The sequence below is a fragment of the Polyodon spathula genome, chromosome 12, assembly GCF_017654505.1.
Source record: "Polyodon spathula isolate WHYD16114869_AA chromosome 12, ASM1765450v1, whole genome shotgun sequence".
Lineage (NCBI taxonomy): Eukaryota > Metazoa > Chordata > Actinopteri > Acipenseriformes > Polyodontidae > Polyodon > Polyodon spathula.
Genome location: NC_054545.1, coordinates 17,790,921 through 17,912,816, shown reverse-complemented (window position 1 = coordinate 17,912,816; position 121,896 = coordinate 17,790,921). Strand labels below are relative to the sequence as shown.

Here is a 121,896-nt window from a genome sequence, read left to right as displayed (position 1 = left end):
GAATAATGCAAAGAAAATAAGTTCAGATTCATTTTTAAACAACACAATACTAATGTTTTAACTTAGGAAGAGTTCAGAAATCAATATTTGGTGGAATAGCCCTGATTTTCAATCACAGCTTTCATGAGTCTTGGCATGCTCTCCACCAGTCTTTCACATTGATGTTGGGTAACTTTATGCCACTCCTGGTGCAAAAATTCAAGCAGCTCGGCTTTGTTTGATGGCTTGTGACAATCCATCTTCCTCTTGATCACATTCCAGAGGTTTTCAATGGGGTTCAGGTCTGGAGATTGGGCTGGCCATGACAGGGTCTTGATCTGGTGGTCCTCCATCCACACCTTGATTGACCTGGCTGTGTGGCATGGAGCATTGTCCTGCTGGAAAAACCAATCCTCAGAGTTGGGGAACATTGTCAGAGCAGAAGGAAGCAAGTTTTCTTCCAGGACAACCCAACATCAATGTGAAAGACTGGTGGAGAGCATGCCAAGATGCATGAAAGCTGTGCTTGAAAATCAGGGTTATTCCACCAAATATTGATTTCTGAACTCTTCCTAAGTTAAAACATTAGTATTGTGTTGTTTAAAAATGAATATGAACTTATTTACTTTGCATTATTCGAGGTCTGACAACACTGCATCTTTTTTGTTATTTTGACCAGTTGTCATTTTCTGCAAATAAATGCTCTAAATGACAATATTTTTATTTGGAATTTGGGAGAAATGTTGTCAGTAGTTTATAGAATAAAACAAAAATGTTCATTTTACCCAAACACATACCTATAAATAGCAAAGCCAGAGAAACTGATAATTTTGCAGTGGTCTCTTAATTTTTTTCCAGAGCTATATATATATATATATATATATATATATATATATATATATATATATATATATATATATATATATATATAAACATCATTTAGATCTTTTATTTAACATCACATAATCAAATAAACTACAAAATGATATTGCAAAGTCTATCGTAAGCTATAACAGTAGTACAGTATTTCATGTTAGATTTCAAAATATAAAATGTTTCAGTTTTTGCCAGTTTTTCTTAAAATATATACGGAAATGATTTCCATTACATGAGAGTAGATGTTGAACTTCATGCTGATTTGAACTCAGCTCTCGCCACGAGAAGCACCAACTAAGACGTAACTTTGCAGTAAACTAATGTGATCCATCTGCATCTCCATCCATTTGCGTTGTTTTCCATCTGATGATGTAGATATCCATTCTGTCTGGTGTTGATTGCTGAAGTGTAATGCTGGCTCCAGGGATCAGCTCATTTTGCCTCCCCAGCACAACAGCACACTACATAGCAGCATGTCACCTTGTTCAACAGGTTTCATTCGACTTTGTGAAGCAAAATGTGTTAATTTTATAGAGTGCAAAACCAGCCATAGCTGTATACTGTCAGGACTGTATATTTATGTTTCAAAGCATCTCCCTTTTTATTAAAATACAAAATAAAAAATAAAAACAAACACACAATCTGATTGCAATTTGTATAACGCACAATATATAAAACTGCACAATTTAACAATATGACAGAAGATACTACATGGTACTGCTTACTAACCACTATACCACTGTACTGAAAGCAGAAGTCAAGGTCAAAACTAATACTGAAGACTAAGCAGTTAAGTACTGCAATTACAACTTGAGCTCGACTGAGCCTGAAACCAAGCACCCATTTAGTAGCAGTAGTTACAGTGTAAATGAAATGAGTGCTAAGGTTTTAAAATCATATTTCTTCCTCTTATTAGCACTAGCAGCGATATATCTGGCCCCTTTTCTTGTGTTTTTGGTTCATTACTTGTTTTTTTTTTTTTAATTTGGGACATGCAGATTTTGAAAGTACAATGCTGCAGATAAAAAAAAAATCATCTGTTTCTTCCTGGTATCTAATCACTTCCTGTGCAGCAGGTCACATGACTGGAGAGCAGGGAGACCATTGGAGTGATGTGGAGCTCCAGCGCAGGAAGCGATTTTCTTATAGTAGGAGTAAGAGCTATTTTTATCTCTATTGTTTTGAAATATCTTCAAAAAACAATCACAGACCAGTAATGACATTGCTAGTGCCAATGAGAGTAAGACAAGTATTTGAAAGCATTGCTTTCACACCTATAACCACACAACTGTAAGATAAGCAGCCTCAGAAAGGTTGTTCTACATTTAGAAAAAGGTTTTGAATATGTCTTTGTCAGTGGGAGTACGTTGCTCCTTTTTTTCAGTCAATGTAAATGAAAATAAACATTTACAGTTTATGATGGTTTCTCCCTACAGTCACACCTCTTTATCATTTCTACTTAGTCCTATTTTCTTTTCTTCCTTCCTTTCTCAGTTTAGTCCCCTTTTCTTTTTGTAATCACCACCCATCCTTCACATATTTATATGCCCCTAACACACTCCTGATCACCCCCATTCACAGACTGATCACACAATGACGGGTGTGGTTCACACACAGCTCTCACAGCGAGGGCTACCCCTTCCTAATGTATAACACTACCCCCACATATAGTTGAAATCAGTACTCTGAAGGAACTTGACTTAGTTTCTTTAAAAAATATACCTGTCACTAAATCACACTGCGGTGGTAACACAGCTCGATTAATACCAGTTAAAGAGTGGCAGAGTCTGGATCCGCCATTAAAATAGACCCCTAGCCTAAACTGTTCTTCAGGTAGTGTCCTTATTAATTACCATTGAAGTAACTAAGGACTGAAAGAGGCACAAATTGTGTCACTGTATGACATCATTATAACAATTTGTGAGTGTAATAAATGTATGTACAGTTGCAAGGTAACAGGATAAATGGAGATGATTCTAAAGCAATTCTAGAACTCATGAGAAGTATAACGATTCACTGTGTATCAATGAAATTATGTCTAATAATAGTTATGTATCATTTGTGCTGTGATACAAGACCAAATGCACAACATAGCTCATTATAGTTCACTGTATAGAATAGTTGGTATGAATACATCTCTCTTTTTTATCTTATTATACATCATACAAGTAACCCATCCTGTCGCGATCTGTATCATATAATGACTGCGACTGCATTTTTTCACTGTAAAAATTGGCTTATTTCAAGACATTTCATGGTCTAGGAATAGGTATTTCAAGATTCATTTATTAAAGCAGAAAAAGGAGCACTGTCACATTCAAAATTGATCAATTTCTGTAGAGTTATTCTACAACAAATGTTCCTAAATATTTAAAGACTTACCTGAAACAGTACATTTTAAATTGAAGAATATTTCGGGTTTTTTTACGTCCACCTTTTAAAGATTTTATTTTCATCACCTGTGAATTATCAAACAAAATAAAAACATAAATAAATGGAAAAATAACAACAGCCACGTGAAATATCCCCTACTTGCATTGGGCAGAGCGATCTTTAGCAGAAATATTTCTGATCTTTGATGCAGCTGTCTATTTTTAAATCACCTTACCAGAAGCAAACTAAACTGGCTGCCAGGTTCCTAAATGTAGTGTAACAGGTAGTGCGTCAATAAGGCAGAGATCTTCTGTATGTATTTTTAAGTGATAAAAATATGTATATTTACACTGTTCTTTCAGAAACAGGAATGAAATCTGTGATAACGTGAAAAAAAAAAACAGCCTTAATTATGACAGTATCTCTACATCTCAAAAATGTCATGCTAAACTAACCCGTTAATGATATAGCTGCCACTCTGTTATCAGTGTTAACATTTAAAGGCAGGTTTTATCAAGCTTTATTTCCACCCTAAAAACACACAAGAAGGAAACCGGGTGAGCACTTCAGATTGTAATTATACTTCCATTTAATACTGATTAGAAAATGAAATTGCTTTCCTTTTCTATTAGAAAAAGGCTCCTTGACAAGATTTAAAACAACTTGATTAATAACGGCTACAATACCATTACTGACAAATCAGTCCGTATTTTTCCAAAATTTTGAAAAATTCCATTCAGGGGGTATAAGTATGGAAAAAAACTAATGAAATCTGAACCCATATTTATGGAGACGTGCAATGCGTAAGAAGCACTCAGTTCTTTGTACCGGCTGGCTATTGAACACTGTTAATTGAATTCAGACAAGTCCCCAGTTTCCATTAAACTACAGTAATGCCTCTAACTAAGGCAGCATATGTCAGATGAGGTTCAAAGAACAGTACACCACACCACAGCTCCCAGGACATGGTGGGAATGGCCTTGTAAAGAAGCAGTAGTCCAGTTCATTAATTTCTGTAGAATGTGTCTCCCTGTTGAGGTACAGCTCCTTCAAGATTGTTGGCCCAGGGCCCAGGAGCCAGGAGATCAGGGTTCATATCCTGAGTGGGCTTGTCAATCCTTTTCATCAGTCCAGTCCTCACACACGCACACAGGCACACTGTACTGCAGACCACAGTGGCGCCGTCCTGCTAGTTGGCTGCTGTGTGTGATTGCTGCTGGTGGCGGAGGCTCAGACCCGCGTGTGCTTGCAGCTGTGTGAGGAGCTGGGGCCTGCAGCGCCCCCCGCTGCGGAGGGGGTGTCATCGTCGCTGGACTCGCTTGCCTCCTCTTTGTGCAGGCCCAGGCTGATGTGGCTCTGCAGGGCAGCGGGGGTCAGCCACTCCATAGGCAGGCAGCTCTGGAGGAAGGGGATGCAGGAGCTGAAGTAGGCCAGCCGGTTGACCCAGCGAGGGCTCTCCCTCCCACACAGGAGCTGGAACAAGAGGCAGGGCGTCAGAGCAAGACGAGGGCTGTGGCACGGTGAGGTGGAAATCTCTTAGAGGACACAGAGCCCTGGTAGCTTGCTTTTCATTTTACTATTTTACATAGTTGGAAATCACAGAGAGGTTCTGGGTTCTGTTCAGCTTGAATTCTAAGTGCTGGGACTGGACAGCCTTCCCCATTCCATTCAAATCAATGAGGCCTTTTAACTCTTTCAGCCCACACATTCTACACTGATATATACAGAAAGTAAGGGATTTGAATGTACTGAGAAAGGTTGTTCAGTCCCACTAGTTAGGATTCCCCAGACAAGCTCAAAGCAGTTCAAAGCTGGGTAAAGATAAATTTAGAGCAAAATGATAATCAGTCAATATTGGAGAAACAGTTAGTGCAAACAACATAAAACAGAAAGAAAGATAGAAAAACAATTACAATGACTTTATCTTTAAGGTCTGTACAACAGATACAATAAGAATAAACCCTTTCTAAAACAGTTGAAAAGATTTAATGAACCACTGGCTAGACTGAATGCATGAAATAGGATTTAGAAACTGTTCTACAGAGCTTGAAGACACTGAGAAGGACTTTTAGTCAAAACATCATCATTGAATTTATTTTTCAGTATCTCTGAATTTTATCTTTCAGTATCTCTGAATAGAGCTTACACAATCTCTCCTGTCAATCTTACTTAATGTATTCCCATCAATGTGTAGGTCTCACATTCTCCTATATGAAATATGCACACTTTATGGTAAAGGTGAATTTGATTTTTCGAAGCTATTAGTGAAGAAAGATATTGATTGCAGTGTGCAGATACTGCAGTGCTGCACTTCCAATTCACAGCATTCTACCTGAAGAGGTGGCATGAAGGAGCGCAGCCAATGAAAACACAGCACAAGAAAAGCAGCGCCTGGTACAGGAATGTCAATGATACCTGCATATGCCATCCGTTTCTGACACTAGCATTGTGCTTCATCACGAAGCATCCCAATTGGTTCAAGCGCTTCATTAGCTATTTACTCAAACGTGTGACAGACAGACAGACAGAGAGTCCACCTCCATACAACCCCAGCAAGTTTCACCACAATTAAGAAAGCGGCTCTCTAAGATATGTGCATAACTCTAGATGTGTGATGTAGGGATGTACACCCGCCTCCACTATATCCCCTGGTGGTAATATGCATATTTCAGGTTTATGTGCAGTCAGTTTACATTGCACAGACCAGACAGCACTGAGCTGCTAGCAGAGTGGGGATGCACACTCACAGACTAAACAGCACTGAGCTGCTTGCAGAGTGGGGATGCACACTCACAGACTAGACAGCACTGAGCTGCTAGCAGAGTGGGGACGCACACTCACAGACTAAACAGCACTGAGCTGCTAGCAGAGTGGGGACGCACACTCACAGACTAGACAGCACTGAGCTGCTAGCAGAGTGGAAACGAACATTCACAGACTAGACAGCACCGAGCTGCTAGCAGAGTGGGGATGCACACTCACAGACTAGACAGCACCGAGCTGCTAGCAGAGCGGGGACGCACACTCACCTCAGACAGGGACGAGGAGAAGTGGTTGCAATTCTTGTGCATCAGATGATAGGCGTCGCCTTTGAACTCCTTCCCGAGCTCCTCCATGATCTTATCCACATCCTCCTCAGCGAAGTCTGTGGTCCCGAGTGCGATCGCCTCTCTGCACACGCACACACACACACACACACACACACACACACACACACACACACACACACACACACACACACACACACACACACACACACACACACACACACACACACACACACACACACACACACACACACACACACACACACACACACACACAGACACACACACACACACACACACACACACACAACACATACACACACACACACACATACACACACAGACACACACACACACACACACACACACACACACACACACACACACACACACACACACACACACACACACACACACACACACACACACACACAGACACAGACACAGACAAAGATACAGACACAGACACACACACATACAGATACAGACACAGACACACACACATAAACACACACACACACACACACACACACACACACACATACACACACACACACACACACACACACACACACACACACACACACACACACACACACACACACACACACACACACACACACACACACACACACACACACACACACACACACACACACACACACACACACACACACACACACACACACACACACACACACACACACACACAGACAGACAGACACACACAAACACACAGACAGACAGACAGACACACACACACACACACACACACACACACACAGAAAATGTCTTGTGTTATTCCAACAAAGGGATTTATCTTCTACATTGACATACAATTACATTTCTTAGCTTGTTAATATCTTATTGTGTGATCTGTATGAATCTCTGTTGTTGTGTCTGCTCGGATCATGCTTACTAACTATTCCAGTAAAAACTGCTTTTGAAAAGACTCCCCAAGGCTGACTTTCTAAAATGAGTTGCACAGTGCCTCACCTATTTTCTTTCAGTGCACAGCGCAGCGCTAATTTGCTTCACCACAATCAGCCTGGAGTAGACCAGTTGAAAGTATATATATTGTAACTTGGCAGGGAAGGGGTTAAGTTTCCCTGCCCAAAAACATGTGCAAATGCACATTTGTGTTTAATTGTTTAATTTATTTTATTGTTTAATTATCACCTGCACCTTTACAAATTAGGACGAGGTGCAAGGTATAAATAGTCAACAGCCAGTATACTCAGGGCTGCTGAGTAGAAGAGAGCAGAAGGTGCGCTCTGTTCCCGAGCAGTTGGAATTATTGTAAGTTTGGTGTCAAACCTGTGTGCTTCTTTTTGTATGCTGTTTTATGACAGGTAAACGGCTTAGCCATCCTGTGTGGTAGTCAGGGACCTGTTATTGTATAGTCAGAGCTCCAAAACAGAGCTAGGTGTTGTTTTGTTTATTTGTTTTGTGTGTTTAATAAAAAGTGCGCGTAAGCGTGAAAACTTCCATTTTTCAGGGTCCTGGGTCCTGGGTCCTGGTTTTAAAGAGGCAACGAACCATGTGAGTGGCAGATCTTTTACAATATATATAGAGCACCTCCAAAATTATTGGCACCCTTGATAAAGATAAACTAAATATAAAGTATAAGTATAAAATAAACAGCACAGTTAATGAGCTGTATTTTGTGCTCAAATATGGGAAAACTATATTATTTTATACTAATAAAATTGCTCAGAGAAAATGTTTCTTTCTAACAAGTAATATTTTTTTTTTTCTCAAAGATAGGTGTCAAAATTATTGGCACCCCTAATAAAATCAAACAAAATTAAACCTGCATTAACATTCTACTTTTTTAAGAACATTTCAGTCTTAAGGAACTATATTGTGGCCTTCCATGGCTTCCTGTTTCATTGGGGTATAAAAATGAGGTAACATGCATGGAAAATCCATTTGTCATCCATCACCATGGGATGAAAAGAGACAAATGGTTGTTGACCTTCATAAATCAGGCAATGGGTACAAAAATAGCTAAAAACCTAAATATACCACTTACCACTATTAGGACAATAATTAAGAAGTTCAAGACCAGTGGAATAGTGGTAAATCTGGTAGAGGACGCAAGTGCATCTTGTTCCCACGCACAGTGAGGAAGATGGTTCAGGAGGCAAAAAAGAATCCAAGGGCCACAGTTGGAGGATTAGAGAACTTGGTTGCATCTTGGGGTCACCAAATCTACAATTAGATGCCACCCCCATGCCAATAGCCTATTTGGAAGGGTTGCCAGAAAAAAAGCCTTTATTGAGAGCAACCAACAAATGTAAGCACCTGGAGTTTGCTAAACGGCATTGGCACTTGGATTGGAACCGGGTTCTGTGGTCAGATGAGACGAAAATAGAGCTCTTTGGCCACACACACCAGAGGTGGGTTTGACGTTGAAAGAATGCAGAAGTATGCAGAAAAGAACCTCATATCTACTGTAAAATATGGTGGTGGATCTTTGATGTTATGGGACTGTTTTGCTTCCACTAGCCCTGGGGCCCTTGTTAAGGTCAACGGCATCATGAACTCTACATTTTAGCTAAAAACCTGGTTGCCTCTACCAGGAGGCTGAAACTTGGCCGCAAGTGGATCTTCCAGCAAGACAATGACCATCTCAGTCTCCAGACTGGAATCCCATTGAAAACCTGTGGTTTGAATTGAAGAGGGCAGTCCATAAGCGCAGACTGAAGGATATCAAGGATCTGGAAAGATTCTATATGGAGGAATGGTCTAAGATCCCTTCCAATGTGTTCTCCAGTCGCATAAAAAAATTATTTATACAATAGAAAAAGGCTCAGTGCCATTATCCTTGCAAGGGGAGTGTGCACAAGATACTGAAAACAAGGGTGCCAATAATTGTGACACTTAATTTTTTTGGAAATAAATGTACAATTTGAGAAATGTGTAATTTTGGTTGATTCCCTTGAATCATTAATAAAGTACAATATATTCCACATGTTGGAAAATTACAATATAGCTCATTACCTGTGTTTTATTTTATACTGCCTTTTTTGCTCATCAATAAAACAACCAGGATGGCATGTACAGAACCGAAAGGCACTGATGGTTACTGTAGAACTGTGCTCTTCTGGTCACAGAAAGATCTTTCACTGTTCAGTGTTTATGTGGCTTTTTGTTTTTTGTTGTCCAAACTTGACCAGTTCTTTCTTTCTGGTATTGCTCAAAATTACTGAAATCTCGAGGCTCAAATCCAACATCACTCTACAGGCTGTATATTGCAACACATCCTCAATTAGTCTCCTTAGTGTTCTTTCAGTGTGCTATGTGGGGGTGTTTTATCTGTGTATCACTTTAGCACTGGAATGCACGTTATGATTCTGACTCTATGATGCCAGGCTCAGATTCTCTTTAACTCTGAGCTGTGCTGTATTGGACAGTGCCAGGGGTACCCACTTGAATTTGAAGGTCTCTCCGAGCTCAGCGGTGTTCCCTGGAGTGATCTCGAAAATCCCACTGAAGGGGTAGGGGTGTCCTCCATAAGCAAACTCTGGAGAGAAACAGAGAGAGATCCAATCCTATCCTACATTGAAGAGTTGCAATGACTTGGATCAGTGACTCGAGTCATTGACCCCCCCGTGACTCGACTCGATTCTCACTCCTCTGTGACTCGTCTCGACTCTCACGCCCCTGTGACTCGTCTCGACTCTCACGCCCCTGTGACTCGTCTCGACTCTCACGCCCCTGTGACTCGTCTCGACTCTCACTCCCCTGTGACTCGTCTCGACTCTCACGCCCCTGTGACTCGTCTCGACTCTCACGCCCCTGTGACTCATTTTGACTCTCACGCCCCTGTGACTCGTTTTGACTCTCACACCCCTGTGACTCGCCTCGACTCTCACACCCCTGTGACTCGCCTCGACTCTCACTCACCTGTGACTCGTCTCGACTCTCACTCACCTGTGACTCGTCTCGACTCTCACTCCCCTGTGACTCGTCTCGACTCTTACTCCCCTGTGACTCGTCTCGACTCTCACTCACCTCTGACTCGACTCTCACTCACCTGTCACTCGTCTCGACTCTTACTCCCCCGTTTCTCGGCTCTCACTCCCCTGTGACTCGACTCTTACTCCCCTGTTACTCAACTCTAACTCCCCTGTTACTCGACTCAACTCTTGCCCCCCTGTGACTTGACTCTTACCCCCCCCCATGACTCGACTCTTAACCCCCTGTGACTCGACTCGACTCTTACCCCCCAATGACTTGACTAGAGCCCCAGTTTTTGGGACTTGATTACAACAATGCTACATTGGCCAGTTAACACCATGTTTCAAGGTTTCTTCTTGACAGGGGTCCTACCTCTCCCGTAGATCTCAATCCCTGAATGGAAGACTCCGATCCCCAAAGTGGAGGTGTATTCGTTTATCCAGTACTGCGGGGAAGAAATGAGGAAGAACAAAAGATTAGGGGAAGTTTGAGGATCATGACAGAAACTTCAGGCATCTTCCATGTCCACCACAATCCTTGGATCTAAATCAAAAGAAGGACACATTCATCACGATCATCTGCCTACCTCTCTGCACCAATCGCCTGAAATATTAAAGACTGCTGTATTAATATCCCTCAGAACACCTTCCAGCACCTTGTCGAGTCTATGCCACATAGTGTGATAATGTGATCAGGGTAAATGATGATCCAACCCAATATTATCTAAGTGTCCTAATAAAGTGGACAGGTTGTATCCTTAATTACCATTTATGTAAATAAGGACATGGTTGAACAAGGTCCAGGTTTGGAAAGGTACCTAATTATTTCCTGTGCTGTAGGTCACATACAGCACATGAATTGATTCGGTACCTGGAGGCAGCAGCTTTTAATAGAGTATATCCAATAAAATAAACCAGCAAAGAAGCCAGAGAATCTCAAGAAAATGATATGAGGTGCATGGTGCACTAATGTATTTGACTTGAGCACAAAAAGACCCAGCTAGTATTACAGTGCCTTCTAAATGAAAGGCTGTTCAATCTCTGCCTGGTTCGAACATAAAGCAAAAGAAAGGTATTGATCCATCAAGTGTAAAGTGTACTGAGTGTGCTTTTAAAGACAGGTGCTGCAGTGGAACAGAATGGTCAGAACACTGATCACTCTGAGGAATGCATCGTTGACTGTATGGAGAGAACAGCCCTGCATTTCACTGCACTGGGGTCTGGAGTAGTCCCATTGTGAGTCTTACAAATCCAATTCCATTCCTCTCCAAGCACTCAGACTTGCCTTTACAGGGCTTCTGATGTTTGGGTTTTATTTTTACAGTTTTGGGGTTAAAACAATCTTGTTAGAGTATTATTGGGCATAACCCTAAAATCAGAAGCTCAAGCTATTTCTGATGTTTAGAAAGGTTACGTACAACGCTGTGTGAGAAAGGGCTGTCCCACTTGTTTAGTAAGTCATGATACACAGCTGACGCTGTCTCTTTTGGTATAACCCTTATAAAAGGTTCCCAAAATAAAAGCATAGCGTAATAAAGTATACTGAAAGCATGGTAAATATAGGTAAGCATTCTAAAGCACAAAGAGGCCTGGTAAAGCATATAAAAACATGGCAAATGCATAGTATATAAATTACTGAATTATTATCAGATGGTAGACCAACATGAGGCAAGTCTTATATGCTGGATATTTCCACTCCATTGATACTCCTCTGAAGGGTTGAAGCACCTTGCAGACTTGCAGGCTTGTCTCATAGAATCAGTGCTGTCCTCACTGGCCCCTCACGCTGAGTGCTACAGCGCTCTGTAAATCGTTCGGCACTTGAGCATGTTGGCTCACAATATCTAAAAGCATAGTGACTGCTCAGACTGGCTGGGTGAATTACTAAAGAGAATTGTTTTAATTTAACATGCTTTACTTTACATGTGTATGATACTTGCATTCATCTGCAGCAGTGCAGTTGCTCAAATGCCTATTGAATTTAATAGATTTTTTGCATGACCTAGCAAAGTGCTTTGAAGTGTTTTGAAAGCCCAGCTCTTTATCGACGTTCTCGTTACTCTTGAAATTCATCACTGTGGTAGGGATGCACTGGGTGTGTGCAGCAGCAATTTACACCAACCTGAGTTTGTTAAAGATTTTCAAATATTAAAAGGAGTTGACACAGTTAACCCTAATCAATATTTTAAACGCAGCACAGAAACCAGGACCAGAGGAAACATGCGATTTTTACCGAATCTCATTATGGAAGCTATCTTGCATTTACTCAAATCAAGAACCGAACGACCAGGCTGATCCAAATGACACCGCACTGCCAAGCAGATCCTTGTCTAGATCTAAGGAAAGCCATTCGCTGAAGCTGTTAGTATAGGGTTAACGTTCTCTTCCATACATTGCTTGTTATACGCATAGAGGGGGTGCAGGTTGTTCGTGAAATAACTACAGCACTCTATGGCTGTTCCTTGTGTATCCTCTTTGAGGATGGATTCACAGAGAAAAAAATCACCCAGCATATTATTGTTCTATTTTTTGCCAATAAAAAAAAGGGTTTTAAAAAATACATCTGTAGTTTCCATGTTTTTCACCTGAAGCGTATGTTCCACCGTGGTCCAATTTTAGCTGCTTAATTTAGCTCTTAGGAAGCGTTTGATAATAGTCACTGAGGAGCTGTGAAAGATATACAGTACTTTGAACTCAGTATTAGTGTTTCATATGAGCACCGTGACCCACTAAACTAACACTGCAGTCCAGCTCACGCTGAACAATGCCTACCAATGTTTTCTCTCCTGGGGGCTAATTCTGAGCCTAATAGCCCAGACACAATGCTCAGATGAATGCTGCCAAATTCATTCCTGTGTAGCGTGCTAAGTGCTAGGCATGCTCAGTTTAGCAGGGTTGTGTGGGTCTCTAGGGACTTGGTGCACTCAGACAATAAGTCTTCCCCTCCCTCCTCCAGAACTAAACCACAGCTTTGAGAAATCTCCATTAAAAGCTGCTCCAGATAGACCCCAGCTTTTCCGCTATTCATTTTTAAATGTCTTGGCAGATGGCTGGGAGACATTTACTTTATACATACATGAGAAAGAAATCGCTATTGCCTGTTCTACAGCTGGGTTTAACAAGAAGAGATGCAGTCACTGTGGAGTTTTGATATCCTTCTAATGTCATTCTCTATTTTCCACTGTGGCTCTTGTGATAAAGTCATGATGGAGTGAATCTTGCATGAGTCCAGTTGCTAGCGCTTTTCAATTTTAATGAGAATGTGTTGTTGCTCATATTTGGTTCTTTATAGCTTGCCATGTTACATACGTGGATGGAAATCCTCTCATTCTATGTTCTCATGAGGAGGTATTACTTATGTAATATTGGGACGTATATGAAATAATAACGGAAGGCTCTATATAAAAAACATTCCACAAATGAAGAGCAAATGTCCCAGCCAGTGGTTTTGCATTGGCAGTGAATGGGTAGTATTTGGTGTGCCGTTTCACTTGTGAGACGGGCTGCACATTGAAATCTTTTGCAGGCATGAGTGACTATCTCAGGGACAGGAATATCGAGCTAGTGAGCAGGGTGTTTGAGAAGTGAGGTCAACACAGCAGCAAATACCTCTCTCCCAGTTCTCCCTGGATTTTCAGTTCATAATACTAGTGCAAGGTAGCTGTGATTAGATGAATGTCTCCCCTCTCATATTAGCACGGCAGTGGTTTGCAGTGGCAGTACCAGGCAACGCAACGAGTAGTGTGTGTGCATGAGGCAGGGCGACTGATCCTCCTCGCGTATCTAGGTTGGCACGAGCTGTGCTGATCCGCTCTTTAATATAACTGGGCAAGTGTTTGAATTGAAGATTGTATGTGCCAACATTAAGGGGCCAGTCTACACACTTGGATCTGCCCATGGAAAGACAAATCAAGGGGCTTCCATTACAATGAACTGACCACCATCTGAGCCAAACATATCTGGACCCCTGGTTATAGGAACAGGTCTCTGCTTGGGGGGGATTTCTCCCTCTTTGTGGAGCCTACAGGGGTGTGCCATCACAGTAGTGTATACGGTGCCTCCCCTGGTATACAGGGGTGTGCCATCACAGTAGTGTATACGGTGCCTTCCCTGGTATACAGGGGTGTGCCATCACAGTAGTGTATACGGTGCCTCCCCTGGTATACAGGGACTGTGAATCACTGTGGTGCTGTGGGTGCTCATTATAAAGAGGTTCGACTGCATTGGAAAGAAGCGGCATGAAATATTTAATAAATAAAGATCAACACCAGGGATTTGAATCTGGAAGCTTTCGCTCAGGCGACACATCAGAGCTTGTGAAGGCGTTTAACTGATTCATCTCATGATTATCAAGTCCTGTATGAAATGGAACTGTAGTTACAGACCACCCCCGAAACATTCAGACCAATACAAACTGTTGTTATCACGCTCTAAAATACCTGGACCAAGACATCTGTTTTGATCGATGCTTTCATCATTATTTTAATGAAGGTGTTGACATTTTTGTCCTCAACCTCTCAACTAATATATTTGTGATGTCACAATAAGTAGATGTTCATGGAGCACTGCAGTTATTCCACAAAGACAAAGGGAAACAATCCTATCAAGCTCAGAGAGGCCAAAAGGCCATTCTAGCCTCTCAGGGAATGGGTATCAGATTGTAGTGTACAGCACCCTATAAGATATTCTGTATATAACAAATACGGGTTCAAAAATGAAAAAGAGTAAAAGTTTAGTTGCTTTGAAAAAGATTCTGTGCTCTAGGCATAATAAGACAGTGCTAATTACTTTTAAACCGACTTAATTAAACATTGAGCCGAGGATACAGATAATAATTGGGCAAACAAAACTGGGGAGAAAAACCAGGGTTGCATCAAGCAGTCGACGAGTCCAGTACAAAAGTGACAGCAGAAAAATGGTCGACCAATCACACCAATCTAAAGATAATGATCATTAGCAGCGTATTTTATATACGAAGATGTTTTGATACAAAAGCAAACTTTTTAGTAAACAAAACCCTGGCATGCACGTTTGACTCAAACTCCAACACACCAAGCTGACAAAGTTTAACACACACCTACAAATAATGATTGGTTTGGGATAAAAAGCGATCCCTAGTAATATTCCTCTGCAGCACAAACAGGAGGAAAAGGAACTGCTTTCCCTAGCAGAGGAATACACAATCTAACAAGCATAACACATAAAAAGAAATCTGTAAGGCAATGTAGATCCCATCACCATTGCACTGCCACTAAACTCAATCCCAACCTCACTGCCACTCAGCCTTTGGCCTCTCTCAAACACAAACACAGAGCACCCTCGCATCTCTGAGAGAGAGAGAGAGAGAGAGAGAGAGAGAGAGCGAGCGAGCACCTCAATTCTGACCTCTGCACCTCCTGCCTGCCATTCAGTCCTGGGTCTTTTCATTTTTTTGCATTTTCTTTAGTTGTTGTGTGGTTCTGTGATGTGGAAAGGCATGGAAGATAGTGAGTTAGCCCATTGGGCCACCCAACTCAATCAACCCACCCACTGCTTTCAAAATAGAGCAGTCTCATGAAGGAGAATACTGCATGGGAAAGAGGCTTCTGCACAAGATAACCAGAGGCACTGAAACAGATGTGTGCTGAAAAAATATTCATAACTTCAGAGCTCTCAATCACAATTCTGAGAAACTATTAGAAACTATGGAATTGAATTGATCCTATTTTCCTTTCTTTTTTCACCCTTTCCATCCTTGTCAACCTTCCACCCAATTTTTTAACTCCACCTGACCGATACACACTGAAACATCAGAAGATGAGGTGCTGTCAGGCAGTGTCTAAACTAAGAATTGAACCTGGGGCCCCTGGTGGCTCTCACTCAATCAACTTGTACCAGTAGACCACACTACCAGCCTCACATCTTACAAGCCCAGCCGACCCTAACAGAGAGATATCAGATTCACAGTTCATCCTGGAAAAATCCTGCTGAGCTGGCAGGCACTGAAGTACTGTAATACATGACATCTCTCAGCCTCCATCTGCTGGGAGATGGAGGGTCGTTTATCATGCTTCTCTGCGGAGTTGGTACAGAGGGCAGGAGATGAATGAGGTCCATGCCAGACCCTCAATACAAGTGTGCTGGATTCAGTCACTTTTGATACTCCAGAGGGCTTGTGTGACAGGATGACAGAGTGTTGAGGCTCAGAGACAGATTAAAGTCAAAATAAAGTTCTTTTATTAAACAAAAGTAATCAAATAAACAGGCACAAGGGCCAACAAAAAGAGGTTAAAAGAAAATAAATAATCAAAATGAACTCACGAAAACAGTCAGGTTCCAGGGTTTTTAAACAAGATACTTCTTTCTTCTAAAAAGAATACAAAACTCTCCAACATAAAAGCAAATCCTCAAACAAAAGAACACCTTTCCAGAAAAAAAAAAAAACACACACACACACTCTCTCTACTAACTACTACTAAATACATTGCCAGCCAGGGCCTCTCCCCTGGCTTTTATCCCCTGTGGCTGGAGCCCAATTAATCAATAATTATACAATTAAGGCTCCAGCCACATTCTCGTGTTTTCCTGGCAGGGAGAAATTTAACCCCCTCCCTGCCAGTTCCAAACTTGTTCATATAGACAGGGAGTTCCCAGTCACATATCCCCCCCCCTTGTGAGTAGCACACATGACCCCAACGGCCACCTCCCCCCTCAAGTCCCAAAGTCCTTTATCCGGTCCCGGGATGGGGAGATGTCTGTGGTCCATGGGGGCGGCCAAGGTGGAATATTTAGTTCCCCATCTGGCGTCCTTCCAGCAGGACTAAACCCTCGCGACCGGGCTCCCTCTAGTGGCGGAGGCGGGAACGGCGGCCCGGCTCCCTCTGGATCCCTTGGCAACGCAAGACCCCCTGGCCCCTCTAGCGACGCTGAACCCTCTGGCGACGCTGTCGACGTTTGACCCTCTGGCGGTGCTGGCGACGCTGGACCCCCTGGCAACGCTGGACCCTCCGGCTCTCGGGACGGTAGCTCCATCCTCTCTAACTCTCGGGACGGCAGCACCTTCCCCCTGGGCGACGGCAGGCCAACAGTGACCGCAGGCGACGGTGGACCAGCATCCCTAGGAGAAAGCACACTGAGAGTCTCTTTAGGCGATGCAGGTAGACAGGCAACCTCAGGCGATGTGGGTAGACAGGCAACCCCAGGCGATGCGGGCAGACAGGCAACCCCAGGCGATGCGGGCAGACAGGCAACCCCAGGCGATGCGGGCAGACAGGCAGGCAAGCAGACAGGCAACCCCAGGCGATGCAGGCAGGCAGGCAGGCAACCCCAGGCGACGCAGGCAGGCAGGCAACCCCAGGCAACGCAGGCAGGCAGGCAGGCAACCCCAGGCGATGCGTAGCAGTTAGCCTCCCCAGGCGATGGCGCTGTGCCTCTTAACCGCCGGGCAGCTTGTCTCCGCGGTCCCCTCAGCAGCCAGTACAGAGGCTGGGTGGGTCCTCCAGCATCTTCTGCTGGCTGTGGAGGAAGAGACAGCGCCTGCTGTTCTCCCTCTGTTGGTGGTGGAGGGAGAGACAGTGCCCACTCTTCCCCCTCTGTTGAAGGTGGAGGGAGAGACAGCTCCGGCTGTTCTCCCTCTACTGGAGGTGGAGGGAGAGACAGCTCTAGCTGTTCTTTCCCTGCTGGTCTCTTCAGCCCTGGGCCTATGGACTTCCCGTTCATGGGCCGTAGACGCACCGACTCCTCCCACTCGGGCCGTGGACGCACCGACTTCTCCCACTCGTCTCCTTCCCCTCGGGCTGTGGACGTTCGGGCTCCTCCTCCTCTCTGGACTCTGGGAGCGGCAGCTCCTCCTCCTCTCTGGACTCTGGGAGCGGCAGCTCCTCCTCCTCTCTGGACTCTGGGAGCGGCAGCTCCTCCTCCTCTCTGGACTCTGGGAGCGGCAGCTCCTCCTCCTCCTCTCTGGCTCTGGGAGCGGCAGCTCCTCCTCCTCTCTGGCTCTGGGAGCGGCAGCTCCTCCTCCTCTCTGGACTCTGGGAGTGGCAGCTCCTCCTCCTCTCTGGGCGTCGGCAGCGGCTCCCCCTCTCTGGGTGACGGCAGCGGCCCCACCCCCATTTCTGCAAGGTGTGGGATCTCCCCCATATCTATCGCCAGGTACGCCAGGACCATGATAAATATTTCCTGGAGGGATCCTGGGTGATGCTCTCCCTCCCACTCCTCCCATCTCTCCCCATCTCTATGCCATAAGAACATAAGAACATAAGAAAGTTTACAAACGAGAGGAGGCCATTCGGCCCATCTTGCTCGTTTGGTTGTTAGTAGCTTATTGATCCCAAAATCTCATCAAGCAGCTTCTTGAAGGATCCCAGGGTGTCAGCTTCAACAACATTACTGGGGAGTTGATTCCAGACCCTCACAATTCTTTGTGTAAAAAAGTGTCTCCTATTTTCTGTTCTGAATGCCCCTTTTTCTAATCTCCATTTGTGACCCCTGGTCCTTGTTTCTTTTTTCAGGCTGAAAAAGTCCCTTGGGTCGACACTGTCAATACCTTTTAGAATTTTGAATGCTTGAATTAGGTCGCCACGTAGTCTTCTTTGTTCAAGACTGAACAGATTCAATTCTTTTAGCCTGGCTGCATATGACATGCCTTTTAAGCCCGGAATAATTCTGGTCGCTCTTCTTTGCACTCTTTCTAGAGCAGCAATATCTTTTTTATAGCGAGGTGACCAGAACTGAACACAATATTCAAGATGAGGTCTTACTAGTGCATTGTACAGTTTTAACATTACTTCCCTTGATTTAAATTCAACACTTTTCACAATGTATCTGAGCATCTTGTTAGCCTTTTTTATAGCTTCCCCACATTGTCTAGATGAAGACATTTCTGAGTCAACAAAAACTCCTAGGTCTTTTTCATAGATTCCTTCTCCAATTTCAATATCTCCCATATGATATTTATAATGTACATTTTTATTTCCTGCGTGCAGTACCTTACACTTTTCTCTATTAAATGTCATTTGCCATGTGTCTGCCCAGTTCTGAATCTTGTCTAGATCATTTTGAATGACCTTTGCTGCTGCAACAGTGTTTGCCACTCCTCCTACTTTTGTGTCGTCTGCAAATTTAACAAGTTTGCTTACTATACCAGAATCTAAATCATTAATGTAGCATGTTGATGGCGACGGGAAGGTCGTGGAAGAGGTCCACTTCGGGGTGCAGCAACCACTCCCAGATCTCCCGTGATGGTGGTGAAGGCGGTGCTGGTAGGGTGACTGCCGAGGATGGGGTTGGTAGTTGCTCCTGGTCTGGGTTGTGGGGGCATCCTGCCCAATTGTGACCATCCTCCTCACAACGCCCACACCAGTCAGCAATTGGCCCATCCGGACAGGACCTCCACCGGTGGTCATCCTTCCCGCACCATGTGCACCACGGGAACAAGCTCGCTGGGTCCTCCCACAGGGGTTGGGTTGGTGATGGCGGCTGCTGCAACTGCCGCTTCTGTTGTTGTTTCTGCTGCTGCTGCCTCCGCTGCCATTGCCTTTTGCCCATTCTTCAAAAAAAAAAAAAATTTCCAAAAAGAAATTCAAAAATTCCAAAAAATTCAAAAAAAAAAATTCCAGAAAACAAAACAAAAAAAAAATACTGCTCTGAGCCTCTAGGTGGCGCTATCCCACTTCTGACACTTCTGTTTATTTTATTAAACAAAAGTAATCAAATAAACAGGCACAAGGGCCAACAAAAAGAGGTTAAAAGAAAATAAATAATCAAAATGAACTCACGAAAACAGTCAGGTTCCAGGGTTTTTAAACAAGATACTTCTTTCTTCTAAAAAGAACACAAAACCCTCAAACAAAAGAACACCTTACCAGAAAGAACACGAACACACACACTCACACTCACACTCTCACTCTCTCTACTCTCCTCCTCAGGCGTCTCCTCTCTCTCTCTCTCGAGACTAGACTACTACCACTACTACTCTCTCTCACCTCCCCCTTTCACTCCGTTCTCTTCTCTCTCTCTCTCTCTCTCCTCTCTCTCTCTCTCTCTCTCTACTATCTACTTCCACTCTCTCTCTCTCTCTCTCTCTCTCTCTCTCTCTCTCTCTCTCTCTCTCTCTACTAACTACTACTACTAACTACACTGCCAGCCAGGGCCTCTCCCCTGGATTTTATCCCCTGTGGCTGGAGCCCAATTAATCAATAATTATTCAATTAAGCTTCAGCCACATTCTCACATGTTTTCCTGGTCGGGAGAAATTTAACCCCCTCCCTGCCAGTTCCAAACTTGTTCATATAGACAGGGAGTTCCGCGTCACAGCTTGTCATCTTCCTGTCTCTGCTAATCTATATCATTAAAGGTAAAGGTTGAAACTGTGGGATCTGTAACTGTTATAAGGGTGACACATATTGATTACTATATTCAGTGTAGTGAGAATAAGTGGAGGGTGACATTAACAGGAGTGATTTTTAGAAGGTTTGACTGCAATATGAATTACTCAATAAATCATTTCTTATTGGCTGTCACAAATAAATATCATTGTAAAACAATGCGTTTTTTTAATTGCGCTGGTTCTGTCTACATGTCATTATTATCTGCATGTAATTTGTTTATATTTGGCTTTGGATTTTCATTGGCTCTGCCTGACCTTTAATTTGCTTTGAATTCAGAGCACCGTCAAAATTAATGAACCATTCAAGCAGCTGCCACTGTCTGCTCTTTGGAAATGCTTGTTAGCACAGCAGGAGCTTCTAATTCAGGCTGCAGCCGGTGCACTGTGCTTCTACAATGTCTGTAAATTGGGTTTTGATGCAGGAGATAATTCTATTTTCTGTCCAGAACTGGTGATTACCCCTGCCAATGGTGCTTGCGAGTTTAGTTTCATGGTGTAAGTAAAAGAAGCCAGTGAACTATATGAGTGCTCCGCCGAGCCTGTGCCGTGCTGCCCTGTCATGCTGGTATGGTACTGCTGGCAATCGAAATCACAATCTACTCAGACAGAACCACCCTTTAGAAGGCAGAATCACAGCACAGGGATGGAATATAAGAGATACTTAGCCCCACCCACCCCCCACTCTTGTACTGGCACTGGTCCTGTCCCAGGATGGGTCAATTTGGACATCTGTCTTCACTTGGAGAGCTTAATTATAGGTGTTTTTGGGACAACTCAGGCCAGATTTTCAGGGAAGTATATCCTTTTGAACATGTGCAATGACTTTCCCAAATCGATCCAAAGTGGAAACAATGTTCACATCAAGGGCATATCGGCAGGATAGTTGCGCTGGATTCATGCAAACTCTTTATGCTATTTGGGTGGAATTAGTTCTATAGTGGGATTGCAAACAGAAAGATTGAACTGTATCTGTTTTGCTCTCCTTTGTTAATCCAGTTCCATTTACAATACTACCTGTGATATTTCCCTGTTCAATGGCTCTATTCTATCCATTGAAGACAGAGCAGGACTCCTCTCTGAACACGCTGCTGTGTAAATGCTGTTGCCTTTGTACACCCCGGCCATTGCAATGGGTTGGAAGCTGTCTGTCCCACCCCTACACACATACAGTACACTGCCTGGCTATTTATTAAAACATGTCTACTCCACTGGATTTCACATCACCCTGATAGTTAGCAGCATGTTCTCCTGGCTGTCTTGAATGGGAAATTCCTTACTACAATGACCATCAACTATTTGTAAGACGATAATGCCCCAGAACCCGGTGCCAGAATTGTGCCGATGGTGTGAGGAGCATGCCAAAGACTTCATTCACCTTCCAATTCAGGCAGCCACCAATTGAACATGTTTCGGAATACATTCACTATAAAGATCATCTGCCTAGTTCTCTGCACCAATTGCATAAAAGGTTATTGATTGAATGGATTAACATCCTGATATTAGGTATATGTCCTAGTAAACTGGTCAGGCAAGTGTATACTAAAGGGTTCTGCAGCCATATTTCTATTTGAAATCTGTTTTAAACGGGGTAATTACCTTATTCAGGTTTCCTTGATTTTAATTAGGGAACCTAGTCAGCTCAAAAGTAATTAATTACATCTGAAAGCGCAACAGCAATTCAGAACCCGCGCCCCATCCCTACAGTAGGAATGAGTCACACCTTTGAAATGAGGAGGTTTGGATTTATGATGAGGGAGCTCTTATGACTAAAGGACCTTTGCATTGCTTAAGATTGAATTCAAAGTGGCCATTGAGGCAAAGTCCATTACCCATCATGAAATATAAATACTGACTTGCCTTCCAGACGTGTAAATCAACCCACGATCCCTGTTAAGGTTATTAGTGGGTTTGAACAGCACCTCGTGAAACTGAACTTTTAGCTACTGGTCTTATCAAAATAAGTCACTTCCCAGGCTTTCATTTTCTCATTGCAAAATGCCGTGGATTTTGTGACCTTACAACTTTGTCAGCTCCATATACAGCACAGTACTGAATAACCATGCCCAAAATATACCCGGTTATACGCTGTCTTCTGTAAAGATGCAGTTATTCCTTTTGTTTCATATACAGTAGAATCTGTCATATCCGATCCTGTAGGATAGCATACCTATATACCTGAGCTTTGCTGACGGAAATTATTATGAGTCTAAAACAGGAAATACAGCTCTTTGCAGAATGGATTCAGTTGCAGATTTAAAAAAGAGAATTTGGGAATTTAGTTTAAAAAAGAAAAACGGTGGGAAACAGCATTCTAAGATCTTTTTTTAATGCTGTTTTGTAAATTGTGAAATACTGTATTACCCTGCAATACAGTATAATGACTCCCTCTGAAACGTGAAATTTTCACATATCCGACAGACTGGAACCAATTACATCGAATATGAAAGGTTCTGTTGTATAAGATCATGCGCCTGTGTCAGAGTATAAGCGGATGTTAATAAGATGTTTATAAACAGTTATGATCACAAAACCAGTGAAGGACCATAGACAGACCTTTTACGTGGATTTCTAATAGTTTTCACTTATTCTTTCTCTTTTTCTAGAATATGTGCTTTTGGCGCGATTTAGTGCACCCTTCAGCCATATGCTTCTTTACCTGCAAATACAGTCTCTGTTGTACAGTAGTTATACTTTAAAAGCTTAACATTTCTGTATAAATGACCATTTGTGAACACAGAAAGACGAATCCAATGTTGGTAACTGCATTCCACCCACACAGCTAGAAGTTAGAAGTTCTCTTCCACCAGCTAGGTGGCAGTAGTGGGTTCCAGGTAGCTACAGTGCAGTTGTTTTTATATGCCTCTCTCGGATTTCAGAACCTGTGTGACTTTCTTTATTAACAATTCAGAACCATTTAATGACTATGAGTTTTTTTGCATTCATAAAAGCAAGCTTTACTAACAGTTAAAGCCGTGGGCTCTGTGTTTAAAGTGAAGCATGATTTACTGAGTGTAATGTTGACAGTATATTATATGCTTGCTGCCAGTCACACAGATGCATTCTAATCTTGCTTTGAAAAAGATTGAGTTCACAAAAAGGTACTAGGGTATATGCAAATATAGAAAATACAGACACACCTATAATATGTAACTCAAACTTTGTACAAAAGGGTTGTCTCTTACAGGACTGATTCATTGCATAAACTAAACATGGTATTCATGACGATTTGTAATACAGCAAAGCTGCACCTCCCTGTCACTCTACAGTTTCAGTCACAATGACCTGACAGCCTTTGAAAGAGGACCAACAGTACACTGCAAAACCAAGTGTTAAACAATTCAACATCATTCTTATGGAACAGATTCTAAACACATTGCAGTGTTTCATTGTTTGAGATTATGCTTTGGAAAGACAAAAATAAACATTGCAGTATAAATAGCATTAATACTTAGAGATATATTTTAAATTCCTCAACCATTCATTTACAGTGTAGACACTTGACAGGCACTTCTGCAGCCACTACAACAAAAATGACAGGCTCTGAACGGTCACCAAAGTGCTCTCTACCAGCCAGTCAATACAACAGGCTTAGGGGTCAAGTTGATCAATGTATACCCGACCGGGATAACCCACAGCTGGATTGTATTGGAGCACTTTGCAGCACAGAGGAATCCCCATGTATTGCATTGACCCTTATCCATGGTTATCCAGGGATGACCATGGAAAATAAGATGGGGAAAATAAGGGGGCTGTCCAGTGCGCTCAACAATCTAGATTTCCTATACAGGAGGTGGATCAAGTCAACTACTTTTTTATTCCAATTTCTACCCAGACATTCACAAAATAATCTACCCAGAATAATGAAAACACATTACACACTAGTCACGCCAAATCATTGCAGTCTGGATGCTGGTTGTCACCATGCACAATATTGACAGTTTCATGGCAAGTGTTTTTATTATTAGAACTTTAACAACATATCACTTTGTAGTGTCTACAATAGGCATATTACTGAGCCTCGTGCCCCGACCACCCACCGCAAGTGCATCGCCCGGGAATCACTTGGAATTGTGTCGTGATGGAAAGCGAGTTCTGTCAATCACATCGAAACCCTCTTTCCCTGCCCTCTGAGAATCGAATACATTCCGCGGGTTCGCACAGACAAACCAATCGAGCTGGCAAATATCTTCCTATACTGTAACTAGATACGGATATGTACTCTCTGACACAATTATTGCGTTGAAATGCGAAATTGCGAAACTAATTGAATGTAAATAATGCCAATATACACAGGTGTTGTTTATTTTCAGACCATTAATATCAGCATTATTGCTGTTACACTCAATAGGACCACAGAGGAATGCCCTCGTAAAACCAAGCCATAAGAAAACACATTAACCCTGATATTTAGATGGAAAAACAACCCGTTTACTTTTGGTTTAATTATTAAGCCATCGAATTCAACGTATTAACACATTCTTTTGTCATTTTCATAACTTAATGGAGGCTCAATCGCGTTTTTGAGCCAACAAAATCGGTATGCAGTTATTGTACATTAAATATTGAAGGCTGCTTCACAGAAACACAATGCAAGCGCTGCTACGTTGCTTTACGCATCATATCACAAGAGTAATGCGTTAGGGAACTCGCAGTCTGTACAAAGAGTGAACAATTTGAGTTGAATGTTTATGTCGTTAACCAGACATTTAAACAGATTATACATCATTATTAGGGTTACGGGCACGTTGCTATTCAACACATGCTTACACAAACCAAGCAAAAACACAACAACGTCAACTTGCATTGAGACTATTGCCTCAAAGATTAGTACGAGCATCATTTACTCGACACGTGCAAATGATAATGAAACTAATAATAAAATACAGTAGCGCTGCTTACCATGTCATACACGTTGAGGATTACAGGTTCACTGGCCATGGTGCTAGTCCTCCTAGCTGAGCGAAGGACAACCCCCCGGTATAATGAGGTTTATTATTGCTTGATGGAAAAGACCCCCGGCTTCCTCGTGCAGAAGATGCTGAGTGTAATATTGAGTTTCATTAATATAACATTTAAACACACACAATGTCGAAAGGGTTCGCTCTTGTGGCTTTGCTCGTTATAAATAATACTATTTCATACAATAACTTTTGACATTTAGAATAGGGTAGAATTGTAATGCAATTCCACTTTGTCAGCCCCCAGCACTCCAGTTTCGTTCAATCTGCAGACAAAGTCACTTTTACATACGATTCCAGAGGTAGTGTGTTTTAAAGGTAGCATACGGTAATAACAGCAGTGTTGGTCAGAGGATGTCTACAATACGATATACTAATCTATTTATTTAGAAAATCTATTAGTCTCCGTGTTGCTTGGTGCCGCTCCGGAGGATGGAACGGGAGCTATCCGAGGTGCTGACCACAGGGATCCTGTCCGCGGTCGAATTGTGTCTTTCAGGGAAGCTAGTCTGAAACATCAATCCTGCGGCGCCGCTCAAGCTTTTTCTGTCAAACGATAACAATGATAATAATGATGCCGCGTTTGTAAGTACTAACTGAAAAAAAAAAAAAAAGCCTGTGACCAAATCGATACAACAGGTCAGGACCTTGACAGATGTAATTTCAATAAACTACTAAGCAGATGTCGTCGTTGCTGAATTGAAAAGAATACAGACTGGCTTTGTGGTGATCCTTGGTGCTAGGCACTTGTCTTCGGCTAAATGAATATGGTTTGTTTCACAAGAAGCTGCTGGCAGCAGATGGTTGTTTTTCATTTCCTTTCTCTGGGTCATGTACTTTATCGTCACCACAGAGCATCCTCCGCAGAAGCGGAGTCGAGCCTCCCCCGTCTCGGATATTTTCTGTAACACTTCCCAGGGAAAGGCGGATGACATCACCCGGACCAGAGGCGTATCTCGAGCTCAGCTCTTGCGACAGTTTCTGAATGAGAATGCGCTGAGATCGGATTACATCATCGCGGGTTAGAGCGTTCCCCCTCAATTACCAAGAGACTTCCGGCAGAGAGCAAGGGAGAGATCAGATGATCCGAGCATAAACAGCACGCATCCTCCTCACTGAGCTAACGCCACGGCGTGTGAAGAAGCAACATTCCTTAAATGAAAGATTAATCATAACTAGCAATTTCAGTTTTGGCAGAAAGTTAGAATGGTTCATCTCTCTCAAATTGATACTGCAATCAAAGCTATAATTTCTACATTGTCTGATATTGTATTCATCGTGTGCAATTGACACTTCGTTGCTTTAAGTACACATTCTACACAATATATAGAAAATGAAACCATGTACAAATTACAGCGTTGTTAATTTGCTGTTGTGTTTAGCCTATTTCATCTTTGTTGTATAGCAAGTATATATATATATATATATATATATATATATATATATATATATATATATATATATATATATATATATATAAATATAAATAGGTAATTCATATCGCTATGTACCACTCTACTGCAAGAGAAATTGATATCCCTCCATCTAACATGCAACCTATTTTTGTGAACTGTAATCAGTCAGTGAGTGACAGCTGTGGTACCTGAATCCAGCAACAAAAAGTAATAAACAAGACCATATCTGACTGTGAAATCCTATGTGCAATCGACTTCTCTCATGCTAGTGTGTAGCGGGTCATCCTTGAATCTGGAGACAGTTTCAAACTTTCACTCAATGCATTCATACCAGGAGGCTCAGAAGTGGGTATTCTGTGAAGGAATTCTCCCTTGAGATCGATAGCCACACAAATTGTATTTATTAAAAGTGATTGCAGCTAATAAATACATTCCAGGAATCTGTTTTGCACTTCCATTATCTGCAGCACACAGGTCTCCAATGTGCAGTTTTGAAAGAAACACATATAGCAGTCACGTGTTAGCATTTGAATGATATATGGCATTCATTCTCACTTTCCATGCCTTACTCTCAGGTTTGTTCTTACATTTCACTGGTCATGTCACCTTTGCAGTGTCTTCTGGGTCAAAGCATGTTACTGGCTGAAACACGTCAGTCAATGAGGGATGCATCTGATTGCTTAATGACAGGAAAGAAGTCGTTAAAGGGATGGAGGCAACTCCCCCCTCAAGGTGGAATGCCCGAGGCTTGCTTACAGAGATTTCTTTAACCTCCAGATATCGTGTTAAAATAAAAACAAACGTGTTTACAACAGCATGTGCTTCTTTCAAAACTACACGTTGAACCCTATTGAACAGCTGGTAGAGGAATTCTTATGTTAGCTACAATCACTTGAAGAGTCTTTTGTGACTGCCCTATGTCTCATGTAAACTCCATTCATATTCCTGCTTTTGCTTGCCATGGCTGCATACTGAATATCTTAGTAGCCCTGAAAGAAGCAAATCTGTTGCTAAACAAGCTCTTAGAGAAGTACATGTGTGCTCCAAACAGAATCCATTCCTACCAATGTAAAACAATTGTGTGTTATATGTTATTCATTTTACCCTAATAGCTGGGTTTCTATAACGATGACTACTAGAAAGGTATTGGATTCAATACTGCACCACTCCTAGCTGTTACTGTAACAGAAACCTGTGGGATATATTGCTCATTAAAATCTATTGCATCTATTTGAATACTATCATCTGCTGAGGGATACCATTATACGTGAGTGTGGGGTCTGATTGGGGTAAAATATAAAAATAAATTCCCTGCCCCAGCCTTATGCTTCAGTGCTATTAGACTGTATGATTCCCCTCGTCAGTTTAAATGCCCTAAATCCAGGAAACAAACCTGCCACCAATTACCCATCTAAACCAAAACCAACAGTACAGGGGCATTGATAACCAGTTTTCTATATTCCACCATTGATAAACGGTTTGTATATTGCATCATTGATAAACGGTTTGTATATTGCATCATTGATAAACGGTTTTGTATATTGCATCATCGGTTTTGTATATTGCATCATTGATAAACGGTTTTGTATAACGGTTTTGTATATTGCATCATTGATAAATGGTTTTGTATATTGCATCATTGATAACTAGTTTTGTATATTGCATCATTGATAAACGGTTTTGTTTATTGCATCATTGATAAACGTTTTTGTATATTGCATCATTGATAAACGGTTTTGCATATTGCATCAATGATAAACGGTTTTGTGCAGTCAATGATTTGTTTGGCTGGCTAAATGTGTTCATAGCTAATTGGATGTGACACAAGATTCAAAGGCAGTGTATTTTATTTTTTTTTTTACCACCAGCACAAAACAATAAGCTTTGAAAAAGATTCTCTGCTGCTATTCACATGTGAAGCCCTGGATTTGAGGCAGTCCTGGGCTGTGGTGTTAGATCTCGATGCTGCTCCACCCCTATAAAAGCTGTATGGCTTTACAGTGCATTTACCAGAGTTCACTGAGGTTTGTCTCTTCATTTGTTTTGTATGCTTTACCATATCTCTCTGGACTCCACATTGCTTACCTAAGGTTTACCATGCTTTCATTGTGCTTTATTACACTTTGCTATGAGTTTACTACAGTGAGGATAGTGTCTCACTCACTGCTACTCCATGCTTTCACTGTGCTTTATTACACTTTGCCATAGACTATAATGCTAAGATCAATAGCACTGATGAGACCCTGAAATAATCTGCATTTTATTATAGGTAAAAACATTCTCCTACCTCTCAATAGCACAAATACTTCCCAATTATTGATTTACAAAAGAAACATCTGTTCTATAAACTTTACTTGAACTTTCAAAAGGGTTCCACTGCTTTCCTTAAACATATATATTTTAATCATACTGCTTTACCATACAAATATGTGATTTATCTTCCTGTGTTGGCTATGCTTCCAATGGTACATTGCCGTATAAGGATCCTGACACAGTGTCAGAAGTTTGACAAATTTGCTTGGTTTATTCTACCTATTGTCCACCGTGTTGTGATCCAGCTAATAGCACGCCCATTTCCTGACCCCACACATCCCTCAGGCCTGCCCAGAACGTGAGTGTACGGCTCCGGCAGGATTCCATTACATGTGACACAGGGAGGAAGTGTGGTGACGGGACAGTAGATAAAAAAATAAAAACAAAAACACAGCAAAACAAGGTATTTGCTGGAGAGAATGCTGGCATGCAAACAGAGAAGATGCTTTTAACATTTGAGTTATCAAAGCTTTAATGATGCTCTTGACTGATGGGGGATTTCTCCATCTCCTCTGAAGTAAAGTCGGTCTCCAGGGAACATCTCTGCATGTGTCATGACTGCATCAATGGAGCGAATCTCTCAGTGACGAAACATCACCATGGGAACTGAGCTGTAGCCGTCCTAACAAGGTCACAGAAGCTCTGCACATATAGCCCACGCAAACATCACTTACTCCAAGTTAGCATGCCTAATATATTAACATATCTCTTAACTACGTTCTTCAAACTTTCTTTGCACTGCACCCGCTCCTCGAAAATGATTAGTGCTAGTGACTGTGAGAGATGGCAGCCCGCGAGGAGGCATGGGTAATGGTTGCCATAGAAATAGTGGGCTGGCAACTTGAGATATTGCAAATATGTCTTTTAAGAAATATTATTTGCATTTCCTATATTGGCTCATTGAGGACAACACAATTCTTATACTGAGATGACCTCATCCTAAAATCTATAATACATTTTTCAACTTATATAAACTGATTCATAAATCATTGTTAAAACATTTTCCTCACCTGGAGCTATGGCCGAAGGTTTTGCACCACCCTAGAATTTTAGGATTGATATATATGTATTATATGAACGTATTTAGATTTTTTATTTAATATTGTGCAATCAAAGAAGCTACAACATGATATCACAAAAGCTATAATAATAGTATTTAGTATTTGCAGTGGATTCTATTGTGTTTTAAGACTTCCTTAATCCTCACAGGGATGGACTCAATGAGGCGCTGAAGGTTCGAGCTATCCTTTAGATTCCTCCATGCAGCCTGTACACTTCATTCCAGTTCGTTTCGGTGGTGTGGTTGACTTTTCCTAATTTCCTGTCCTATCAGACCCCAAACATTCTCAATAAGATTGCGATCCAGTGAATTTCCAGGCCAGCATTGCAGTGATGTGATAGTGTTATTTCCAGGCTAGCATTGCAGTGGTGTGACAGTGTTGTTTTCAGGCCAGCATTTCTTCACTTGTTTGGCTTGATTAAGGGGCTATAAAAATCACACTCGGGGGAAATGGTTCTGAGCCACAGGAAGGAGGTGGTCTTGGAGTGTTTTCCAGTACCAGTCCTTGTTCATAGTTGTCCTCTTCAGTAAAACATGGAGGGATCCTGTGCCTTTGACAGAAAAGCATCCCAGATCTGGACTGTTTCTGGATGCTTCATCGTTGGGACGGTACGCACTGGCTTACATCTTTCTCCTTTGAGAAGCCATCTCACTCCAACCTCTTTCCAATGCCACAGTAAGAGGACACCACCCTAGCTCTGGAACCTAAACGGCACAGGTGGCACTCCTTGAGATCACTGCTGACTTTTGGGAATCCAAACCTGGGGTAAGCTTTATAGCTTCCATTCTTATACTTCTGGATGATCATAGATGCTGTGGTTTGGCTGTCATAACCTCTGTTGGCTAATTGAGGACTGCTAAAACTTCCTTATGAAGGGCAATAAATGCTGAGCGTGTTTCTGAGGAGGTATCGCTCTTCTCCATGGCTTGCTCTGAAGTTTCAAAACTAATGTAAAAATCATGCCTGTTTATCTTAATGAAATCTACTCGTTACCATTTCTAATTGTCACCCGCTACCATTTCTAATTGTCAAGTTTTGATCACGTCTAATTGAGTAACACATGTCAACATCTGTGTCGCATTCAGAAACGTGTTAGATTTCGAAATGTCACATTTTTCGTTAAGCAATCGTTCGTTACATATTATTATTATTCAGCAGGTTTCAATCGACTTTATGAAGGTAAATTACATAATTCTATAGGGTGATGCAAAATTTTGACCTTAGCTGTACTGTGCTCCTCAGTTTGAAAACCACTGCTCTATTGCAATCAATGAATGAGTTCAGTTTCCATATGGGCACATATAGTATGAATGATGGAAACTCCTGTAAAATTGATTATTTTCTATAGATTATTAATTAAGAATGCTCTAAATCTTGCTGGTGCCTTGGTTTGAGGTCATTCTGCCTACAATGACACGATCACAGTACAGCGCTGGGCAACTGATGGCATTGTCCTCTTGTGGCTGCACAATTGATAGCTTTCAGTTAAAGTCAATCAAAAAACTGTTTTGTCAGGTAACCTAAGTAATGAACACAGGAATACTGAAGCAGTGTGTAATCTGGTAATGAGCACAGGAATACTGAAGCAGTGTGTAATCTGGTAATGAGCACAGGAATACTGAAGCAGTGTGTAATCTGGTATATGAGCACAGGAATACTGAAGCAGTGTGTAATCTGGTAATGAGCAGGAATACTGAAGCAGTGTGTAGTCTGGTAATCAGCAGGAATACTGAAGCAGTGTGTAATCTGGGTAATCAGCAGGAATACTGAAGCAGTGTGTAATCTGGTAATGAGCAGGAATACTAGGGCAGTGTGTAATCTGGTATGTGAGCACAGGAATACTGAAGCAGTGTGTAATCTGGTAATCAGCAGGAATACTGAAGCAGTGTGTAATCTAGTAATGAGCAGGAATACTAGGGCAGTGTGTAATCTGGTATATGAGCACAGGAATACTGAAGCAGTGTGTAATCTGGTAATCAGCAGGAATACTGAAGCAGTGTGTAATCTGGTAATGAGCAGGAATACTGAAGCAGTGTGTATTCTGGTAATCAGCAGGAATACTGAAGCAATGTGTAATCTGGTAATCAGCAGGAATACTGAAGCAGTGTGTAATCTGGGTAATCAGCAGGAATACTGAAGCAGTGTGTAATCTGGGTAATCAGCGGGAATACTGAAGCAGTGTGTAATCTGGTAATCAGCAGGAATACGGAAGCAGTGTGTAATCTGGGTAATCAGCAGGAATACTGAAGCAGTGTGTAATCTGGGTAATCAGCGGGAATACTGAAGCAGTGTGTAATCTGGTAATCAGCAGGAATACGGAAGCAGTGTGTAATCTAGTAATCAGCAGGAATACTGAAACAGTGTGTAATCTGCTATATGAGCACAGGAATACTGAAGCAGTGTGTAATCTGGTATATGAGCAGGAAAACTGAAGCAGTGTGTAATCTGGTAATGAGCAGGAATACTTGAGCAGTGTGTAACCTGATAATGTCATGTGTTTGTTTTTTCAAGCTTTTTAAATAGTGTTTTTGCCAAACAGGTTGAACAGCTGTGCAGTAAGGCATAGCAAAAGCACAGGACACACTTATTCAAGTGCTGCTTTCTTACTACTATTAATAATATCTTTATTTTTATATCGTCCATTTCATAGTGGACCACCATCACAAAGCGCTTTACAGAGGTAAGATGTGAACTATGCATTATATGCAGAGTCACTTACAATAGGACTGGACTTTAACCACTCGACCACACTGCCTCCACTGCTATCTGATCATTTTCTGTGCTGCCAGTCAGCCTCACTCTGATTGTAGATTTGGAGCTGGAACCCTTAACTGCCATGAATAAATCATTCATTATTTGCATTGCTAGGCAACTGCAAGCAGGAAATGCAATCAAGATCACTACTTAGTCTTTGGAACACCATTGCAAAGTGCAACAAACCAGGCATGTAAGTGACTGAAATAGGGAAGAGCTTGCCAACCCTAGCTGCCATGACCTCTAGCGTCGTGCCGCAAAGCAAAGACCCTTTGAAATGCTAATGCACTCCCCACAGCGCTAAGAATACATGAACTAGCTGTGTGTGTGCAGAGCAGGAATACATGAACTGGCTCTGTGTGCAGTGCAATGCAGCGTGGCAATGATCCAAAGCAGAACACTCACAAGCACGACTCATGAACAGGTTTCTTTCAGTTAGTAGAAACAGTTCAGTGAAAGAATGAGACACTGCCTCAGCTGGCTCGATTACTATTTGAAATACACAGGGTAGGGACTAGACGACTCAGCCAGCTAATTCACAAGCCTTTCACAATCATAGTATCAGTTATTTTATCCTGATTCATCCTGCTCATCACCATGTGGGTCAAAATAATATATTCACTGTAGCCAGTGTCATTGTCTAGCACCTTTCACAAGCACTGAATTAACAACACAATGTGGATATGTTGTTTATTTGTCCAGTGAAAATGGTTTTAGGAAACTCCAGAAGCATCTGCACCTCACTGAGGGGTCTTGCTGATGCCTCACACTCCAGGTTGCTCAGGAGCATCTATCTCTGGTGCAGGTCTTGCATCCTGAGACTCCACAGTGCAGCACAAAGGTCACGCCTGGGTTGGGAATAAGCAATACATTTAATTGGCTTTTAAATTTGATTAATTTCTGCGAGTGAAGATTTTGTTTAATTATTTTACTGATTAAGATCAGCAGCTTATACTGGCTGAGTCTATTTTAAAATAATTAATAATAATAAACAGGTTCTAAAGCTTCATATATGCACAACAATATTTGATTATGTCATGACTGCATGAAATAAAACATGATGTCCAAAATATTTTTTTTTATAGCACTTACTTGACAGGATGTTTTGGATGTTTGTTCATTTTTATTGTGCACATCTATTTCACTTTAATTACTGTCTTAATAGGCCCACCTGCTGTATACAGTATAGCATTGTTAACACTTCATAGCCACATGTATGTGCTTCATAACATTTTTAACGTAATAATTACTTAACTATGGACAGAGTCCTCAGTCTTGGATTTGGTGCCTAGTTTTGCAAAGGCACAAAGTCCTGGGCTGAGGATGTTTTGTGAAACCAGGACTTTTTCGATGCTTATAAAATTATTGAAGCAGTGCTTGCACAATGTATTATTACATGCTGGACATATCCGTTACCTGACTGAAGTGAATGAGTTTCACTGGATTCAATTTTTGAAAAATAAGGACAGGTGTGTTTATTTAGTTTTTCTCCGTTATCTCAAAACTAATGCTGAGTGTGTTTTAGAAAACTGCTCCTAAGTGATTCAGGGTACTCATTCACACTGACATCATTCACTGTAGTGTTCGGAAATCCTGTGGTCCTGCCAGGGTGCCAGCCTGATTCACTGCAGGCATTTCAGCACTTTAACCCTGTCTGAGAAGACAGCAAACAATGCCAAGTTCACTTCTGAAACTCAAATCTGTGCACCTAGACAGTATTGGAGGGCGGTCCTGGAAAAACGTGAGAGCCCACAATTTTATTTTCTTTAGATGACCTCTCCTTGCATCTGATCCGTGCCAACTGAATGCAAGTTTTTTCCGCCAAATCTTATTAAAGAGAAAATGCTTTTCAATCTTTAAAATAAACCCAGAAAGAGCAAATCTCTCTCTCTCTCTCTCTCTCTCTCTCTCTCTCTCTCTCTCTCTCTCTCTTTCAGAGCTGCGAGGGTGCATGCTGAATCCTCTATGTGTGTGTCTGAGAGAGGCTCCTGATTGAATGGCAGTGAGGTTGGGATTGAGTTTAGTGGCAGTGCAATGGTGATGCTAAAACTGTCAGTATAACAAATAATGTTGGGACATTAATAGATTATTGTGTTTTTATCGATTATTTATCATATATCGTAGTGGCCGATTATTCATTATTAGTTACAATTTAAATAGAATTTAAATAGTAGAATTGTTGCAGAAGTGTTCTGCTGTGGGGTACTATATGCGTATGCTCTCTTGCTTGATGTTAAAAGGACCCACAATCTAATATTATCCTAAGAAGAAGGCTATTGAAGTTGCAATGAGCCTGCGCTCAAGGTAACGATTCCAGTATGTGGCAGCGAAGAGATGGGATCTGCATTGCCTTACAGATTTCTTTTTATGTGTTATGCTTGTTAGATTGTGTATTCCTCTGCTAGGGAAAGCAGTTTTCCTCCTGTTTGTGCTGCAGAGGAATATTACTAGGGATCGCTTTTTAACCCAAACCGATCATTATTTGTAGGTGTGTGTTAAACTTTGTCAGCTTGGTGTGTTGGAGTTTGAGTCAAACGTGCATGCCAGGGTTTTGTTTACTAAAAAGTCTGCTTTTGTATCAAAACATCTTCGTATATAAAATACGCTGCTAATGATCATTATCTTTAGATTGGTGTGATTGGTCGACCATTTTTCTGCTGCCACTTTTGTACTGGACTCGTCGACTGCTTGATGCAACCCTGGTTTTTCTCCCCAGTTTTGTTTGCCCAATTATTATCTGTATCCTCGGCTCAATGTTTAATTAAGTCGGTTTAAAAGTAATTAGCACTGTCTTATTATGCCTAGAGCACAGAATCTTTTTCAAAGCAACTAAACTTTTACTCTTTTTCATTTTTGAACCTGTATTTGTTATATACAGAATATCTTATAGGGTGCTGTACGCTACAATCTGATGCCCATTCCGTGTTATTGTCACCAAAGCAAACGAAACATTCGGGTCGACGCGGCATACGCTGGATGGCACTGGGTTGATTCCTGCGGGTTGACGGGATAGATACACGAAGATCTTATGGAGGCTAGAATGGCTTTTTGGCCTCTCTGAGCTTGAGTGAGATAGAAAGCAGTCTGATAGGATTGTTTTCCTTTGTCTTTGTGGAATAACTACAGTGCTCCATGAACATCTACTTATTGTGACATCACAAATATATTAGTTGAGAGGTTGAGGACAAAAATGTCAACACCTTCATTAAAATAATGATGAAAGCATCGATCAAAACAGATGTCTTGGTCCAGGTATTTTAGAGCGTGATAACAACAGTTTGTATTGGTCTGAATGTTTCGGGGGTGGTCTGTAACTACAGTTCCATTTCATACAGGACTTGATAATCATGAGATGAATCAGTTAAACGCCTTCACAAGCTCTGATGTGTCGCCTGAGCGAAAGCTTCCAGATTCAAATCCCTGGTTCTTTATCTTTATTTATTAAATATTTCATGCCGCTTCTTTCCAATGCAGTCGAACCTCTTTATAATGAGCACCCACAGCACCACAGTGATTCACAGTCCCTGTATACCAGAGGAGGCACCGTATACACTACTGTGATGGCACACCCCTGTATACCAGGGGAGGCACCGTATACACTACTGTGATGGCACACCCCTGTATACCAGGGGAGGCACCGTATACACTGCTGTGATGGCACACCCCTGTAGGCTCCACAAAGAGGGAGAAATCCCCCCCCCCAAGCAGAGACCTGTTCCTATAACCAGGGGTCCAGTCTCTGATATGTCTGGCTCAGATGGTGGTCAGTTCAACATAATGGAAGCCCCTTGATTTGTCATTCCATGGGTAGATCCAAGTGTGTAGACTGGCCCCTTAATGTTGGCACATACAGTCTTCAATTCAAACTCTCTCTCTCTCTCTCTCTCTTTTTTTTTCAAATGTTTCATTAATCTGTTTCCAGGAGTTTCCCCCCGCGCTCAGGCGCTGCTCTTCAGTTCTAGCTCTTCAGGCTAGATCAGCCAAACTGTCTTTAAAGTGTAGCAGTAAGAGGCAGTGCCATTTAGTGATTTGCCACTTTGGATACAGGTTTCTTTTAGTTTTGCTGGTAATGCAGTCCTGTACACTAGATGGCGCTGGTGCTTATTTATATATGGCTGATGTAGCCTTCATTAGGCCCAGCTATCTCCAGAAAGTTTCCCTTCCTGACCGTGTGGCTCTTGTATTTTTCTATCTTTGTGTGTAAGGGTGTTTGGCGTGCTTGGTTAAATTTAACCTCCTCAGATTATGTGTTGAGATCTAATGATTTTAACTGCTAGGGGTAAAAAATATTCAAGTAAAATCTGAAAATCCCCTGGTCTGCATGTGATCCACTTGACAACTACGATGTACAACTATTCAGCAACAATCATGGGAAAGCAGGTCTCAAGCGGGTTGTGACAGATCAAGCAGACGTGCGCAACAAATTGTGACAAGATACTATTAGGCTACAGTGGCTCGAAGCACAGAAACATTTGCATTGTGTGCGATGAAGGCTATTCTGTGCATTGTGTGAAGAAGACATCACTCTGAGCCTCTTTCCTCAGGGAACACCAGTCATTTCTGCCAACCGATCCACTCTTCCCTTTTAAAAATCTACTGCCTTGTCCATCATTACCATAAAAAGCTGGCGATTCCCTCGTCCGTCTTTCATCCTCATGTAAATGAATCCAATTATCTTGTGCTGTGGGCAGCAGTTCCTGAATAGACCAGATAATCATGTCACTGGTGAATTAAATCATTTCTGCAGTGTTGCAAATGCACTAGACACAGGCAGACACACACAACTAGACACAGACAGGCACACACAACTAGACACAGACAGGCACACACAACTAGACACAAGCAGACACATGCTAGAAAGCGAGCAGCTCTTAAGAATTTGCATTTCTATTATAATATGTTCACTTTTAATTTACATATTGATTTTTTTTTAAATCTAAAATTCTGATTTTGAAAGCTAGTAAATCTGCACCTCCATCCCTCAAATGATGCAGCTGCAGTACAGTTTCAATAATAAAAACTATCTTCATCACAGGGTAAGTGAAGTGGTCAAGTAGAGTATGTTAGTCCCTACGCTGTTATCTGAGAGGTAGATGGAGGTAAATATTTAAAGAAATGCTTTGTACCCTTTGAAATCTGTTTGTTATCCCAGTATACATGTCCTTAATCATTATTTATTACTGTTTCTCTACTCATGGATATCGGATAGGTTTAATAAAGTCACCAACATACTTTGGGACACAAACCTGAGTGGGATTCTGTAATGTGGTCTGTATAAAACTGGCCACTAGGGGTGTGCACCTCTAATTTCTTCAGGAATATTGAGCTTGTCAAAGATTTTCATAAGGAATCACCTGTTATCCTCCCTGTATCAGGAGGGGTGATCATTCTACTTGCCTGATCACAGGCTTGCTCTGAGAGAGTAGACGTGCTGGGAAGATCAGTAACAGTAAAAACGGATTCTTAAGAACACATGCCATGAATGATAAATAGATATTAAAAAAAACCTCTGCAAAATCACAAGGTACAAAATAATGCCATGAATACGTTGTTAATTCTAAAAGGTCTGAAGGTAAAACCAAAATGATATACTATTGAGTGCAACAATAAGAAATATTATTGGTTATTTCCCTTTTCAGAGCAACCCAGCCTCATTACATGTGTGCAGTCTGAGCACAGCTTTCAACGTGGTCGAGATTCGGCAAGGTGCTGAAAGATATCTTGAGAGATAAACCCATTCCCTCATAATCAAGGGACCAAGGATAGAACATGCCCCACACCAGGGCAATACCGAATCATAATCAAGGGACCCAGGATAGAACATGCCCCACACCAGGGCAATACCGAATCATAATCAAGGGACCCAGTATAGAACATGCCCCACACCAGGGCAATACCGAATCATAATCAAGGGACCCAGGATAGAACATTTCTCACACCAGGGCAATACCGAATCATAATCGGGTAAACAGGATATAACATGCCCCACACCAGGGCAATACCGAATCATAATCAAGGGACCCAGGATAGAACATGCCCCACACCAGGGCAATACCGAATCATAATCAAGGGACCCAGGATAGAACATGCCCACACCAGGGCAATACTGAATCATAATCAAGGGACCCAGGATAGAACATGCCCACACCAGGGCAATACTGAATCATAATCAAGGGACCCAGGATAGAACATGCCCACACCAGGGCAATACTGAATCATAATCAAGGGACCCAGGATAGAACATGCCCCACACCAGGGCAATACTGAATCATAATCAAGGGACCCAGGATAGAACATGCCCCACACCAGGGCAATACCGAATCATAATCAAGGGACCCAGGATAGAACATGCCCCACACCAGGGCAATACCGAATCATTATCAAGGGACCCAGGTATTGTTGGCGAGAGCCACACGAGCACCATTGCTGTAGAACAATCTGAACTCATTTGTTATGCTTTTGTGTTCCTAAAATAGTGTCTATTTTTGGCACACTATTTCATCAACGCTTCTCAGCCCATCCATTCTGGGCAGAAGGCAAAGTGAGCTAATGTGGTAAATGATAAAGACAAATGATGTACATGCCCTCTCGGTGCTGAGGGAGCTGGCTCTGATTCAGAACAGTTCATTAATGCGCGAGGGCGACAGTGTGTTAGTTCACTCTTCACTCAGGAGCCCCGAGGTTCAGCGTGCAGCCCAAGCACAAGCAAAGGCTTCAAACAGAGAGACTCCAGCGATTCAAGGGGATTCAGCTGCTGTGTTTCACTTCCATTAGCAACATGTGTCACAAGTGCAGTTTAGAAGAACCCCATGTTACAACATATATGCATTTTCATTACAACACAAGATATGGTACCTCGCTTGGTTAAACTAGATTTCCATGCCTTTTTTACATTTGCATTTCCTGGGTCATTTTACCTCGGCAGTGTCTTTTGGGACAAAGCATGCTACTGGTTGAAGGCATGTCAGCAAATAGAGGAAGCAGCTGATTAGTTAATGACAGGTCAGAAGCCATTTAAGGGGTGGGGACAATTTTACCCACCAGGTGAAAAGACCATGCGAGTGCAACACTAACTAAGCCTGGCTTGCAAACAGGTATTTCTTTAACTCAGTCTACTACCAAGTATTTAAAATGAAAATGTGTTTGTGTTTCATAATTGGACATTTCAGACTATATAATGAAATGACGTCCACAACAGGTAGGATTCGTAGAATGATGGTGTTGCATACAAATACTTGAAGGGTGGCTCAGGGAGGATTGCAATCCTAGCCTGCTTCTTCTGAGGACCTGATAACAAAGACACAATGTGAAAATTACAAACACAGGGCTTACTGAGGGGCAGGGTCGCCTAGGAAAATCAAGCTGTTTATTGAAATAATGGATTCTTCCTACTTAAATTCACTTTGTATCTTTTTCTGTTGCAGTCATCACATCCTGGAGACTTTATTAACTCAGTTTAAAGCACCCCTCACTAGAGCTCTCAGAATATGGTCCAACCTTTAAATACGCCTGCCACACTCCTCCTCCTGGCTTCAAGAGGATTCAATAAACAACACAAGTGGGATTTCTTACAGACGTATTTCTCTCACCCAGCAGAAGAAGAGTGGGGCAGGGGCAGGGTAAGGGTTACACTGCGGTGTACCACATGTGCTTGGAAGATAGACATGATTATGAGAACTCTACAGATTAACAGGGATGTCAGTAACATACACCCAACACAGCTGTAAATGAAAAATCTGGATCATGAAAAACCAGACCACCATGTCCAGCATGACCTACATCCACTGAATGTAAAAATGTGTGTGTGTGGGGCAGAAACAGACAGACTGACAGGTTTCTCTGTGTCTGGATTCTGACCCCCTGGTTAATAGTGCCGTTTACTGTACAGAGCGCGCTATGATAACTGTGCTGTTATGTGGTTTAAAGGATGCCTCAACACATAAAAACAACAAAAAATAAACCAAGAAAAAGGTAATAAAGTCGGAAAAACACAAATACATTTCACAAGGAAGTCATCCCAAGCACAAGCGGTACTCCACAGTTATCTAGTTACTACCATGCTTGCTGTAATGGCTAGTGGTGTATTCCAGCTGTTGCTGTGCAAACCACTGGACTAGAAACTCTTTACAAGCATCAGACATGTTCTGCAGACAGCCTGTAACCCAGATCAAAGTGACATCTGCTGTCAGACTTGCTCAGCTGGTGATGGAAGGGTTAGGAGATGTGATAGGAAATGAAGATGGTGCTGCGATTGCATGAACCGTCTTTCCCTTCGCTGGCCCCCGTGAACACTCATTTCCTGTTGCTAGGTTACAGAGCTCTGAATGAGAAGAGAATCAGTTTCACTCTCAAAAGATTATTGCTCTTTGGAGTTTTTTTTCGGGTCTGCAGTCACGCCGGGTCCTACCATAGACCCAGCATGCGAATCAATGCTTTATAATCACTTCTCCTTATCAGCGTTATCAACGTTAGCACTACTTCGGGCGTCCTCTAGCGGCTCACCTGGGACAGGCATAGTGCCCAGAGGGAGTCTGAGGGTGTGAAGTTATCAGTCTTTGCTGTGGACTCCACAGGGAGTGTTGCATTGGCTCTGTTACTCCTCACAGTGATACAGCTGCCCCTACCGCTATGTGCCTGGCCTGGTGAGCTCAGGCAGACACCTGCAAGGCTGGCCTTCCTCCTCCAGATGTAACTAACTCTCAGACATCCGCTGTGGAGCTCCAGGGAGTAAAGAAGCGACTAGTAGAGGGATCGGAGGATGCCCGCTGTCCTTCAGTTCTCTTCCGGTGGGCTGTGGTGATGGGACATAATTGGACATTCTAATTAGAAACTCTTAAATGATATAAAACAAATATATTCCTTATCAGAAGTTTGTTGTGCTTAAAATATTTTGGCTGTAGCGGCTTTTCACCTCTAGCATCCTTTTATACATTTCTGGGTAATACATATTAAAGCAACAAAGAAGTTCATTCTAATAAAAGAAAGTATTGATAATGCTGCTGTTGAGGTAATAAAACTGTTTTCAAATCCTTGGTTAGCACTTCTTTAAGATTCGAATTGTAAATCACTACAGAACCCAGCTTATAAAAAAATGACCAATACTGAGCTATTGCTTAGGGAGCCAGTCTGCTCAGCTCAGCAGTGCTTTGTTACAGTTAGTGTAGAAAACAAAATAATCCCATCACCCTGGCCTGCTGTGCACTTCCATTTGTTACATAGGTCTCAGATGTGCAGCTTGTAACTGTACACGACATCGATATAGCAAACTTTACATCCGAGACCTATACAGCCAACTCTTTACATCTGAGACCTATACAGCCAACTCTTTACATCTGAGACCTATACAGCAAACTCTTTACATCTGAGACCTATACAGCCAACTCTTTACATCTGAGACCTATACAGCCAACTCTTTACATCTGAGACCTATACAGCCAACTCTTTACATCTGAGACCTATACAGCAAATAGAATTACACAGGCACAATGTTTGTGAGCTTAAAGTGATTGTAGCTAACAGAACAATTCCATGAATCAGTCATCTTACACTTCCATCAGCTAGGCCCACATGCGTCTAGAATGTGCTGTTTTAAAAGAAGCACGTCATAGCACACATGGGTCATTTCACTGAAGCAGTGCCTTCTGGGTCAGAGCACATGAGTTCAGGGGAAGCAGACGATTTGCTATTGATAGGAAAGAAGCCAGTGAAAAGGCGGGGACAATGTCACTGCCCTGACGGGAATGTAAGCTTGTGTAGGGACAGCGATCATGTTTGTACTGACATGTTTCTTTCCAAACTACACACGTGAGACCCTTGTAATGAATGGCTGTGCGTGGCTTAGAAATGCATGTGGGAGACCTGCATATCGAATGGCTAAGCCTGGCAGAGAAATGTTATGGATGATTTTGTTAGCAACAGCCACTTCAAACACTAATGTTCAGTAACATCCACACTGTAATAAAGAAATAAACAAAAGACTCACCTTTATATTTATTGATTGTTCTTAATAAAAAAAGCCTTGCTTTGTACAGAAAATGGATTTAAAAAAATAATCATGATTTACAGCCAATAACATACAAGACAGGTTACAACTCTGATCATCGTTCTTCTTATCCTCTTTCATTGCATACAGTATGTGATTATCGATCAACAGGGGCGTAGGGCACACCCCAGCACAGTGCTCTGGTATTGTGGATCACAGGAATTCCAGTTCGTTCTGCACTGTTCCCACAGACCAATCAGAAGACCTCATTTTCAAGGCTCATCATGTTTTCTTCCACTAAATGATACACAGAAGTTTCATTCGGTCCTCTGAGCAATAATAATATTAATATATACATAACTTTTGGAGTAATGTTGAAATTCCAATTTAGTTTAGTACTTCTCTTAAACTGCAATAAAGGCACACAGAAAAACAGTCCTAATCAGCTGTATACTATTTAAAGCAGTGCTTTTAAATCCAGCCTAACCCTTGTTAGCATTTGAAAAAATATTTCTCGCCCTATCTGTAAAGTACTAAAGACAAGTAGCTGCTTCTGGTGCAATTTTCTTTAGTGACATTAAAAAGACACTTAATAACAAAAAGTTATTTTTATAATTACAAAATATTATTAAACAACCTAATAATAACTTCCTGGTCTGTCTGTCTGTCTCGCTTCAAACTGTGTGACCTACAGCACAGGGAGTAATTAGGCACCACAAAGCAGCAGTTACATTGTTTTATTTTGCACTGGGGTTGATATTTGGACCAAATATACTTTCATGTTTACTGTGAATTATATTCATGATCTTTTAAACTTGGTCCAATAAAATAAACCTAAGCAATGTTTAAGTAAAAAAAAAAAAAAAAAAAAAAAGGAACAGCTCGCACAGGACCAGCGAGCTGGAGCCCCAGAGGAACAGCTCGCACAGGACCAGTGAGCTGGAGCCCCAGAGGAACAGCTCGCACAGGACCAGCGAGCTGGAGCCCCAGAGGAAAAGCTTGCATAGGACCAGTGAGCTGGAGCACCAGAGCAACAGCTTGCACAGGACCAGCGAGCTGGAGCCCCAGAGGAACAGCTCGCACAGGACCAGTGAGCTGGAGCCCCAGAGGAACAGCTTGCATGGGTGCCAGTGAGCTGGTTCTGGTCTAATGTGAATCGAAGCTAAGGAGTGTAGGTTAAAGCCTTGGTTTTATCTACTTACATTTGTTTAACCAAGAAATGCACAGAATTGAATGCATTTGAACTTACTAGTGGGGGTAATGGTCTGGCCAGTACATATTGTTATTTTAAATTATAAAATAAATCATGTTTTTCAAAAGGTACTGACTTTGTAAGATTTTATATACACACACACACCACTGAATTGTGTTTGCAATCATTCTTAGTTAACTATAGTATTTTATAAGTATTGGTTCCTTTTATTTTATGTGGGGTACCTCATGTCACCAGGAGTACCAGAATTGGTACTTTTGCTCTGCATGCAAAAGTTCCCCCAGTTAGCTGGGAAATTTTAGCAGTTATTTTACCCATTTCACAGCCCTGGCAGTGCGTGTAGTACAATGTATGACCTTTTCATTGCTATGGGACTAGTATACTGCTTTTTCTGTACAGCAGCATTACATGCATATTGTTTTTTAAGGTAGCTGCCCTGTCACAAATTGGCAAACCATTTAATTTTCAGTTTGCTTGTGATCCTTCAGAATTTTGCACCAACAGTTATTCAGACTCTGTCCGTAAGTTTAACTCCAGTTTTATAGTTTGGATCGACTGGGTTTAAATGGCACTGTTCTCTCTGCCAGCTGTAGCTTCCTGCGTCTGCAGTCTTGCGGTTACTTGTACACTTGCCCTGTAAAGCGCTTGACACAAATGAGTTCATTAGCACAATGCGTCATTTACACTGCTTATACAGTAGAACCATGAATACTGAATTGATGGTAATGTGTCTGATTAATCTTTGGAGCCACTGTACCGTCCTTATGATGCAAAACTAGCACTTATGAATGTTGAGCTGAATTAAATTAGCCAGGCTTTATGTAATCATGACTATATAACTATACAAGTCACAAACAAGGTGTCAAATTAACACTCAAGATCATTTTTTAGGTTCAAGCGCATCCATTCTAAATGAATCTACACACAATGTACAAATTCAAAAATATGCAAAAAGCCTAATTTCTAAACTTAATGAAATGCAACGATCAATGCGGTTCAGTCCATGCCCCAGATCAGCACAAACAGGCTTACAAATTGAACTCCGCTTGGGTAGAAAATGACTTGCAGGAAAGCTCTGTATTTAATGACAAACCTGCTTCATGAAGCCTTGGTATTACTGTGCAGAGAGAGGGGAAGGCAATCATTGCAAACAGCACAGAGACAGAGTGCAGTGAACTTTCTAATCAACAGAATCGGGTTTGGACAACAACAAATAAAGACAGCTCAGAGAGATGCATGTGGTCCTTCAGGACTGTGAAAACAGAAAGATGTTACAATACATATAATCCATACATTTTGGGAGAGGAAGGGTTACAAACAGGGATTGTCAAACAAAACAAGTGGAGGGTCAGTTAACTGGCCCATCCACCACAAAGCATGCGACATGCACACACAGCTTTGGTACAAGCATCACTTTCAATAGCATGCACAATTCTTCCTAGTTCATTTTACAAAATATTGGTGATAAATGCTTTGAGAATATCCTTTGCGTTTGTGCTTTGAGGATGTCAGTACATTATGGGTGCTGTGCAATTGCTCAGCCGAAAACCTTAACCTGTCCTCGCTGCTTTATAGCAGGTCCCAAAGTACAGGTGAAGAGACCTTGCTATGCAGTACATTGCTAAACTAGCATCAGTGCATAACCAACAAAGTAATAGGCAAGCGTAGCGTTTATAAAACACAGTGTCATTTATTCCATGCAAGCAATTAGGATTTGGCAAGTCCTAATATTCTGTGCGGTCACTATCTCCATGCGTGTTCTTTCAGATCATATCAATATTTAAATATTATTTAACGTGAGCTTCACAAGTAAGCTAAATCCAAATACTGAGGACAGGCTTGGGTTTAAAAGGTTTCTACGGCCAAGACAATTCTCATCACTTTGATTGATCATGCAACATGATCCTGGAAGCAAAAACACAATCTCTGCACGGTGAATCAATAACCACCCCCCCCCCCCCCCCCCCCCCCGATATCATTGTTATCACCCACTTCATAAAGTACTATATACAATGGAACAGTGGGTAAGGGTTTAGATATTCACAGCGAGTGCCAGGACAAAGACTGTTCTCTACACCAACCCTGCCTTTGATAAAAAGCTGCTATGGTGCACCTTGATCAGATACAGACAGTATTGCTGTACTGTAGTTCTACCTGATTCTACAGAACAGCAGTGCACTAGCACTGTCTCGTGTGTGCAGCACCGGAACAGGGTCTGTATACAGCCTACAAAGCAAATCATGAGTCTATATTAAACATGGAGACACAGTGGATACTAACACACACACACACACACACACACACATGCACCGTGCCATGCGCATTTAAACAGTTCTCCCATTGGCTTGTACAGATGTCATGATTTCTAACTACATCCACCACGATTCTCTTTCTACAGCTCTCTCAGCTCCGATAAGGTCTCTGTCTTATATTAAGGCAGGAGCTTATTCAAATCTAATTCTAAGGCTTTGTTTTTGTGGCATGATGTAGATCAGCTATAAATGCACTAAAAACAAAAATGAAAAAAACAAAAAAATTAAAAACACAAAAGTTGCGGACTTAAAACTAAAACAAAATAAAAATCATCTTCAAAAAGGCGTGCTAGCCAGTGCTTTGAAATCCATTTTCTTAGCTGCTATTATTTCTTGCAGGCGGTGGATATCCATCCCTGCCTGTCACATTTCTGTTTTTTTTTACAGCTATCTAGAGATCTGCTATTCTAATCGTGATGGATAGGCTATAAAAAGAATCCATGCATGTACAGTGAATGCAGGCCATGGTGATATATTTCTTCATGCTAAATGATAGTCTAGTTTTAACTTTACAGATACAACATGTAGGTTACTGACATGTGTTTCAAGCAACCAGACATTTCATTGTTTCAGTTACCTCTATTGGTTCTTTGCATTTTAAAAAAAGCAGGCAAACAAACAATCTCACCACAACAGAAGGGGCCCGTACGAATATTCTAACCGCCAACGTGTAAAGCAAATACATTTTTAAGCATTGGATATCACCCCTTTATGAGAAACAATAATACAAAAAATGTAATTTAAAAAAATTTGATATTCTCAGAACTTGTGGAAAAGCCAGTGACTTCATTCCCTGCTACACAGTGAAATCTGGGGTTACTATGCTGCATGGCAATACTGTCTCCAGTGCAGCACTTCCCTTGATTCAAACATTTTGTGTTGTATGTATGTGGGTTTTGAACACAGCACTGGGACTACATGCTTTTTAGCTTGCATGGTACAGTTGAGCACCACCATATTGCTGAAGTGTTAGAGGTTTGCATGCCAGCTTGTCATAGCGGGTGCATTCAACCCCGGGATCGGTTCACAGGCGAAGGGTCAACCTGCAAAGCTACTGGCATCTGTCAATGCCATGGTGGCTAGGTGGTGTAGCAGCCTGATTCAGTTTCAGTCTCTCAACTTTCAGAGGACATGTGTATTCCACATTAGGAAACAGCACATTTGGCAGTCAGGGCTAGAGGGGGGTCCAGCACTGAATGGCAGGCAGGGGGCTTGCAGAGCTGTGAGGAAGCTCTCATGGTGCCCGCGTGCAGCTACTATCACTGTTCCTGACCGTTCATGACCACTACATTCACAAAAATGAAAGCATTTAAAGAAAAAAAAAAAAAAAGCATTGCAATGTGCTGGGTTCCAACCCTTGCTGTATAAATGCAACAGAAAACACATGGGTGAGCTGGCTAAGGAAATAAGTGGCCACAGAACTGCTTCCACACAGGGTAAAGGGAGCCATAGTGGCAGAAGCAGCGGGCACTTAAATTCATTAAGCAGCTCTTGCTTTCCTTCTCTGTTAAAGCTACTGTCCGTGTTCAAACTTAAATTCTTAACATTCTTAAAGATGATACCCGTTATTTAAATACATCTTCAGTTTACATACCCTCTCATTTGGCTGGTACTAATCATGCAAGTACATTTCAAACTTCTTGCTTCAAAACCTAAATTCACAATAAAACATATCAGTGAAATGGTGTGGGGAAAAATTAAATCAATCAGTCTGGTTTTCTTTAAAGAAGAAATTAAAGAAATAAAAAACAACAACATTACAATAATAATAATGGAATCAAATAATAAATGGTGACGCTGTGTTTCAACGCATGCCGATCCGGTGACGGAATCTGAAGTACACGATCACTGCGAGCGCCAGCGCTCCCGATACAGCCAGGACTCCGAGCAGAGGGATGGGCGCCTCGGCCCTGCCCCTCGACCCCGCCGGACCGTTCATCTGAGTGGAGTGCTGCGGAAACAAAACACACAGGCAGTCAGCACCCGAACAAGGACCGCGCAGGGGAATCACACAGAGGGTCATCAGAAAGGCTGGATTTTTATTAGAAAAACTGGCCTTTTTATTTCCTGGCATCTCATTGGCTAGTACTCTTGGCTGGGGGTTATATTAGCTTTCAATTGATGACCAGGAAATAAAAAGTACCGACATAAGGGACTTTTCACCTGGACAGATATCCTTGAGCCACCTACTCATCAGTGACAATTTTTTTTTTTCCCCTCACAGTTTCCCATTTTCTAAGTGCATTAAGACGCTCCAGGACGAGCAGTACTGGGCAATACCAGACCTTCAGACAGTATAAAGCCCTCCACCAGCAGCGTCAGCCTCATTACACCCTTGGGCAGTGCGGTATTGCTCAATACTGCCCTGGAGGGTCTTACTGTCCAGTACAAGAAAGGGTCTTTTCACGTGTGTGTTGTTATTTTTACATTTATTTATGTTTTTCTTTTGCTTGATAATTATTCACCGATGACGAAAATAGAATGTCTTTTAAAAAGGACACAAACTAAATATTCTACAATTTAGCATTTACTGTTTTTCAGATAAACATTTAAATATTTACGGAATAAGAACATTTCTTGTATAACCCTTCCAAAGAAAATGATCCATTATGAATGTGACAACGCTAGTTTTTCTGCTTTAATAAATACTGCTTAAATTTGGACTGTGAAATGCCGTGAATAAGCAATTTTCTAACCATAAAAAGAAACCCAGCCCTATTCATCACCCCTCATGTCAATTACAAGTTCATTATTTTTAGTTGGAAAGTACGTACGTCACATTAAATTACATTTTATACACATTTAAACTTCAGGATTAAACTTGTTTAAGCATTTTATTACAGTGTAAATTCTTGTAACCAATCAGAAAAGCCATCAGGAGAAGCCCTCCAGTGCAACTGCAATGTTATTGTGAGCGACACTACACGTGTACAATGTGTACCCTGAAAAGACTTCATATGGAATACACAAGCTTACACTGTACACTTAGTGCAAACCCTACATTTGACACGCGTATCTGTGACAGTGGTAACGGTCAATTCTAAACGTTTAGCACTTGGAACATGTTTCAATTGTCAACTGTTAACTCTTTGAGGTCCTATTTCGGACCAGGTCCGACATTTTCCCTTTCCAGTCCGATATCATCAAAAAGACGTCGAGCACAGGTCTCTGGTCGTTTTTTTTCTGGAAAAAGCCAAGAAAACCTTTCAATGGTCGAGTGAGTCAGATAGGAGCCAAAAAAAGAAAAAAAGGGCATATCTGAAAGCCCCATGCACCAGAGAGACAACATGGACAAACAAAGGAGACAGCGGCTTCTGCATCCAGCGCTCAAAGAATATCACAAACATTTGCTGAGCTTTTTGAGATGTTACAGTAATAAAATAATGACTTGGATTGAATTATTGAGAAATTTGTTGATAAAACGAGTGATCAGGAGAGGATTTATCAGTATGCACGACTATAAAGAGGTATGTGAAAAATACAGTGAACAAGGGTTGGGGCTTGGCTGGAGTTACAGTACTGAGTGTCCTTTTGCAATTCAGTGCCTTTAAACCTGTTTTACACTGAAAAAAAAACAGTGCATTTAAAATAAACAGCGCGTGTGAAAATAAATTGGACCCGACGCGCCTGACAGGCGCTGAATAAATGGACCGCTAAGGGTTAACCCTCTTGCGGGAAAGCCTTTGAGACAAGCCTAGGCCAGGTTACCCCCAACATTGATATCAATAAGGCAATTAGAATGGGATCCATCTCACAGCTCTTTTTTAGCAGGTCCATGCTCTGGAACCCTTGTCTTTATCACATGTGGTTTCTGCATCATCACCCACAGAACAGGGGATCCAGAATCTGCTCCAGGGAAGCTGGAATGCCCTGTGGCTAAACTTCATCAAGGACGACATTGGTACTAATTCCGTCCCGTGAAACTAGGATAGCTATACAATGTAATTTTAGCATCTATTTATTTTACCAGTAATCCATTGAGATCAAATATCTAATTTATAATGTTGTACAGGCAAGATCTCAAAACATCCAGACATAAGAGTTTCAGATAAATGAATGAATAAATAAAACACACATCAAAACAATTACACCCTAGAATACAAATGCACATAAAACAGTTAACTGGAGAGAAGACTGGTACAGTGATCTCATTATTTGAGCAACAGAACACATTTAGAATGGTTGAAGACATCGTTACAATGTACATGAATTGTACATGTTTTAAATAAATGATGAAACATTTAATTTTGCACAGTTTGGGCAGGTTTCCTTTGCTGTTCACTCTCCCAAACAACTTGACAGCTCTACCACAATGAGAGACGCCCGACATGCGGATTCCCATTACAGACAGGGTCAGCTGCCGGCAAATCGATCAAACCCATCATGAGAAATGATCTTGGTGCATTTACTTAATATGCAGTGTTGTTAAACTGCAGGACAAGAAGTAACATGCTAGTCGATCCGTTTCACTTTCAATTCTCTACATGGTCTGTTTTGAAGTCACTTTACCAAACAAGAAACAAAACACAGAGACAACAAAACACAAAACACAGGGAGCAGAGCATAAGCAGCTCAGCCCAGGGAACCACCCTGAAGACTGATCTCATCACCTCTCAAGCAGGGTGACCTGGTCAGCACAGGGAACCACCTTGAAGACTGATCTCATCACCTCTCAAGCAGGGTGACCTGGTCAGCACAAGGAACCACCTTGAAGTCTGATCTCATCACCTCTCAAGCAGGGTGACCTGGTCAGCACAAGGAACCACCTTGAAGACTGATCTCATCACCTCTCAAGCAGGGTGACCTGGTCAGCACAAGGAACCACCTTGAAGACTGATCTCATCACCTCTCAAGCAGGATGATCTGGTCAGCACAGGGCTTCCTTGTTATTTCGCAATACGACTTACACATGAAAACAATGTGAAATACTGAAAGCAGTGATTTAGGGAAGGGCCCCTGCACAGTAAAGTTAGCATGTGTACAGTTTACTGTCAACATGACCTAACCGTGAATTCAGGGAGTCTGTGAAAGAACGAGGGAGCGCTGTACTTGGAGAATCAGGAGCTCTGATGCTGGTGGCTCATTAGAAGCCACAATCCCCTCCGAGCTCTGTCGTCTGCTCTTCAGGGCTGATCCGGGGTCACTTTACATGAAAAGCACAACAAAAAAAAAAAAAAACCTTGTCTGCAATTCAATTTTCAAATGTAGATTTCAGTCCCTGTATAGAATCTGATCCTGGATCAGGCTTCAAGCACACCTTGCATGATCAGCCCTCAAGGTTACAATCAATCTAAACCCGATATTGCACATCCACGGCTCTCTCGTGACCCCAGTGCTCTTCAAGCAAAATCCCAAACCCAGTCAATGAACTCTGGCCTGGCTAAACCCCCTCCCCTTGAACAATCCCCCAGGTCACCGCTGTGAATGTAGATTTTTATTAATACAATCTCAACTCACGCTGCTCTTCTTTGTAACAGTGATGCAAGATCTTCAGACTACACAGTCTAAGGCATCTCAGAAACAGCTCCTGCTACATTGTGCTATATTTAGAAAATGTCCATTCAGTTCAATCTCTTCAGCACAGTGATAATGTTGCAGGTGCTTCTTTCCACCTCTTTGAAAGCTTTGCGCTGAAAACAAAGATTGCAGAGTGTCCCACAGTTATTTACTAATTGTTTTGAACTGAGTGCCAGCTCTGCACTGTGATTTGTTACATCAGGTACCTGCCCAGGGTGAATCAGGAGAACGCGGTGTTTGCTGTCAATGATGTTGCAGGAGAAATCATTAAAATTCAGTATTTATAATCTCCTGTTCCTGCAGGGAGAGAATGTGTCTTGGTGATGAGCTGAATGGAGGAAAGGGTGGTGGGATTCAAACCACAATCTAGTCTAGCTGGCACAGAGTGATCTGGAAACTATTTGGATTAAGCAGCACTTGAAAGGACTCTCCAAACAGAAGGGACACCAATTATTGTTACAGAAAAGCTGAATACAGCACATTCACAGTTGCACAGCATAATAAACTGGTGAGCATGTTTCAGAGTGCCAGTGCATACTGCTGCCAGTTTCACCGCAGTCACAGAATACTGCGACAGGCACAAATGAAAATAGTTAACCTCAACCAGTGAAAGCTGCTCAAGCTTCCATTGTGTCCACTTTGCAGTGGATAGGCGGCAGGGAACATTAAGAAAGAAGTAAACCGTGGATAATAAGAAATAAGGAAATGCATCTGGAAAGCCTTGGTTTGCGATTCTGAAGTCGAAGTGTAACCCCACTGGGATAAACCACTGCTGGATTTTAGAGTATCCCCTGCCAATAAATAATCGATGTAATCCAAGTGAATTCCCTGGTGATGTGAAATGATCCAATCAACCCCAAAGTCTTAACGGAGTGATTACCAAGGCTTTTAGATATACTGCTCCTCTTTATAAAGAGGTCCTTTCTACCGCGCAACAGGCTAAACAGCAGCATGGCTATACAGCAGCATGGTCAGGCCTCTCATTTTCCCCACAGTGCCATTCCACTAGCACTAGTATTCTAGTTATAAGGCAGAACACAAATAGCACAGTCTTACAACCATGGATTTTGACTACAGTGTCATAAAGGGGAGCTCTACCAATACTACATTGTTATAAAGGGGAGCTCTGTACCAATGCTAGTGTTATAAAGGTGAGCTCTGTACCAATGCTAGTGTTATAAAGGGGAGCTCTGTACAAACGCTACAGTGTTATAAAGGGGGAGCGCTGCACATTTCCTTTTTGTTCCAGTCTCCTCTGATACCCACCCCCTGCAGCACCCGGAGCCTCACATCCTCCCCGGCCGTCCTGAAGAGCTCCACAGCCTCCTGGTGGGACAGGTTCCGCAGCTCACACCCATTGATCTGCAGACAGGGGAGGAACGCTGTTACACAGACAAGCATCTGCCACTGTACTGGGGATCATTCAGTACCCGATGCACACTGCCTAAATAACGCATGACTTTTCCGTTTGGAAAACTTAGGCAGGAATGCAGTGAATGGCGTTTTGATTGTGCATTATTCAAGTAGTGTGGATAGGCTATAAGACCCTTTGCATACCAGCTTATTAAACACAGCATGCACCTTTTCAAAAGGTAACTAAAAAGTTAAGACTGACAGGAAAGCCTGGAATGGCTCAAACTGCTACACAACAGAAGTCTTAAATAACTTTTCTATGGATTTTTGCAACATGGACCAAAGAGTGACCCTGGGCTTATTTGAACAGGAAATATCAAGGGTCTATTATTATACATGTCTTGAACTTGCATTCCCCAGCATGGTTTGGTGTTCTCAGTTTAGCCCCCTGTTGACATTAGTTTATGTCACACCAAGAAGGTCAGTCTCTGCTTGAGAGAGGCGCAGGACTGGCAGGGGATGTTCAGGTCAGGATTGAGGTGTGCTTGCAGAGATATGAGGGAAAGCTATTCAATTGCCATTGTCCCTCAACTTTGAAAAAAAAAAAAAAAAAAAAAAAATATATTTATATACACACACACACACACACACACACACACACACACACACACAGTGTCAGTCAAAAGTTTGAATACACTTGCTGGAAACTAGTTAGTTTACATAACACAAACATAATGTTTTACGTCGCATACGTTTCTGTAAATACTTGAAAATGAAAACACATGTTACAATATACAAAACAAAACATAAGGAGTATCAAAGCAATGTTCAAGAAAATTGAAAATTGTCTCTAAATCTTGGATTCCTCAAAATAGCCACCCTTAGCCTTAATAAAAGCCTCACAAACATGAGGCATTTAATTAACAAGTTTCAGTAGGAAATCACCCGACATGTCTTCCCAGCTCTTCTGCTGCAATTCTTAGAGATGTAGGGCACTTGTGGGTAGCTTTGCTTTGACTCTTCTGTCCAGTTCGTCCCATACAAGTTCTATGGGATTGAGGTCTGGAGACTGGGCAGGCCAGGTCATTAGATTGAGTTGTCCTTCACTTTCCTTCTTCGCCAGATAGTTCTTGCACAACTTTGAGGTGTGTTTCAGGCCGTAATTAAATGGCATTTTTCTGAAGTATGTTATGATAGCCATGCTGGTTGAGCTTGCCATGAACTTAGTAAAGATCACCAACTCTGTCAGCAGCAAAGCAACCCCAGACCATGACACTGCCTCCTCCATGCCTGACAGTGGGAACCACACATGCAGAACTCATGCGCTCACCCTCGCTGCATCTTACAAATACTTGGTGGTTGGACCCAAATATTTCAAATTTTGACTCATCGGTGCATAAGACCGACTTCCACTCCTCAAACGTCCAGTTTCTGTGTTTTTTGGCCTAGGCAAATCTCTCCTCTTATTCTGCACTCTTAGCAATGGTTTCTTTGCAGCAATTCTCCCAGTTAGGCCAGCTTCACGCAATCTCCTCTGAACAGTTGATGTTGAAACATCTGTACTTCTAGTAGCATTTAGCTGAGCTTGTATTTCAGGGGCAGTTAAATCACCGGTTTTGCAGACTCGAGTTAACTTGTTCTCTGATTCTGAGGTCACCCTTGGCCTGCCTGATCTGGTTTGGTCCTCATGAGTGCCCGTTTCTTCAAAACATTTGATGGTCTTGGCCACAGCAGTTACAGACACTTGTAAAGTTCTTGCGATTTGTCTTAAAGATTGACCTTCATTTCTTAAAGTAATTACAGAATTTTACTTTGCTTAACTGAGCGTATTTTGCCATTTTCTGCTCCCTTACATTCAGGAATGACAAACTTGTGCCTATGCTATTTATAGTAATCATGGACCCTCACCTGTTAACAATAATTGGTGACAAAAGGTTAATTAGGTAACATGTTAGTTAACTCAGAGAACATCTAACAAAGACACTTTTATACTTAGGCCAGTGTTCTAACACTGTGTTATACACATTTCAGACTTTTAACTGACTTGGGCTTCAGAATGAAATCCCCTGCTTTGGGTGACCATTTCATTGAAATTGACAAGATTTACATTGGCATTTAAAAATTTAACTTTTGACTGCAATTCACTTATGATTATCAGCTTATATCAGTACATGTATCATATAATGAAATATTAAGTGTTTATAGACAAGTTTATACAGTTAAAAGCATAGATAATCATGAAAAACCTAGTTTCAAGCAGGTGTACTCAAACTTTTTGACTTGAAATGTATTCTGCAAAGTGCCAAGTAATTTCAAGAGCTTTGGAACATTACTCACACACGCTTTTACAATTATTTGTATTATTCTGAACTTAGTATTTATAAAAGTTGAGTGATACTGCACTGGCTATTTGTAGTGGCCATCAGACCTTGCTCACTAGCAAATTATTAATTTCTAAATGATCCGGGCTTTTAAGTTCACTAATGAACGCAATGTTCTAATATTTCCAGCACTGCTCTCCACCCAGAGAGCCCTCCCCTCCCCTCCCCAGGCCCCGCACTCACCGCCAGGATCCGGTCCCCCTCCTGGAGCCGCCCATCCAGTGCTGCTGCCCCCTGCTCCTTGATTTTGGTGACGTAGATGCCACTGTCATTGGAGATGTACTGCTGGTCTGTTCCCCCAACAATGTTGAACCCCAGGCCTGAGGACACAAGCATGAAGACTTGGGTCAGACGTTTATTTATTGATCTTTTCTGATACATTTTTAAAAAGTGTGATCAATAAACCCTGTTTGAAATTCACGTTTTCGAACATCACCTCAAACGTTGCAAAGCAATTACTACTCAGAAGAACTGATCATCAGTAGCTGTCCCCTCATACTGCCAAATCAATCGTCTCTTATCTCTCCTCAAACCTACTGTATACCAGAGATCAGCAAAACTACTAGCAAGAGCCCAGCCTGTCTCATCTACACCTGAAGAGCCATGAAGTGACCCCACCCGAGCTACTGGTCAAGACATGCAATTCATACTGTACTGCAGCACATGAACCCCGCTCACACTGCACTGCAGCATGCGAACCCCGCTCACACTGCACTGCAGCATGCGAACCCCGCTCACACTGCACTGCAGCATGCGAACCCCGCTCACACTGCACTGCAGCATGCGAACCCCGCTCACACTGCACTGCAGCATGCGAACCCCACTCACACTGCACTCAGGCATGCGAGCCCCGCTCACACTGCACTGCGGCATGCGAACCCCACTCACACTGTACTGCGGCATGCGAACCCCACTCACACTGCACTGCGGCATGCGAACCCCACTCACATTGCACTGCGGCATGCGAACCCCACTCACACTGCACTGCAGCATGCGAACCCCACTCACACTGCGCTGCAGCATGCGAACCCCACTCACACTGCAGCATGTGAACCTCACTCACACTGCACTCCAACCAGCTGTGTCCTAGTTGAGTCACTGGGGAGCCATGAGCCAAGTTTAACTTGTATGACAATTCCGGTGCACCTCACTCCCAGGTCAATCTATTAAAAACATGCTCTTTGCAATGCCAAACTTGCCTTTCTTTCAATGCTCTCCTGGTTTTTCAAAGGCACAGAACCCCTTGATTGAATTCTATTCTTTTAATTAACTGCAAACCACCTATTGTTAGGGATGCACAGATAATCGGTAACCAATCGGCATGGCTCCGATAAGGAAAAACTACAATAAAGTTGTTGTAGTTGAGCTACATTGTGTAGGCTACATTTATTTTCTGCAGTACAGTATAGGTACAAGTTTTAGGTACACAATGCTTGACAGCAAGTGGCTATAAAAGTTAATGTCACATTATATATGTTTTTCTACTTAAGTGTTGTTATTTGAACAAATGCAAACTTATTTTTGTGTGACTGTTGTAAAGCAAATGTATAAATTTCTGTCAAGCACACAATATAATATTATGTAATTTCTTTGTATTCATTTTCTGAAGTAAATACAACAAGTAAACAATACCTGTTCATTTCTGACATAAATACAATAAGTACATGATAGATTCATTTTTTAACAATTACAATTATAAAACAGTTTAAATATAGGCCCTACATCTTGTTCTAGTAGTTTACCTGCACTGTATTTATCATCTGTATCCTATCAGTATCGGCAGATATGAGTAGAGAACCATCGGCTATCGAGATCGGCCAAGAAAATCATGATCAATGCAACCCTAATTATTCGGTAAATCATAAATGTCACTATTTTGGTTTTTCTTTTAAATTAGGTTTAAAAAAATAATAATAAAAAACAGATGACACAGGCACACCCTGTTATACTGTATAAAATAATAAATTATGTGCAATACAAGTTAACAGGGCACGTACTTAACGTAACATTGTCATCTAACTGATAAAACTGAACCTATAGACCACTCTACCTCCCTCCCAGTCTCTCAGCTCTAACCACTGGACTACACTGCCTCCCTCCCAGTCTCTCAGCTCTAACCACTAGACCATACTGCCTCCCAGTCCCTCAGCTCTAACCACTAGACCGCACTGCCTCCAAATCTCTCAGCTCTAACCACACTGCCTCCCAGTCCCTCAGCAATAACCACACTGCCTCCCAGTCCCTCAGCAATAACCACACTGCCTCCTAGTCCCTCAGCAATAACCACACAGCCTCCCAGTCCCTCAGCTCTAACCACTAGACCACACCACCTCCTTCCTCTGCTTGTTGCCTCTTCGCCAATTAAAGTACTAAATTCAGAGTCCCTGAGGGAGCCAATAAAATAAATATAAAATAAACCAGCACAGGTAATTACACACTGCAGCTGACTTCGTTCAGTCTGGAAACCCTTCAAACAGATGTTAGCAAAAATCACAAACAAACTCTTTATATCAAGGTCACTTAAAAAATATTCTGAAAAGTTACAGTAATTTCTTAACCACAGGAGCTGTACTGTACCATTAATCTGCCTGTACCATTAATATATACACACACACACAGTGCCAAGGCAAAGCTTGTGAACCCCTTAGGATTTTCACATTATTTCAAAACCTAAAATTTTATTAGATCTTAATCCAAGTCCTAATAATAGATAAAGATAACCTGATTAAACAAATGACACAAAAACATGATACATTTTCAACATTTATTTATCCACAAATGATTCAACATTCAATATCCATGTGTGAAAAAGTATGTGAACCTTTAGATTCAGTAACTGGTGGCACCCCCTTGAGCAGCAATGACTTCAACTAAGTGTTTCCTGTAACTGTTGATTCTGATTATGTCCTTAATTGAGCTGATAAAACCAGGTGTTCACTTACTTTTTCACATACCCTGAATCTTAATTACTCGTTGTTTGTCCAATGCATACATCATTTTGTTTCAAAAGACATGGAATTGGTTCATATATACCCTGTTGGATATTTAAGAAGAGGCTGGTTTTGATTCAAGGCGGCTATCATAGTAAAACTATGGAATTTCCATAATTATCATTGCGGCTCATAAACTTTTTCTCGGCACTGTAAATATTAGGGGTGAGACGATACACAAGCCACGACAGTTATGAAAAAGTCATCTCTGCTTGACAGACTTGAAAATATTTCAGATCTATAGACAGATTCAGTTGAAAATCTATTATATTTATTTACCACTAAGTAGTATTGCACTAGTTTGAATTTAAAGACAAAGCAGTATGTCAGCTAGAGTTTCTGGGATATCAGATTTAATTTAATTAACCAAATCTCCTTACCACATTTCTGAGAGGAAAGAAATACCAAGCAATGTGTTTGATAACTATTAAAGTACAAATTTTGTTCACGTGGAAATCTAAAGTCTTCAGCATTAAGTTATTGATGTTATTTTATTTATTTTTTTAATGTACATAGTAAAATGCAAAGATCTCGCTTACTACGTTTAACGACAAATCGCTGACATCACAGCGGTCACTCGATTGAAGCCACGCCCTCGTCCCTTCCCTGGGTCCTTTCCTCTGATGGGAACGGACGAAGGAAGCAAAGTGAGTGCAGGAATACGGCACCTCGGGGTTGTGCAAACGGAGGCTGCAGTTCCGAAGTACAGGCATCTCGAGATTATGCACTTCCAGGAGTTGCAATTATGAAATCCATCCACGTTGCACACTAAACGCTGCGTTTGTAACACGCTGTGTCACTGCAATAAATGCACACATTCTCATGCCATTAGCACTTCACCTGTATTGTTTTCGGCGATTAGAGAGGGCAGGGCTGCAGCCAGCACTTTGCTCCCGCTAGCTACCTGAGAATAAAGTACACATAAACAGCTAATTATGATTTTTTTTTTTTTTATTCAAGCTTATTAACTGCGAAGTTATTTTAAAGCGCATTGCCAAACTACAATAAATAACAGTTTCAACGTCAAACTAAAATTGAACGCAACTTCACTATTCAACATTCAGCCCCGTTGCCGGTAATGCATATCCAGCACTGTTTTGTTTATGTTTTTTTGCCTAATAAGAACAGCAAATACCGACACAATATAATAGAGTCAAGTAAGTGGAACAGCTTTCACGCCAGAGGCCCGAGCCTGCGCTCTCTACATCTCATCGTCTCCCCAGTTTCAGGGCAATACAAATCCCACAGCCGCCGAAAAACTTTCACGCTTCCTTACCGGATGGTCCCCTTTTCAGACAGATCTCCAGCTCAGGGGTAGCATTGTGCATTCTGCCGTTCATATCGGCTGTAAAATCAACACAGTCCATATGATGTATACACTAAATGTATATATTTTTTTTTTTGTATCACCCAACTGAGCCGCTGAAGGTGAACTATCATTCATGGAACCCTCGCCTCGCGTGGGCTGCTGGGAGATGATATCTTCACAGCAGGAGACGGAACTACAGCTCCCGTAGTAAATAGAAAATGAGTGTTTGTGTGAGACAGAGAGAGATAAATCAGTGAACGGTTACAGTATGCCTCCCACACAGTTTCAAGATATATATATATATATATATATATATATATATATATATATATATATATATATATATATATATATATATATATAAACATTTAATTGCTATTTGACCAAAACATGTTAAATGTACAAAAGGCAGGTCAGAAACATGAGATCAGTGATTACTATATCGTTTATATAAATAGCAGTGTTAATTTATCAAGACACAATTGGGAGCAACTTAAAAGGCTTAGCTGGAGGCTGGAGGCAAGATAAACATTTTAAAAACGAGACATGGTCTAGGAAGTTAAACCGAATAAATTATTAAACCCATAATGCATACGACTGTTTGTTTTATTTTTAAATGACTCTAACGTAAGGTAATAAACGGCTGGGCTGTTAACTTGCAGTGATTAAGGGGCACTGAGCACATGAACCCCTCTTGCAAGACCAGGGTACCCAAGGAAGTCTTCTGGAAAGCAGGAGTGTTATTGATTTGTGATTACTTTAAAGTGTCCCCAGAATAAATGCCCACTCCACTTCTAAATCAACAGTCATATTGCGGGACCCAGTCAGACGTATATAATGTTGCCCAATGTTGCCCAATGTTGAGGGGGGGGGGGGGGCTTAAGAGCCAAGGAAAACCCTGTCTTAGTCACTACTGAGAAAGCAATGATGTACTCAATACTAATGCAATGCCAATGGTGAACAGAATTACAAATCACTCATGTGTGTCTCTCTGCCTTTTGAAAATCACCATTGGTTCACATGATAATCTGTACTGATGCACCCATTTTTAAAACAGACATAAAAACCTAATGTAGACCACTTTTAAAAAACATAAATCAAGCCCTTTATTAACTAAACACTCTGATTACCTCCCTCAATAATAGAAGCTGCTGCTCATCCAGTCACGTTGCGTGTAGAATATGGCAAGGCGCTGTACGATACAAGCCCATTATCAATCCACAAGACGTCAGGCAGGCTACCCACAAGTGAGCTTACTAGTTTGTCTTTCATACAACACCCTACACTCTTTCTTTTTTTAAATATATAGTTAAATAAGAATAATTGTATAGCTGATTTAAATTGACACCATTTCCATCTGATACAAACATTGCCATTGCACAACCAGTAGGCATGCTATGACAGCCCCCCCATGTGCCAACCATACCACCCTATTAATGACATCAAACGTCACACGCTTCAACTGCAAAGTCTATTTAAAACGGTGACGTGACACCCCAGTGGCAGAGTACCTCAGACACTTAACTGTATTCTCTTCATTAACCTTTTCCCTGTTTTCAATGACATTGAAATGGTCTAAAAATAAAGGTTGGCAATGATTAGACAACAAACACAGTACTCCCTCGCTATAACAAACCTTCGGCTGTAACAAACCTGGCCCCTGGACCCCAAATAAAAAAAAAAACAAAACAAGATAATATAAATGGACACTGTCAACATCCCGGTCTGTACACACGGGATGCCACCTGCACAACTCTATTGTCTTAATAAATATGTGCTGTGTAACTATGCTTTCTAAATAAAAATTATTTTATGTTGCAACAAAGCTGGAAATTATATTGATCGTCTGAAAAAAAAAAAGCAGTAGTCTCTCATAAATGTAGGTTGTCAAAAAGCACTCTGTTTTGTCTTGTTCAGCAACCATGCAGCAAAGCAAAATTGATTAAATAAATCACTTGATGAGCTGATGAACTTTTGAGTGAAATGCTTAAACAAACATGACTATACATGCAGATCAGAATGGATAAATTGAATAATGATGTGTTCCAACTAAAAATGCAGAAGCATTCACTTCTTTTTGTTCTTTAAAACACACACACAGACCACACATCACAACAGAGTAGACACAACTTTAGCATAGAACTGTACATGTACAAACACTGCCTGGCCACTTTATTAGGACCTGTACTCAGTATTGGACTGGAACACCATTTGCCTTGATCACAGCCTTAACACAATGTGTCTTGAGGGGTGTTAAGCTTTTCATTCATTAACATATCAATCAGCAGCTGCAGAAATGTAGGCTTGAGATGACCAATGTGTCATTCAAGTTCATCCCAAGTGCACTCAGTTGATTGAGATGGTTCTGGAAGATGCCTAAAGTATCTGTCATGCTCTTCAAACCATTTGAGTGCCAGTCTGGTGCAGCGCAATATCGCCTTGGAAGAGATGCACTGTTGGGTGGACTTTGTGTTTGGTCTTCTAGAGTAAGCAAGGGACCCAGGGCAGACCATGAGAACATGCTCCACACCAAGGCGATGCCAAATCCAAATCAGGTAGACATGTCCTGATAGTGTTCAGGCAGTATATGTTGCTGTATTTGAGTCTATTAAATTCACACCGTACTACCTTTACTGTAATGTACCATAATCATTATGAATTAGTAATTTAGAAGACGCTTATATCCAAAGTGACTTACAGAGACTAGGGGGTGAACTGCACATCACAACTGCTGCTGCAGAGTCACTTACAATCGGAACCTCGATTTTATGTCTCACCCGAAGGACGGCACAAGGGACATGTTACAGCAAATGCAGGTTACCATTTCCTCTGTAAAAATCTTTTGGTCTCAAAGCAGTGTCGTTATTCAGTATCACATAATGATACATAAAAACATGCATCTGCCTTTGCGTGTGTGCCGAGCAATTTGTCCACATAAAGCAGAGTGTGTTAACACTAAGCAGCTAGGGGGTTGATTTGAACAACCTCTAAACAGCAATGTAAAAGGTACAGAGAGAGTCTATGATTAGCAGAATTGCACTGTATTGTAGGTCATTTGTGTTTAACATTATTATGCCTTGAAGGTCTGTATAAGGACAGAGGAGGGAGAGAAAGCAGCTTAATACTGAATTCATTTTCTAAAGCTCCCCACTTTACTGCTTTCAAGCTTCTTTCTGCTGAATCAGCAGTATTACGACAGTGAAATAAATAGCCTGCCTTTCGATAACTGCCGCAGGCTACAAAGGGGTTTTGTCATAGTACATTTCAGCACGACAGGAGAGGCAAATCAGGCAAGGTATAATCAAGAATGTATTTATTAACAGATTTCACAATCTCAGTTCTGTCCCAATCATTGCACAAATGAATGGGAGAGAAACCTCAGACAAAAGTGTATTTTGATAGTAAGTTCTGCAGGTCAGTAGAATGAATCTCCTTGCCCTGGCTCTATCACACACAGTATCTTGTGCAACATACAGTCCTTAGTAAGTTCTTAATAAACTAATAAACAGATTTATTGGCAATTTAATTTCTTTCTTAAGAACAAAAAACAAAACTGCAATACACTGCAAGTACAGTATATAAAATGACATTCATTGGTACAAAAACACAAATCCTAAAGATCCTAAATGTGGCTGAATGCTATTAACAGTATCCACAGGTCGTGATGCTTGCTTGCCTGTTTGCTTACAGATGCATGAACATAAGCCCATCTGCCACAGTCTAGGTTTGAGTCAGGAATGTCAAATCCTGTCCATGTGGCACTAAGCACTAGGGAGCAGTAAGAAAGCCCTTCGCCTTCACCGTCAGAACCTGACACATGGCTGGAGAGGGTAGGTCTCGCTCCCAAATCAGAGCCAAGACACACTCACAGCAGGTGAAAAGAAAACGTCACTCCGCAGCCTGTCCCTCTGTGTTCGGGGGGGGTGTGTGTGTGTGTGTGTGTGTGTCCCCATGCCGTCACTGTAGCCGCGCTCGTTTCTCTGGAGGTGCTTTGGTGGCAGGAGCTTGCTGGGGATTCTTGGCAGAGTCTCTCTCTTCCTGCTTCGCTGTCTCTGCTGGCAGCTCAGGCTCCTTCTTTATCTCCACTAAAGACAGTGAAGAAAAGGATGTAAATACCTACAGGATACGGCACGAACGTTCATTAGAGCTGTAGTTATTCCAGAAATGAGGATGGCCAACCATAACAATCCATGATCGTTCCGTTTATACAGGTATAATGTATGGGAAAAAGTATGTTTAAACCTAAATGAAACAGCTGCATTTAGACAGTTGCTTTCCTTAGATCAGACTCTGCACTTTCTTAGCAACACTGGAATCACTGCTTCGGCCAGTCATTTTGTTGTTAGATTTGAATTAATGCAATATAGATTTTGAAAAAGTACAAAAATAAAATACGCACCCTACTGCGCCGAACACAAAATAGGCATTGAATGCTAGATCTCTTGACACTTGTCATACAGTATAATATTCAACATCTTCTTCAATGCCTTTTAACTCTGAAGACTTGGGCTTGAATCGAGCTCACATGTGCAATGAGTTTGGTGGCCTCAACGTAGTGACCAGTGGACATCAGTGTAATCAACATCACCACAGCGTTGCACAATTCAACACAGTTCTGAAACATGACCTGATTCAGGCCCATGACTGAATGGCAGGAAGGATTGAGGGCCCCTCTCTCTGTGTCTCTCTCACTTGCAGAGTTATAAGAGGAAGCTCTCATGGGATCTTCCTGACGACAGCCCGAGCCATTTTAAGCATTAAATTAACTAGCACCTAATTACAAATAAATAATTGAATAATGAAATAAATTTACATGTATAGGTGTCAGGACCATGGAACATCAGTAGGACAACTGGTAAATTTACACCCAGATTTTTGTTTCTAATCCCAACTGGGAGATTGCTGGGTCCAGACAGAAACTAGGAACTAATCCCAACCCAGTTATGCACAGAGAATTCCTAATACACAGCACAAAAGCTTACCTGGTATAGGTTTTTCTCCAGACTTTGGCTGAAAATAAAACAGTAAAAAATAATGTTACTGGTATTTAAATTTAATTTCACTCTGAAAAATAAAACACTTTTCTAGTTCAAATTATCCATATGCAAACAGAAAAGGAATTCATGTAGGATACAAGCAAGAAAATACTTGATTCGAAGTTCTCGAAGGTTGAGGTGACCTGTTCCTAAAATAAAGCCAATTACCAACCTCAAGAGTAAGTGCATCACCAATACAGTGTAAAACTGTAACCTGCGTGTCACTCACGGGGGATAATAAATAACAAGCACATTATACCTGTCAGCACGACCTACTCTCATGTATGTAGAACAGAAAGCTGAAGGAGTGCAAACATTCTCAAATACTACGAAGATTCATTACGAAGCTACTTTAAAAAGAGTTTAACTGGATTCTCAGCATTTCTAGTTTGGACTTGGGTCAACTGTGACACCCCTGCGCAAAAAAAAAAAAAAAAAACATTACAAATACATTGTTAAAATAAACACTGATGTGCGGCAGTACAGTATAAACCAAAAAAAAAACAATGTTCATATACTGAGGTCCACAACACAAGGATCTGTTCTGAAGCAATTCTATGAAAGGAACTGACCCAGTGTAACGGCATTGTAACAGAATATATACAGTGCCTATAGAAAGTCTACACCCCCTTGAACTTTTTTCACATTTTGTTGTGTCAGTGCCTCAGAGTTTCATGCATTTAAATGAGGATTTTTTTCCACTTATCTACACACCTTACTCCACACTGTTAAGGGGGAAAAAGTTTTTATTGAGAAAAGAAATTATATATTAAAAATATAAAACTGAAAGTTCATAATTGGGTAAGTCTCCACCCCTAAGCTAATACTTGGTGGAAGCACTTTTGGCCGCAATTACAGCTGTGAGTCTGTTGGGATAGGACTCAACTAACTTTGCACACCTAGATTTGGCAATATTTGACCATTCTTCTTTACAAAACTGTTCAAGCTCTGTCAAGTTGGTGTTCTTTGGGTGATGCACTGTGTTGGGTTTGCGCCAAACATAACGGTTTGCATTTAGGCCAAAAAGTTCCATTTTAGTACAAAACCTTTTGCCAAATGGCTACAGAATCTCCTGAGTGTTTTTTTTGCATACTTCAAACAGGATTCAAGGTGGGCTTTCTTGAGTAATGGCTTCCTTCTTGCTACCCTACCATACAGGCAAGATTTGTGGAGTGCTTGGGATATTGTTGTCACATTCACCCTTTGACCAGTCTTGGCCAGAAACGTTTGTAGCTCTGGCAAAGTTGCCATTGGCCTCTTGGTAGCCTTGGTAGTCTCCTTCTTGCTTGGTCATTCAGTTTGGCGGGACGGCCTGATCTAGGCAGGGTCTTGGTGGGGCCATACACCTTCCGCTTCTTAATAATCGACTTGACCATGCTCCAAGAGAAATTCAAGACCTCTGATATTGTGCCTTTCAACAACTTTGTCCCAGATTTATTTTGAAAGCGCCTTGGTGCTCATGGTTGAGTCTTTGCTTTGAAATGCACTACCCAGAAGAGGGAACCTACAGGAACTGCTGAGTTTATCCTGAAATCATGTAAATCACTACAATACAACACAGATGGAGGCCACTTGGGGGTGGACACTAATCCAACCAAGCTATTTCAGTTTTTATTTTTAATTTATTTTCTACAAATTTCTAGAATACTTTTTTCACTTAGAAGTTGTGGGGTAGGATGTGTAGATAAATGAAAAAAAAAACTATTTAATACATTTTAATTCCATGCTATAAGGCAACAAAAGGTGAACAATTTAAAAGGGGGTTTAGACTTTCTACAGGTACTATATATACTAGCTCAATTATTGCTCCCAATAGTTTGTTTGTTTCATACTGTTAAAATGAGTATATTCTCTGAAAACGCATCTTTGCACTTGCTTTAAATAAAGGCTTATAATGCCTTATTACAGGCTGTACTGCAGACAATCTCATATTGATTATGTTATGAATGTAGAAGGCGGCACTGCTGTATTCTGTCTTGTTTAACAGTGAATCCTTTAAGACAGTCGATGTCCTCTCCCTCCAAGGTTACCTGGTAAAACGCGGGAGGGAATTTCTGCCGCAGGTCCAGGAGCAGCATGTCCACCCTCTGTCTCTGGAACAGTGAGCTCGGCTCTTCCTTCTTCTTGGTTTTGGGCTTGGATTTTTCTACAACAGAATCATACACTGTTCAAAGATTGTATTCGCATGCCTACTGTTTTCAGAATGACATTCACATAAACCTTTCATACTTTATCTTACAACCACACAATACAGTATATTATCTTCCTGTGTACCAGGTATCAGGCCCCACCTGAGCCTCCATCATTACGCTGCCCACCGGACTCTACGTGAGGTCAGCATGTAACACAGGAAGTGAATGAAGAGAGAAAAGTAAGCTAGTACTGAGTGGTGTGGCAGGATTTACTTCACTTGCATCTATTTCAGTACACTGGGGACTTGTGTGAATTCAGTTATGCTAATGAGGATGACTGTCTGTTCAGAAGTTACACAGCCAAGCTTCTCGGTAGGGAATCAGATGAAGAGTCAGGGGACAGGTAAAAAAAACAAGTAACAGGGGTTCCACCTGTCTAATAAGCTGTGCAATCACCAGACCCTAATGGAGTGACTGAATACACATTTATCAGACACATATCTGAATATAGTTTGCAATGATGATGAAAGATTCTGGGTTCTGTTGATCCATTATTGAGTTGTTATATTTTTTCTCTGTGTCTACCTGTCTGTGAGCTTGTCTGAAGAATCCCAACTGCCTAGCACTGAACAGACGTCCTCAGTTAGTTCAAATCACGTGGCCAACTTGGCTGGTCGCATTTACACACCCCCTCACACACACACACACACACACACATACATACATACACAGTACTGTGCAAAAGTTTTAGGCAGGTGTGAAAAAATGCTGTAAAGTAAGAATGCTTTCAAAAATAGACATGTTAATAGATTATATTTATCAATTAACTAAATGCAAAGTGAGTGAACAGAAGAAAAATCTAAATCAAATCCTTATTTGGTGTGACCACCCTTTGCCTTCAAAACAGCATCAATTCTTCTAGGTGCACTTGCACAAAGTCAGGGATTTTGTAGGCATATAGTCAGGTGTATGATTAAACAATTATACCAAGCAGGTGCTAATGATCATCAATTCAATATGTAGGTTGAAACACAATCATTAACTGAAACAGAAACAGTTGTGTAGGAGGAATAAAACTGGGTGAGGAACAGCCAAACTCAGCTAACAAGGTGAGGTTGCTGAAGACAGTTTACTGTCAAAAGTCATACACCATAGCAAGAGTGAGCACAGCAACAAGACACAAGGTAGTTACACTGCATCAGCAAGGTCTCTCCCAGGCAGAAATTTCAAGGCAGACAGGGGTTTCCAGATGTGCTGTCCAAGCTCTTTTAAAGAAGCACAAAGAAATGGGCAACGTTGAGGACCGTAGACGCAGTGGTCGGCCAAGGAAACTTAATGCAGCAGATGAAAGACACATCATGCTTACTTCCCTTCGCAATCGGAAGATGTCCAGCAATGCCATCAGCTCAGAATTGGCAGAAAACAGTGGGACCCTGGTATACCCATCTACTGTCCGGAGAAGTCTGGTCAGAAGTGGCCTTCATGGAAGACTTGCGGCCAAAATGCCATACCTCCGAAGTGGAAACAAGGCCAAGCGACTCAACTATGCACGAAAACACAGGAACTGGGGTGCAGAAAAATGGCAGCAGGTGCTCTGGACTGATGAGTCAAAATTTGAAATACTTGCCTGTAGCAGAAGGCAGTTTGTTCGCTGAAGGGCTGGAGAGCGGTACACGAATGAGTGTCTGCAGGCAACAGTGAAGCATGGTGGAGGTTCCTTGCAAGTTTGGGGCTGCATTTCTGCAAATGAAGTTGGGGATTTGGTCAGAATTAATGGTCTCCTCAATGCTGAGAAGTATAGGCAGATACTTATCCATCATGCAATACCATCAGGGAGGCATCTGATTGGCCCCAAATTTATTCTGCAGCATGACAACAACCCCAAACATACAGCGAAAGTCATTAAGAACTATCTTCAGCGTAAAGAAGAACAAGGAGTCCTGGAAGTGATGGTATGGCCCCAACAGAGCCCTGATCTCAACATAATCGAGTCTGTCTGGGATTACATGAAGAGAGAGAAGCAACTGAGGCTGCCTAAATCCACAGAAGAACTGTGGTTAGTTCTCCAAGATGTTTGGGCCAACCTACCTGCCGAGTTCCTTCAAAAACTGTGTGCATATATATATATACACTGAACAAAAATATAAACGCAACATGCAACAATTTCAAAGATTTTACTGAGTTACAGTTCATCTAAGGAAATCAGTCAATTGAAATAAACTCATTAGGGTCTAATCTATGGATTTTACATGACTGGGAATACAGATATGCATCTGTTGGTCACAGATACCTTAAAAATAGAGGTAGGGGCATGTATCGGAAAACCAGTCAGTATCTGGTGTAACCACCATTTGTCTAATGCAGCGCGACACATCTCCTTCACAATTAGTTGATCAGGCTGTTGATTGTGGCCTGTAAGAATATTGGCTGGATATTGGCGGGAACTGGAACACGCTGTCATACACGTCGATCCAGAGCATCCCAAACATGCTCAATGGGTGACATGTCTGGTGAGTATGCAGGCGATGGAAGAACTGGGGCATTTTCAGCTTCCAGGAATTGTGTACAGATCCTTGCGACATGGGGCCGTGCATTATCATGCTGAAACATGAGGTGATGGTGGCAGATGAATGGCATGACAATGGGCCTCAGGATCTCGTCACGGTATCGCTGTGATTTCAAATTGCCATCGATAAAATGCAATTGAATTCGTTGTCCGTAGCTTATGCCTGCCCATCCCATAACCCCACCGCCACCATGGGGCACTCAGCAAACCGCTTGCCCACACGACGCCATACACACCATCTGCCATCTGCCCAGTACAGCTGAAACCGGGATTCATCCGTGAAGAGCACACTTCTCCAGTGTGCCAGTGGACACTGAAGGTGAGCATTTGCCACCTGAAGTCGGTTACGACGCCGAACTGCAGTCAGGTCAAGACCCTGGTGAGGACGACGAGCACGCAGATGAGCTTCCCTGAGACAGATTCTGACAGTTTGTGCAGAAATTTTTCGGTTGTGCAAACCCACAGTTTCATCAGCTCTCCGGGTGGCTGGTCTCAGACGATCCCGTAGGTGACGAAGCCGGATGTGAAGGTCCTGGGCTGGAGTGGTTACACGTGGTCTGCAGTTGTGAGGCCAGTTGGATGTACTGCCAAATTCTCTAAAACGACGTTGGAGGCGGCTTATGGTAGATAAATGAACATTCAATTCTCTGGCAACAGCTCTGGTGGACATTCCTGCAGTCAGCATGCCAATTGCACGCTCCCTCAAAACTTGAGACATCTGTGGCATTGTGTTGTGTGACAAAACTGCACATTTTAGATTGACCTTTTATTGTCCCCAGCACAAGGTGCACCTGTGTAATGATCATGCTGCTTAATCAGTTTCTTGATATGCCACACCTGTCAGATGGATGGATTATCTTGGCAAAAGAGAAATGCTCACTAACAGGGATGTAAACAAATTTGTGCACAAAATTTGAGAAATAAGCTTTTTGTGAGTAAGGAAAATTTCTGGGATCTTTTATTTCAGCACATGGGACCAACACTTGCGTTTGTATACATACGCAATACATGTTGCGTTTATATTTTTGTTCAGTGTATATATATATATATATATATATATATATATATATATATATATATATATATATATATATATATATATATATATATAGGCTGGGCCAGCAGAGCTGAAAGGTCACATTGTCACATGGTTTGAAAGGAATGAGGAAGTAGATTCAGTGCCTAGGCAGCAAGAAATCTCCAAACAAGATAAAGACATAGAGAAAAACGGGAGCTCAATATTGCAGAATCAGAAGCCAGAACTACTTAATGATTGCAAATGAAACAGATGAGGGAAACAACGAAATAAAATGCAATCTGAAGTGTCTTGAAGAGTCAGTGACTGGATAAGCACCCTGCGCCCCACTGAACTGACCTCGCTCCTCCTGGTCGTTGAACTGCCACCAGTACCCTTTGGAGGGGTGGTACCTGCAGTAGGACATTGCCTCATCGAATGCAGACTGGACCCCGTGCACAGCAGACAGCTTCAAAACAAACACACACCCCTCTTACAACTGCTACAGGGGTATTTAACTTCAAATACACTGTTTCATCATTATCCAGCCCTGATTTTCTCTTTATTTTTCTATATATGCATTGCATAAAATGCATTAGGTAGGTGTAAGGAGTCTCTCCTGTTTTCGTCATTGTATAACACAGGATATTTTATTTAAGGATCGTTCCTAATAAAGTGGCCACGCCCTGTCTCTCATACTGTGGGTGACGGCTTGTACTGGCTCCCAGCCTGGCACAGTCAATTAGTATTGTTTTGAGAGATGGGCATCTTTACATACGGTAGGTCTGATCAGCTTCCCAATCACATGCACAGTGATGCAATGAAGTCATGCTCAGTACAAAAACACTGAAAGCTTTTTTTCTGATCTATAAACTTACTTGACTGGCTCAGTGTAGAAAAAAACAAAAAACATTCTACTCACCACTCTAGAGCCTATGACAGATCCCAGGTCTGGAGCCTGGTACACCACACCAGCTATGATGTAGTAATCAGACAAAGGGATGACTTCAATACAAGAAAAAAAACAGGTGTTAGAGTGTCGTTTTAAATGCCTTTTTACATCAGGTAGTGTGCTAGAAGGAAGGCTGTAATCATGCATTGTGCATATTGTATATTATATTGTGATGCCAGACCAATACCACTACATGGAATACATGCACTTAGTCATTAGTTTGATCTTACGACACATCAAGACCATCACATGCATTGTGACATGAAGACCAGGATACACATTTAGTGCATCCGACACCCCTAGATTTACAGTGCTGCTCTGAACACCATATTAGTAGCAGACTAACTAGATTCAATTAAAGTTCCTCTTTACTGTGCTATTAAACTTGTAGACAAAGGAGAAACTCCACGAACACACCACTGCATAAGCAAATGCGTCATAACACTACACTGAAATTGTGCAAGCCCTAATTGGGATGCAATGTATGTGAAAAAGCAAACACCTGCATCAGCACCTTTGTGAGAGACGTTTGGTTCTCACCTTGATTTGGAGACTGTCTTTGTTGTTTTCGGATGATATAGAGAATGGGCTCCTGTGCGTGAAGCAGAATGTATTCGACTCCAACCATCTGGCTGTGAAAACAACATATCAGTAATATTTTATTACAAAACGCCAGGTTCAATAACGACTATTGAAACAAAGGTGTAAATACCCCTCTGTCGGGTTTTCATCTGGGTCTTACACACAGTACAGATAACCCCAAGGAAAAGTGCCCAATCCTTGGGCTGAAGCGATGTGCACTGATACAAAACAATGCTACCTGCACTGTTATACTATCACCCACTGATGCACCTACTCCAGCCAGTGTACAGAAATGCACTTCAGCTCCCCTCACAATCAATTATAGGCATAAAATAACTGCTTGAACTATGCCATGCAATCCTCTGTATTGTTGTGATTGCTGACATGCCATTATATAGGATTTTTATGACACTTCTATATTCTATACATTGGCACCCTCCCGACATGTACTGTTTGGCCCGTTCCTCGTACCTGACTACACTGTATTTAGATCAATCCAATGAACCTCAATGTTGCACACTTGGGAGTACATGGCCAGATTCTTTCCAGGTGTCCAGTTAGATTCGGTGATCATAGTAAAGCCCTCTGGTGCTTTAATGAAACGATTCATTAGTTTTCTGCATCAGTACAGATGATTATTAATAAAATAAGACCATCAGCAAGATTTAGCCGTGCAGTTCTACGATTATAAAATACAGTGTAAGACTGCCATCTAGGGCAGCCTGGTGTAGTAACGCAATTTTTTTTATTATGCTGTGGAAAAAAAAAAGGGCAGAACCCTTCCAGCACTATTAAATCAAATCTTACAAAGCCTGCAACGAACTAAGCACTATCAATCTGCTACCGGTCCTTCTGCCTTGGATGTGAGTATGAGCATTTTAAAACTGGTTATCATGTCCTGGCTTTGTTGATCTGGTTTAAAACAGAAATAACTCAGAGCATTTCTGAAAGCCACACACAGCATTGATTGAATCCCTGGTTCTAAACGATCTAGTCTTCATAAGTAATCTTGATGTGCGGTTTCATCGTCATTATTCACTGAGCCTCCGATGAAAAAGCAGGAGCCATTCACTTTTAATAACCTTTCCTCCAAAGTCATTTTTTTCCTGTTAACAATTTATTTGCAATAGGGGTGCTAGATTCCGTTTCATTCCCTAAACTCATTTAAGCTTTCACATAGTGGAGATTTGTAACCAATCAAAAAAGCCGTGGTGAGTACTCAATAATACTGTTAATTTTTTATGACATACAACAACTTGAAATGTGGATTTGACATAATGCATGTGTATATGAAAATATACTTATTAGACTAAAACTGTAAACTATTAACATCATTGGTTACAAGGTTACAAAAATATGCAAGCATTTCGGAAAGTAACAGAAAACAAAAATTTTGTACAGTATATAAAAAGTGAAAGCCCCCCTGAAAAAAACATTTCGGGGTATCTCAAACAGCTAAAAATAAGCACTGAAAAATGTAATTAATAAAAAACAAAAAACAGAAGCCTTATTTATAATGAATAATAATAACGTTGTTAAAATGACAAGTCAGAATTTCTTCTACAGTGACAATACACTAGATGGCAGTGTATGAGGGTGTAAAAAGGATGTCACATAACACTTGTGTAACAAAATTTTTTTTTTTTTTGTTCCTGGGTAGTAAGTGTTATTTCCTAATTGCTTATGCCTCAGAAGTATAGGAAATGGCTATTATTCCCCACAAACTTTGCTTTTGTGACCAGGACAGTGATAGTTCAAAATATCACTATTTCCAATGGGAAAATGGGCAAATGTGTGTCTTTTCGTTCACATAAAGTCAGAAAAAAACAACATATGAATCCAAATTAACATGTATTTATACTAAAGTAATACAAAAATGACTATAAAAGATTTAGAAGTGAGTAGTTTTCGAGATTTACAATTATACTGTATTTTAACACACCTGCCTATCAAGTGCTTACTAGCAACTCTCTTTCAAAGCTGGTCAGATCTGCTGTCTTGCTGTCCGACTAGTATTATAAACTTTACAATTATAAACTGTTCAGTTTTCCAATCATTGAACAGCCTTTTTCAAGAAGGTTTTATTTCAGATTTACTCCCATTATCTTTCAAGCTTTAGTCTCACTTTGATCAGATGATTCTTCCTGGCACAAACTCAGGTCACTTCTTACACGGTAGGCTAATAGGATCTCCACCTGAGCCCTAGACTCCTGTTTATGTGTACCATAGGAAGCTATGTTGGACCAGATGGAGTATAATTAATCGTTTTACCTGAGCGAAGTCAAAGCCTGAAAAACAAACCGATCCACAGCAATGTAACAAAAGACCTGTGATAATGCTGTTAGATGACAGTTCTATGTATTGACTTGTTTTATCCTTCCTTTTTGTTAAAGCACCGCCTATTACAAGTTTCACAAACACAACCACCACCTACTTTAAATGTTCCAGAGTGAGCCTCTGCATTTTGACCACTTCGTTGTTGCAGGTCCTGTCATAGAAGGGGTTACTCCTCTCAGAGAAATAATCCAGAACATTCCCGGGGTTGAGAATGGGAATCCAGCCACTGTCCACCCACGAGATTCCCAGCAGGTTATCTGATCACAGGAGAAACACAGGGACAGGCTCAAAGGGACGGAATGCAGCCACTTGTTCAGTAACAGGGTATGGTATTAGATGAAGTCCTCCAAGCCACCACTGTTATTAACGTAACTACTATTGCCGTTCTTACCTTTTGCATTATTTCTGGGTTGTGAGATTCAGATTAATTTATTTAAACAGTAACGAGACATGTTAAAAACACTAAGGAGTAATTGCCTTCTAGTCATTAGCTAATCTGAATCAAGTGTCATTGTGTTTTGCTGGTAAGACACTGCTGTATGGTACCATTGCTTACTAATATAAAGAGACTTTCTAGCCCACCTATATTATGTTTGTCTAGGCAGGCAACTATAACTGAGTAGCTCTTGAGCTCAAGTAAAAGCCCCCTAACACTAGAGTTACCCTAGGACAGTAGGACAGTTCAGGCTTTTCAACTCACACCCCAATGCATTCTAGTAAGTGTATTCCTGCTTTGAAAGGTATCCGGGACAGGTCAAACTACCAGAATACACGGTCCGAAAAACCTGGACTTTCCTGTAGGACACATGTGTACCCTCAGCTTTCCATTGGGATCAATTGTAACAGACTTTTACTATATTATATATATATATATATATATATATATATATATATATATATATATATATATATAGCTCAAAGAGCCAGCTGCCCAATGTTTCGATATGTTGTACATATCTTTCTCAAGGGAGCCTCATATGCAAATATATATATATACACACACACACACATATGCAAATATCATAAAAGGTTAACGGGACATAAAAACAACGTACGTTCTGCTCCCCCTACAACATATGGATGAATACGAAAAGTCTCTGGAATGTAGTTACATTTCAACAGCACCTAATGGCGCTCATCCACTGATAACATCCCCTCCTCCCTCTCGTGTGTTCACTAGCTTCTGAAATGTCCTGTATATTATATTAGGCACCTATTTTAACTTTATGAGTTTATTTATTGGCGGGTATCCAGCCAAGCAAACTCAGAGCCACACATTAACAACGTTATCAATGAAACAAGTAATTATCTCTCTGAACACAACAGCGCAGAAACACCGCAAGACCCTGCGCGTTTATCTACAGAAATGAAAACAGCGAAAACTAGGCACCGGTGCGGTGCAAGCGGCCGGTTTTATGCGTTTCGTCTCTCAGTAACTTTGGAATAACACATACAGCACAGAGACAAATGAAGACTAGCTGAAAAGCATATTAAAAAAAAAAACCTGAAGTCGCCATCTTGAATATTGAATCGTGTGCACATCCGGCGCCTGAAGCATTTCAAGTGGGCAAAGACTTTGTGACGTCAACGTCACATAGCAATCGTCATTAAGGTAAGGGCACTGTAGACCTATGATACTATACAGTGTACGCTCTTAAAATAGCTCATAATCATATCTCATGTGATAATGACATACTAATCAGCATTTTATTCAATTGGCTCCGCCCGGTTTTTACGGGTAACACGCGCTACAAGTCCTTCTTCAGGAAAAAGCAGTGCTGTAAACAAGCTATTTTTATAAGGAAGTTGTGTTTCACAGTTCCGGAGGATGATGACATAATGACCTGTACCTACATGACCTTTTTCTTTTTTATTTTGCACCTTTGGTAGCAGTTTTCATTTTTCAGATTGTAAATGTATAGCTGTCTGTTCATCTGTGCAAATGTATGTCACAATGCGATTGGAAAAAAAAAACTGGAATGGTGTTAGTGATGCGCGTTAATTGACAATGCGATCCGTTCTAGAATGTTTCTGATGCTCCCATTCTAGATATACCCAAGCCCTTCTAGAACTGTACAACAGGCTTCAACCATTCCAGACTTGGGGGACGGGGGGAGGGGACGGGTTCATTGTCGTGCAGGGAGATGGACCGTTTCTTTTCTGAAAGAAAAAAACTTGTTCGCTCACGGGATTATCAAAAGGTGCTTCCAAAGAGTCGGTGTTTCGAAGGGGCATTATACAGAAGTGATATGTTTTAACACGGTGCTATAGCTTACAATGAATCACGTGCTCGGCAAAAACAAAACTTGATTTTACATGAAATAAATAACTCGGGGCCTCTACCTGCACACGCTGTTTGGTGTTAGTTCTGTATCATTATGAATGCTATGTGACTGTATGAAGATGAAGTGCTCTGCAGTGTGTATGAAACAGCAAAGTGAGCACTGGATGCAAAATATTGCATCAATAATAATGATAGTGTGGATATGTAATAATAATACTAACGGTATAATTCCATCACGTGGTTCTGATGAAATAACGAACCATCATTCAGTTGACGAAATACTGTTAATGGTTTATACCAGGAAAGTAAGCATTTACCATTAATAATAATAATAATAATAATAATAATAATAATAATAATAATAATAATAATATACAACTTTTAACATATTCTCGTAAAAAGTCCTAAAAAAGTATTCTGTCTTATCTGCTGCATTAAGATTTGGACCGAATATTAACAGTAGAATACCAGAATATAAAAAGTGACACATTTTATTTATGATTATCGATGTAAAATGAAAACATAAAAAGTTTGCCCTCCTCTACTTCAGAACCGCATATGAAACGCTTCAATGACGCCTCATTGAGATACTGACAGCAGTGCAGTAAGCAATACACCCGGCCGGGGTTTGCATTAAAACGCGCTGATGAGGCAAGAGAAAGGCAGGCAGCTCCTGACATGTTTTTATTTCATATCTGAGGGTGTTTGCATATTTCTCTTTTGAAGAAAACAAAACAACAAACCGGCTGCATCAGGTTACGATGTTTTTTTGTTTTGTTTTTTTGAAATCTGGCATCAGGAAAGTCTGTTCGTATCAGCTAATCAAAAAGAGCAAAATAGCAGTTGTTGGAAACTAACAAAACGAACCTACTGTATCAGCAAAACAAACCAAATCCAGTAGTTATGGAGAGGGAGGAGCAGGGAGTCTGAACAGCAACAAGCATCAACATGCAACACAACAGAACAGTGAGTGAGAGGAAGCACTGAGTGACCGAAAAAAAACACTGCAACCCAGCTCACAGGACAACACGGATCAAAACACTGGAGCTATCTTTCTAGGTCTAGGCGGTTAATTTTGGGGGTTTGGGGTTGGGAAGATGCATCCGAGTCGGGCAGTGGTACAAGATGGGAATGCGAGCACAGTGGCACTGGGTTCGGGTAGCGTGTCCAGGCTGCCAGAACAGAGTAACAAATTGCCGGCCAACAGTAGTCGGGACCCCGCGCGTCCTGAGTACCACCAGCAGCACTATCGCTACCACGGCTCCACCCTCACGAGGGATCCTGGTCAGCTGCATCCAGAGCCGGCGCAGCTGCTCCACAGGGCGCTGGAGTTCAAGAGCCAGGGGACACAGTGCTACAAGGAGAAGAAATACAAGGAAGCCATTGGGAAGTACCACAGGGCGCTGCTGGACATAAAAGCGCTACACACGCTGCTCGGGGACCAAGGTACCACGACGTGCCCGTCCTCAGCAGAGCCTCCGCCGGGGGGCACCCCGGGGCTGAGCGAGGAACAGCAGGAGATGATGGAGAACGCCGAGGTCGAGTGTTATAACAGCCTGGCAGGTAAAGTAGTATTGGTGACTACAGACAGACAGACAGACAGGCAGGCAGCTGTTCTAAGGACCACTCAAATAACAGCCTCTTACATTAATATAATATGCCGTCCAATTTAGTACAGCAGGCACCACACGGGCCATGTATGAGATTTATCATTTTGTTATAGGGTTACATTTATGTTAAGTAGCCTATACTAATAAAAGATACTGTATTTTTTATAATAAAAATAATCTGTCCTCCAAGAAAATGTACATGCTTAGATGCTTTATTTGATGATCACTTATCAAAACCAGAGAGGATGATGAGGGCTGCAGTGGTTAGAACCAGAGCAGAGATCCTGGTTAGTATGTGTTGATCCCAGTGCAGTATGTGTTGTCCCTATACAATGGCTATGGAGTAAATAGGAGAATCCTTTCAACAGTCTGCCAGATGTCTCCCTGAATTGCTTAGCCCCTGTTACTTGACCTTTTAGGTAGCGGTGATGAATTACCAGAACAAGTTATACTGAGCCCTGAATCAATGAGGGGGTAGGTGTTTAATTGGGCCAAATTAGTCTTGCAACCAGAGGGAATCAATGTACATTTGTCATTCTAATTATTATTGTAAAACGGCTGCTTCCTGGTACCCTACTGCTTGCTGTTCAGAAGGCCAGCTCTTCAGTCTGGTCTCATTCTGATGCATCATGGAAATGAGGGCTTCAAGGAATGAGTGATGAAGACAGGCTGAAAGAGCTACATATATTGAGCCTGGAACAAAGAAGAATCAGAGAGGACTTGATTGTAGTCTTTGCAATCTTAAAAGGAGTTGACATAGTAAACCCTAACCAATAATTAAAGTGCAGCACAGAAACCAGGGCCTGAGGACACAGTGGAAATGAATTGGAGAAAGACTTAGGACAGACGGTAGGAGTCACATCTTCACACAGACAGTGGCAAGGCTATTAAATAGGTTGCCTAGCCATGTTGTTGATGCTGAGTCATTGGGATGCTTCAAGATCCAGCTCAAGATACAAAGTTTTTAGATCAATCAGCCACTAGGAACCGGATGAGACTTGATGGACTAAATGGCTTCCAATTGTCCATAGATTTGGTTATTTTGTTCTTATGTGATTCAACCATATTATTTTAACCAGAACCTGTGTTCCCAAACCAGAGCTCTGAACACTGTATCTAGAAGAGGGTTTTCTGAGGGTTTCACCCAATGAAGCCTGATTGTTTTGACATTAAACTTCACCTGGAAACAGTGTAAGCAAATGATATGATGTACGATAGATCCCTTCATTAATGCTGTGATCTGAAATAAAGCACGCATTTCTTAACTAGTGACTAAATGGGTTTCTTAATTCTGTACTATCCAGGGATGGCAATAAGACTCCTATTGTACAGCTATTTCACCCATTCCAGGTTTTACTACCAGCTTGATTAGCCACAGTTTATAGGTAACAAGCTCAGATGTGTCTCTCTAAACTCAAAGTAACACCAGGAATGGATCAATTTCCAAGTCTGTTTTCCATCACTATTAAATCCTCTACCGTGCTGGATTTAGAAATGCTAATAGAAAGGTAATCAGTTTAGTGACAAGCATTTCGATAGAAGCCTTTCAATCTGTCATTGCTCTTAGTATTTCCAAATTGTGTATTGAACTGAAGTATATTCAAATGTAAAGCTCCTGAGGTCTTGTTTGTTGAGAGTTTGATAAAAACAGAAACCAGATTTGATCCCGTTTTTCCCTACTCCATGTGTGTGCACGGAAATAGCATGAAAGTCCTAACTGAACTCAATTTCTTTAACTTGCAAACAGTAGAATGTCAGTACCTCAGCTGTTGGGTGAGAGGCGAGTGATAATGGCAGGAATGTCATTGACCCCTGCGTGTGACCCTGATCTTATCTCAGTGACAGCAGCAGCTTCAGCACAGCTCTCCTGAAACAGCTGCTGTCTGTACAGAGGCGGGGGCTTTCACAACGACAGCAATAAGAAGGAAATCCAGCCTGTAATTCCAATGTTTTTGAATGTGATAGTCAAGGGACTTAGGGACCTATTTTCAAAGAGTTTACTCCAGTCTTCAATGCACTCCTACATTTTGAAAGAGGGAAAACACTTAAATCAATTTACAAAACCTGGAACCATGCTGCTTGATTCTATGCTCTCAGTGTGTTTTTCATTTTGTACATCAACATGACTTTCTTTCTCCTTTCGTAAAATAGAAGTTCATTAAAGACTAGAGGAAACACTTTGGAAATACGTCCCTTCGTGTTTTACCCCAAGTAGCACAGTTTCCACCTCCCTAATGGAATATTTTTAAAAGCAGTAATTAACTTGACCGATTCATTCGCTAGAGAAGTCAATATACAATATTAGTTATCAGAAGTGAAATAAACCCGGTACCCTGATCAACTGACCTATTAAAGATTCTGTTTCTTCTGTATCGTAGAATTTATTTCAGATGTCATTGATGCCTTGGTTTGCTTTGCAACTTTCTGTCAGTCCTTTAGACAGTCTGGTACATGACTGAATACTAACATGGCCATTTCTGACACCAAACACATTCAAGCAGTGCTTGTTAGAATATTTCTTCCAGTGCTAATTATTAATGTTTACTATTAATAATTATATTTAAATTGAAGTACAGTTCAGAAGTTTATACTCCTAGTATTGGGTTCTAGTGAACATGTCCACCCAGATTTATTAACTATATTGTGAAAAGCACTGATCCAAGGAGGATAGAACTTGGTACGGACATTCCTTTATACATCTGCATGAGTTGTGGCCTCTGATTGGTCGGGCTAATGAATGCTATATCTTGGTAACTGCTAGCTCATATTTGATAAAACTGCATTCGACATGCATGAGGATGAGCTAATAACATAACTTTCAAAATTAAGGAAACTTAGTAGGAATGAAAAGTTGAACTACACGATGACATGGGGAGCTGTGAAAAGTTACTGAAGAAAAATGCAGTGTAGATGCCAAAACCTTAGCTACCAGACTTTTAAGAAGGGCTCCCTGTCTGTGTGTATATCTGCCCTGGAGCAGAGTGCGGTGCTGAAGTGTAATTCCTTTATTGATCTCTACCCACGCACTAGAGAAAAGTGCACATGCAAGTCTGAGTTTGCATCAGAAACGTAGAGGGCTTCAGAACAAAAAGGATTCCAGCGGCATAATGCACAGGGTTTAGAGACTGGAACAACATGGGAAACACCTTAAATATGTAGCACATACTTTTGTTTAACTGAGCTTTTCAAAATGCAGTGCCGCACTCATTTAATGAAACTAGGAATAATGCTTGGATGATGAACAGGGTGTAACAATTCCTTGTGTATCGATGACTCATGGTGTTTTCTTTACATGACAAAGGTATGTATCGTTTGTATCATAATATAAGCAGAATAGAGCGTGTGGTTCCCCAAACGGTTCTTCAGTGAAGAACAAGGGCATTTTTATAGTTGATTTGAATACAGGCCCTCTCTCATTTTATTTGAGTTTTTTTTTTTTACAAAATAGTCAATAGTCCATTGATGTATTCTTGATGTATTCTTGATGTATTCTTTACTTTACCACAAACGATTGAGAGTATCAGAATCGGAAGGTATATGGAGGCATCTCACTGTCCTCCTGTATGCATGTTAAGTCAGGAACTCTTTCACATACAGTGGTTCAGACCACGCTGATCTATTCTTCACATTACTGAAAGATCTTCATTTTGTATTTACAGTCGTGGCTGGTGGGGAATGTATGTTACGCACATGCTTGTTTGTACTTTTAAAACTGTTTGTGTTAATGTGATTATCTCTAATATATGGCTTGGACAGCGAGTGGGAATTAACTAAGAAACGCACTGACCCTGGCTGTGCCTCACGCCCTCCCCCCAGCCTGTCTGCTGCAGATGGAGCTGGTGAACTACGAGAGAGTGAAGGAGTACTGTCTGAAGGTCCTCAGGAAGGAAGGGGGGAACTTCAAGGCTCTGTACCGCTCCGGAGTGGCCTACTACCACCTGGGGGACTACCACAAGGCCCTGCACTACCTCAAGGAGGCCCGGAAACAACAGCCCACAGGTCAGTGTCCACACAGCCTGCCAGCACCCCAGCCCTGGGCCGCCGTCACTGAGACATACTGACATGGGTGGGGTCTAGAATCCTGGGGACTGGCCGAGTGGTAAAAGTTGTGGGACTTGGAGGGAGGCAGTGTGGCCTAATAGATAGAGCTGAGGGACTGGGAGGAAGGGAAGCAGTGTGGCCTTGTGTTCAGAGCTGAAGGACTGGGAGGGCAGTATGGTCTAGTGGTGAGAGCTGAGGGACTTGGAGGGAGGCAGTGTGGCTTAGTGGTTAGAGCTGGAGGACCGGGAGGGAGGGAAGCAGTGAGGTTGGGGAGTTTCCTGTTCAGCTCCAGGCCCAGGACAGCATGTTTCCTCTGTGGCTTCCCGTCCTGTGAGTGATATGAGCAGTGGAAAGGTTGAATAACCCTGACTATGCTTTCCTGTCACTCTCTCCCCCCTCTCTCCTGGCTGTTTCCTGTAGATACCAATGTTATCCGCTACATCCAGCTGACGGAAATGAAACTCCGTCGCTCCGCTCCACGGCAGGAGGAGGCCTTGTAAACAGAGCCTGTTGCTATGGGAACACACTAGGAGCAGCGTCTGTGAACTCTGAAAGCTGCCTCATCAACCAATCACAACTCTGGACACTGATTGGATATGTGCCTGCGGTTTCTAATGGCTGAGGGGAAGTGGGCGGAACTGGGGCAGAGCTTGGTATGTGGAGTTTTGGGGTTGTTTTGAGTCACTGTTAGTACTGTTTGTCGTTTGTTTACGTTAGTAACAATTTATCCACATTCATGTTCTTCCTTGCAAAATTGTTTAGTTTTTTCACTACTCACACAGAGCTGTCCTACTCAAAAATCAATACATTAAACTGCAGTGCATTGCTTCTCACAAGCTGCCCATCCACTAATGGAAAACAACTTTGCTCTGGAGCACCAGACAGGGGTGTCATTAACTTTTAAAACACAAGCTTTCAGCACTGCGGCAGGTGAACTCTGTTGATTCAATGAACTGAAGTTCTTTTCATTTTTAAAAGCATCTGTGTCCTCATAGACATGGTTACTCATGTTTTAATGCTTTGTGAACAGGACCCATTGATACAGGGCAGGCTCATTATCTTATTGTATAGCACTGCAGTATATCTTACAATTGAGCTTTTAAACTTCTGGATAAACTTCAACAGAAAAGCATAGCCAATACCATACAAGCATTGAGAAGAACAGTCAATACCATACAAGCACTGAGAAGAACAGTCAATACCATACAAGTCATGAGAAACACAGTCAATACCGTACAAGTCATGAGAAACACAGTCAATACTGTACATGTCATGAGAAACACGGTAAATACTGTACATGTCATGAGAAACACAGTCAATACTGTACATGTCATGAGAAACAGTCAGTACTGTACATGTCATGAGAAACAGTCAATACTGTACAAGTCATGAGAAACACAGTCAATACTGTACAAGTCACGAGAAAGACGTCAATACCATACAAGTCATGAGAAACACAGTCAATACTGTACATGTCATGCCCATGTTTGACTGGGACTTTTTAGCTCTGCACAGAATGTTGTCACAGTAAAGACTGTAAGTAGTGTAAGTAGTTTCAAATGTCATTTTGATTACTTTTTCATGACTATTTTTTGCAATCATTCTGTGTGGTTCTGGGTTCTGCTGCTCCCATATCATGCATAGTTATTATCATTGTTCTCTAAATCTGGTTTTGCGCTTGCCTGGAGAATCCTCATTCCATTCAAACCATGTGACCTTGCCTACTCTACATATTTATGGACAGAGAGATGTTAGGTGGAGCTGGCACAGCTGAATGATCATTGTTTCTTGATCTGAATGGAATGAGGAAAGCCTTTTCAGGGCTGTCACTTAAGGTTCTCCAGACAAGCTGAATGCAGGTAAAGGCAAATTAGAGACAAATTATAATAGTGGTGCAGCAGTGCCCAGGATCACTGAGAATGAATGCAAAAATAAAATCGCAAGCACGATATAAAAACTCAATTAACATGACATTTGACGCTACCCTTCAATAGAGTACAGCGATGATATTCTGTCGACGTGCCGCAGTACCGCAGGGTGACTGGTGTGTGAAGAACATTAACCCTTCTAGTTACTAACCGTCGGCTTTTACTTGTCCGGCGTTACAACGTTTACACCACACTACACTTGAACGATCCACCGAACCCGGCCCCACCCACCCAGGGTGGCACTCTCTAACGAGTTAGGAGGTCAGAAACGGGTTTAGAGATCACTGACACAAAAACTAAATCCCCATTTGACTATTTAACTGTATTTTATGGGACTTTTTTATGGGTCACGGGGCTAGTACTTCCTTGACATGTTATTGATGACTTAAATTACAGGCAATTACAAAAGTACTGACGTTAACGTCATCCAGAGTCGTGTTGTGACTAAAGTCAGCACGAAGAATACATAAACAGTAAACTGTTCTAAACAGTATGGTATGGGGGCGTCATGGGACGTCTCAGCACCCTTGACCAACACACACTGTCTCTTGTAATATTGGGTTACGAAAAAAACTCTTGAGGGAGAACGTCGAACAAGGGGACCTTAACGTGTGCAAGACGACAATTGCACAGTTCTGCCTGCAATGAGACTGAAACTCAGTGTGATTGTGCTTGAGGTGGCGGGGGGTGGGGTGGGGTGGGGTGAGAGACTGCTCTCAGTGTTTCCCAAATCCTACACTCTGGTTTCTGATTTTAGGGGTAAACTGATAAATGACAATAAAATACCCCTGAAAATACCCAGTATCTCATGAACACTGTACAATACTACTGGCTTTAAGGTCCTTTAGCGTGTTCATGGTGCAATTTGCTGAGGTACAGCACACTGTGATTTCAGTCTGTGCTGTTATTTGATTTGGATCGTTTACAAGATCCCTCATCACATAGAACCCCAGATCAGCACCAGAAAGACAGAGCCAGTGTGTTCACATTCCGGACAATATAGCAAAGCACAAGCCCAGATGGATTTAGAACTACTAAAAGAAACGGAATGCATCACACGACAAACTCCTGGAAGAAACGGAATGCATCACATGACAAACTCCTGGAAGAAACGGAATGCATCACATGACAAACTCCTGGAAGAAACGGAATGCATCACATGACAAACTCCTGGAAGAAAGTCTCACATGACAAACTCCTGGAAGAAACGGAATGCATAAACAAACTTTACGGAATGCATCACATGACATAGTGTGAGTGAGTTCAGTCTATGGAGTTGTTGTTTGTAATTACCAACTCCATGCAGTGTGAGTGAGTTCAGTCTCTGGAGTTGGTATTTGTAATGTAGTGTGAGTGAGTTCAGTCTCTGGAGTTTGTGTTTGTAATGTAGTGGAATGCAGTTCAGTCTCTGGAGTTTGTGTTTGTAATGTAGTGGAATGCAGTTCAGTCTCTGGAGTAGGTGTTTGTAATGTAGTGTGAATGCAGTTCAGTCTCTGGAGTTGGTGTTTGTAATGTAGTGTGAATGCAGTTCAGTCTCTGGAGTAGGTGTTTGTAATGTAGTGTGAATGCAGTTCAGTCTCTGGAGTTTGTGTTTGTAATGTAGTGTGAATGCAGTTCAGTCTCTGGAGTTGGTGTTTGTAATGTAGTGTGAATGCAGTTCAGTCTCTGGAGTAGGTGTTTGTAATGTAGTGTGAATGCAGTTCAGTCTCTGGAGTAGGTGTTTGTAATGTAGTGTGAATGCAGTTCAGTCTCTGGAGTTGGTGTTTGTAATGTAGTGTGAATGCAGTTCAGTCTCTGGAGTTGGTGTTTGTAATGTAGTGTGAATGCAGTTCAGTCTCTGGAGTAGGTGTTTGTAATGTAGTGTGAATGCAGTTCAGTCTCTGGAGTAGGTGTTTGTAATGTAGTGTGAATGCAGTTCAGTCTCTGGAGTTGGTGTTTGTAATGTAGTGTGAATGCAGTTCAGTCTCTGGAGTAGGTGTTTGTAATGTAGTGTGAATGCAGTTCAGTCTCTGGAGTTGGTGTTTGTAATGTAGTGGAATGCAGTTCAGTCTCTGGAGTAGGTGTTTGTAATGTAGTGTGAATGCAGTTCAGTCTCTGGAGTTGGTGTTTGTAATGTAGTGTGAATGCAGTTCAGTCTCTGGAGTAGGTGTTTGTAATGTAGTGTGAATGCAGTTCAGTCTCTGGAGTTGGTGTTTGTAATGTAGTGTGAATGCAGTTCAGTCTCTGGAGTAGGTGTTTGTAATGTAGTGTGAATGCAGTTCAGTCTCTGGAGTAGGTGTTTGTAATGTAGTGTGAATGCAGTTCAGTCTCTGGAGTAGGTGTTTGTAATGTAGTGTGAATGCAGTTCAGTCTCTGGAGTTTGTGTTTGTAATGTAGTGTGAATGCAGTTCAGTCTCTGGAGTAGGTGTTTGTAATGTAGTGTGAATGCAGTTCAGTCTCTGGAGTAGGTGTTTGTAATGTAGTGTGAATGCAGTTCAGTCTCTGGAGTAGGTGTTTGTAATGTAGTGTGAATGCAGTTCAGTCTCTGGAGTTTGTGTTTGTAATGTAGTGTGAATGCAGTTCAGTCTCTGGAGTTTGTGTTTGTAATGTAGTGGAATGCAGTTCAGTCTCTGGAGTTTGTGTTTGTAATGTAGTGTGAATGCAGTTCAGTCTCTGGAGTTGGTGTTTGTAATGTAGTGTGAATGCAGTTCAGTCTCTGGAGTAGGTGTTTGTAATGTAGTGTGAATGCAGTTCAGTCTCTGGAGTAGGTGTTTGTAATGTAGTGTGAATGCAGTTCAGTCTCTGGAGTTTGTGTTTGTAATGTAGTGTGAATGCAGTTCAGTCTCTGGAGTTTGTGTTTGTAATGTAGTGTGAATGCAGTTCAGTCTCTGGAGTTTGTGTTTGTAATGTAGTGTGAATGCAGTTCAGTCTCTGGAGTTGGTGTTTGTAATGTAGTGTGAATGCAGTTCAGTCTCTGGAGTAGGTGTTTGTAATGTAGTGTGAATGCAGTTCAGTCTCTGGAGTTTGTGTTTGTAATGTAGTGTGAATGCAGTTCAGTCTCTGGAGTTTGTGTTTGTAATGTAGTGTGAATGCAGTTCAGTCTCTGGAGTTTGTGTTTGTAATGTAGTGTGAATGCAGTTCAGTCTCTGGAGTCAGAGTGTAACCGAAGAGGAAGAGGGGAGTGTGTTGTTTCTCCACTCAGCTGATGTTGTGCTGAGTAATTCAAGGGCTCCATGTTGACACACTTGTTCCCTGTTATGAGGTGTGAGGCGGCTGGCAGTGCACAATGCGCCACTCTCTCCAAGGGACTTCAAAGAGAGTGGGCTTCAGAGCTTAATAATGGTAATAATCGCAGTACAATAACAGGACACCTGCTGTAACACTGTCAACAGCAGGGTATGAAAGACTAGATTCACAGAAAACAGGTGGAAGTGATAAAAGTCAGAGGTGAACATACACTGTACATTCGTTAAAGCATTTTCATATTCAAACTAGGGGGCTGCTTTGATTTCCCTAGAAGGCTGAATAACATGCTGGATACACAGTACTAAGTGTCACCTTTCAAGATGATGGCACACCAGACAGCTGCCACTGGCCAGCGCAATCCCCGGATCTCAAGCCAATCGAGCTTTCATGGGAAGAGCTTGTGTTGCATGTGGGGCAGCAATTCTGTACCTAATGCATTGACCCTGACTCACCATCCTGCAAAACACAGCCAGGCACCTTAGGGAGTCTATGCCATGCCAACTCCAGGCTGACTTATTGAGGCGAAAGGCAGGTTTGGATTCCCAATTCATTGCAGTAGCTGAAGAAGTCCTAGAGCAGAAAGAAGGTCTAGGAGGAGAAAGAGGTTAGTGCAATGGTCACACAGAATTTTACAAAAAGCAATATTGTAATTTAATATTGGGATCACAGGCCAGAAAAAAAGCATTTTGCTTTTGAGATTTAAAGAGCAGTAATTGATGCTAGATATACAAACATGCAATAAAGCAGACACTGATGCGACACAGTTATCTGAAGTGTCCTTGTGTCAGATGGTTTGTATCAGATGGAAATTAGAATACATTAAGATTAGCCATAGAGTGTAATTATTCTTAAAAACAGTTATCTGGCCCCCCTTTTGCACCCCCTGAATCATAAAACAACTTGAAATCACCAGTCTGAAGGGATAACACTATCTGTGTCGTGTTTGATACCAGAGTTGGGGTGAATTCCTGTTTTTCCATTCCAATTCCTTTTTAAAATCAATTCCCAATTCCAAAGCCTTTGAAGGAATCGGAATTAATATTTTAGAGACATAATGTGATTGTTGTGATTGTTCAACTGCTTTCATTTGAAGCCAGTTTAATTGACTAACAGTGACTTCAATGGATGGAATGTTGCCTCTGTGAGAAGCTCTTTTTAACAGAATACTGCTAATTGCAATTTTGATCAATATTGTATTAGAGTTGATTACAATACATGAGAATTGACCCCCAACCCTGTTTGACACCCTTTGGTAAAAGCAAACAACAAAATTCAATAAATTGGCACAAAAAAACTGAAAACAAGCTTACAGTAAAATGTGATGACACCAAAGTGCCGAATTGCAGTTTGTATTTTCACCTGATTGAAGCAGAATAACCATCTGAAGTCTGAGAGGTTGCAATTATGTTTTATGAGCAGAAGTGGAAGGAAATGAAATATGCTGTTAAACTTAACTGGACCCACATGTGCAGGTTAGCAGTCAGCCCATTGCATAGCCGTCAACAAGGGGGTAGGAAGTCAACTAAACAAATAAGTCATGAATAAAAGGACATTATTTGATATGCTGTTATCAGACGTTTCAACAAGAAATAAGTGCGTGCAAGTGAACATGTGTGTGTATGTCATGTTTCAGTGCTGGTGAGTGTGTGTATGTGTCACGTTTCAGTGCTAGTGAGTCTGTGTGTGTGTGTCATGTTTATGTGCTAGTGAGTGTGTGTGTCATGTTTCAGTGCTAGTGAGTGTGTGTATGTCATGTTTCAGTGCTAGTGAGTGCGAGTGTGTGTGTGTGTGTCATGTTTCAGTGCTAGTGTGACGTTTCTGTGAATGTGTCATGTTTCAGTGCTAGTGTGTGTGTGTGTGTGTGTGTGTGTGTGTGTGTCATGTTTCAGTGCTAGTGTGTGTGGGTCATGTTTCAGTGCTAGTGTGTGTGTGGGTCATGTGTCACAAAGACAGCCGGAGTGGGTGGCGTCAGACCAGAGCCAGGAAATAAACGACAGAGAGAGGTGGAGTTTGGTGGAGCTGAGCGAATGGTTTCTCTCAGCATTTAATAAATAAACAGACGGACAGAAAATAAAAAGGTTGGAACAAACAAAAACACTGGACACTGCACTTTCGCCAAAATAAATAGACAAACAAAACGGACTATACAGACAAACACGGTGAGCTTCTATTTTAACGATTATTATTATTATTACAAATATTACTATTACCTCGGTCACCAATTCCATTCTCCACTCACTGAACACACAACCCCGAGTGGGTGAAAACATGCAGCTTTTATGCAGCTGTACCGAGACTCAATTGCTAATCAATCATTCAATTGGAGTCGCGATACAACTGCACGTGAATTAATAAAGTGCAATTCCCCATGCTCACATATTATTACATTTTACTTGCGCGTGAAGTGCTGTACAATCCTCGTGCCTAAATACCAATATACATTTTAAACACTCGTGTTACACAGACCCGTTTATATCCTGTGTACCAATGACTATACACCAACATTAACACACAACAGATAACACAAAATACACATAGGGGCGGGGACTTTGCCACATATACCCCCCACTTGTGCAAAGCACACATGGCCTCAATGGCCACCTCCCCCCTTAAAATCCCAAAAGTCTCGTTCAATGTCCTGGGCCAAGAACAAGGACTTTAAGGGGTTGATGAGCGGCAATGTTGCCAGTAGCCAGGCTGCTACTGGCCATGCTGTCAGCAAACGTGCTGACAGTGGGGCGAATCTCTCCCCCAGCTGTACCACTGGCAGCAGAAATGCTGCCAATGGTACGGCTGGCAGCAAATGTGCTGACAGCTCCCAGACTGACTCCTTCAGCTGGGGCAAGTCCAGCAGCGGAAAAGCTGCTGGGGCTGGTGGTCTCCAGACCTCCCCCAAGATCTCCGGCAACGAAACTGTTGCGGGGGAAGGTAGTCTCCTGACCTCTCCCCCCTTTATTGCCAGCAGCTCCCTCTGGGGGGACTCCAGCCCCCAGAACTCCTGCAGCGAAATTGCTGCGGGGAAAGGTGGTCTCCTGACCTCTCCCTTTTTCATAGCCAGCAGCTCCCTCTGGTGGGGCTGACCCCTGCGGCCAAGAAGAGCCAACTTCGACCCCTGGCTAAGCAGTTCCGGAACCCCAGGCGATGCGAAGCGGCTGGCAACTCCAGGCGATGCCAGGCAGGCATCCTTGGGCGAAGTGTGGCAGGGAGTCAGGACAAGCTGGCGTGCGGGTGTTGGCCCTCTTCTCGGCCACTGCGGCCAGGCGGTTCTTCCCCGTGCTTCCCTCAGCAGCCTATGCAAGGGCTGCTGAGGACCGCCAGCATCTAGTCCTAGTCCTTCTGGTGAAGGGAGAGGCAGCTCCTGCTCATCTCCCCCTAATGGTGATGGAGGCAGAGGCAGCTCCAGCTCCTCTCCTCGTGATGGTGGGGGAAGTGATACCAGCAGGCTTTCATCCTCTGCTGGTGGGGGAAGTGATACCAGCAGGTATTCACCCTCTGCTGGTGGACGGGAACCCAGCAGGCATTTACCCTCTGCTGGTGGACAGGGACCCAGCAGGCATTCACCCTCTGCTGGTGGACAAGGACCCAGCAGGCATTCACCCTCTGCTGGTGGACAGGGACCCAGCAGGCATTCACCCTCTGCTGGTGGACAGGGACCCAGCAGGCATTCACCCTCTGCTGGTGGACAGGGACCCAGCAGGCATTCACCCTCTGCTGGTGGAGGAGGCAGAGGCAGCTCCTGCTGCTCTGCTCCTGCCGATGGAGGTGGCGGAGGCATGTAGTCTCCTGGCGGCAGAGGTGGGAGCGGATTGTAGTCTCCTGGCGGCGAAGGTGGGAGCGGCGTGTAGTCTACCCTTATTACAGGGGACTGGTGCGGCTCTCCCTCACTTGCAGGGGAAGGTGATGGAGGCAGAGGAAGCACCTGCTCCTCTCCTCCAGGTGGTGACGATAGGGGAAGTGATACCAGCAGGCACTCACCCTCTGCTGGTGGAGATGGGAACAGCTCCCTCTCGGGCTTTGTATCCCCGCGGTCCCCTCGTCTGGGCGCTGGACTCTCGTAGACCTCCCGTCTGGGCGCTGGACTCTCGCGGTCCCCCCGCCTGGGCGCTGGAGACCCCGCTACCTGGGCTGCGGTTCTGTTTATAGCAGCCTCCAGGTAGCAGAGGACCAACTCCACACCTTCCTCCAGGGAGTTTGGGTTGTGTTCCCTCTCATACACCTCCCATCGCTCCCTGTCCATCAGCCACAGGATCCGGATGGCTATGGGCATGGACTGTGCCTCCAGCCCAGCATTGTCCTGGATCCAGTCCCTCAACCTGACGGCGTCTTCTGACATTTTTTTTTTTTTTTTGAAACAGCAAATTGCGGTTCCTGCTCTGGTCTGCGTCTAGGAGGCGCTGGTAACCCCACTCTGACACCACGTGTCACAAAGACGACCGGAGTGGGTGGTGTCAGACCAGAGCCAGGAAATAAACGACAGAGGTGGAGTTTGGTGGAGCTGAGCGAATGGTTTCGCTCAGCATTTAATAAATAAACAGACGGACAGAAAAAGGTTGCAACAAACAAAAACACAGGACACGGAACTTTCGCCAAAATAAAAAGACAAACAAAACAGACTACACAGACAAACACGGTGAGCTTCTATTTTAACGATTATGATTATTATTACAATTATTATTATTACCTCCGTCTCCAATCCTGTTCTCCACTCACCGAACACACAACCCCGAGTGGGTGAAAACATGCAGCTTTTATGCAGCTGTACCGAGACTTGATTGCTAATCAATCATTCAATTGGAGTTGCGGTACAACTGCACGTGAATTAATAAAGTGCAATTCCCCGTGCTCACATAGTATTACTTTTTACTTGCACGTGAAGTGCTGTGCAATCCTCGTGCCTAAATACAAATATACATTTTAAACACTCGTCTTACACAGACCTGTTTATATCCCGTGTACCAATGACTATACACCAACATTAACACACAACATATAACACAAAATACACATAGGGGCGGGCACTTTGCCACATGTTTCAATGCGTGTGTGTCACGTTTTAATGAGTGTGTCATGTTTCAGTGCTAACGTGTGTCTCGTTTCAATGTTAGTGTGTGTTGCATGTTTCAGTTTTTCGAGAACAGCCGTTGAACAGACACAAGAACAAAAACACACTTCCCAAATCCTCTTGCTCTGATTTTTATTCAAGTCTGAATGTGCCCCAGTGCTGACACCAATCCTAAACCAGTATCTTATTTTATTACAACAACAATACTGCTGTCACCATCACCGCAATAATACAAATATTCATAACAACCATTGCCATAATAATAAATAAGAAGAATACATATAATACATCTAGCCACAAAACCAAGCCTGCTTGGCATCCTTGAGGAGATTGAAGGACACAATGATCTGAAATGAGTGATGACCGATTTCCCTTCTCTCCTCAGCTCAACATTCCCGCAGAGCTCTTTATTGGTTTGCTGATTTCCAAACTTCATTCACTTTGGACTCCAGTACTCTTTAATCCTGAACTCCCCATTGGTTAGGCTAAGGAGAAGGAAGAAAACTATTTTTTCAAGTGTTGGTTATTATCACTCCTTTAACTTCATTGTATTACAATAGTATTCTACAACTTTAAATAACTTAATAGTTTTTTTTTGTTTGTTTGTTTGTTTTTACATGGACATACATACATAAAAAAAAAACAACAGTACTTATTTGTTTGCTTGCTTTTAAATTGCAAAAGCACCTGGAGGTGGCAGCAGTGACTTTTTGGGGGTTCTGCCATTCGTAGCTGGAGATTGGGATGCAGGTACTCCTATTTGCCAGAAGGAGGCACTCTAGGTAGCAAGAGATTTACAACAATCTGCCAGTCTGCCGTGTGATTGAGCTGGCTGGACCGTCTATACTGTCATAACACAGTCTTGATTGGCTAATTGGCTCGCTATTTTTGCTTTGAAACGTACAATGGTAATAATTCAGGTGCATCAAACGCAGAAACAGTGCCCCACAATCAAGTCCAGTTTTCACATTCAAGCATCTTCCACAGCTCTCTGTGCACTCTGTTAAAGCTGAAACAAAGATCTAGATGACAGTTCAGTTTGTTTCCTGTTCCTCAAAAGGTCACTTTAGCTGCTTTGTTGCCCCTTGATTCCACTGTCACACTGAGCCACACAGTCATGCTCCTGCGACTACTTGCACCAGTAGGTTATACATGACATACCGAAGCTCTGAAACAACTTAGATTTTGTTTATTTATTATACATTGTGTTTTTGTTATCCTCACACCTACAGTGTTGCTATTTTCTACATGGATTTTTAAGGCAACTCAGTCACTATTTCCATGTCTTATCTGTACCTTCTATTCACTGTGCAGGTCACACGTGCAGTTTGGAAAGAAGCACATGGTATAGAAACGAAAGAAAGCGTAATTGGCTACAACACTAGGTTACAGAGAGTTATAGCTTTGCATAGCTTACTATCTGGTAGTCTTCTACTGTTTCACTTGCTTGGTCATTTCACTGGGAAGCAGCTGATCAGTAAAGCATGCAAACAGAGCTTTCTTTAACCCAGTATGGTCCCAGGCAGCATTTTTTTAAATAAAAATGCAGGTTTGCTATAACATGTCTTTCTTTCAAAACGAATTGATGTGCACAACATGACAGGTTGATTTGCTTGAACCTCTTTAAATAAAAAGAAATACACACGATTAACACTGTATGGGCTTTGCAACACTGTTGAAAGTGTCTTTACTGTCGCTTTCTCTTGTGAGATCTGAAAAACATACGTCAAATAAATAATCATTACATTATTACATTCATAAATGCATAAATAAAGCAAGTTAAATATTGAAACTGCTATTTCTTTGAACAGGATTAGGGCTGGAACACATGATACCTGGTTGTTATTCTTTGAATTTTGCAGAGCTGTGAACGCTCTTCCTGGGGTTTGCATAAACACTTTACCTTTTTCTGCTGTTTGCAATTTCTCGGAGTAACCCCCCAATCCCATAATGAAGGAAGTCACTGAATTGCTGGAAATCGCTGCAACCATGCAACTTGAAATTGTTATGTATTCTAATTACAACACCTGCTGTCATGAAGTGTGTTGATTTCAAACCCTGGAATCTGACACTCACATAAGAAAGTGAAAGATACACTAGTAGGCTAGCTTTGTAGACTTTGAAGGGACCCTTCTAAAAGTCTCCAACAGTAAAAGCACAGCAAAGTGAAATGAAGCACAGTGAAAGCACAGGCAAGCAATGTAAAGCCCAGAGAGGTATGGAAAAGCATATTGAAATGCATGGCAAACCATGGCAAATGCATAGTATAACCACAGGGAAAACTGCAAACCTACCTGCACATTTACTGTGGAAAACCTTTAAGAGGGATGTTTTCTGTGCACTATGATTAAAGAGTGATGAAATTGGTGTAATATGGGGAATGATTTGTCCAGCTTGTCCCCAGAGAATGAAAACATTTTGGGAGAGGGGGGTGTGCTAATATGTAAGGCCACAGAGTTCTCCGATCCTCTCAACACGTTCTTGATCGTGCATCACGGCACCATGTTTGGTGATGTGTAAAACGTGGTCAGTTTGAACGATCACGTGTCCTACAAACCTCAAGATATTACATTAGCGGCATAAAATACAATCCAAAACAACATGTTAAAATAATGGTCTGCGATATAGCAGCTACATGTTTAGAATAGAAAATTTAGTAACGCAGAGCTCTCAGAATCATTTATTTTTTTAACTTTAATAATGTAGTGGTCACCAATTATTTTTATTGTTTTCTGCTACCACCCCTGCGCTGACTCGTGAGCGGCGAAGACGAACACACGCTCTCCTCCGAAGTGTGTGCCGTTAGCCGCCCGCTTCTTTACACACTGCAGACTCACCATGCAGCCACCCAGAGTTACAGCGTTGGAGGACAATGCAGTCCTGGGCAGCTTACAGGCACGTCTGCAGGCGCTTGGCCAGACCACAGGGGTCACTGGTGCGCGGTAAGCCAAGGACACACTGGTCCCCGGTCGGCTGTGGAATAGCCTGGACTCAAACCGGTGACGTCCAGACTAAAGGGTGTGTCACTCGGGAGCCCTTCAGAATCATTTCTAACCTTCAAGTACATCTGGTACACCAGAGTGTAACAACCAACCTCTCCTCTAACAACACTGCCCCCGCTGAGTGGAAGAAGTACTGTACATCACTGTGAAATACCACAAAGAACAAACACAGGATTTCATAAATCCACTAGACTGCAGGGTGTTGCAGGGGGACAGCTTATTGGTTACACTCTGGGGTTTCTGCTGTATGTAGCAAGAAGATATGATTGAGATCTCTTTTAAACTGCTGAGTTTTGGAAAGACACCAGGACGTGATGATTGAAACAGAACATGATACAGTATGATTCTCAAAACATGAATGCCTTAGCTAACTGTGCTAATTCTTACCCACAAAAAAAGTTACTCCGTAACAATATTTAATTAGAAACACAGGGTGGGAGAATGGAGCCTGAAGCTGGTCGCTGCCTGGCTACTCACAGCAGATGAATGGCCAGAACATGCCCACTTTGAGTTCCCCGTGGGAGGCAAGTGGAGCAAACTGACACAGAGAAAGTGACGCACAACCAGCAGTAAGATTACAGGACAGTTAGACATTCAGCTGGCTTGCTACATTCATGCTGGTCCCAGCCCTGCTTGGCAGTTCCATTTCAGCGGGAGATGCACGGCAGAGGGGTCTGATCTGGAGAATGCAGGGGAGTGCACTGGAGCAATACAGGTCTGATCTGGACAATTGGGTTGCTATGCAGTTAAAGCTGGACTGCAGCCAGGAATGGAGAGGGGCAATGATATCCTCCTCTGGCTTTGCATAGCGGTTTCCAGTCCATCTATCTGCTGGTCCCTCCATCCCAATACACAGTTAATCTCAGAAGAAGAGCTGGCCAGACCATACGGTCTAAATGTACACAACATTCAACATGATACCAGTCGCTGCAGGAAAAACATTTTGGAACAAAATATCCCACCAGACAGTCATTCTAAATGGACCTAGGGTGCCACTGCACTGGCGGGACAGCTTGCTTGTTAAAATCTTCTGTTTGAAGGACAATCATCTATGCAGGGATACAAAGATATTGAGTGAGCAAGCGGTCTGAGTAGTAAGGGTAACACTGTTAATGAATGCCCCACCACCACAAACCAGCAGTCTTCAAAGAGTTCTGATCTGACCATGCTGAGGAAGAGAGTCCTTATAGGATGCTTCCGATTGGAATTGGATCAACCTTGGTTACAAGCAAGAAGCTTCAGAATATCCTTTCGTAATGTTTACAAGCGTTCGGTGAGTTTTTTATTGCAATGACTCAAACTGGACCTGAGTTTAGGAACTGCTTTTCGGTTGCAGCTGCCTGCCATAGATATGTGTAACCCAGGACAGAACAGCCGAAAGAGGGGATAGCGCCATTTAGTGATCTGCCATTTTCAATTGAGTTTTCTTTTGTATTGCTGAGAATACATACCTGAGCTCTTACTGATTCAAGACACTTTGTATAGCCTGGGTTACATTATGTCTATGGCAGGCAATTCGAACTGAAGAGCAGTTCCTCAACTCAAAGTCAAAGTACCTTAACACACAAAAAGGAAAATGAATAAAACAATATATTATGAATTGCAATAAGAACCACTCAGAATGATTGCAAACCGCACAAAAAGCAAATCAATGTTGGGAGGAAGATTTGGGAATGGTTGGGTTTTCAATTTGGCAGCACTTAAAAAGCAATAATAAATATGAATAAATAATAATACTAAAATCCCAACAGTAAAGTGCCTTGCCAGCATGTGTGGGCTCTGCTGTTGGTGTGGTGGAGGGGTGGCAGGCACGCTAGGACCAGAAGTTGTGTTTGAGGCGGTAGGGGGCCCAGCTGTACGCGCTGCAGAGGGGGAGGGTGGGGTCGCGGCTCTGCCCCTCCACGTCCTGGTCAAGCAGCCCAGGCCTCTCCTCGGGCGCGCTCCCCCCACTGCCCCCACTTGAGTCCAGGGTGGGGGGGGTGCCGGTGCTGGAGCTGTGTGCCGGGGAGTCGCAGCGCCCCCAGGGGTCCAGGCGAGGCCGGGCGGTGGGCCGGGGCCGTGACAGGAAGTCCAGGGTCTTGGGACGCTCGGGGGTGGGGTCCTGCAGAGAGGCGGGGCAGCGGCGCCGAGGGGTCGGGGGGAACACCAGATTGGGGTCCGGGAGACGGGGGACCGGCGTGTCGTCACGCCTTGGGCTGCTGGCTGCAGAGAGAGATGGAGACAGGGAGGCGAGTTCAAATGATATGTTTCTGTGAAGAAAACTGATGAAGGTAAAACGTTGGTTTCCTTAGTTTCTCATGGTTAACCTCAATCACGCTATCAGCATTAGCTGAAAGTTTGTCTTCTGAGTTTCTCCTAGTTTTACCTCAATCATACTGATAAAAGTGTAAACTGCAACGTTTCACTGCTAAACTTAGGGGGATGTTTTCAGAGGGTTTCCTCCAGTCTGTAATTAACTTTTTACAAGTAGAAAATTCCACATTGTGACTAAAATGGAAAGTATAATTTCTTCTTTCAAAACATCCCGCTCCCTCCTGCAATGATGCAGGTGTTCTGACTGAATTAAGAGCAGCATTGTGGGAGGAAGCGTGATCTGAATTCACTGTGACGCTTAGAAGAGAAATTCTCCTGTCCTGGCAAGTATTCCTCAGGTGATTTATACCCCAATGTGTGTGAATGAAAATATGAAAACAATCAGGATTATGTTATAAAACATATCGCTGTGAAACCCGCACAGCGTGTCTTACTGCAAACGGTGCTTGTGGGAGGCACATGAAAACACCAGACAAGTTTTTAAGCACATTGCTGAAGAGGACATCGTCAATCAAATTTCACAAACAATATCAAATCAAGCTTATTTCGACGTTGTGGCTCAAACTATACCCATGGTGAGATCTGATGAACCTGCTTTGCTATAAAAGGTTGTCTGGTCTTTCATGGCTCTCAGCTGAGCTCAGGCTGGTGTTTCAGAATGGCCGGTACTGACCTGTCCCGGCACGGGCCCCCTCTGCAGTGCCCCTCTTGATGGCCCCGTCGGAGGGGGTCCTGCGCAGGGGCTGGCGTGGTGCGCTGGGGGCGGGGAGGTGAGTGGGGGTCAGGGACTGGCGCGGGTGCCGTTTGAAGCTCTCCAGGTGGGTGTTGACCAGAGGGTTCGCCAGTGCCCCTGGAAGGCGGTAGGCCAGCAGCTCCTCGCTGTCAGAGTGCAGCAGGGAGCGCATGGAGTTACAGTCCGAGAGAGAGGACAGGGAGGAGGGGAGAGCGGCTGGGGGGAGGGAACTCTCCTTGGGGAACAGCTTGCGAGAGGGGGAGCTGGCGCTGCGGCGGTGGAAGAAGCCCTCCCTCTTGGTCTGCCGCTCCCCCTGCCTGCTGACCCCCAGCAGGTCCAGGCCCAGCCCTACGGCAGCCAACACAGCCCCACAGCCCAGCAGTACCAGCTCAGACCTGCTGGCCATGGAAGGGCTTCGCTTCACACTGCTGCTGGTGGTGATGGTGGTGGGAGTGTCGGGGGCGGAGACAGGAGGGCTGTACTCCCCGCTGCCCTCAGTGACAGGCCCCTCCCCCTCCCCCCGATGGAAGGGGATGCAGAGGTAGGTGTGGCTGGGGTGGGTTGTGGGCGGGGTCGTGTTTTCCACCTCCTTGATGAAACAGTCTTCTTCATCCTCTGCAAAAAAAAAGGTAATTATAAAGCAAGTAGGATAAATCAGCTGTGAAGGATTGGTTACAATTCCATCTTGTGTACAGTGCCAACTCATACATTAAACAAACACCATAGTTGTAAAGTTAGAAAAACACTTTATATATTGTGGAAGGGGTGTGGGTAATTCACTGACTAGGAGACAGACAGGTGTAATTGAAAACACCACACAGGTGCCCAGTTTTATTTTTAGACCAGTTCTTATTTTTCCCCGGCAGAGGGCACTGTTGGCCGTGGGCTGCCTATCAACGATGATAGACAGCACCACGGAAATACCACAGCTGGTACGCGAACAGCAAGTGCACTCGCAGGTGCTCAAAGAAATAATAATGAAAACGAAAGAAGGCGAAAAGAACAAGGGAAAATAAAACAGTAATAAAACTACAAATAAAAGGTGCTGCACTCGGCAGCGTTATCCCGGTCGCCGCTACCCGCATGACCCGGATCACCGTCCTACTCTGTCGGCTCCCTGCCTGCTCTACACAATAGTTCGGGGTCTGCCCAAGGGTTCCCCACTGTCACTCTCTGACTTGTTCGCTGTTCTCAGCTGGTCTCTCCGTCCTCGACCAGCGCTTCCGCACACACACAGCGCGTCTACAAAGGCAGACCTGAGGAAACAGCAGAGCATTTTTTATATAGGGCTAGCAATCTGCCAAGACTCGCCTCTCAGCCATTCAGAGAGGGGGAAAGTCCACACACCTACCTTCCCACCTCCCCGTGTCACTGCCATGACTCACAGGCGGTTGTTGGAAGGCTGCCGCCCTCTTCCTGCAGTACTGTGAACACGCCAGCAGAGTCAGCACAGATCTCTCCCTGCTACATAGCCTTCCCCTCAGAATGACACCACTGGTTCATTAGAAACTCCTACACCCCCATGCCTTCCCGAGAGAAAAAGTCTGCGTTTTGATGCAGCTTTCCTGCTCGGTGGACTACCCTGAAGGCATAGGGCTGTAAGGCCAAGTACCACCGTGTGATTCTGGTGTTGCTATCTTTCATCCGGTGAAGCCATGCTAAGGGGGCATGATCTGTAACCAGGGTGAAGTGTCGCCCCAGGAGGTAGTACCGGAGTGCCTCGACTGCCCATTTTACTGCGAGACACTCCTTCTCGATGATGCTATGATTTTTCTCGCCTCTCAGCCATTCAGAGAGGGGGAAAGTCCACACACCCAAGTTCCCACCTCCCCGTGTCACTGCCATGACTCACAGGCGGTTGTTGGAAGGCTGCCGCCCTCTTCCAGCAGTACTGTGAACACGCCAGCAGAGTCAGCACAGATCTCTCCCTGCTACAATATTTAATAGCAGTTCCTTCATTTTGTGCAATTTTTTTTTTAAACATTTTTAGAAATGTATTATAACAGAAATAATTTGGTACAGTTTGAGCTGCCAGAAACCAAATAAGTCATACATTCATGTTAATAAAGGAGCAGCAATCCTTATAACAGCTCTTACCCAGTGCACACACACACATACACAGGGTCCTCATAATTTCTCACTATGACCTCTTTCAAGCTCTGTATGGGGTGAGGTGAGTACAAATCATTGTCATCTTCAGAACACCTGCTAGCAAACTCAAATAGCAAATCAATGGAGAAAGGAAACAGTCATTTCAGAAATTTTAGAAAGAGCACGAATGGGTAAGGAAATGTATTAACACAGTCGAGATGTGATGTTCTGTGCTTGAACTGAAACAAGATATAAAGCTTATAATTCAATTCCAGTTTCATCTGGGGCTGCATTATAACTACTTGACTATAATGCCACATTTCGCAGTAGAAGGCTCTGTCTGTTGGCTGTAGAGGAGAGGTACCCCCAGTTCTTACCCATCTCCATGAGGCTGGGGACCCCTGGCACCGCAGGGCTGCCCCGGGGGGCCCGGGCCAGGCTGGGGGCGCTGCAGGACCGCTGCTTGTTCCCATCGCCCAGCACCTTCACACTTCAAAACACAGAGCAGACGAGACAATGGGTTACACTTCGGGGCTGACGGCAGGCTTTTAAAGCTGTTCAAACAGTCATATTGTTAAATATCTTCAAATCTGCAGGGGTTTTTCAAACTAGGCTTAAATCCGATTTTATATATATATATATATAGCCACACTGTGCCTTGAAAAAGTCTTCACACCCTTGAACATTTTTCACATTCTACTGCCTAAAAAACTACAATTCAAAATGCATTAAAGCAGGAGTTTGTTTCACTGACGTACATAACATCACCTACACTTTCAACGTGAAAGAACAATTACAGAAATATTCAAAAAGTCATTAAAAAAAAAAAAAAAGTCTTGATTGCATAAGTCTTCACACCCCTTCAATACTTGGTGCAAGCCCCTTTTGCAGCAATAACAGCCATGAGTCGTTTTGGATAAGTGTCTACCACCTTAGCACAGCGGGATGGTGCAGTTTTTGCCCATTCTTCTTGGCAGAATAGCTCAAGCTCTTTCAAGTTGGCTGGGGATCGTCTGTGGACTGCAGTCTTCAAGTCTTGCCACATATTTTCTATAGGATTCAGGTCTGGGCTTTGACTAGGCCACTCGAGGACATTCACTTTCTTCTTGCTGAGCCACTCCATTGTTGCTTTTGCTTTGTGCTTAGGATCATTGCCTTGCTGAAAGGTGAATCTTCTCCTCAGTCCCAGGTCTCTGGCAGACTGGAACAGGTTTTCCTCCAGGATCTGTCTGTACTTTGCACTATCCATCTTCCCTCAATCTTCACAAGCCTCCCTGTCCCTGCTGCTGCAAAGCACCCCCAAAACATAATGCTGCCATCACCATGCTTTACTGTAGGGATGGTGTTAGCAGGGTGATGTGCCGTGTTTGGTTTACGCCACACATATTGCTTAGCACTGAGACCAAAAAGTTCCACTTTGGTCTCATCAGACCACAAAACCTTCTCCCACATGCGTGCAGTGTCCCCCGTGCAAAAGCTATGTGGCTCATCATATGGCTTTTTTTCAGCAGTGGCTTCTTTCTTGCCACCCTCCCAAACAGGCCATGTTTGTGGAGTACTCTGGAAATTGTTGAACAGTGAACATTTTCCCCAATCTCAGCCCGAGATCTCTGTAGTTCTTTTAAAGTAATCTTGGGCCTCAGAGTGACCTCCCTCAGCAGTTTCCTTAAGTCACGGCTACTGGCTTTGTTCTTTTGGCAGCTCCTTGATTGGCATGTTTTGTCATTTGCTTCAAATTCACTTTACACAGCAGAAACAGCTTGCTATGACAAAGGGTGTGAAGACTTATGCAATCAAGACTTTTTTTTTTTTTTATTATTATTTTTAATGACTTTTTGAATATTTCTATAATTGTTCTTTCACGTTGAAAGTGCAGATGATGTTGTATAGATCAATGAAACAAATACTTTAATGCATTTTGAATTGTAGTTTTTTAGGTAGCAGAATGAGAAAAATGTTCAAGGGTGTGAAGACTTTTTCAAGGCACTGTATATACTGAGCATCAAAAGAAACATATCACTAATATTTGGATAAAATTCACTAGATGTGTTCTAAAAATGACAAACTCTGTTTCACAGCAGGTGCAGTAACATTTTATAGTGCTGATTAACAAATGCTGTCAATCTTTGGCAGGTATTGTGACTCTTGGTCTCCTAGTTCATGGCCTGTCATTGACAGGGTGTGTCCGGTTACACCGTCTCGCCAGGTATGAAATTGCTGGCTGCGAGCACCCAAGACGGAGAGCCACAGTACGCTGCCCTAGTCCAGCCTCCAACATGCCGATTGCATGAAGGCGCTGCTCTCTTGACAGATGTGGCATATTGCTTTTTATTTCTGTGATTTTCTTTAATGCTTTTATTCAAGCTTGCAATTCAACACTGGAAATCACTCCATATCCAGTGTCCAATCAACTGTCTCACTAAGCAGGTGATTAAGTGCATATGCTTCAGTCATAGTAACGCAAGCATTTCATGGTCAAGGATGAACGATTGAGTGATTAAAAAAAAACCAAACACATTTAGCCATTGTCCATCATTTATATACCTTTTTTTTAATAAATGTGTTTGTGGCAGAGCAGGGCTCTGCCCTTGGAAATACTGGCAGGGATAGAGATAAATTCTCCTCCCTGCCCAGGTTGATTGCCCCAGGTGGGAGCAATCAACTAATGTAATTAATCAATTATCATTTAGCCACCTGGCATAAAAGGAGACCTCAGCCTCCCAGTAGAGAGGAGGGAGCTGAGGAAGCAGGTTGGTGGTTTTTTGTGGTTTTGAAATTTTGAATCCAGTGAAGGCATTGCCCAGCCTGGAAACCTTATTTTTGTAAGTTTTGTTTTCTTTGTTTAGGTATTTGTGTTTAAACATCTTTGTTTTGCCCTTGTGCACGTTTATTTTGCGTTAATTTATAATAAAAGTATATATTTTTTGAACTACAGTCTGTCTCTGGGCCTCTGTCCACTCGCCAGCCTGCCACAGTGTTATAATAGTGATAAGTTTAAATTTGATGATCGGTAGAGATTTTCTCTCTCTCTCTCTCTCTCTCTCTCTCTCTCTCTCTCTCTCTCTCTCTCTCTCTCTCTCTCTCTCTCTCTCTCTCTCTCTCTCTATATATATATATATATATATATATATATATATATATATATATATATATATATTATATATATATATATACACACATATATTATACACACACACACATACATACATACATACATACATACATATATATAAAATCTGACTTATCCATTTACATTTTTTTATTTGTAAGATTAATTGTGTGAATTGGTTTCGGTGTCCTTCTGCCCTCTATGACTGGTTTACCATTGGCCCTAAATGCACAAGCTGAATTTCTGAAGTGAGGTGGTTTTAGAAATGACCAGTACGTGTGCGCAACTGCGATTTCTGTCTGTTCTGAAACTGTGGCAACTGCCAGCTAGTAAATGGAAAACCTCAACAAAATCCCATTTAAAGAAGGGCAGAAATTACAGCTGCAAACTCTTAGTGGGCATTCTTCAGAGAAATTCAGCTTTAGGAAGTGTTGAGGGGCCAGGAACATGTTCACTGTCACTCTCTACTAGACAGTGACAGTGAACATGTTCCTGGCCCCTCACTCTCACCTCTCCTCCCCGCATTGCAGCCCCCAGGTTCGGCCCTTCCTCCTGTGGCCCTTCCTCTCTTCCTCGTCTCCATCCGGCTGGAAGGCAGCATTGCGCCCCCAGCCCTGGTTACTGTCTCCGGGGGTCACTGCAAAACAAACATGCCAATAAAACACAGCATTGCCACGAGGTCTGTCTCCGGCTCAGAACTGAACATCCGCTGAAGACCGGGGGCTGCACTACACCAACACCTGAACCCATTAGGTACCTTTGTCCTCATTTGAGGACAGGCTGTTATAACAGACTATACTGTTATGATAACTTACTCTAATTTAAAAGTTATGTCTAAAAGTAATATTAAATTATATCAATATAGCTTGTGTTCTGTTTTTTTCAAAGAAAAAAATATTTGGTACTTAATGGGTTAATGAAATCTTAATACAGGCACCATGATATATTATATATATATAAGTTTCTTGATAAAAGATCCTGGGTTTTAGAAAATGTGGGCTCCACAATTGTGTGAAAACACTGATTCATACCAGTGATTCATATCTACTGCCTTTATATGCATAGATACAGAATAGCCGCAAGTATATCAATAATAAATGTGTTCACACCAGGCTCTGTTTAAATAAGGGCTAATGAGGTTAATATTATCCCTGCTTTTTTAATATAAAAATGGAAATATGTTATGTACATTGAAAAACACAGTCTTTATTATATGGCAATTCCTTAAACCAATATGCCTACCTTTTAAACCAACTTACTGTGAATATAAATGTGCTTTCTCTTAACTTGGAAGACGCAAGCTGTAAGGCACTGTGGGGCACATACTGAAAAACCTTTACTGCAGTGACTGCCGGGAATGTGCAGCTTTAACTGCTGTACCCTCTGAAACTGTGTCTCATACAGACATTTCCCCTTTAACGAACTCAACTGAACCAGCTAAAAAATAATTTCTCAAACCACGTCACATCACAGATCCAGTTGAGAAAGGACGATTTTGCTGGAAGAGTTAAAGCCAGTTAAATAATGATGTGTAAATAATGATCTAGACCAGTGCTTCACAACCTTTTTCAATGTAAGGACCACCTTGGTGTTTGGATTTTCCCCAGGGACCACGCCATGCATTTTTTCACAACAGCATTTTGAAACTAATTTGCAGATTTATGTGTATAAGTACATGTAGAAAGTAAAGTATTTATATGACATACCTAACCTATATTGTCATTGTGTGCATTGAAAGTTGCTGAAGGCAAAGTTCCAGTTTGTTGTGTTTATTTAAAAAGGCTATTTTTTCACATTCTGAATGCTTTGTAGATAAATGGCCTCTCAATTTTGCTAGTTTAAGCTTCGTTTGATAAAACCTCCCGACAAATAATGAACTGGGGGTTTGGGTCGTTAATACCAGTGCTGGTCCCGCAACACTTCTAACGCAATTATCGTACTCACTGAGTCGCCAACTTCAGTCGATGTGCATATAAAACACACACCGGAATACGAAGAAGAGGTGGGTGGAAAGCAATTTAAAAAATTAAATGACTGGACAGTGTTTCCATAAGTAGTGTAAAGAGAATTTCCTTTTGGCATATAGTTTTGTGACATATTAAAGGGTACATATGGACCTTTATATTTTATTGTGTTACATGTTCCCATGTGTTGCTACAACTCTTTATGTAAGGTTGTGTATTGGTTTAATTATTATTTTTTTTTTTTACATTTTGACCACTTTTTTAAACTTCTTAAATTACATTCCCTGCCTCAAAATGGCTTCACATGTACCCACACAGACCGCTCAGAACTACATGTCCCATCATCCTCCTGCTCACATATGTAACTGAGATGGATTTACCAATGAGCAGGAGGATGATGGGAAATGCAGTTCTGAGAGGTCCATGTGGGTACATGGGAAGAAAAATATAGTCTGTGCAGTGTAGTGAGGCAGTGGGTCTCCCTGTCTGCGCAGTGTCTAGTGTAAACTGGTCAAAATGTAAAAAAAATATAGTCTGTGCAGTGTAGTGAGGCAGTGGGTCTCCCTGTCTGCGCAGTGTAGTGAGGCAGTGGGTCTCCCTGTCTGCGCAGTGTAGCGAGGCACTGTGTCTCCCTGTCTGCGCAGTGTAGCGAGGCACTGTGTCTCCCTGTCTGCGCAGTGTAGCGAGGCACTGTGTCTCCCTGTCTGCAGTGTAGTGAGGCACTGTGTCTCCTGTCTGTGCAGTGTAGCGAGGCACTGTGTCTCCCTGTCAGTGTAGTGAGGTGCAGTGTAGCGAGGCACTGTGTCTCCCTGTCTGTGCAGTGTAGCGAGGCAGTGTGTCTCCCTGTCTGTGCAGTGTAGCGAGGCACTGTGTCTCCCTGTCTGCGCAGTGTAGGAGGCACTGTGTGTCTCCCTGTCTGCAGTGTAGTGTCTATGCAGTGTAGTGAGGCAGTGTGTCTCCCTGTCTGTGCAGTGTAGCGAGGCACTATGTCTCCCTGTCTGCGCAGTGTAGTGAGACACTGTGTGTCTCCCTGTCTGCAGTTTAGTGTCTATGCAGTGTAGTGAGGTACTGTGTCTCCCTGTCTGCGTAGTGTAGCGAGGCACTGTGTCTCCCTGTCTGCGCAGTGTAGTGAGGCACTGTGTCTCCCTGTCTGCAGTGTAGCGAGGCACTGTGTCTCCCTGTCTGCGCAGTGTAGCGAGGCACTGTGTCTCCCTGTCTGCGCAGTGCAGCGAGGCACTGTGTCTCCCTGTCTGCGCAGTGCAGCGAGGCACTGTGTCTCCCTGTCTGCGCAGTGCAGCGAGGCACTGTGTCTCCCTGTCTGCGCAGTTTAGCGAGGCACTGTGTCTCCCTGTCTGCGCAGTTTAGTGAGGCACTGTGTCTCCCTGTCTGCAGTGTAGTGAGGCACTGTGTCTCCCTGTCTGTGCAGTGTAGTGAGGCACTGTGTCTCCCTGTCTGTGCAGTGTAGCGAGGCAGTGTGTCTCCCTGTCTGTGCAGTGTAGTGAGGCACTGTGTCTCCCTTTCTGCGCAGTGTAGCGAGGCACTGTGTCTCCCTGTCTGCAGTGTAGTGAGGCACTGTGTCTCCCTGTCTGTGCAGTGTAGTGAGGCACTGTGTCTCCCTGTCTGTGCAGTGTAGCGAGGCACTGTGTCTCCCTGTCTGTGCAGTGTAGCGAGGCAGTGTGTCTCCCTGTCTGTGCAGTGTAGCGAGGCACTGTGTCTCCCTGTCTGCGCAGTGTAGTGAGGCACTGTGTGTCTCCCTGTCTGCAGTGTAGTGTCTATGCAGTGTAGTGAGACACTCACGCTGGATGGCTCTCAGTCGGGGGATGATGGTGGGGCTGGCAGGGGGGCTAGAGCTGCTGCTCATCAGACTTTTCCTGCGGTCCAGCGTCGGGGAGGCCTGCACTGTGATCTTGTGCTGGAAATCTGCAGTGAGAGAGAGGAGAGGGACAAATGAGGAAAAGGAGAGGGGAGAGAAGAGAGAGAGGGGGTTGTTTTAATATTTTTATTCACATATAAAATCAGCTGGTCAACACATTTCTCAAAATGTATTTTCTCTTATGAGTATTGCAGTATATCCAGATAACGCTCCCTTCTGCAACAATGTTGTTTGTGTTCCCACAGTATGATGCTCATTTCATTCCCCAGCATGTCCCTAATCTGGCTTCCTTCCATTAGCTGCATTAGAGTAGTGAACCGATTAAAAAACTTAACAACTAATCTATGAGCAACAAATCCACTCACAGCAGAACCAGATCGTTTGGCCTTCATCTCGTCCGTCTTTTTTGGACTGCTTAGTTCAGTGAGGTTCGTTTCACTAATTCTGTTTTTTTCTATTATTTTAAATTGCAGCTGGTTATGGGTCTGGGATATCAGTTACAGTATCTCATGCATTCTTCTTGTTTGGATTCAGTTTGTAGTTCATTTTTTTCAGTGGATGTTACCAATATGTTTCTTCCATCCACTAGGGGCAGAGTGTTGCAGGGGGACAGGGTAATGGTTACACATTGGTGTACCAGCTGCACTTAGAGAGAAGACATGCTTGAGTCGTACTGAGGACACAGGGGTGCTTTAAGCTTCTTAGTTTTAAAAAGTCCCCAGGATGTGTAACGACTGAAATAGCAAATGATAGACAAAGTGAATCTAAACAACAAGAGGAATACATGAATTAAGCTAACAGTGGCATTTCAGACCTGTACTCAGTTATTTTCATGTGATATGGTTTGCCATTAAAGGCACTACATCAATACAATAGTCTTGTGTGGTGCTGTAAGATATTGTATGGCTTTTTGTTGTGCTGTATTGTATTGTATGGCTTTGTACTGTGTTGTACGGTGCTGTATTGGTTTGTAAGTTGCTGTATGGTTTTGTATTGGATTGTACGGTGCTGTATTGATTTGTATTGGATTGTATGATGCTGTATTGTTTTGTACTGGGTTGTATGGTGCTGTATTGTTTTGTACTGGATTGTATGGTGCTGTATTGATTTTTATTAGATTGAATGGTGCTGTATTGATTTGTATTGGATTGTATGGTGCTGTATTGTTTTCTATTGGATTGTACAGTGCTGTATGGTTTTGTATTGGATTGTATGGTGCTGTATTGGTTTGTAAGGTGCTGTATTGTTTTGTATTGGATTGTACAGTGCTGTATTGATTTGTATTGGATTGTATGATGCTGTATTGTTTTGTATTGGATTGTACGGTGCTGTATTGTTTTGTATTGGATTGTATGATGCTGTATTGTTTTGTATTGGATTGTACGGTGCTGTATTGTTTTGTATTGGATTGTATGGTGCTGTATTGTTTTGTACTGGATTGTATGGTGCTGTATTGTTTTGTACTGGATTGTACGGTGATGTACTGATTTGTATTGGATTGAATGGTGCTGTACTGTTTTGTATTGGATTGTATGATGCTGTATTTTGTGTATGGATTGTATGGTGCTATATGGTTTTGTATTGGATTGTATGGTGCTGTATTGTTTTGTATTGGATTGTACGGTGCTGTATTGTTTTGTATTGGATTGTATGGTGCTGTATGTATTGGATTGTATGGTGCTGTATTGTTTTGTATTGGATTGTATGGTGCTGTATTGATTTGTATTGGATTGTATGGTGCTGTATTGTTTTGTATTGGATTGTATGGTGCTGTATTGTTTTGTACTGGATTGTATGGTGCTGTATTGTTTTGTATTGGATTGTACGGTGCTGTATTGATTTGTATTGGATTGTATGGTGCTGTATTGTTTTGTATTGGATTGTATGGTGCTGTATTTTGTGTATGGATTGTATGGTGCTGTATGGTTTTGTATTGGATTGTACGGTGCTGTATTGGTTTGTAAGGTGCTGTATTGTTTTGTATTGGATTGTACAGTGCTGTATTGATTTGTATTGGATTGTACGGTGCTGTATTGTTTTGTATTGGATTGTATGGTGCTCTATTGTTTTGTATTGGATTGTATGGTACTGTATTGTTTTGTATTGGATTGTATGGTTTTGTATTGGATTGTATGGTGCTGTATGGTTTTGGATTGGATTGTATGGTGCTGTATTGTTTTGTATTGGATTGTATGGTGCTGTATTGTTTTCTATTGGATTGTACGGTGCTGTATGGTTTTGTATTGGATTGTATGGTGCTGTACGGTTTTGTATTGGATTGTATGATGCTGTATGGTTTTGTATTGGATTGTATGGTGCTGTATGGTTTTATATTGGATTGTGTGGTGCTTTATTGTTTTGTATTGGATTGTATGGTGCTGTATTGATTTGCATTGTATTGTATGGTGCTGTATGGCATTGTATGGTATTGTACTATGCTGCGTGGTATTGTATGGTACTGCACTGTAGTGTATGGTATTGTATGGTGCTGTGTGGTACTGAATGGTGCTGTATTGCACGGTGCTGTACTATTATTGTATTGTGCTGGGTGGTATTGCATTGTGCTGTGTGGTATTGTATGGTATTTTATTGTGTTGTGCTGTATTGTACAGTGCTGTACTGCAGTGTATGGTATTGTATTGTAATGTGCTGTACTGTAGTGTATGGTATTGTATTATATTGTATTGTGCTGTGCTGTATTGTATGGTATTGTGCTGTATTGTACAGTGCTGTACTGCAGTATATGGTATTATATTGTGCTGTGCTGTACTGCAGAGTATGGTATTGTATTGTGCTGTACTGCAGTGTATGTTATTGTATATCTGTAAATAGTGCTGTACTGCAGTGTAATGTAGTGTATGGTATTGCATAGCTGTATATGGTGCTGTACTGCAGTGTATGTTAGTGTATGGTATTGTATAGCTGTATATGATGCTCTACTGCAGTGTATGGTATTGTATGGTATTGTATAGCTGTATATGGTGCTGTACTGCAGTGTATGGTATTGTACTGTATAGTGTATGGTATTGTATTGTGCAGTATATGGTGCTGTATAGTATTGTGTATATGGTGCTGTACTGTAGTGTACGGTATTGTGTAGCTGTATATGGTGCTGTACTGAACTGTACACTATTGTGCAGCTGTATATGGTGCTGTACTGCAGTGTATGGCATTGTATAGCTGTATATGGTGTGTACAGTAGTGTATGGTATTGTATAGCTGTATATGGTGTGTACAGTAGTGTATGGTACTGTATAGCTGTATATGGTGTGTACAGTAGTGTATGGTATTGTATAGCTGTATATGGTGCTGTACTGCAGTGTATGGCATTGTATAGCTGTATATGGTGCTGTACAGTAGTGTATGGTATTGTATAGCTGTATATGGTGTGTACAGTAGTGTATGGTATTGTATAGCTGTATATGGTGCAGTAGTGTATGGTATTGTATAGCTGTACAGTAGTGTATGGTATTGTATAGCTGTATATGGTGCTGTACTGCAGTGTATGGCATTGTATAGCTGTATATGGTGTGTACAGTAGTGTATGGTATTGTATAGCTGTATATGGTGTGTACAGTAGTGTATGGTATTGTATAGCTGTATATGGTGTGTACAGTAGTGTATGGTATTGTATAGCTGTATATGGTGTGTACAGTAGTGTATGGTATTGTATAGCTGTATATGGTGTGTACAGTAGTGTATGGTATTGTATAGCTGTATATGGTGCTGTACTGCAGTGTACGGTATTGTATAGCTGTATATGGTGTGCACAGTAGTGTATGGTATTGTATAGCTGTATATGGTGTGCACAGCAGTGTATGGTATTGTATAGCTGTATATGGTGCTGTACTGTAGTGTACGGTATTGTATGGTATTGTGCAGCTGTATACGGTGCTGTACCCGAGGGCAGGCTGATCCGGTTGTTCCCGTCCCTCAGTTTAAGCCGGCTGCGGCGGAACTTGCCCTTGCGGCTCTCCACGCGAGGCTTCTCCTGGTACAGCTGGTGGATGATGATATTCAGCTCCCTCTCCAGGATATCAATCTCTCTCTCAGCCAGCTCCTGCTCGCGCCTGCGCAGCGCCTCCTCCTGGTTCTTCTGCTGCAGTGCAGCTCGGCTCAGCTCCTCCTCCCAAGAATGCAGCTCCTTAGGAAGGAGGGCGGAATCCATTATCAATCGGCAGGGACTTTATTTTGACAGCATCCATTCAACATTCATTATTCACCCTGGTGCCTGGTGCCCTATTGGGAGGCTCTCATAGCCTGGTACCCAGAAGCACAGGCTTTCCTGAGAGCTCTGAATTTGTTTTGTTATAAGAGATTAGAATGAAATATAATCAAGAGCTGTCATAGTTGTATCAATGTATACATTATATCACAATGTATAATAATATTCACATGCATGTTTTTATACAAGATGTAGAATTCACCCTTGTGTAGAAATTATCTATCCCCATAAAATTGAGACGGATTTTGTCTGAAGGTTAATTCTCTATTCTTTATTTTGCTCTTATTTGATTTTTTTTTCGCTACTGATTTTACTGTACTTTACAATTGCTCTTATCTGTAATGTGATATTCTGTAATGTGATACAATTGTTTCAAAATATCACAGTACAAAGTAAGTCGCCCTGGAGAAGGGCACTTGCTAATAAATAAATAAATAAATAAATAATAAATAAATAAATAATTATTATTATTATTATTATTATTATTATTATTATTATTATTATTATTATTAATACAAGCCCTGTAAACCAGCCTGAAATGACAATATTGTTTGCATTAAGGGCAGTATTCATTTCCACGATTCTTCTCTGAAACCAGCACAGCTAATAGAAGCTGCACAGCTGGTAAGGTTTATGAAATTTTTTCATTAGCTTTAACCCCTTTGAGGTCAAACATACCTTACTGACTGTGGGGAAGTCAGGCGGGGAAGCATATCAGTGTTGCACAGGCTTCAGTGTACAATGCCTTACCCAGGGGTGTCGGTGTACAGTGCAACGCTAATATGCTTCCCCATCTTCCTTCCCCACAATCAGGAGTCTTTTCAGAAACCATTTTGGAATAGCTAGTAAGCAAATAATGATCCAATCAGAAAAGCCATCATGAGGAGCCCTCCATCACTTTTTAATAAATGAGTGCAACATTGAATTGCATTCGGAGAATGAAGAAATATTGCATATGAAATATATTGCCCTCCGTTGTACACTTCCTACAAGTAAACAGCTAGATTAGGCTTCCATATTTATGACAACAGACACATGTTTGCTAAACATTCATTTCTTTTAAATCTGGACATTTGAGCTAATGGAAGTACAAACCAGTAAGATATACTGGAATGGCTTCATCAGCTACAATTACCTTAACACACCTTAGCTAACGTTTAAACTCTATTTCAGAAGAACAGAGTGCCCCGGGTGACAGAGCCCAACCTCTGTACTGACAGACCTTCTCTTTGGCTCGCAGCTGCTCAAACATCTCCTCCACCTCCAGCTTCCAGTCGTCCTGCAGGGAGTGGAAGGACTCGGAGGGCATCTCAAAGAAGCCTGACTCCTCGATGGCAGTCAGCTGGTCCCGGATACTGGTGAAGGAGGGCCGGGCATGGGGGTCTGCGTTCCAGCAGTCTGATTGAAACAAAACCACAGGAACTTCCAGAGCAAGCAAAATCATTCCCCTAAATCAGTGGTTTTCAACCTTTTCATTTCAAGTACTCACTTGTTTGTTGCCTCATTCTGCTGAATGGTTAATCTATGCAGCTGATGACTGCAATGAACTCTGCATATTTATATTTTTTTATATTTTGCAAGTGTTGTGTATACAATTGGTGACCGCACCTTTAATTGTGTCCAGTTGTAATAAGGACACAGTATTAGTGAAGTCCTGATCTGACAGCATGTAACACAGACAGCTCTTATGATTTATATACTGTTTATTGTTCAGTAAAAACAAGTTTAAATTGAAGTGAGTTTGTTTTGCTATATTTATAATATTAAATACTCCACATTATTTTCATTAGCACAATCTGAGAGCTAAACTTCGTAAATGGTGGTTTTTGTTTGTTTGTTTTGTTTACTGCAGTCAAGTACCGGTAAGCTGCAGTACACAGTACACAGCCCCAAGTATTTCTGTGGGTTCTGTTTTCACTTTTTTTTTTTTTTTATATGGTCAGTTTGAGAAATAAACTTTGTTTTCCTTGCAACAGCTGACCCTGCTTTAGTACAAAACTCACACTACACACTGTTTTACATAATGGTAAAGGTGCTCTTAGATTACTGTGTCTTCTTTTTTGGCTGAAGAGATATCAGCTCAGCTGGAATCTTGCACAATCAAATCATCCTTAAACTGCTGACTGTAAACAATGTAATTAAATCTATTATATCTGGGATGCAAGACGCAACAGGCAAAAAAAATCCATTCATGTGACTCAAAACTTTCTGCTGGTGTTAATATACTTTTAGTAGCATTTTTATTTGATCAAATTGTTACCGTCTTTCTCACACTTCAGTTTATTAAAACATGTGATAGGCAGTTTTTTTTTTTTTTTTTTTTATATACAGACCGACTTCAGGTCGCATTGTAAATATTGACACTTGCTTTTAAAGGGAGATGCAGCATTTTTGTGCCTAACCCTAAAAAACAGCTGTCTAAAGTTTTTTTTTTTGTTTGTTTTTTGTACTTGTAACCATTTTAGTCGCAGTCTGGAGCCCTGCACCGTAGTTTCTAATTTCTCTGTGATTCAGTGGTACAGACAGACTGATACATTACGATGGTGTGATTGAGGGAGCGTTGTGTTTTGAGGAATCATATCGTCATAAAGAACTGTCGGTGCATACCAGTGGCAAGCCTGCCGCGTACCAGTAAAGGTATGTGCACCACAGGTTGAAAACCACTGCACTAAATCATACCCGACATGTATCACCAGCACAGAGCTGGGACGAGAGGGGCTTTTTCATGAAAAAATTATTTAAAAAAAAAAAGATGTGAATTAGCTGGAAAACAGAAGTCTCTCAGGAGAAACCCTGTACATCAAAATGGCATGAGAAGGACAGAACACACATTTATAAATTTGTCTCTATTGACAGTGTTGTTTTTATCAACGAATACATTTCAAGCAGTGTTTGTCTGAATATTCAAATGTATGTCTCAGAACCAACTCACATGTAAGTAAGTGTTGCAGTACAGAACTGAAATGTTCTGACATATAAAGGGAGTGAAATATATTACACTGATATATCATACATGTTTACAATACTACCTCCAGCAGAAAGACGTTTGCAGTATCAAATATTATATCACTATTGGCCATCTGTTTTGTACTATTTTGAGAGATGTGCATGCGTCAGAGGTTCATTGCATTTTGTCTGTGTGATACTTGCACTATTATTCGGTACTATAAATTAGATGTCCTTTAAAAACATCAAAACACATCTCAAAATAATGCAAAATTTGGCATGACATCATACTTTTAGAGGTGTCGTGAGTCAGCATTTATACACAGAGCAGCTGAAGATTCAATAACTTCCAGATCAGCTAGAAAATTAACCCCAAAGTCTGCAGTGAGGTTTAGAAATATTTCAGTGTTACTGTTCAGCCACCTCAAAACCATATAACAAGACCATGTTTTTCTCCATGGATATTGTGAAGCAAAGCACCACGAAGTTAAAGTAATTTATTGCTTTTCATATATAAATATCTCTTAACTTCTGTATATGTATATATGTTTGATGTTGCAATTGTGTTATTGTATTTCTGTGTTTTGGAAGACTTCGATATTAATCGATATTGAAATACGTGCACAATATCGATATACAATTTTCATATCATTGCCCATCACTAGTAATAAGACTCCTTTTGCATAGCAGTTACAGGTTTTAATACAAGCTCATTAACAAGCTCAGATGTGTCTTATTAAACTCATAGCAAAACCAGGATTGGAACTGCTCTGCAATGGGAGTCTTATTTCCACCCCTCTTTTGCTCAGCCCCTGTGAAGTGATCTTAGAAGGGTTAGACTGCACTAATGTGATCACACAGGGGCGATCTTCCTTTGAAGCGCTTTGAAATCTATAGCTGTTATAATAGGCAGGACGAGGACGAAATCTATTAACAAAAGCCAGCCTGTGCCAGTGGCAGAAGAGAGGGGTTTCTTACCCTCCATGAGCCTGGCGAAGGGCTCTGGGCAGGTGGAGGGGATGGGCAGAGCCAGCTTGTTCATGGCCACGCCGTACGCCACGGCCAGTCCATCGATCCCGCGGAAGGGCACCTCGCCAGTGAGGAGCTCCCACAGCAGCACTCCGTAACTGGGAGAGGGAGGAGGGAGCGAGGGGTTACAACCATCAAATCATATTGCATTCACCACTACTCTATATATATATATTTATTTGATACTCGTGCTTCCCTGTATCTCGGGATGCTGCTAAGGAAAGCCCAGCCCTTGCCAAGTCTCTTCACAATTGAAATCAGCAGTTCTCTAGATCAGTGGTCCTCAAATCTACAAGCCTGCTACAGCAGCTAACATAACCTGGAACACTACAGGGGAACTAAAACCATTACAATCTCTGCTTAGCTGCCATTCAGTAAATCTGCATTTTGTGTTACATTTCACAACAGCATGTTTGTTTTATGTCACAAAAGAACAACGATCATGTTCTCAACCTTGTGAGAAATATACAAATGTTTGTGTGGCCAAAAACCTCTGAGGAGTACTGCACTAGAGATACAGACGTGCTCAAATTTGTTGGTACCCTTACAGCTCATTGAAATAATGCTTCATTCCTCCTGAAAAGTGATGAAATTAAAAGCTATTTTATCATGTATACTTGCATGCCTTTGGTATGTCATAGAATAAAGCAAAGAAGCTGTGAAAAGAGATATTGGCCTGGATACATTTGTTGGTACCCCTTAGAAAAGATAATAAATAATTGGATTACAGTGATATTTCAAACTAATTAGTTTTTTAAATTAGTATCACACATGTCTCCAATCTTGTAAGAAGTCATTCAGCCTATTTAAATGGAGAAAAGTAGTCACTGTGCTGTTTGGTATCATTGTGTGCACCACACTGAACATGGACCAGAGAAAGCAAAGGAGAGAGTTGTCTGTGGAGATCAGAAAGAAAATAATAGACAAGCATGGTAAAGGTAAAGGCTACAAGACCATCTCCAAGCAGCTTGATGTTCCTGTGACAACAGTTGCAAATATTATTAAGAAGTTTAAGGTCCAAGGAACTGTAGGCAACCTCCCTGGGCGTGGCCGCAAGAGGAAAATCAACCCCAGATTGAACAGAAGGATAGTGCGAATGGTAGAAAAAGTACTAAGGATAACTGCCAAAGAGATACAAGCTGAACTCCAAGGTGAAGGTACGTCAGTTTCTGATCGCACCATCCGTCGCTTTTTGAGCGAAAGTGAGCTCCATGGAAGAAAACCCAGGAGGACTCCACTTTTGAAAGAAAAACATAAAAAAGGCAGACTGGAATTTGCTAAAATGCATATTGACAAGCCACAATCCTTCTGGGAGAATGTCCTTTGGACAGATGAGTCAAATCTGGAGCTTTTTGGCAAGTCACATCAGCTCTATGTTCACAGACAAAAAAAACGAAGCTTCCAAAGAAAAGAACACCATACCTACAGTGAAACATGGAGGAGGCTTGGTTATGTTTTGGGGCTGTTTTGCTGTGCCTGGCACAGGGATAAGAACAAAACATTGAACTATTCTGAAGTGGCCTTATATGAGTCCTGATCTGAATCCTATCGAACATCTATGGAAAGAGCTGAAACGTGCAGTCTGGAGAAGGCACCCATCAAACCTGAGACAGCTGGTGCAGTTTGCTCAGGAAGAGTGGGCCAAACTACCTGTTAACAGGTGCAGAAGTCTCATTGAGAGCTACAGAAAACGTTTGATTGCAGTGATTGCCTCTAAAGGTTGTGCAACAAAATATTAGGTTAGCGGTCCCATCATTTTTGTCCATGCCATTTTCATTTGTTTTATTATTTACAATATTATGTTGAATAAAAAATCAAAAGCAAAGTCTGATTTCTATTAAATATGGAATAAACAATGGTGGATGCCAATTACTTTTGTCAGTTTCAAGTTATTTCAGAGAAAATTGTGCATTCTTCATTTTTTATGGCGGGGTACCAACAAATTTGAGCATGTCTGTATGTGCTAGTGACTGCTCGCACTATAGCTGTGGAGGACTGCCATTCATTTAGCACAAACACACAGACCTGATTCATTTAGAACACACACACACAGAGCTGATACATTCAGAACACACACACACACACACACATGCACACACACAGAGCTGATTCATTTAGAACACACACACAGAGCTGATTCATTTAGAACACACACACACACACACACAGAGACCTGGGTTCTTACAGAGAACTTCTTCAGGTCTAAAATGTCACTGCTATCGTAACTTCTGTATTATATTATTTTAAACTTCCTTTGGACAAAGTTTACTGAACACTGTAAAGACACACAGTGAAAGTGATGACTCTACCGTGTGACTTTTAGAGGACGAGAGCGACTTTTCAAAAGCTGTAATGTCTCAAAGCGATTCACCAAATCACTAAGCACGCAATAACAGGCAGTGCCCCCTAGAGGTGGAAAGGCAGCAGCACATTTTTCTGACACCAAAAAAGAAAAAACACTCTCCCTTCCATTGTAATCTCAGATAATAATGACTAACAAGTACCATATTGTGTACAGTTTATAAATCAGGTTATCAACATGGTTCACTGTGATTCCTATTAATATCTGGATGTAATTTAGAATTGTCCAAATTATAAACATGGTTATAAAAATGATACCACACCACAGTTGTGTCCTATTTAATACACTTTTTGAAATGGCTTGTTATGGGTTCCTCAGTACTGTAAAGAAGATGCATTCACATGAATTGCTGTGTCCACATCAGCTAACTAACATTATCAACAGCAGCAACTTACAATCATCAGCAGAACATCAGGATAGTGCCAACCGAGGAATCACCCAGCAAATAATAATAATAATAATAATAATAATAATAATAATAAGGTTGGGCATCTCAACCACCATGCAGGAGGCATCATTGAATATATAAATGCTATGAAACAGAACTTCCAGTATCTGGGGTTTCACAGTTTATACGCCCTCCTCACTGTCATCACTTGGTATAACAGCACATTTAGGCTGCATGAGTCTGCAAAATAAATGATTACTGACAGCAGTTCATCGTTTCAAAGCAGAAAGATGAAGAATCTCCACCTGCGGCCGCAGGGAGACGATGCAAATCTCATCCCAGAGGAAACAGGAGAGAGCCAGAGACGTGTGGAAGGAAACCACACCGGCACATTCTAGAACATGCTTTTTAAAAAACAGGTTTAGATGTTCTTGCATTCCTATGTTGGACAGCACAGTACAGTCACTCTGTTTTAAGGCCAGTAATACAGTTACTGATAAATCCTGCTATTACAGTTTCTTTGAGTTTTTTTTTTTTTTTTTTAACATTGCTGGACAAAGCTTAATTAAAACAATCAGAAAACACACCACATATTTAAACAATAACTCAAAATGCATGGTGTCTATACCCCAGAAACCTTGAAGTCACATGACCTCAATATGAAGAGTATTAGTACTGAGGGGACACTGGAACTGAAGAGTATTAGTACTGAGGGGACACTGGAACTGAAGAGTATTAGTACTGAGGGGACACTGGAACTGAAGAGTATTAGTACTGAGGGGACACTGGAACTGAAGAGTATTAGTACTGAGGGGACACTGGAACTGAAGAGTATTAGTACTGAGGGGACACTGGAACTGAAGAGTATTAGTACTGAGGGGACACTGGAACTGAAGAGTATTAGTACTGAGGAGACACAGGAACTGAAGAGTATTAGTACTGAGGAGACACTGGAACTCAAGATTATTAGTACTGAGGGGACACTGGAACTGAAGACTATTAGTACATAGTACAATGCAATTGTACAACGGGAAACTAGTATGAGGGCAAAACCAATTGCAGTACAACAAAGGGAGTGTGCTGGCTAGTGCGCCAGGCCTGCCTGATTGTCCACAGAGCTCATCTAACAATGTCCTTGGAATGAGAGATCCTTAATGCAGCCGTGAATAGAACAGCTCTGTCATTAACGTCTTGAAAGGGTTTAGAACACCAGCAGGTGTCTGTGTCTTCTCTCACTCCCACACACTGTCTCTCTCTCTCTCTCTCTGTCTGTCTGTCTGTCTGTCTGTCTGTCTGTCTGTCTCTCTCTCTCTCTCTCTCTCTCTCTCGCTTTTGAATATCATCTTCAAGGTCTGCTGTGACATTTCTGACTCGATCTTAGGAAACCTAATTTACTAATAATATTTCAAAGGTTTATTCTACCCTTTCATTTGTGTGGAGATCATGAATTTAGCGCGCATGATGAGACAAAATACATCACCTTCCCCTTAAAATGAACCCCGAGCTGATCTGTAGCGCCCACAACCTTAGAGCGCTCAATCAGCATGGAAAGGTAAAACTATAACAAACCACGTCATGGAAACGACCGTCCTGTACGCTGAAGGCGGCACAAGCCAAAACCTTTGATTGTTTCCTTACAGTTTGACCTTATCTGTAGCATCATACCTTATCTATAGCCTAGAACCAAGAGATTCTCATCACAAACAGGGGAACAGCACAGTTAATAAAGCCAGTAAGAGGTAAGAGAATGGATTGTGAAGCACTTCTGTACAGTGTTACAGAACACCCTGCAGTGTTTACATGAAACACATTATTTTTTGCTGTATCTCAAGTTGTCTGTAGCCCAGGGGCATATTTTTCTCCCTAATCTTGATTGCTTTGATATTTTTATTCACACATTATGGATCACTTGGAGAGCAATGTATTTCCCAGCTGAATGACCCACGATTTGTGAATGAAAATCTCTAAACAAACTGGGATGGCAAATAATAAAGCCATGCCTGCAGGGTGTTCATTAACACTTCAGAGTACAAATCAACTTCAAGCACTGAAGAAAAGGGTGCCAGCTCTGCCTCTCTCTCCCCACCTCCACACGTCGCTGCCCTTGGAGAATGTGGAGGAGCGGATGACCTCAGGTGCCATCCAAGCGTAGGTGCCCGCCGCGCTCATCTTGGTGGTCTTGTGCCACTCCCGTGCCAGCCCAAAATCCGTGATCTTCAGGGTCTTGTTCCCCAGGTCCTCGTTCTCTACCTTCTCCAGAATCAGGACTGAAGACCAGGGAGTGTCAGTGGGAGCGGGAGAGGAGACAGAAGGGGAAATGAAGAGGGACAGGAGGAAAATGTGAACAGATGGGACGATTAAGAAGGGAGGAATGTGAGAGACAGAAAAGGAGAGATTTGTTAATGAAGCCAGACTGTGCAATCGCAACTGAAGCCTTGAGTGAAAGTAAGTGACTGTAATGTTAAGCAAGAGACACAGAGACATGGGAGCCCAGAAACGCTTTTACAGCTTTGCTACATGAGCACAGAAACAACAACTGGATGATTCTCTTTAAATACTATTCAAAAAACATTGAAATTCTGGTGTCAACTAGAGATATAACTAATCGTTGTGTAATCAGCGAATCAGGATACTTTCGCTGCATGATATACTGTACCGTAATAGAGGTCTGTATCGTTTGTACTGTTATACCAAGACCAAAAGCACAACATGGCATAGTGTAGAACCAAATAATTCTTGAATTAAGGTATGTGTTTTATGGCTGGTATGAACATGGCCTTTAACAAAACAATGCATTATTTAAAAAATCGGTAGCTCTTATTCAGTACCATCAGGACCATCCCGTGTATCATGACCTGCATATGGGGAGGTCAGTGTATCGTTACACTCCTAGTCTTAACTTAATAAAAAGGTATTTTTCCTTACCA

The 121,896-nt window shown here is 42.1% G+C and overlaps 5 protein-coding genes across 8 annotated transcripts in view; 1 reads left to right on the top strand and 4 right to left on the bottom strand.

The window, feature by feature from the left end:
- Positions 1–3,513: 3,513 nt before the first annotated feature.
- Positions 3,514–26,464, bottom strand: LOC121324076 (deubiquitinase DESI2-like). The gene is made up of 5 exons (XM_041265529.1): positions 25,506–26,464; positions 10,614–10,686; positions 9,711–9,804; positions 6,258–6,399; positions 3,514–4,701 (listed from the first exon to the last, which is right to left on the bottom strand). The coding sequence occupies exons 1-5, from the start codon at positions 25,542–25,544 to the stop codon at positions 4,459–4,461; spliced, it is 591 nt and encodes a 196-aa protein (XP_041121463.1). The 5' UTR covers positions 25,545–26,464; the 3' UTR covers positions 3,514–4,458.
- Positions 26,465–43,085: 16,621 nt separating this feature from the next.
- On the bottom strand, positions 43,086–60,332 carry LOC121324407 (synaptojanin-2-binding protein-like). Its single transcript, XM_041266242.1, has 4 exons — positions 60,132–60,332; positions 56,049–56,185; positions 53,398–53,493; positions 43,086–48,565 (listed from the first exon to the last, which is right to left on the bottom strand). The coding sequence occupies exons 1-4, from the start codon at positions 60,220–60,222 to the stop codon at positions 48,419–48,421; spliced, it is 471 nt and encodes a 156-aa protein (XP_041122176.1). The 5' UTR covers positions 60,223–60,332; the 3' UTR covers positions 43,086–48,418.
- A 3,128-nt stretch (positions 60,333–63,460) lies between these two features.
- LOC121323780 (mediator of RNA polymerase II transcription subunit 6-like) lies at positions 63,461–76,363 on the bottom strand. 4 transcript variants are annotated; one of them, XM_041264985.1, is made up of 8 exons: positions 76,289–76,363; positions 74,882–75,041; positions 72,406–72,497; positions 71,836–71,918; positions 71,274–71,382; positions 67,231–67,346; positions 65,147–65,174; positions 63,461–64,249 (listed from the first exon to the last, which is right to left on the bottom strand). In XM_041264985.1, exons 1-8 carry the CDS (start codon positions 76,299–76,301, stop codon positions 64,122–64,124), a joined length of 729 nt encoding a protein of 242 aa, XP_041120919.1. In that variant the 5' UTR covers positions 76,302–76,363; the 3' UTR covers positions 63,461–64,121. The 4 variants fall into 4 exon arrangements, with proteins under 4 accessions (XP_041120919.1, XP_041120922.1, XP_041120920.1 ...); XM_041264988.1 differs by lacking the exon at positions 76,289–76,363 and adding an exon at positions 76,239–76,261; XM_041264986.1 differs by lacking the exon at positions 76,289–76,363 and adding an exon at positions 75,840–76,219.
- Positions 76,364–77,511: 1,148 nt separating this feature from the next.
- LOC121323896 (tetratricopeptide repeat protein 9A-like) lies at positions 77,512–84,778 on the top strand. The gene is made up of 3 exons (XM_041265218.1): positions 77,512–78,631; positions 82,495–82,677; positions 83,140–84,778. The coding sequence occupies exons 1-3, from the start codon at positions 78,166–78,168 to the stop codon at positions 83,217–83,219; spliced, it is 729 nt and encodes a 242-aa protein (XP_041121152.1). The 5' UTR covers positions 77,512–78,165; the 3' UTR covers positions 83,220–84,778.
- An 11,044-nt stretch (positions 84,779–95,822) lies between these two features.
- map3k9 (mitogen-activated protein kinase kinase kinase 9) overlaps positions 95,823–121,896 on the bottom strand; it is a 33,652-nt gene continuing 7,578 nt past the window's right edge. The window contains exons 3-11 of the mRNA XM_041267048.1: positions 121,056–121,236; positions 116,169–116,317; positions 113,467–113,642; positions 111,920–112,163; positions 107,944–108,066; positions 104,693–104,819; positions 101,451–101,563; positions 98,923–99,597; positions 95,823–98,138 (exon numbers count right to left, since the gene is read on the bottom strand). Of these exons, the coding sequence (XP_041122982.1) occupies positions 97,750–98,138; positions 98,923–99,597; positions 101,451–101,563; positions 104,693–104,819; positions 107,944–108,066; positions 111,920–112,163; positions 113,467–113,642; positions 116,169–116,317; positions 121,056–121,236 (2,177 nt within the window). The 3' untranslated portion in view covers positions 95,823–97,749. The remainder of the gene's footprint in view (positions 98,139–98,922; positions 99,598–101,450; positions 101,564–104,692; positions 104,820–107,943; positions 108,067–111,919; positions 112,164–113,466; positions 113,643–116,168; positions 116,318–121,055; positions 121,237–121,896) is intronic.

Excerpts from the sequence above, each read along its gene's own strand:
- LOC121324076 (XM_041265529.1), bottom strand. The coding sequence starts at position 25,544 with ATGGCCAGTGAACCTGTAATCCTCAACGTGTATGACATG. Across the intron at positions 10,687-25,505 it reads TCCTCAACGTGTATGACATG|TACTGGATAAACGAATACAC; the intron begins GTAAGCAGCGCT and ends TCTTCCCCGCAG. Across the intron at positions 6,400-9,710 it reads GGAGAGACCTTCAAATTCAA|AGAGGCGATCGCACTCGGGA; the intron begins GTGGGTACCCCT and ends GTGCGTGTGCAG.
- LOC121324407 (XM_041266242.1), bottom strand. The coding sequence starts at position 60,222 with ATGGACTGTGTTGATTTTACAGCCGATATGAACGGCAGAATGCACAAT. Across the intron at positions 53,494-56,048 it reads AGGGGGACCGGATCCTGGCG|ATCAATGGGTGTGAGCTGCG; the intron begins GTGAGTGCGGGG and ends CCCTGTCTGCAG. Across the intron at positions 48,566-53,397 it reads GGCTCCGGGTGCTGCAGGGG|CACTCCACTCAGATGAACGG; the intron begins GTGGGTATCAGA and ends TTGTTTCCGCAG.
- LOC121323780 (XM_041264985.1), bottom strand. Across the intron at positions 72,498-74,881 it reads CTCACTCTGGAACATTTAAA|CCAGATGGTTGGAGTCGAAT; the intron begins GTAGGTGGTGGT and ends TTGTTTTCACAG. Across the intron at positions 71,383-71,835 it reads CTGTCATAGGCTCTAGAGTG|CTGTCTGCTGTGCACGGGGT; the intron begins GTGAGTAGAATG and ends TTTGTTTTGAAG.
- LOC121323896 (XM_041265218.1), top strand. The coding sequence starts at position 78,166 with ATGCATCCGAGTCGGGCAGTGGTACAAGATGGGAATGCGAGCACAGTG. Across the intron at positions 78,632-82,494 it reads GTGTTATAACAGCCTGGCAG|CCTGTCTGCTGCAGATGGAG; the intron begins GTAAAGTAGTAT and ends CCCTCCCCCCAG. Across the intron at positions 82,678-83,139 it reads CCGGAAACAACAGCCCACAG|ATACCAATGTTATCCGCTAC; the intron begins GTCAGTGTCCAC and ends TGTTTCCTGTAG.